At 38.7% G+C, this 103277-nt stretch overlaps 2 protein-coding genes across 2 annotated transcripts; both read right to left on the bottom strand.

Moving 5' to 3' along the window:
- Nucleotides 1-5164: 5164 nt before the first annotated feature.
- On the bottom strand, nt 5165-36949 carry LOC110288317 (desmoglein-1-alpha). Its single transcript, XM_085833723.1, has 15 exons — nt 36902-36949; nt 27862-27897; nt 26856-26987; nt 25555-25710; nt 23818-23962; nt 21204-21370; nt 18907-19041; nt 18431-18616; nt 16002-16261; nt 15557-15696; nt 12975-13304; nt 10702-10838; nt 9873-9945; nt 7681-7889; nt 5165-6184 (listed from the first exon to the last, which is right to left on the bottom strand). The coding sequence occupies exons 1-15, from the start codon at nt 36947-36949 to the stop codon at nt 5165-5167; spliced, it is 3174 nt and encodes a 1057-aa protein (XP_085689849.1).
- Nucleotides 36950-57435: 20486 nt separating this feature from the next.
- Nucleotides 57436-90514, bottom strand: LOC110285125 (desmoglein-1-gamma). The gene is made up of 15 exons (XM_085833722.1): nt 90467-90514; nt 77752-77787; nt 77129-77260; nt 75846-76001; nt 74081-74225; nt 71468-71634; nt 69918-70052; nt 69441-69626; nt 66630-66898; nt 66193-66332; nt 64497-64673; nt 62262-62398; nt 61875-61947; nt 59539-59747; nt 57436-58491 (listed from the first exon to the last, which is right to left on the bottom strand). The coding sequence occupies exons 1-15, from the start codon at nt 90512-90514 to the stop codon at nt 57436-57438; spliced, it is 3066 nt and encodes a 1021-aa protein (XP_085689848.1).
- Nucleotides 90515-103277: the final 12763 nt, after the last annotated feature.

The raw sequence follows: 103277 nt of genomic DNA, 5'->3' as shown, positions 1-103277 counted from the left end.
TCATTCACACAGGCTCATACACACACACACACACATATACAAAGTTACACATACACAGACACTCTTACATACACATACTCATGCACACATACACACTCAAACACACTTACATACTCACACTCATTCACACACATTCACATAGACACTCACAAACACACTCATACTCAAACACAGTAGCAAACACAGGAACACTTTTACACACATACTCACACATATTCACATTTTCACACACACTCTCTGACATACTTAACTCACTCTCATACAACATGAAAGTAGGAAGAAAGCTAGAGGAGAAGAGGAAGGAGAGGAGTGATGCGGGATTGGAGCAAGATAGGGTAATGGGAGAATATGATTGAAAAACATATGTGTGCATGTGTGTGTCTATCCATATATATGAACATATCATGATGAATCCCACTATAATGTTAATTAGTATATGTTAGTAAAAGGCAAAAAACTAAACCTAAACAGATAAGGAAAGGCTTGACAACTCTTAAAATTGCATTGCATCCTTCCTTATAAGGTGGTTCCCAGCCCACCAGGTCAAGGGCAGGATATTGTGGTTTGAATATACAATGTCTTCCATATATTTGCCAATGGCACAGGTCCAAAATGAATAGGGAAGTTGGAGACATTGTTTCTTGCTCATATCCACAGATTCTTTTTCTTCGTATGAAGCTCATCTTGGGTAAAGCCTGATCATTGGTTTTTGTCACAGAAAACAACTTGAACATGAATCAGGGTGAAGCAGAGCTGAAGTTTATTAAAAGACATTTTTAAAATAGATTTAAGAATATCAGCTCCCAGACAGGGATACTGAGGGAAAGAATAAGATACTCCAGAAAGGATGGGTGTGGGCTTCTCAAAGAGATATGTACTCCATGATTTTTACAACAACAATAGCCAGGATTTGGGTAGATTATGAAGTTATTATCCTAAATGGTTGCTAAGGAATTTCAGTTGAATGATGGGGTAGTTCCTGAGGACCACCTCATAGGCTTACAGTTGCTGAGGTGAAAGTGTAGATGACAGGGATGCAGGATCTAGGGACCTTCACTGTCCACAAAGCTAATATTCTCATTTATGTGGTTCTCGGAAAGTGCCAAACATTGAGGGGAGGGTGTACAATACACTTAGGCCTGATGCCTGATTTATTGCTATTTTAGCATTCTTGGTACAGAATTATATCTGTAAATAGGAACCACTGTCTCTGAAAAAGTTTAAAATGGAAGCTTTATCACTGTTTTCATCTGTATGGCTGCTCTGTAATGTCACTAGGCAACAAGAGAAGAGGAATCCAGACAGTAACATAGAATAAGTGGAAGCTAAGAAAGAAGAATGAAAACATATATAAATATTGTGACAGCAAAATTATCATCTCCCTGAATATGGAATTAAAATAATAACTGGATTCAATAACTCTCAATTATTTCTCCTGTTCTAAAATATCCCCAAGGTTATAATTCTAGTAAGACAGTCAAAGCATATCAATCATTTTACTGTTAGGACCACAGATATTCAGAAATTACAAACTGTCTTAAAATAATCAACATATGACAAAGCAAGGAGCTAGCAGCCAAACCATTCCCCAAATGTTTATATAGAAAGGAAGCATCTTTGCTTTAAACACTGCAAATTGTGAGAATTTAAAGTGCTTGGGAGAATGCAAGAAAATAAGTTAAGTACATGTTAGTCATAGAGTGTTTATGCAAATACAACTGAAAGGGAGAGGAAAAAAAGAGAAATTAAACAATAAATTATTCAGTGTTTCAAAGTATTGGCTGATATACTCAAGCTTCATCCTATTACAAATTGAAAAATGTTGAGGCAGAAGGCAGATTGACTTTCATGGGTGGGTGTTTGAGCTACATTATGACAATCCCAGGGCTGTGTGCAGTGGGGCCTACAAATATCAGAGCTATCTCAAGGATTGGGGCTCATCAAAAACATGGATAACTGTGCTAAGCACTTGAGAGTTTACTTGGATTTTCAATGTCTTTCTACAAGAGACTATAATGTTTTAGAGGTTCTACTAAAGTCACATAAGGGATATCGGTTGTCAACCAAATCTTGGTATGAATTCAGAAATAAATGTGACTGGAAACATCCAGTCTATATAGAAGGGTAATTTTTGAAGATGTATGATTAAAAATCAGTAGGCACATTACATTGAGTGAAATAGGACACTGCACATGAAGGCAAAGAGCACACAACAGACATTTTGGCAGTAAGATGTCAAAGTCAGCTGTGTGTCATTTGTTTCATACTCAACAATCAAGCATTTGTGACAAATTTGATTCTGTCCCTCAGGATTTCCTCTTCAGAAAGCTGGATGTTGTATTTTGCTTTATTTTCAAAAACACATATGAATAACATTATGGTACTATTTACTTCTTCCTTTGATTAGAAGCATGTTGATTTAAGATTAGCCTGGTTTATGAATCCCAAATTTAGCTATTTATTTGGGAAAGGATTATATCTCTCTCCTATATCTGTGGAATAACACTAGTAGTTCAGATTACAGAATGGAAAGAGAGGAGCAAAATCCTGCATAAAGGCCATTCTTGAACAACTGCGTTTCAGTAATGCGATGTGAGCAGCTACCTTTCAGAGATGCAATAATGTGTTTTTAAAAAACATTGTAACATGCAGGACTAAACAGGGCCCATTGTACAGTCCCAAAAGAAATAGTTTGATCTGAAGTTAACTGTCCCAGGAAGAAGGAAGACACATTCTTCATTTAAAGTTTTATTTTCCCAGGTCTTATATAACTGATGAATGTCACATTTATTAAAGATTGCCATATTGCCACTTGTTAGGGAATGAAAATATTATTTGGGATTCATCAGGCATCGAAGCAAAGATATAGCCAGAGTATAGCACCTTAGGGCAACAAGTACACTTGCCTTTGGATGAATGAATGAACAAAGGAAGGAAAGAAAACTATTTATTTCTATCTGTTCAAAACTTTCAAACCTAGGCATCTTCAAGAATATTTCAACAAATACCTTTTGAGTTTATCTCTAAAAATAAAAAACCCAGAAAAACAAAAACTAAAACCCAAACCATATCCTCAATGCATTACCCTACATTTTAGAACACAATAAAAGAAAGACTCCCATAAGTGACTTTATTTACGCCTCTGCATTTTGACTTGTTACATGTTAGCAAAACTGTACATTTTCTATACTGTTAAAATCAGACATAGTGTGGCCTTTAAAACATTTGCCATATCCAATATTATATAGAACAAAGTAGTAGCTCTTGCTGGAGCAATCAATCTCTCTTTGATAAATTCTGTGATTCTGTGATACCATGAGAAAGGAATAGTCAGGGGAGGAACACATCTTTAAAAACTAAATATACTTCACAACTCAGGTCCAGTATTTTCCATGTTCATATATATATATATATATATATATATATATATATATATATATATATATGTGTGTGTGTGTGTGTGTGTGTGTGGTGTGTAATATATATATGTATATATATATATATATATATATATATATATATATATATATATATGGCCAAATAAACATGTATATATCATTTTACATTAGTGAGCTTATTTTAACATTGATTTAAAAGCAAGAAAATATTCCTCTACCCTGCAATAGTAAATGCACCTGTGTCCTCAAAAGCTTTGATTCTTCTGAGGGGCTTTAAACCAGGGAACACCAGTTGACAAAAATACAGAAACAATACATCATAAATAGCACATTAGTAAATTTTAAAGCTAGAAAAATATATCATACTATAACTTGTAAACTGTCTTTAAGTTAGAATGCTTAGAAGCCAAGACATTATTAACAAATCAAAGAGAAACCTCAAAGTTGTGTGCATAACACATTTTAGATCAGGAATGGCCTTGTCTAGTAACTACATCATTCTTTCTAAAGTAACATCAATTCTAGTAAAGGGTTGTTTAATCACTTCCAAATGGCAGCGGAGGGTCATTCAAATGATGACACTAATCTCAACTAGATCTCATCATATGGTTTTCCTTTACTGACAATTATTTTCTAACATTTCCCACTTAAGACAGTTTTCATGTTCTAAAAATAGTTCCCCTCCCTCAGAACCCCCTGGAAAATTACCCCAATGCTTAGCCATACTGTGAGCTTCTTCCCAACAGCTCAGCTTAGGTACATTATCTTAACTATGCATGTATGCCCTAAAGAGCTGCACAGAAACGAGTATGACCTACTGCTTAGACTGAAGAGATAATACTGTCCTGTCTGTACTTGGGAGGAGATTTAACACTTGTGAGGGCAGCCATGTCATGTGTCATTTGCAACTCTCCCTTCAACTACCGTGGTAAAGGCAAAAATGAGCACGGTGCCCTTCATCCACCCAGTAAGCAATATTCTTCAGAGTCACACCCAGGAAACACAGTGGGAGCCAGGAAAGTTCCCAACTCCACAGGAGACCTAACTAAAACCACATCTTGAGATTCAGTCTCAGTTTGTGCCAAACGAGTCTCACAATATTGTTACTGTCTATGAATTCTTCTACCAGGACATATTTCTTAATTTGAAAATGATTCAATCCAATGTAGATTAGAAGTTTTCACAGTAATAATAACTGGTATCTTATGTACATAGCTATGTAGTTAGAATTTTATTAACCTTAGTCTGAATCTGTGGAATGATTTTTTAATTTGTATTCCCTGTGAAACAGACAAGGCATATGGGAAGGAAATGTCAGATTTTCCTCACTTCTGTGAGCTCAAGCTACATAGTCAAACCTATTTTGTTAGTTTCTGAACAGCAATAAGAATTCTTCTGATTGCCATTTAAAGCCAGTGTATGTAGCCATGTTTTATTTATTCAACATGCTGCTGATACCCTACAGGGCAACATTAAAAACCAAAAACCAAAAACAACCCTGTGGACCACATAGCCACAGATAAGATTGTACCACAAGTTCACCTTCATTATTTCATTAGTGTTAATATAAGAAAACAGTTTACCAATGCAAGGGAGCTCTCTTCCCCATGGTGATGTTTCCATGGTTACTATCCCTGTGGCTCTTCCTTACTCCACAGGTCTCCCATAGCCTGCTCTGCATCATAAATTGCACTGTTAGATTGAGGATGGGGAGGAGTTGGATGTAAGTCACTGAGATGGTGGTGAACAATACTCTGGGACCATGACTACTTGCTATACTGTACCGTATTGTACTTTGTGATTCGACTTCGAGCCATGCTGGGGGAGGCAGACCCAACTGTCTGACTAAAGTGATGGTCAGAGGAACTCCTCATGTGGCCAATAGTGGCTGTTCCTCCCATGTTCAGCCCAGTGCCAGCAGCACCCATGGTGGTGCTAATAAGGCCACTGCTGCCTATGCCTCCAACCCCACCTAACCCAGCAGTGCCTGCAATTTCACTCATACCAGCACCGGAAACCACTCTCTCTGTCACAATCACGTTGTGGGCACTTGATAACTCAGGGGGCATGCTCAGATTGCCTATCATGCCAGAGGTTGGTTGTATCACTCTTTCTGTCACAACTACATTCGAGGTCTCTCGAGGGTTAGGAATGGTTAGAGAAGTGGGTAGACTTGAGCCTGGAGCTATTACCCTTTCTGTCACTATAACATTTGCTCCACCTCTTAAGTCAGGTATCTCTAACATGCCGTGCAAATCAGCACCTGAGATGGGGCCCACCACCCTCTCTGTCACCACCACATTTGAAGCCTGCTGGTTATCATGAAAGTGGACAGAGGGTTTCAGAGTGCCAGAGGTGGTATAGGACTCCCTCACAGTGACATTACCATAGCCCAGAGGATCAGAAATTGGTACAGGATGCTGTACTCCAGGGCCCGAGGGGTAGGCATTCTCAGAAATTACTGTGGTCGTGCCAAAATGTGGGGAGATAGGTGGATATCCACTACCCAGGGGCTCTGTACTTTGGGGACACATCGGTTCAGTGCTCTGAGGAGGCCAAGAAGGATCAGGATCTGGGTATGAGTCTATTTCTTTTCCCAGGCTGATATCTGCCAACTTCTTAAACTTGGGCCCCAAAGTATCCAGGAAGCTCTCATCTAGATCTTCTCCAATGAAACTGCAACAGCCCACGGAGCCTGCAGGGGAGCCCACACCTTCGATGTCATAGATGAGCAAACAGTCATTGGATGGACGTCCTTCATCTTCATCCGCATAAGCATAGGCTTTCTAATTAGTACAGAATAAAGAGTATTCAACAAAGCGAAACAATAACTTTTTTTTTTTTTTTTTTTTGGTTTTTCGAGACAGGGTTTCTCTGTGTAGCCCTGGCTGTCCTGGCACTCACTTTGTAGACCAGGCTGGCCTCGAACTCAGAAATCCGCCTGCCTCTGCCTCCCGAGTGCTGGGATTAAAGGCGTGCGCCACCACGCCCGGCTAACAATAACTTTTTTATGATTAGATGAATGTATCTAAGTTCTGATGTTTACTCGAATTGCTTTTAAAATGATTTTATAGATGCTTGAAAGATTTCAATTCAAAGTTATTTCAGCTATAGTAATTTTTTTTTTCTCGAAACAGGGTTTCTCTGTATAGCTGGCTGTCCTGAAACTCACTTTGTAGACATGGCTGGCTTAGAACTCAGAAATCTGCCTGCCTCTGCCTCCCAAGTTCTGGGATTAAAGGCATGTGCCACCCCTGCCCAGCTCAGCTATAGTTCTGATACAGCTTGATCTTTAAAATTTTCTTCAGGTAAACTTGCTTAAAACAGTGCACTTTGAGCAGAAAATCATATGCAAAAATCCACACATGAGTGTGGTTTAGGAGGGAAGTAAAAGTAATGTGCACAAAAGTTTTGGTGGAAGGACTGTTTTTTGCTCCAAAAGGGATATTTAGAGTTGATGGATGATGGGTTTTTTTGGTAAGGTGGAACAATTTGATTGTGGATTCGGGTCTTACTTGTCAAATCATGTAAAGAATTTATGGGTCAGAAATAAAAATTCTAGACATAAAAAATAACAAATTCCTCATAATTTTAAATTTTATAAGTTGTGTTTTAAAAACATCCCAACAAAGAATGGAATAAACTTCTATTCTGAATGAGAGAACTAACTGCTAAAGCTTCAGAGAGGTGGGGTATTTGAATTGACTCTTGAAGGGTGGCTAGAAATGTGTATGAGAGAGGAAGGATGGGGAACAACATCCAAAGAACAACCAAACTGCACAACAAAACACTGTCCAGTGGACCAGAATAGCTAGAGGCCAGAGGTAAGTAGTCTTTTGTGGATAAAGTAAGTATGCAAAAATCCACACATGAGTGTGGTTTAGGAGGGAAGTAAAAGTAATGTGCACAAAAGTTTTGGTGGAAGGACTGTTTTTTGCTCCAAAAGGGATATTTAGAGTTGATGGATGATGGTTTTTTTTGGTAAGGTGGAACAATTTGATTGTGGATTCGGGTCTTACTTGTCAATATCATGCTGAGGGGGAGATGGAGCTGTTAAGGTGGCTCCTGAATCATGAATTTGGACTTCAAATTACAAATAAAATAGTTCCTCAGGCAGTGTTTAACTGGGAGAGAAAAAATCCTTGAATTAGAGCTTCAGAAACATCGACCAACAAACAAGGACAGTTGATCATGAAGAATAGATTGGCAGGGCCCTTGTGGGAACCGGTCAGAGCTCGGAATGACGTGGATGGAGAAGAATGCATGTGGCTAAAAGCCTTACCTGGCAGAAGTAACTTTCCATGAAATTCATGTTGAGACCCCCATCTCTACATTCTCTCATTGAATTTCTTCTTAATGTTCCTGAATATTCTTGGCATATCTCAGGTGCAGCTGATGTTTTAACTCCATCCATTAGTTCAAATCCTGTGGTTCTTTCTCCTCCTCCCAGATCTTGCATTTCTCTGCCACAATATTCATTTGTATAAACTCCTACAAACATTGAACCCATCAAATTTAATTTCTCTAGTGTAGTATAAGCTAAAAACTCTCATGTTTAGTTTCTTCATTCAAGCATGGTTAGCAGAGAAGAGATGGCTATGATGCACAAAGGTTGGATAATTGTAATATTAAATTCAAAGCAATATTAAGAAAGACAAAATAATATTAACCAGCTTGCTAATTTTAACCATCTGCTGAAAGACCTTTCTATGTGATGTGCCAAAGGAAGGGAGGAGAGATAATAAAAAATCTGTGGGTGGAATAGTTGGATCTCAAACTGATTTAAGTTGAGTTAAGTAGTTCCAATTTTAAAAGTTAAACAATAGTATCAGCATCCTTTTGATGTATTTCTGGATGCGCAAGGGCTCCTGTAGAATGCATAAGAGACACTGAATTTTGGACAAAGATCATAGCTACAAAGAGAAAAAAAGTTTGCTGGATTCATCTTGGTAAACACTTGGTCATGAGAGGGGAAGGAGCATGCTAAAAGCTGAGGTAGTGAAATAAAATGGAAATGAAATGAATGGTTTTGAGCAGAAGCAGAATGAACAGCAGGTCAGATGACCCGGGCTCCGCATTCACCTTTGAGTCTGGGAAAACATGCATTTCATATTTCGATTATCCTGATGCCTTTCATACTACTTTAGGATTTGTGTGAAACTTCATAGACTTAAGGAGAGAATCAATGCATAGATAAATATTGGTGGTTTTGATGAACTGACATTTCTCAGGAACCAATTGCACACTAATGGGGGCTGGCATGTGACTCAGTGGCTTTCTGTTTTCTGCATGGGGAAATATTGGCACCACTAAGAAAAATGGGCACACCAGGAAGAGAAATGGGAACAGTGATATGTTGTGCAGTTGAAGTACAGACTATTGAATCCAATTCTACAAAATAGAAACTTTTCTATGTCTGGTGTGTTTCGGAGTGTCCTGGAGAGATGGCTCAGTGGTTAAAAGCAGCACTTGCTGCTGCTGCAGAGAACAAGGGTTTGCTACCTGGCACCCACATAGCAGCGCACAACTGTCTGTAAGTCCAGCTCCAGAGCATCTGATGCACTCTTCTGGCCTCCAAGGGCATCACACACACACACCTTGCACAGATACACAAGCAGATAAAGATTTGTACACAGAAAATAAAAAAATAACACATTTAAAAAAGAAATAATTGCTAAAAAAACTAAGAGAAAACAAGGAACATTTACTTTCCAAAGTGTAAAAGAATAGGACTATTTGTACTGGCAGAAGAAGTTATATTTTATTTATTTATTTATTTATTTATTTATTTATTTATTTACAGCAGTAGCTTCCTGGCTTCTGCTAGGGAGTTAGTCTAGATATTTGGTTCAAGATAACTGTAGATACCCAGTGTTAAGACTAAGCAAAGTGAAATTCACCAGTATATATACAACCTTGGCTGAACACTTTAGGAGCTTTTGAAAGTGTTTTGTCTATTTGTTTTCAATTTAAGAATTTAAACAAATGTTTTATATGTCAATGGTTACACTTATGCTCAGAACGGACATATTTTTCTCTGTAAAAAGTGTTAGTAATGTAAGAAAAAACTGAATAAACTGTGGAATAAATTTCTATATACACATACTTGCATGTACACACATGCACACACACACACACACACACACACACACACACACACACAAACACAGTATTTTATCTGTTAGATAATTCATGATTGTATTTTGGTACTTCTATTCATAGAAAGTCTGATTGCCCCTTCCAAAAATAAAATATACAGCATGTCATGTCAGTTACAGTAGGCTGTCCTTTATCATTCGTTTCATTTATACATATGTTATGGGAGAAGGAAGTATAAAAACACATTTAAAGATACCCCCCCCCCAACAAAACTACTCAACCCCCAAAGCAAAAACCCTATATAAAAAGATGCTCAACCAGAGAGGACAGAGCCCATTTTACTTATTTGTGTTGCTGGAAAGTTGTATTTCTTACCTGAGTTGTCAATATATTCTATAACATTGGCATTACCAGGTGGCATTTGTGGCACACAGATGGTGGCTATCCCCTAAAAGACAGAAGACAACATTTTCCCATTTGTAATGAGCCTTTTCTTCCTGTACTTGTATAGTTTTATTCTAAAATTACCACAGAATTCCTAAAAGAAGACTATTAGGATCATTTTGCATTCAACTTAAAAGTTGAATCTAATTTTCAAGCCCTGCCTTGTGACCTCTGTTGAGTTTTGAGGTACATTCAACCCTCTTCCTTTCCTCACTAGCTACCTAAGAACTGCAGATAGTGTAATTTTTATCACTGTAGGGCTCATCAAGAGACAGCATTTTGGTGAGTCCCCAAATCTCATTTTTTTTTCATTTTGATATTTAATTTTATTGTACAAACCCTGAAAAACAACATTGCTTAATATACCTGTAGGGTATTTTTTTTTTTCCTGGGGAACTAGAACATGCTTTAAGATTTAAAGGCCCCAGGCTTTTACTCTCACCATTGCTTTTTTTTTTTTTTTTTTTCTGTTTTATTTTGTTTGCTTGTTTTGGGCTTTGGGGTTCCCAACACTGGGATTGCTGTGTTATTTGGGGTCCTTTGTGATTCCACATGAACTGGTTTGTTTTTTTGTTTGTTTGTTTGTTTGTTTGTTGTTTTTTAATTCTCTTCAAGAAGCTCATTGGTGTTTTGATGAGGAGTACATTGAATAAGATTCTTTCTTTTGTGTGCAGATTCCTTTTGTTAGATATTTTCTTCATTTATATTTCAAATGCTATCCTGAAAGTCCCCTAATCTCCTTCTTAGACTTAGCGCTTACATCATGGGGTTCAGGCTGTGGCCCTTCTACTGCCCACGTGTGAATTGCTCCATCAGAACATTCTGGAACAGGTTCAAATCCAGCTCCACCACCAGGGGCCCCTCCACAATCACAGCAGATCAGCAGGAATGGAACCACTGAAGGAGAGAGGGGTGAGGGGTTAGCAGTGCACAATATTGAAAGAAAACACTCCAATTTTCACTGGCTAAATGAGAATTCCTGAGCTGTCTGAGTTTAAAATCACTATTTAATATGCCAAGACAACCAATTAATATTGGTTAGACCCGCAAATAATCATGAACTTGGAAACACTAGATTGCCATGAATTTTAATTTGCTTTTTAGTGTTGAAACTGTAAATCAAATCATAAATTAAAATAGGTGATTCTTTTCCCTACCATCACACAGAAAACAGCAGAGAGTAAGAAAGCTGAAGGCAGGCATCAGTTCTGATCCTTCATACCTGCATTTACTTTTCAGTTTGCACACATTCTCTTTCTCTATTTTAAGGGAAACTCTCCCTCAGTTATCAGTTATTCTTAGGAAGGTTATTATTTTCCTGCTACCGAGATTTTTTGTCTAGACAACTCTCATATAAAGAATATCACACATTAGCAATGTCTTTTCTCTCTAATCTGTTTCAGATTTTAATTTATTTACTATTGTCATATAATCTGGCTAGATAATTCTGAATGAAAAGATAAAAAATAAGAATGTGTAAACAATTGAAGGAAAAATTAAAGCAGAGAAGAGGGGAGGGCAGAGTTAAGAGAAGGAGAGCAATAACAACATCAACAACACCAACAACAAAAACCTAAAATCCCCAAGTAGCTTTGCTTTTTTGGGGAAATCTGTAAGATAGAGCAAAGCAATTAAATGTAAAGTTATTGAACCAAAGGGTCGTATACAACATTGAAAGCCTTCATTAGCCACACTGTCTGATAGTGGACATTGATATTAGGGAAACTGAAAATGAAATCTAGCTGTTCTTTCTAGCAATCGTCATCACTCTTTGGTGTTTAGTTTGCTTTAATAAAGCAAAGACCTGAGTACAAAGTGTAGAGGAGCATCTCTGCCCCACGTAGCCCACACTGGGTTCCTCAAGTTTGCTAGTACTCTTGCATCGACCTTGATTGGGTTTATTTTGATGAGAAAAATCTATTTCAAACTCATGATTTTTCTCATAGGACGTTTCCTGGTTCTTATTTCTATTTGTTATGAGCTAATATGGAGAGTTCCTGTTATTTAACACAGAACATCCATTTTTTGAAATGTATTTCTCATTCTTGAGAAAGTGCTCCACTTTAGACTGTGTTCTCAGTGTGTTCATATTTCTTTGTGGTTTATATGGATGAATGCTGAGGAAATGTTCCAAAAGGTGGGTTAATTAAAGTCAGAGAAAACCTAGTGAAGAAGTAGCTAGTCACTTGTTAAGACCAACGAGGAGGGGCTGGTGGGTGGTGAAGTGCTGTCACAGGGTTAAGATTCTGTTCCCAGCATCTGCACTGTGACTCACAAAGATACACAACTTCAGTTCAAGGAGTTCGTGGACCAGGCCCATGAGCTTATATTTAAATTCATGTAGGCAAAACCAAACCAAACCAAACCAAACCAAACCAAACCAAACCAAACCAAACCAAACCAAACCAAACCAAACCAAAACAAAACAAAACAAAACAAAAAAACCAACCAAAACTTTGAAACATAAAATAAAAATAAATATATTTAAACAGAGAAATTAATGTAGAAAATATTTTAAAGTTTTGTATGTGAGTTCTTTCAATGTACATTTTGTGGTTAATTGATTAAATATGTGAAGCTTGTTTTACTCCCAATATTTTATGAGTCTACATTTGAAAAGGAAACCGCTCAACTGCTGAGATGGTAGGTGTGTGCCACCATGCTTAGCTGCAAATGTCAACGTTCATATTAACTTAGTGACAGTGTATAGGCATCAATGTATTCTCTGCTTTCACTCCAGTTTCTGTGCTAAGTTAAGGCAAATTACACCAGGAAGACCCCTTGGACCCTATGACTATTTCTGTCCATGACTAAGGCTTCTGTAGTGGCCCCAGATGTACCATAGCCTTCACTTGTGGGACCTCTCCTCACCTAGAGGTGCTGCGAGGTAAATAAGAGCAATAGCAAAACTTGGAACAACTGGGTAGGCAATGCTTGCAGACACATACTGTTAAGCTGAACACATAGGCTGTTTGATTTCCTTTGCCATATTGTTTGAGAGACACATGTCAAAAGTAGGATTGAAACACTTACATCCTAAGACTAGGAACCCCATGATGAGCAGCCCGATGCCTGCAGGACCGAAGTGAACGTTGTCTCCATAGAGAGGGGTCTCAAGGGCTTCATCAGGATCCCCTTGGAAAGGGTTAGTGTTAGGGCGAGTGCCATCGAATCCACCGCCTCCCCATGATCCTGTGACGCGTTGTGGGTTCTCAGTGGAAGAAGTGCCTTGATAACCATTAGTCACTCGGTCACGATCATCGCCAGTGCCACTGGAACTGCCATCACCATCTGAACCTGGTACCCAGCCAGTGCCACTAAGTTCAATGACGATTGTCCCCGTGCAGGTCCTCTGAAGGGAATCTGTAACAAGGTTGACAGTGGAAGAAACTACTGCCCACACACAGTCTCACAATTAACAGATTACAAGTGTCCCCCATGCCCAGCCGCTTGTGGGGGTTCTGGAAACTCTCATCCTTGGAAAGCAATTGTTTCACCAATTCATCTATCTTCTTAGACCTTCTACTCAGTTTTAAAGCCAATCAGTGATTGTATTATTATAACTAACCTTAAAATTATTACTGGCAGATCTGTTTACTGGGTAGTTTATAGTGTTGCCAGTTAGATATTTTATCTAGGTTCAAAAATTCAAAATACAGAAAGATGTGAAACAAAACCCGAAGCTATCCCATAGTAACAATACCTAAGGGAAAACCTTCTAGATTCCTTCAGTATCAGTTGTCCTTAGTGATACTGCCTATGTTGCCTGTTTTTATGATACACTGGTATGATCTTATGGTTCATCCTACCTCAAATGGGTTTTGAGATTTTACTTTAAATTGTATGCACTTTTCCATGCCTCTGCACACATTTTTTTTATTACATCTTTTCCTCAATTATATTTCCAATGCTATCCCAAAAGTCCCTCATACCCTCCCCCCTACTTCCCTACCCACCCATTCCCATTTTTTTTGGCCCTGGCGTTCCCCTGTACTGGGGCATACAAAGTTTGCATGTCCAATGGGCCTCTCTTTCCAGTGATGGCCGACTAGGTCATCTTTTGATACATATGCAGCTAGAGGCAAGAGCTCCGGGGTACTGGTTAGTTCATAATGTTGTTCCACCCATAGGGTTGCAGATCCCTTCAGCTCCTTCGGTACTTTCTCCAGCTCCTCCATTGGGGGCCCTGTGATCCATTCACTAGCTGACTGTGAGTATCCACTTCTGTGTTTGCCAGGCCCCGGCATAGTCTCACAAGAGACAGCTATATCTGGGTCCTTTCAGCAAAATCTTGCTAGTGAATGCAATGGTGTCAGCGTTTGGATGCTGATTATGGGATGGATCCCTGGATATGGCAATCACTAGATGGTCCATCCTTTCGTCACAGCTCCAAACTTTGTCTCTGTAACTCCTTCCATGGGTGTTCTGTTCCCAATTCTAAGGAGGGGCATAGTGTCCACACTTCAGACTTCATTCTTCTTGAGTTTCATGTGTTTAGCAAACTGTATCTTATATCTTGGGTATTCTAAGTTTTGGGCTAATATCCACTTATCAGTGAGTATATATTGTGTGAGTTCCTTTGTGATTGTGTTACCTCACTCAGGATGATGCCCTCCAGGTCCATCCACTTGGCTATGAATTTCATAAATTCATTCTTTTTAAAAGCTGAGTAGTACTCCATTGTGTAAATGTACCACATTTTCTGTATCCATTCCTCTGTTGAGGGGCATCTGGGTTCTTTCCAGTTTCTGGCTATTATAAATAGGGCTGCTATGAACATAGTGGAGCATGTGTCCTTCTTATACCTTTAATTCACGTAGTTTATGGTGGGTACATGATTTTACATCACATGGACTATAGTTTCCTTCCTTAGTTACCTGCTGATACTGCTTTCAATAGTAACTGGTAATAACACAGGTGTTAGCATCTCTGTTCAGCCTTTTATATTTAGTGCTTTCCCAAAGATTATCATTAGTGGGATTATCAGATAGGAATAAGGAAACGAACTGAGTTTGCTTCGTGTTTTTCTATAGATATGAGTGTTCCTTTCACTGACAGAGCCTTAGAGTCTGGCACAATGGCTAGCATTTATCTAGTTAAGACTCAGTTCATACTTGGTGAATAGAGGAAATGAAACCTCTGGAGATGTGCAACAGACATAATTCAAAGTCTGGTTACCTGTCCTTACAGGGCATTCAATGACGTTCATGCTGCTTTGCATGTCTTACTATTGTCTTTTCTTTGTTTTTAAACCATTATCAGCATATATTGTATTTTCCCATTTTGCAGAAGACTGGGTTGTAGATGGGTGTGTTGGCTCCTCTAGGATCCAGTAGCAGTAAATGATGGGACAGGACAGTTTGAGTATACAGTGCTCAGTTCAGCAGGACAAGTTCTATTGAAAAGGAGCTTTTCAAATTTACTTGTATTCCAATCACAGCCCCCACCTCCTCTATTCCCTGCCTCCTCTATACCCTTTCTAATCCTTTCCCATATTGCCCCTTATCCTTCTATCCACAGGGAGCCTGAAAAGAGGATAATTAAAATAATAACAGTTTAAATTATTTTAGAATATTTATTCCTGGCTTCCTCTAGAAATGAAATTGATTTCTTACCATCTATTGATAGCACTGTTCCTTTATATTCCCCATTAAGCCTTTGGTATTGTTCCATAGTAACTCTGTTTCTTAACGTTATTATGCCTGTTCTTGAGTCAACAACCAGCAGGTTCTCTGGGTTATTTCCCATTTCATATCTGTATTTAAAAGAAATAATAGAAATTAAAGCTGTCTTTCAAATCAAGAAGTTCTAATATTATGTTTGTAAGGTTAGTATACAAAATTATGGGTGTCTTTTGTCTTTTCATAAAGTGTCTGAAAACACACTTTGTCAAATCCACTTTGTGCTTGCTCATTCTCCTTCCCTCCCACCCACCTCATGCTTCCCATCCTCCTGACTGGCTCCCTTCCTTCCCCCTAACAGTTCTTGCTTTCATTCTTTCCCTCTCCCTTCTCATCATCCCCTAAGGTTAACATTTTAGTTGGAAAATGCCATTCTTACCTAACATTTGTGGAAGCTCGACCTGTGTCCAGGTCTGTAGCTACAAAGTCTCCCACTCTGTGATTTGCTTCCATTCTACTGTCTACTACAAATGTCTTTGAACCTGGACGGAACACAGAGCCCTCGATGACATTTAACACAGTCACAGTGACCATAGTTGCTGTGAGTCTGTATTGAGAAAGAATTGACTGGTGGAATTCAGCTACATTTCGAACACCAATACTAAGCTGTAGATTCTTCATGGCTTCATAATCTAGGGGCTAGAACACACAGAGATAATTAGTCATACTGTAAGAAAACAGTTTTGAGGACACAGAAATCTTTTGAGAATACTCAAAGTCATTTAGTATGTTCTTGTTTCAGTATGTGGTTGAATACAAATCCACGTGATTACCCAGTCCAGTCTTACTTGCTGGGAACTAAGTTCAAGCTCACATGTAAGCAGAGTAAGGGGGAAAATCTAGTAGTCCTGGATCTTTTGTTGAAGATTGTTGAAGGTTGAAAGCTTTTTGGGACATGAGTTCTAATTGCTCACCAAATCAGTTAATTGTTTGAATTCAAAATATGATTAATTAATATATTTTCAGTGCAAAGACAATTTATATTAGCTGATAACATTTCATGTTTCTGACACAGTAGCTCTTTTAAAACAAACTATGTATCAGATACATTAAAGATTTAATTAGTTTTATTCCTGAAGAATTCTAAATTATTCACCTCAGTGTGACATTTTGAGTGTCAATTTTATATATACATGCATATATATATATATATACACATGTCAGTATATACCTACATATATATATATAATTTTTATTTCCTTCAATATGTTCTAAAATTATTTCACATTATAATCAAGTAGTAATTGTTCTTATAGAAGTTGATATACAAATCCACAATTCGTAAAATTTTCCAGGTAGCTGATCTGTTCTCTATGTAGCAGATATATCTTTTCTGAATTTTTATGAATATTTTAAATAAAATATTCATACACTGAGATCTCTTGGTCACCTAAAATTCTTGGATTATAGAATTATTTTATTTGAAACTTTAAACACCAATTATAGCATATATGTTTGTATGTAGTTTGTATACATATATATGTATATATACATGTGTATATATACATATATATGTTATATGTATATATACATGTGTATATATACATATATATGTACACACACACATATATATATATATATATGCATACATATATATACATACACACACACACACACACACACACACAGAGTGAATAAATTTTAAGAGATATGGGAGGCATAAGACCACACTTGCTTAAGGGACTGATTCTATTGGAAGTCTGCTTTATATCATTATTCTGAGAGGCAGACTGCAGAGGTCTAAAGAGACTACAGTGATAAAACTAGGGGAACCCTGGGTCTATACTAAGGGGCAGAGTCCCCAGGGAATTGATGGGCCCTGCAGGAGGGATGAAAGTAAGAGGTAGATGAAGAAGGATTGAATTGCGTCCTGAATTATTCATATTGTATGCATCACATACAATCATCAACAATTGTTGAATACTTAAGCAGGTGGAAAACCTCACTCTCACCTTGTCCTGAGTGGAAATGTAAGATTTTCACCTTACATTGCAGAGGACATCTTATTGAATGTACATGTGGTGAATGGTTGATACAAAGGAGAACCAAAATGAGCCTTGGCCAGCAGCCACAATGAAATGGTAATAGGAAGGTCCTATAATTCTATGATTGTCACAGTTTAATCACATAAAAGCACAATGGCATAATTACAATGATTTAATTTTATCATCCTGGAGGGAAAAAATCAACGTTCAATTTATATGATAAATATTTCTAAAGCATCATATTAGCATGTCAATGTTGGCATGGGCATATTAAAAATCTGGTTTTAAAAATATTATTTAATTATTGACTTTGAGGTTGGAGGATGGTTTAGTGGTTTAGAGCACATAATCCTCTTGAAGAAGATGAGAGTTCAGTTCACAGGACAGCACTGCGCAGCTCACAACTGCACATAAATTCAGCTTGAGGGGATCTGATACCTATGGTATATGAGGGTACTAGACTCAAGTGCACGTGCAATTAAAAGTGATGAAGCAAATCTTTAAATGTAAACAAAATGTTGACTTTAAAGGTTAATCATACTTTCTTGTTTGAAACCCTCTTATATAAAAATGCTTTCCCCAAACCTGATGTTTGGAAAGAATTGCATTGATAATAAGAGTTTCAAATTTTGAATGCTTGTTATCCTGAGATTATATAAACGTGTGCATTCATATTAAAGTCTTTTTACTTTTTATAATTTTAAAGAACAGTAAATTTTGTTATTTCATAAACTCATTTATAAAATGCTAATATGATTTTAACTTGATGTTGTGAAATAGAAAAGACCAGCAATACAAATGATTTAGGGTAATTATACCATACCTTGACAACCTTCAGAGTTCCTACATTTGTTCTTTCATTCATTTCTATTTCAAACCAATTTCCCTCATTTCCAGAGATAAAGAAAATGATTGCCTTCCAGTTGTCTGAGAATTCTTCATCCAAATCAATGACTCTGATCTGCACTAGCTGGGAGTGAAGTGCGTTTTCTTCAATTTCGATGTCATACTAGAATAAGAGGCAAAGTATCAGCAAAGCAAATGAGAGATCCTGTACCAGGCTGTCTGTATCATGTTCATAGTTAACTATTCAGAAACAACATCCCGCTTACAATTGCATACTTTGTTCAAATCTGCTTTTCCCACTGTGAAAGCAATGGAAGACAAAGTGTGTGCCTACTCTGGTGTTATAGATAGCAAATACAGCAGGTGCATCTGAACACTGAATGAGTTCCTATAAGAACTGGTATGTAAGGAATGCAGGGTCATGAAATCTAATCCTTAAGAAGGACTGCTTACAGATGACTGCTCCAAGTATGGGATGTTGTCATTGACATCCAGGATGGTGATGCTGCACTCGCTCTCTGCAGACATGCCGTCTGCTCCACCGTCCCGGTCTGAGCCTCTCACCACAAGGGTATACTGGCTATATTGCTGAAAAAGACACATTACAGGCAATCATACACTAGGCACAGTCAGATTGTCTTATGCAGACGTCTTTTCAAACACTGGCTCAATGCCTACATAAACCCCCCATAGAAGACAAGGTAACTGAAGGTGAAAATCCACAGATCTCACATCACTCAGTATGGAATTTGTGTCGTCCATTTCCAGTGATGCTTACCCAGCATGCTCTCAAAGATGTAAGAGTTTTGTTAATGACTTCTTTTCTTTTTTCTTTGATTGTGTGCCCAAAGAGAGGAGAAGGGTATAAAGGGTGAGACAGGCCAAAACATTTAAGAGGAGACAGATATGGTTCATTATAATACATGGTATTTGCCATAAGCCACTGAGTATTTACGACAATACAGAGGTGTCTAGTGGACTAATATCCACTCATCAGTGAGTGCATATCAAGTGACTGCTTTTGTGATTGGGTTACCTCACTCAGGATGATATCACCCAGATCCATCCATTTGCCCAAGAATTTCATAAATTCATTGTTTTTAATAGCTGAGTAGTACTCCATTGTGTAAATGTACCACATTTTCTGTATCCATTCCTCTGTTGAGGGACATCTGGGTTCTTTCTAGCTTCTGGCTATTATAAATAAGGCTGCTATGAACATAGTGGAGCATGTGTCCTTATTACCAGTTGGAATATATTCTGGATATATGCCCAGGAGAGGTATTGCGGGATCCTCTGGTAGTACTATGTCCAGCTTTCTGAAGAACCGCCAGGCTGATTTCCAGAGTGGTTGTACCAGCTTGCAGTCCCACCAGAAATGGAGGAGTGTTCCTTTTTCTCCACATCCTCGCCAGCATCTGCTGTCACCTGAATTTTTGATCCTAGCCATTCTGACTGTTGCAAGGTGCAATCTCAGGTTTGTTTTGATTTGCATTTCCCTGATGATTAAGGATGTTGAACATTTTTTTCAAGTGCGTCTCAGCCCTTCGTTATTCCTCAGTTGAGAATTCTTTGTTTAGCTCTGTACCCATTTTTTAATTTGTTTATTTTAGTTTCTGGAGTTCAGCTTCTTGAGCTTTTATCTAGTGGAAGGTGGAGAGCGGGGATGGAGTCACTGATGATGTTTCTACTTTGATTCTATTCGGTGGTGACTCCACTTTTAGAAGTTGGTAAAAGCTATGGAAGCATCCTTAGACTTGTGCATAAACATAATAATTCCCATTTATAAATATAACTTCTGTACTTCTCTTCATGGTCCTCAGAATCCTCAGTGATTTTTGAAAAGCCTTTACTTCTAACTCCCTTTCTAAGAGAACTTTACTGCTAAAGTTATTTTGATGTTAATATATTTTTGTTGGATTATATAAAATACTCTTAGAGAAAAGGTAAAGGCTAGATAAGCATACTTTGTTTTTTCAAAAGGTGTTTTTCAAATAAGTCAATAAAATACTTTAAGTAACTTAAAATCATCCACAGACCTGTATAGGTTCAAAGGAGACAAAATCCTAGCCCTGTGGAGAAGTGGATTCATAATCCCACCCCCAGTTGAGAAGCTATTTGTAAGTGATTCCTGCTGGAAAAAAGAAAACAGTGGGATGCCATATATCAGTCACAGTCCAGGAGTGCTTACACTAACCAGACTCCTATTTGTGTGTGTGTGTGTGTGTGTGTGTGTGTGTGTGTGTGTATGTGTGTGTGTGTATGAGAAAGAGAGAGGGAGAGAGGGAAAGAGAATTTTATTTTAATATTTTTTATCTCATTAAAATTTGATCTTTGACTTCTTTTGAGTGAAAATGGGGGGAGGAGAGAGAATGAAGTTGGGTGGAAGGAAGATGAGGATCTGGGAGGAGTTGGAAGAGGGGAAAGAATATGATCAAAACATTTTTTGTAAAAATGTTTTAAATTAATTTTTTAGTATAAATAGGGCAGGTGAGATGACTGAGCAGTTAAATGCACTTACCATAAACCTGACAACTTGAAAGATATCCCCCTTTATGCAAGGAGACATACAATTCTTAGAATTGTCCTCTGACTTTCTGAATTCTTAGTTGTCCTCTGACTTTCACAAGAATGCAAAGGACTACATATACAGTGTTTGAACACAGTCTTTTAGTTTCCCTTTCTCTTAAGTACCATTACTTTAGAGCCAGTTCCTTTGAATAAAAATCCATGAGAAGATGAAGGATTACCTCTCTGTCTAGAAAGTTATTCATTGTTCTGATTTCTCCAGTTTTCCTGTTGATGATGAACATTGGTGAGTCAGAAGGCTCCTGTCTTATGATCTTGAAGGCTATCATTGAGTTCAAGTTATTTGGCTCATCAGCATCGGTAGCATTGAGTTTCATTACCAGTGTGTCTAGAAATCAAGGGCAGTTGGCAGAATTGGACAATGAACATTATTGCAGTCCTATATGCGCTCTGTGTCCACACAGTGTGCATTTAACTTTCTTCTCTTTGTACAACACCAATACACCAATATAATAGCTCCTTTCTCTACTATTGGCCTAATAAAAAGACCACAGTTAAAGAGGCACCTAGACATTCCAGAATGGTAAAAGGAAGTCTGCTATTCTGAATATTTATTTTTCTAACATAACTTGTTTTAAACAAGATGCTTATGGTTAAGTTAAATAGCATTTAAACATGAATAATGTTTTTCTCAACTGTTCTATTCAACCTTATTTTTAGCCATAAGATCTTGTCCTTACTTTCTACGGTTATAAATGAGAATGGGAATAACACCATATTTATAAAGTTCACATGAGAATTTAATATCAAATTAGAATGTTTACTGATGTTTATACTTAATAATGAACTTTACATAAATATTATTGTTCATCTTGAGCTTTTAATAACTATCATTGTTATTTAGATTGGAATTCACTTGTAGTAGGTGCTGTCTAACTAAGAGAATGTAGGCAATGTTTGTTTGACCACACACACTGTCTTGTCCTTATCTTCTTTCATAATCTAGTATATTTAATGAATGACATTCATGGGCATGCAAAGCTGTTGACTTTAATTTATCACCTGGAATGGTGTTCTACTCTGTAAATTGTTTCCAACATAATTTTCTAGTCATACAGGACATCCCATCCCTTCTATTTTTGCTTCTTTACCCTGTATTATCTTCTTTCCCTCTTCTCTTCTTTCACCTCTCCTTCTTAGCTTCACATCTTTTAAACAATATTCAATGGTATGCACTGTCTCACTTAGGCTAGTGAATATTTGGTAATTAAATTTTTAGGCACGGAAAGCCACAGGGCAGCAACTCTACTCTGAGATTATTAGAGTCATTTAAAAAAATGCTACAGTGGAATATAATTTTAGTGTCACCAGTTAGAAACATTTGAGAGAAATGCTTCCAGTATTTATGGTGAGCTATATGGACTTACATTTATAACACATTTACGATGTATAAACCAGCAACCTGAGCAATGAGAACCATTTAAATTCCCTCTCTGTGGCTGCAGGTTTAATGCCCACAATTCAGCCGATAATGGATGGGAAAATTCAAAGGACTTACATTACATCTGACTGAGTACTTAAAGACTTTTTCATGTCAGGAGCTACGGGATAATAAATATTTATATGACATTTTCATTGTATTGGGCATTATTGCCATCTAGAAATAATTAAAAATCTGTGAAGAGATGTATGTGAGTTTATGCAAACAAGACATCATTTGTAAAAAGATATGAAGTTCATAGATCTCTTTATCTTCAGAGGTCCTAGAACCAAAGCAGATAAAGAGGAATGACTATATTCATTATAGCTTGAATGAAAAGAGGAAGCAAAGATTTGTTGGCATTCGTTTGTGGTTAAGAAAAGCTCTAAGCCCTTGGGCCTGAGTGGGTTCAATGCCCCATTGTAGGGCAATGCCAGGGTGAGAAGATGAGAGTGGGTGGATGGGTGTGGGGAACACCCTCCTAGAGGCAGGGGGAAGAGGGATCAGATTGGGGGGTTCCTGAAGGGGAGACCTGGAAAGGGGAAAACATGTGAAATGTAAATAAAGAAAATATCAAATTAAAAAAAAAAAGAAAAGCTCTAAGCATCAAAACATATTATAGGGATTGGATATCTTTGAGTGACTTAAAATAGTCAACTTTGTTCTCTTTCTAGTACTTATTTTCTCCCCAGTTCCTACTGCGTACTGTTCACCCCATCCCTCTGCAAGTGTTGCCTTGGAAAGGAGTGAGAACAGATGATATTTGATTTTCTTTGTCTGGCTTGGTTTTTGTAGCCTCAAAGTTACTATGCATGAGCTCTTTTAATTTCTTCTACAGCAGAATAGAGATATATTTTGAAATGATGTAGAAGGAAAGTATGGAATTCTTCAGGGCTTACTGGTTAATGACAGGGGAATGCTCTTGATTCTTGTTTGGTTATTGTGTATTGTATTGGATAATGTACTCCCATAAAGAGGTACATTTCATATGTCTGTATAAAAAATAAATTTAAAGTAATAATTTTGATAACATATATGAGTGGGGTTGCCTTTCAAACACATTCGGGTAGGGAGTAAATTCCCATATCTATGAGCCTGTATGCACTTGGAGATCCTGTTGGGATGTAGTGTAATTATCTACAAGGAGCTAGGGCACGAGGCATGAGTCTCAATCCCACTGTTGCTTTGGAAGTGCTACTGGGATGACACTGCAACTCTTCCCTGAGTTGTTGGTTTTGGATGCTTTGTACAGTTTCTCCCAGCTGCTGTTTACCTTACCACAGCTCAGCCCGGTTGCATATCAATAGCAATTTAGTCATCAACTCATTGGTTCTTGAATAGTGCACATGACTCACTTGCATTAGAATTTTCTTCTATTTGTCCTAGAAATGTAGTCATTGAAAACACAGGAGGGTTGTCGTTTATGTCCATCACTCTGACTCTAAGCTCCAGTGGATTCTCCAAGTCTTGACCTTGTGCATTCAGTGCTCGGCAGTAGATCTAGACAGGAAAGAAAAGATCTGTGGCAAGGCATGTGTTTGTAACTTTTTATAGAATGGAGGCCTTCCCTTGGTACCTCAGGCTTAAGGGGAAACATAGTTTTATTATTTCCCACTAAATTATTGACACAAGCAACATACACTATCAAGAAGAAAAGGTAAACAAGAGCATAAAATGTAAGTTTCAAAGCAGGTTGGTATGCTAGATAAAAGGAATATTGCATAGTCTATGATTGAAATCAAGGAAAAGAGTGTCAGTGAGACTCAGAGGAGCACTTTGAAAAAAATAAGTGGAATTCTTAAGTGATGGTGTATCTATGTGGCTATTTATTTTATCATTACAGCTCCCATTGTGAAGACACATAATGTGTATTATTTCACAGAGGTCTGTTCAACAACACCAAATTCTGTTCCAAATTTGACTAATTTGCTGACTTGTGAATTTGTTGCAAGACACTGCAGAGGAAAGAATTCAAGAATACAGATTTGGATTTGGAGCCTAAGTAGTTAAAGTAAGTCTAGGAAGACAGATGTGCAGTGTGAATGAAGGCAGCAAAAAGTAAGGAATATCTGAAGGTAGCTTTTAATATGATCCTTTTTCAGGGCTGGGAATAAAATGCATGTCCTTTCACACAGTCAACAAATGCTTAATCCCTGAGTTTCATCCTTGGACCTTTGATTTTAATAGAAGAGACTACAAGATCAATGCAATGTTTGTTTTAATTTTATTTTATACTTTAATGGAAAAGGTCAACCATGTGATCAATGGAAATGGAGGCAGACAATCGATAAGGAGAACAAAATGAAATAGATAAGTCAGAGAATAAGGCTCATCCATTGATAAGTAACAGCTGGGTGGCCAACATGTCATGGATAGCTCTAGGAAAGCAGAAAGTTGATCCTGCTTTTAGACCAGTAATGAACGTTTCTCAGCCAGAAGACAGTGTATGTATGGGAGTTATCAGGATAGATGGCTTGGTTTGGGGTTAGTTTCTTAAAGAGAGCTGAGGTCGCATGTTAGAAGAGAGGCTACTGAAGTTGTGAGACAGTTTCTAGAAGGGATATCAGAGAGAGACAAGGCCAGGTAAGGATGAGTGAGTTTCTGAAGTCCATTTAGATCCCAGAAGAGCCTGAATATAATGAATTATGTTCTTGTGGAACAATTGGACTGCAGGAGCTCCAGGTTCATCCCTTGGCAGTGGACATAAAAGGAGAAAGGTAGGGGAACATAGTGGAAGATGGGACATTGAGGGAAAACTCTGATTCTGATGCAAAGTAAATACGTTAATTAATGGAAAAAAGGAAGTATCAATTTCCACTGATTTTTCTCTTTTGAAGATCAAGTAAAAGCTAAAGATTTATCCTCCCAAACAAATATTAGAATTTGTTATGGAGCTGATATAAACTAGGATTTTTGTTGACACATAAGTGAAACATTTCTCTACTAATATTTCCTCATCTATTGGGGTAATGAATTAAGAAAGATCTCAGAAGGCCAATGTTAAGACTCTTGAAATCAAATCTGGTATGGACTATGATTTTTCCAAGAATAATATCTATCTGCATATAGGCATTGACACAAAGTCCACTTACAATGAAAAAGGGGGTGACTTCACGATCAACAATGGATGTTATATTGATTTCACCAGTTTTTTGATTAATAATGAAGATTCCATAAGGTGGCTGGTCAATTCCCACTCCTGAGATGCGGTATGTCACTGGTTGGTTTGCAGCACAATCTGAATGAATCTGTATAAAGACACAGGCGAAGATGTTACAAGAGTCATTATGTGAACTTCTACATGCCAGATGACAACTGTCTTCCTCAAGAACTGTTGAATGTGCTGTCTATGACATCACCTAGGAGTTTTTAAAAACAGGGAAACATATTTGGGACAGTAGATACATGGTCAGTGTTGAATTTTTAATGATAAATAGCAAAGTAAAAAGATAATTCCATTTCTATGTCTACCAAATAATAATGAAACAGATGTCACCCTAAGAAGTCTTTATATACATTGTTCATAGATGTCATAATCATTAAACATTGACAGTTTTATTTTACTATTAATTTTGGACTCTATACTAGTTCTTTGTCTAGAGCTATCCTTCTTAAACATTCCTTCACAATGCAGTTATCACATAATGTTCGTCTTTAAATTAAAAATAACTTTAAATTACATAGTTTCAGGAAAATATTGAAATGGATTTTGTAGAAACAGGCTATTTGAAACTTGTAATTTAGAAAGTGGGAAGGAGAAAGATAGTACTCACCAAGTAAAGGGTTAAATAAGAGTTAAAGTCTGTCTTTTTGTTCAAAATACATGCTTTAAGAATATAAGCAAATTTTACAAGAAAGTTGCCAAGTGTATCTCTACAAATGTTTGTTTTTGCGTCTGTGTGTGTCTATATGTCTGTGGGTGTGAATCTGTGTGAATGTAGGGAGTAGGGTCCTGAGTTTGTGCTTTTGTGTATGAAAAATGAAGATAGGGAAAATGAGAGGAAGTTGAGCTTACAAATGAGGCAATCTCTGGATGTTTATAAATACGGGCAAATAGGAATCAATTTCTTGTAGGTTATGCAGCTAAAAGAGCACATACTTTGGGCAAGTTGAATCCTGTAAATCATGGCCTTTTTGGAGGCTCGTCTAACAAATGTTCATGTGCATTACTTTTGCTTATGAGATGAATCAACGTGAAGAGCTCTATCCAAGCACCCAACTTTCTTAGTTTATCCCTTTAGGAATTTTGGTTTTTATAATTTGAATGAAGAGGTGCCTTTAGGCTGTAACTTTTCAGTACTATGTGTTCTCAAAGCACAGAAAAACTGGACTCTTCCAGAACTGTGTTCTCTCCATTGTGCCGTTCAGACTCATGCTCTGGGTTCACACTTACTTTGGCAATTGGGTTTCTCTTTGAGTTGTCTTCACCTTCACGACAGGCTGCAGCAAACTTGATCCATTCTCGTTTCTGCCTTCTGATGGAATGCCACTTGATGGTACCATTTTTGGCATTATGATCCCTTACCTTAAATAGGTAAAATATTATGTCTGTTAACTATTACTTATTATTGTCATTTCACTGGAGATTTTGGAGGAGGAGCAATTATGTCAGGAAGAGAAGATAGGTGGTTAAGTGGAAAATTAGCAATTCTGATAATTTTAGTATTTGCAACTGTCACATTGCAGTGATTTTGTATTTAGAAGAATTGGGGTTTTCTTGAGGACCTGCTCTCATGGCCAAGTCAACTCTCCTTTGATTTGTTTCTCTCCCTCTCCCTCTCCCCCCTTTTTCTCCCTCTCCCCCCTTTTTCTCCCTCTCCCCCCTTTTTCTCCCTCTCCCTCTCCCTCTCCCTCTCCCTCTCCCTCTCCCTCTCCCTCTCCCTCTCCCTCTCCCTCTCTCCCTCTCCCTCTCTCCCTCTCCCTCTCCCTCTCCCTCTCCCTCTCCCTCTCCCTCTCCCTCTCCCTCTCCCTCTCCCTCTCCCTCTCCCTCTCCCTCTCCCTCTCCCTCTCCCTCTCCCTCTCCCTCTCCCTCTCCCTCTCCCTCTCCCTCTCCCTCTCCCTCTCCCTCTCCCTCTCCCTCTCCCTCTCCCTCTCCCTCTCCCTCTCCCTCTCCCTCTCCCTCTCCCTCTCCCTCTCCCTCTCCCTCTCCCTCTCCCTCTCCCTCTCCCTCTCCCTCTCCCTCTCCCTCTCCCTCTCCCTCTCCCTCTTCCCCCTTTTTCTCCTCATTTTTTCTTTTCTTTTTTTTTTTTTTGGTTTATTATGTGATTTGAGACACGGTTGCTTTATGTAGACTAGACTGTCCTCTTATCCATAATCCTCACACTTCAGCCTTGGGAGTGCTGGGATTACAAGCATGCTTTTGTTAATCAGTTTGGAAAAAAATAGGTTTCAAATCTTACCTGGATTTGAAATTCACTGTTAACTTCAAGCACCACCTGTAAAAAGTAGTCACAATAGGTAACTTTGTTTTAAAATCTATATTACTCAATAAATAAAAACATGTAATAAAATATAACCAAACAATACAGGTGTGGGGTAAATTAATGGCATAAATATTGCTTAGCTATTTTTCTCTACATTAAAACACGTGTTATTTAGCAGAGTTCTGCTTAAGTTAATTTCCAGATTTGAATGTTGCATATAACTTGTAGTGAAGTACCAGGATATATTAAGTTGTTTTTAATATAAAAATTGCAGTTATTTAAAAAAAAAACACTGATATCCACATGTCAATGCAATGTGTCTGTATATTTGTTTATGACATGGTAAAAGGTATATTTAAAAATTAAACATTTTTTGCATTCATTACTTTGTATTGCACTGAGGGTCAGTTAATGTGAGACTGCACACTTAGGTTTTGCAAACATATTTTCAAATAAGAGGTGTTCAACTTCTAATTGAATTTTTCATGAGAGGAAATGCTGAAATTTATGTTCATAACCAGACTTTAGCACTGATCACAAAATTTATTGTGTACAATTAGAAATATGAATATTAATTATTTTGAAATGTAGTCATTAGCTTTTTACAGCTGGTTTTAGTTTCATCCTTAAGGAAAATATCTATTTCAGTTTCCAAGAAAATGTTTTGAAAAATTGTCAAAATGGAAAAGTAAAACAACCAAACATGTATTTATGCTCTACATGAGTAGCACTAAGACAATTATTATCTATAATATTATGTCAGTCATTGTAATTATTACTCCTAACATTAACTGGATGAAAATTAAGTACAAGACAATGTGGCTAGTGAAATCTGTACATTTATTGTCATTACAAACACAGATGACCCTTATACTATTATCTCCCTTATACAGGTAAAGAAACTGGGCTCCCAACTTATTGCAAAATACAATCTCATACAGTTTAGTCTAAATATGTGTTATTTTATAGTCGCATATAAGACAGCCTATTTTCTCAAATGAATTATTAAGTATAACATTACCAAGAATTAATTTTATATCTTTGAGAACTAAAAATTATTTACTCTCATATTACTCATATTGAGGTTTTTGTTCTCTCTCTCTCTCTCTCTCTCTCTCTCTCTCTCTCTCTCTCTCTCTCTCTCTCTCTCTCTCCTCTGTCTCTCTCTGGGTGTGTTTCATGTATGAATACATGTGTGTTCAGCTGAATGCCTGTGCATATGTGTACAGAATAGAAATTGACAATGAGTGTCTTAACTGTAAAACTCTCAGCTGTGTTCCCTTAAGACAGGGTCTCACAATGAACCTGGAGTTAGGATGGTGGCCAATCTGCTCCAGCAATCCTCCTGTCCCTGTCTCCATGGCAGTAGGATCGCTGCTCTTGTGGCCATGTTCAGCTTTTTATGTGGATGTTGTGGATTCAATCTCAGTTCCTCATGAATGAGTACCAGAGCTATTACTTCCCACCTGCCTGTCTCTTCAGCCTCTGTGGGAATGTGTATGTAGATAGAACAGCAGCTACAGTGGTGATACTAGGTCACAATGGAAGACATTTGGCTTGTTAGTAAGGTTCTACAACTGCACTGTTGTTTATAGAGTTGAGCTTAACTGTAGAACTCATTTATTCCAGTGAGTTCTTGCTGCCTGTGTTATTTTGAACACTCTTGCTTGTGCTTCTGGGTTTGATGGGGTTGCAGAGCTACTTTATCTGTCTGTTTGGAAGTCATTTCTTCATAGCTACAGCCCTGTTTATTCATTGGTTATCTGTTATTGCACTTATCTTCCCAGAGCAAAGTGCCTGTTCCTGCACATTTGGGTAAGTGGCCAGATGACTAAGAACTCTGCCTAGCTTTATGAAGCTAGGTCATCTTCTTTCCCATGAGAGGCAATTTTGGCAGAAGACCAAGGTTTCACCACAGTATGAGATTCAAAATTGGATAGGTAATTAAAAAACTGCCTAGTCTGCTTTTTAAAACATGGTGTGAGCTTCTTCTTCTTCTTCTTCCTCTTCTTCTTCTTCTTCTTCTTCTTCTTCTTCTTCTTCTTCTTCTTCTTCTTCTTCTTCTTCCTCTTCTTCTTCTTCTTCTTCTTCTTCTCCTTCTTCTTCCTCATTTTATCAGAATGTAGAATACGCTCATACGAAAAGAATTGGGTTTTAACAGACAAAACAATGACACAAAAAGTTCATTAGGTAGTCTAGAAGCTACATACACAGGCATACACACACACACACACACAAGACTCTCTCACACACACACATATGAATTCTATATAAAAATAGCCTAAAACACAGTTTAATTTCTACATTATTCTCAGAGCTTTATCTCATTTGAGATGTGGGTAGTCAGACCTCACACAAATGTCTTTCCAGTCCTAAGATCATTCCTTGTGTGCTTGCTACAAGGATACTGAAGTATTATGGTTATGGCAAAGGCATGCTAAAATTATAGGTTTGAAAGTTTACTTTGACAATAGTTGGTAGGAGCAATGGGAAGACTTAGAAATTACAGGCTAAATGCTGTTCTGTCTTAAGCACCAATCAAAGCAGAGGTGAGGAAGAGCTAAGTAGATGCAGAGGCAGTGGAGTCAATGGGAAAGATCAAGGGAAAGATTCTGGACTGACAGGATCCACAAGGTTATAGAACAGATGGGATGGGAGATAGAGAGTAAGCAGGATCTCTGGAACTAACAGTGCTAAAACATGAGCAAGGACTGGTGGCAGGAGAATGTTGGTGGGGCTGGAGGGATGCCAGATAAAGACGTGTAGCCACTGAGCGAAACCTAGTTTGGGTTTCTAATGCTGAGCTGCATCCACTCAGGTAGAGCTGTTGAAATCATGGGAGAATTGGATACTTGTAAAATGGAAATTTCAGCATAAAACAGCCTATGGCAGAGGATGGCACAGGGAACTTTTACTGGGAGTAACTGGAAAGTGGGGTGTGGAGAGCTAAGCTTGGATTGTGTCAGTGGTTGTGAAGGGGCAGAGAGGAGGAAGAGAGAGGGAGAAAGAGAAGGAAGAAAGAAGGGAGCAAGGGTGTAGGGCAGAAAGGCAGGAGTGAAAGGTTGCCATACAGATAAGAGGAAGTAAAAAGGCTCACAGACTTCAAAGACCAGGAGTTAGAAGACCACATGAAAGGTCAGATGATGCTAAAAAACTGACTGTGTGAAATTAGAGAAAATCCTGGAGTTCCAGGGTCCTTCCAGAGAATGGTTTCAGCATATCAAGACAAAAAGAGAACAAGGGATGAAGAGAAATTGGAAGACATATTTCTTTTCCAAGAATTTTAATACAGAAAAGGGAAACACATAATTGTAGAATTAGGTGTGGGAATCAGGAAAAATTTTGTGGAGGAGGAAGATACTATGTTTGAAAGTTGAGAAGGGATTTTTATTAGAAAGAAGCTTACTTTTAAAAGAGGCATTACAGAGAGAGCAGGAGGGGATAGGCTGGAAAAAGAAAAGAGAGAAAGGGAGGATGGGGATTATGATAAATTTATTGGGAAAGAAAGGTCAGAGAACACTTGCTCTAAATGACCTAAGTGATCATATTCTGAGAATGATGGAGTAACTTGGACTTAGAAATAATTCTGTAATTTCTGCAATGCAGACTGCAAGTGAAAATTCCCCCAGAGACATGGGCTATCAAGTGTTCAGCAAGGCTCTACTCTTTCTCCCACTGTACCCTTATCTGTCTGTGCTTCTGTCTCATCTCACCAACACTGAAAACTAATTTCTCTTGGAGTCCAAAAGTTGCATAACATTAGTAAATAACTCATTTCAAAAAACTCTTCCCTTCACACCTGCATCCACAGTCAATCAAAGTTCATTTATTTAAAAGCCACAGGATGCAAATTCATGGCATTTGTAGGATTATCTGCTTAAAGTGAATTTTAATAAGTTTGTATTCATTTGGAAACAATGAAAATTTGGCTTGAGGGTAATTTTTAATGATGAAAATGTCCTATATTAATAATAGTGAGGAAGTGGCAATTTGTTGAATAAATGTCTGTGTTAACTATTAGGTGCTTTACAAGTGTAAGCTAGACAAGAATGGCTAAAATAGAATGTTCCTTTATAAAACAAACTACCCCCCCAAAATAAACAGCAAAACAAAACACACCTGTTGTATATTTCTTCTAGATTTGTCTGTCAAAGGCTATGATGTTTGGTTGGTCATACTTTGGTTAATTTCTCTAATTTATCCATGCTTTGTTCATTTCTTTGACAAACATGTACTACAAGGGTCTAAGACATCATAGTGGCTTTAAAGCACTGCTTCTCAACCTTCTCAGTCAAAGGTCATGACCCTTCTGGGTCACAGGGGTCACATATCAGATACCCTGCATTATAAAATTATGATTTGTAACAGTAGAAAATTATAGATATGAAGTAATATGAAATGATCTTATGTTTGTGGATCAGCAGAACATAAAGGAACTGTATAAAAGAGTTACAGCCTTAGGAAGCTTGAGACCCTGACCATTTTGCTAAGCTTTGGTTGAAATTTCAGGTGGTGCAACACTCTACCACAAAATGCTGGGATAAGGCAACATGATTCTTTCCACACTGACTTCCTTGGTAGCATATATATTTGGAGTATGTGTGGGAAAAGACACTTGAGCTATCCTGAATTTCCCTTTAGGTTTTACTTTTCTGAGCCAAGAGACACTGTGCAGCAGTCTTGTATTCAATGACAGGGCTGTGAATGGTACAAAGGTTAGTCAGACATGGGGCTTGCCCTCAAATAGCTTAGAGTTAAAGAGTTTCAAAAGCTGCAACCAGCTGTTAATTTGTAGGAATATGATTCTAATTAGAGAAGTATAAAGGACTGTACTCATACTCACAGAGCAATTAAGAGCATGGATCACCAGCCACTGGCATGAGAAAAGTTGGACCTATCTAAGACCATTACAAGAGTTTGCATACCAAGCATAACTGGTACAAGTGGCATGACCCAGCACCATGGAGGGTGTTAGTTCAGCTGAAGGAGCAGAAGAAATTTACCCACAATGCCCAGCAGATCAAGCTTCTTCCCTGTACACTAGGCAATGTCTATTAAGGTGCCAGGATTTTCAGCAACTGAGTCCTTGTTAAATGCAGAATAGAGCGGTATCAGAAAGCACGTGACGTGCATAGGGACAGTGTGTCAGGTTCATCTTGATTCATCCCTACCATATTCATGCTTTAGTTTTTCTTGCCATTGAAATGCTTTTTTCCCCCAATGATAGCATTTGAAATGTATATAAAGAAAATATCAAGGAAAAAATGCATATTTTTCAGACTGGGACAGCCCCACTTGCCTGGTGATGGATTTGTTCTCTCTATTTGTGTAAAGTGGAAGGAAGACACTACTCCTAAATTGTCAGTAAATTAAAAAAGGTTTGCAAACACCACATTTGTGGAGATGATCCTGTGTAACTAAAGTTTGTGTTTCACTAACCAGAGGGGACTAGAAACACCAACTCCTGCAATGCTACCCTCTGCAATCAAATATATGTGCAGACAAGCATCGCGTTCCCCGCTGAATTTTCTTCTGTTTGGACTATAGCATCTCTTCAGTACTTTTCTTACTTTTGGTGTCAATTTACCATGAATAAGGGACTTTAACATCTGGATCAAATAATTTAATAAACTATATTATAAATGAGTACTATTTTAACTTCTGCTTGTATTCTTAAAAAGTTCAATCATGTTCACATTGTGGGGTTAGTTTGTTGGGCATTTAGAAATTTTGTTTTTAATTGAATGAAATAGTTATCTCATAAAAATCTCATAAAAAGGGAAGACTGGAGCCTACTCTAGTGGTGCATGCTTATAACTGAAGTGTTGATGAGGCTGAAACAGGAGAACATGTTTAAGACCAGCATGAGCTACCTACTGAGTGCAGGCTAGGCTGAGCTGTAAAGGAAGTCCCTGAATCAAAAATCTCAAATCAAACAAAGCCAGAAAACTATGACTAGCATTATTTTTGTTAACAGATAAGAGAATGAGTCCCCTACACTGAATATTCTTTGAGCTTAACCTGTAGAAGTTTCCTGTATAGAAAAAGTTGTCTTCAAAGTTGTCCTAATGTTTAGCAGATTAATCTGACCTGGCAACTTTAAAAGTGAATTTTTCAGCAATCACTAGAATTGTCAGATCCTACTGTTTTCTTACTCATAGAGGCTGTGGCATTCCCTTCATAGTTGTCACAGCCATCAGCAGAGGTGTTCTTTTTTGTTGTACAGGTAGCACTGTTCTCTGGCAGGAAAAATCATAATATTGATTCCATACATTATGATAGATACATAGATAGAAAGTTAGAGGGTTAAAAAGATGATAGACAGATGATAGAAGATAGATGATAGGCAGATGAGAGATGAGAGATAGAGCATGGAAGGTGGATAGACAGGTTTATAAATGAGAGACAGAAGATCGATAAGAGAATGATGGATGCAGAGGAAGAAGAGGAAGAAGGGGATGAAGAAGAGGAGGAGCAAGAGTCAGTTCATGCCTTCAGTTTCTAGTGCTGTAACAGATATGAGCTACCATCTATTCAGGCAGATGTTTGAATCAGTAAAATCTCATGCAGCAACCTTGATCCCTTAGGAGTAATTTCTCCACTGTAGTCTCTCTGACCTAACTTACTTATTTAGGGAAAGCTTAAAGCATGCACTTCCACATGTGCTGAGCAGGTCATGAAATATCCCACCAACATAGTTGTCCAGCTCTCTAAACAGGTTTATATAAAAATATTATCAGCTTTCTCGTGTAAAATATACTGGCATTTATCAAATATATTCCTAGCATGGATTTTTATTTATTGACTTTTAACAGTGAAGAATATAGAATTCAAATTATTTTCCCCTCTTCCAGTTTTCTAAAGACAAATACACTCAGTGAAGCTAGGGGTGGAAGACTGGGATTGCAAAATTATCTGCTAAAATCAGCAGTGGAAATTGGATCCTCAATACCTTCAAAAGTGAAACATTTTACTAAAAAGTTGAATTAACCTGGAAACACACTATTTTAAGTTGTTACACAAATGTTACACTAAAGATGGGCTGGTGAGAAGGCTTGGTGGTGAAGAACATGCATTGCTCTTGCAGAGACTGAATTCAGTTCCCAGCATCCATAATCCTTGATTCATCAGCACCTGTAACTCCTGCTCCAGGGCACTCACACACCTGTGGCATACACTCAGACTCCCCCAGACACACAAACAGAAGTAAAAACAGAAATACAGATAAGCCATCTGAGAAACACGTCCCAGATTCCACAGTAAATATGGTCACAGACTCTTCTCCTACTCCAAACCCCCATTTCTCTCTCTCTCTCTCTCTCTCTCTCTCTCTCTCTCTCTCTCTCTCTCTCTCTCTCTCTCTCTCTCTCACATCACAGCCTAGAGAATAAACTATACATTTCCAAACACCTCTCCCCCTAGGCAGACATTTCCATGAAAACTTTGATAAGATGATATATTTTATTGACAAATCATTAACCACGAAATACCTGTTTGGAGGAATTTTTTAAAAAGCAGTTAATTAGAAATAATTGTATAAACCAAGAAACAAAGACGTATTAAAAAAATCCAGCGAAAGTTCCCAGGTAGGTGCTAAAACAGCTCAAATGAGTAGAAATGCTACACTAAGCCTCAAGGATCCAAATTTATATGAAATTAAGAATTTGAAGTACTTGATTATTTAGCAATACACAGGCATTCCTTTCGTTAAATAACATACTTTATAATAATCATTGATTTTTTTTCCATAGCCCAGGTTTTGACATCAACTGGGCCTGGAAAATCAATTAGAAAGCATATGGAGTAGCAGTCACCTATGAAGAGTGGTTAGAACTGAAGCTACCAAGAGTCACTTGTTACTAAATGTTACTACTCACCACCCCTGCCTTTTATCATTCACTTATGAGAACTGAACTCAGGGCCTGGTGCATGCTGGGAAAGTGTGCCATCATTGAGCAACATCCCAGCCCCGTGGCCCCTTGTAATGAACGAACCGAATTCAAACTAACCAGCATATAGTACATCAAAACCCTAACTTGTGGTAGGAATCCAACATTCCAGTTCTAAAATCAAGCAGGAAAAAACAAAGAAGAGCCACATTCTGGCAAAAGCAGGGGAGGGATTTAACTGGTCCTTGCCCTTCGAGATGACATTCATCCTACTTGGAGAGAGACTATGACTTTAAAACTTTTTGCTGAACATGAGATTAATATCCTGGTGTGGCACATTTATGAACTGTAAGAGAAAATGGGTGGCTTGTAAGGGGGCAACAATAAATCATTGCACTGCATGGTTTGACTAGCAGGTGTACAACTTCTGTGCCACATCCTTACTGAGGACAAGGACAGCAGCAATTATTTACCTTATAATTATGCTCATCCCATCACCTGCTATATTATTTATATAAAATTCCTGTTTTTGCAGTTTTTGAAATTAGCAATGGAATTTTCCTTCAAGCTCTAAACAGCAAAGGGGTTTGGTATTAGTAAAATGGATTCTGACAACATCTGGTTTTGGGGGGAGAAGAGATTGCTCAGACTGTGAGGTTCATCACAGACATTTGTAATCCTCACGTCTACAAATCCTTTCTTGGCTTTAAAACACAATGTCAGTCTGTCAATCAAAATACCCAGAGAAGGGGAAATGTTTCAATTGACAATCCAGACACACAAGGAATATCTAGTTGAAAAGATCCAGCCCTGCCAATGAGAATTTGAACAAGCAAACACAGCAACTTTAGGCCTTTCTTAAATTCAATAATTTTCCAGAGTGACCAATCATTGACTAGGATGTCAGACATGGTTTTGTGAGTGGACATTGGCACAGTAATATGATCTGTAATCTTCAATTAAAGAAACACCTCTTAAAATCGCAGTTCATAAAAACCACCTTGTCATTAGCATAAACTTTTAATGGTTTAGCATAGAAGTCCCTGGAGATCACATTCTCTGAAAAGTCCCAGCTTGGCTATGCTGAGGCTGGGGGGTAAAGGATGCTTCCAGCAGAATCCACTTACCAGGGAAGTGAGCAGCAGGGCAGCTATCCTGAAGGAGTGCCAGTCCATCGCCGCAGCTGGCTTCTGTTACATCCACGATGAAGGCAGTTTCTTTGCTCTTCTCTGCTCGCTTTCTTTCTCCCACTCTGCTGGTGTCTGATTAAAATAATTTCTCAGTAGATGTTCTTACATGCAGGCTTTGAGGTGTTTCTGCCTTCCACTGGGAGAAGGAGGGAAGGTACGTATAACCAGTCTGTATCCCCACCCTAAAAACTTGGGCTGGTCTCTGTGAAATGCTTGACAAGATCATCATTGCTCCCAGCTAAAAGCTAAGGGACACACCCTTCTGCCAGCTGAAAAGCTGCTGTGTCGGGGTGGGACTTGCCTCTTCTCTACTGAAGACTTTTGGTGACAGTCAAAATGGCCAAAGCACAAGTGTCTCCTGCTTGTGCTGAAAGGCTTCTCAGCTGTTTGGAAGTTCTCAGCTCCTCACCAGGATAATAAGACGAGTGTATTTGGAGTGTTTTGTCATTCATAGACTTGTATAGCTTATGTTCAGAGCCAAACCCTCAGGTCACAGTTGAAAATTAGAAGCTTTTCATTTTAATAGATGTTAGGAAAGATGCAGCTAGTTCCAAAGTTATTAACATGAAAAATTACTAATGATGAGAGGAGTTTTAAAAAGCATTTCGAACAAACAAGACATAACCTTTATGATCATTTGTTTCTTTGTGTAATTCCTGTTTTCTTTCACATCACCTGTCTAAGTCCAGGAAGTTCCCCATTTTCTCTCTATGGGTATTTTGTTCTCCCCCTCTAATTTTCTCCTCTTTAAGGGTCTGTCCTTTAAAATGCATTAAAACAAACTTGCGATTTTTACCAAGGCAGATTCGGAGGGAACAGCCACAGCCTCTAGTAAAATCCTGTTGAAGCCCAGTGTTGAAATACTAATGAGAATTCAGTAGATGCACTTCAGGTGAGGTGGTTAAACATTAGTGTTGATTCCCGAGCACAGGGCCAAGACTTCACAAGGAGCCAATTAGGACAGAGAAAGGCTGCCCACACATGCAGCGCTTGAAGACCTTGTAGTGAGCAAGAATGTTGAGCCATACACAGCCACAGTCAAAGACTCTCTTGGGATATCTTCCCTTATATAGCTGCTCAGAATCCCGACTGGAGCTGGACATCCTCAGCGTTTGTTATGGCACTCTGAAATAAGGCCAGTGTGATAACATGTAGATTATTGTCAGAGAATGCTCAGCTTGTCCCAGATAAGGAAAGCTCTCTCTGGGGACCAGTCTGTGGCAACACTTGACAGTGGTTTGAAATGTCACATGACTTACTGGCAAACTCATTGGTTGTAAAAGGGCCTCTTGTGCTTGCTGTGGGTAAAAATTGTTTGTAGGAATTGGTTGCCATGACTAAACAAAATAATGAGAGGAACAGGCCGAATTCCTCATTAGTAAATGAGAAAGAGAGGGTCCACCTATGACTCAGTTTGAACAATGTATTAATAAATAGATCATGTGACCAGGAATGACTCACTAGACACCAAAGTGAAGAGGACCAACTCTTGTAGGCTGGCATGACAAGGGAATACTCTATCCACCTTGAATTCTGGGCTTGCTGCCAGGGAGTGTATGGCCTTTCTTCACCCACTGATTTTTCCTTCCCTGAGACAATCCCTGGCTCCATCCTAACTTAAGGCTGGGCTTCAACAATCCCAACCAAATAGATTGTGTGTGGGACAACCAACTTATCTGGGTAGGAGTTATGGCTGAGCTCCAATCTTGCAGAGCAGTGACAGCCTCAACTGGAATATTAGCCACAAAGTGGGGAGGATGCGTACAAGTATCCATTGCTCTTTCTTTGCCCCATTTCCCTGTCTTTTCATGTTTCAGAGGCATCTAAGTTTCTGCAATACAACTGAGGAATGCTTTTATTTAGGTAGAATGTGGTGCATATATGTATTTGTATGCATTATGTACTTTTGTTCCAGTTTTTGACTGCCACTTGTTCTTTTTTATTGAAATTTTTTAATTAGATATTTTCTTCATTTACATTTCAAATGTTGATATTTTTAAGATGAAGTTTCTTTACACAGCTCAATCTGGCCTTCAACTTAGTGCCTTCAGAGCCTGCCTAGAGTTGGGGTTGTATCTGTGTGCCACTGTGTCTACTTACCCTTTATTTCTTTTTTTAGAAATGAATTCCCTTAGTCATGGTCCCAGACCCTTTTCGTGACTCTGTACCACTGCCTGGTCCTGATGCTAAGGAGTGAAGCTCTCATGATAGAAACCGTGTAAGTCTTCTCACTCTCCTTCCAAGTTCTCGAGACTTTACAAGGTCTTTGCTCTGCAGCCCCTTCCTTACCTTGGTGTAACTGCGACTCAGTCTGTACCTGTCCATCTCCACACACATCAAACCTCCCCTCAGTCCTGGTCACTGTGTATATCAATTCTCATTTCATAGGAATTTTCATGAAATTTGGCAGGGGAGAGGGTAATTTTGAGTTGGAGTTTCCCGAGTGAACTGACCAAATTGGTCAATGGAACTTCCCCTTTTCTTGACAATACATGGTAAACCTTGGATGTCACCCCAAAGGGATGGCATTTCTGCCTTGACTCAGCACTCAAGATAGCATAACATTTTCTTGGAACACTAGCAAATCCTTAAGGGTAATAGATTTTGCTAAGCTAGAATTTTGTTGGCATAATCTATGGAATTTACTGCTTATCTGACCTCTTTTTCAGAGTGCCCAGAGCCGTCCCTCACATTTCAGAAAAACCTTTGAGAATATACTACTTTGATATATGTGAACCTCTAGCTTCAATATGTGTCAAAATTACCTTACCCAGCCCTACATGTTATCCTATAGAGGACAGATGAGGGAATTTCAACCACAGCACTGCATAAACGCCATCAGTGATGCAGGCCTGCAATCCTGAGCTAGGAGATAGACAAAGGAGGACAGACATCCTATGTCATTCTCAGCTACAGAAGGAACTTGAGGTCAATTTATAAAATTTGTTTTACATCTAAACAAATTATTATATCTGTAATAATTTTCCAGTGACATAGTGGTTCATATTGCTCAAAATGATCAGTGATACCTTAATGAATTACTGTCATACAAGAAAATGCCCGAGAGACTGGTGTCTGCATTAGATGAAAAAGATTTTGCTCGTATATAAACAGATGAAGTGCAGTTTCATGTTTAATAAATTGCTGGCTCAAAAAAGCAGCTTTGCAAGTAGATTTGAGGATGTTTAGGGAAGTTTAAACAGGATTACTATAGAGTTAGTAGCATAAGGTTTCCCAGGGCAGGTCCCATTATATATTTATAGATGCATATATAGAGAGATATTCCATATGCTTAATTATTATAGGAACTTTTAAAAATATTTTTTATTATGTATTCTCCTCAATTTCATTTCCAATGCTATCCCAAAAGTCCCCCATACCCTCCCCCCCACTTCCCTACCCACCCGTTCCCATTTTTTTGGCCCTGGCGTTTCCCTGTACTGGGGCATATAAAGTTTGCATGTCCAATAATTTCTTCTGTTGGCTCAGCAATAAAATAAGTGAAATACATACAGTAAAATGTTAGCAACTATTTTTTCTTTTTTCTTTTTTTTTTACCTTTTTTTTTTCTTTTTGGTTTAAGACAGGGTTTCCCTGTATATCTCTGGCTGTCCTGGAACTCACACTGTAGACTAGGCTGGCCTCAAACTCAGAAATCTGCCTGCCTCTGCCTCCGAAGTGCTGGCTGGGATCAAGGAATGTGCCTCCACTGCCCCCATGTTAGCAAATATTAGTGCTCAATGATAGTATAAGATATTGCCTATTTTTTTTGTTTTGTTTTAGTTTATTTAAAGATTTCATAATAAAATAAAATAGACTAGAGTAGTAGTTTAGAATGATAAATATAGATTAAATCTGGCTATTGGTCTGTTTTTGTCTATAATTGGAATACCACCAGCCTCACAGATTCTTATGTAGGGTTTATTGGTAATTTCACTCTGCACAGGCAACACTGAGTTTTTGTAGAGAGTAGGTAGTCACAAAAGCTTAAGAGATAGCAGCATAAGTCACCTTTGTAGACAGCAGTGACTGAGGTTTGCTCACAGTAGTTCTCATTAACGGCTTTGAGAACAGTCCAGCTACTGTGTTTTCTGGATTTTCAGAAAGCATTGCCTTTGCTGTATCTTTAAAGTTCAGTTCCACCAACATTTCTTAGGACTATTACAGACTGCTGGGTTGTATAGACACACACACACACACATACCCGCGTACATCTGTATGTATGTACATATTCATAAAAGCTTCCATTTATTTACTTTTGATTTGAGTGTGAACTGGTGCAGCCCATGTTGAAATCAGAATAAGGGTTTCTCAAAAATCTGGAAAAAGACTGGCCATATAACCCACCTATATTTTTCCTGTGCATATTTCCAAAGGACTCTGTATCCTACCTCAGAGATACTTCCTTATTCATGTTTATTGCTGCTATATTCACAACAACCAGGAAATGGAAACCATCTAGGTGTGCATTATCTGATGAATGAATAACAAAAATGTGGTAATATGCTCAATGAGATAGTACTCAACTGCAAAGGCTAATTAAATTGTAAAATTTTAAAGTAAATAAATGGAGCTACAAATAACTATTAGGAGTAAAGTAACCCAGACCTTGAAAGACTAAAACCTCATGTTCTCTCTCAAAATGGATGCTAGCTTTGAATCTTTAGATATGTGGGGTTACATTGGAGTACGTAAAGATGTCAGGAAATGGGTGAGGCCCATGGGATTAAATTTTATGGGTGTGGGGACAGAACATAGGTCATATAAAGAAGAAAAGGGAATAAGAGAACAGGAAGGGATAAATGAGATGGGGGATGGGAGGGCAGGTTAAAGCAAGGAAAAATTAAACTTAAAAACTTGGAAAAATCCATATGTATATCTGCTGTTTGGGAAAATTTCTAATATATATACATATAGTGCAGAGACAATACCAGCCACAGACGCCCTGGGCTATCAACGAAAAGCTCATGGTTTGAGACTCTCATAGACACCCCAAACTTTGCAGCCTCTTGTCATTGCTCCTGGGTGCTCTCCAGAGCGTGATTGTAAGACCATGAAGCTAGCATTAATGCGGAAGCTTCATTCCCTCATACCTAGATTTCAGAGTGCTGGATGTTCTATGCATATCAGCAGGACAGAAAAGTCATCAAGAGTCCTACCAAACAGCTTGGGTAGTGAGAGGTACAACAACTGGCTTGGCAAAATATGCTCTGGTTCAATACTGGCTCAAATGTTACCATAGTGACTGTGATAGTTTGAATGAGAATGACTTCATAAGTTTATGTGTGTGTGTGTGTTTTATTACTGTTTTTTTCTTTTCTTTCTTTATTGGATATTTTCTTTATTTACATTTCAAATGTTATCCCCTTTCCTGGTCTCCCCCGAAGACCCCTATCCCATCCTCCCTCCCCTTGCTTCCATGAGGGTGTTCCACACACCCACCCACTCCCACCTCCCTGCCCTCAGTTCCCCTACATTGGGGCATCTATTGAGCCTTCATAGGTCCAAGGACCTCTCCTTCCATTGCTCCATGACAAGACCATCCTCTACTACATATGCAACTGGAACAATATGTACTCCTTTGTTGATGGCTTAGTCTCTGGGAGCTATTGGGGGACTGGTTGGTTAATATTTTGTTCTTCCTGTGGGATTGCAAACCCCTTCAAATCCTTCAGCTCTTTCTCTAACTTCTCTATTGGGGATTCTGTGCTCAGTCCAATGGTTGGCTGCAAACATCTGTCTCTGTATCTGTAAGGCTCTGGCAGGGCCTCTCAGAAGACAGCTATATCAGGCTCCTTTCAGCATGTACTTCTTGGCATCCACAATAGTGTCTGGATTTGGTAACTGTATATGGGATAAATCTTCAGGAGAGACAGTCTCTGGGTGGCCTTTCTTTCAGTCTTTGCTCTACACTTTATATCCATATTCCTGTGAGTATTTTGCTCTCCTTCTAAGAAGGACCGAAGCACCCACACTTTGGTCTTCCTTCTTCTTGAGCTTCATGTGGTCTACAAATTGTATCTTGGTTATTTGGAGTTTTGGGCTAATATCCACTTATCAGTGAGTGCATACCATGTGTGTTATTTTGCTATTGGGTTACCTCACTCAGGATGATATTTTCTAGTTCTATCCATTTCCCTAAGAATTTCATGAATTCATTATTTTTAATAGCAGAGTAGTATTCAGTTGTGTAAATGTACCATATTTTCTGCATCCATTCCTCTGTTGAAGGACATCAGGGCTCTTTCCAGCTCCTGGCTATTATAAATAAGGCTGTGATGAACATAGTGGAGCATGTGTCCTTATTTTGTAATAAGGTGCACCTTCTGGGTATATGCCCAGGAGTAGTATAGCTGGGTCCTCAGATATTATTATGTCCAATTTTCTGAGGAACCACCAAATGATTTCCAGAGCGTTTGTACCAGCTTGCAATCCCACCAGCAATGGAATAGTGTTCCTCTTCCTCCACATCCTCACCAGCATCTGCTGTTACCTGAGTTTTTGACCTTAGCCACTCTGACTGGTGTGAGGTGGAATCTCAGGGTTGTTTTGATTTGCATTTCCCAGATGACTAAGGATGTTGAACACTTGTTTAGGTGCTTCTCAGCCATTAGATATTCCTCAGTTGAAAATTCTTTATTTAGCTCTGTGTCCCATTTTTTTTTTAAATAGGGTTATTTGATTTTCTGGAGTCTAACTTCTTTAGTTCTTTGTATATATTGGATATTAGCCCTCTATGGGATGTGGAATTGATAAAGCTCTTTTCCCAATCTGTAGATTGCCTTTTTGTCCTATTGGCAGTGTCCTTTGCCTTATAGAGCATTGCAATTTTATTAGGACCCATTTGTATAATGTTGATCTTAGAGCGTAAGACTTATGCATTTTGGATATTTAGTTAGTGGAGCTCTTTAGGAAGGATTAGCAGGTGTGGCTTTGTTGGAGTAGGTATATCCTTGGAGGAACTGTGTAACTGAGATCCACTGGAGGATTTAAAAGCCCCCGCCAGGGCCAGTGTCTCTCTCCTTGTTTCTGTCTTTGTGTTTCTCTCTTTCTCTGCCTGCCTGCCTGCCTATGGACCAGGATATAAGCTCTCAGCCCCATACCTGCTTCCATGCTGCCATGCTTCTTGCCATGTTACTAATGATTAATCTCCTGAAACAGCAAACAAGTCCCCAGTTAAATATTTTCTTTTATAAGAGTTGTGCTGGTTATGATGTCTCTTCACAACAATAGAACAGTAACAAAGACAGTGACAAACCACTTTATTACTGGATTTAAAACCTGTTACATATGATGGAACTCATGTGGGTACCAGTAACAGAGCCAAAAATCTGTGGGCAACAAAGTCCATAAGTCATAAAACCTAATGCTATTATTATTCTGCTATTGGCTACAGTAATAAACTGCTACCACATCTCTCAGCCCTCATCACAGTAGCTTCCTGTTGCCATAGATGGTGATTATCACAAAGACTCTGGTCATGTGTTGAGAATAAGGTCCTTGTGCCCACAAATCTCCAGAGAAACCAGGAATGCTAAGCACAAAAGATTTTCTTTCTATTGGGAAAGATGAAAAAACCCATTTTTACACCCTGAAAGCTAAGAATTGGAGAATTAATCATAACAGCCTGGTGACCTGCATTATTTTTGAGCCAACCATATCAAACTCCTACAACCAGTAGAGGTGGCTAATAATCTAAGTGGCCTTTACCGACCAGAGCTCCCCAAATCCCCCACAAACAGGACTGGAAAAATCTAATGGTCTAAATGACCCTCATAAGCAAAGGCTCCTGCAAGCCATGAATGGAGATGCCTAATAATCTAAATGACCCCTAGAGACAGAGGCTCTCCCATGCTTCTACAACCAGGACCAGAAGTGGTTAATAACCCAAATGGCTTCTAGCTTATCGGTAGGTCTCAAACCAGGCCAGACTCTTAGTCCTTAAACTAATGCGGGTAGCCTATTTTTAGAACCCATCTTCCTGGAAGAAATGACATGTATTCTGAGTTGAGTTTAGATGTAATTACAGTTCCTTGTGCACTATAGTTTGCATTGCACCGGGAAACTTTCTCCCCGAAATCAGTCTGGACTTAGATATGTTGGGAATAAACCTGATATCAGGCTCATTAGAAGTCTTGATCCAGGTTGATGAAGTGAATCTGACCAGTGTTTCCATTCTCATCTCTTTGAGATTTGCTTCTCTGCCTGACACCTGCAGAGACCTCCTCACCAATTTAGAGGAATAAAAAAGAGTGGAAATATTATAAGATCCAGAGGTAGTAAATGTCATCAGTGAAGCAATATCTGCCAGATAGTACATGGCTATTGCATACATCAGCTCACAGTGTCTATGACTGCAAGCATACGATCTATATATGATCAAGACAGACAAAATCCCTGCATGTATAGGGGAGAAAGCTCATTTCTCTTCCCCTAGCTGAGAAACTATTAGCTATTGATGCCTCTTAGGAGGGGAAGAATTAGTTTTTCTTCAGGGATACAGCCTCTGGGAGGCTACCTATCCTCACATAGAGGGTCTTTATGCTCATGCACATACAGTCAGCACCAGTGGACTCAGTGGAGTAAAAAACAAAACAAAATGATAAAAAGCCTTGTAGAGGATTAAGCAGTGGGAGTAATAGAGGAGGAAATGGAGGGAATGGATGTGGATTTGGTGACAACATGTAAACAGGTGTGACATCCTCAAAAAGTAATGACAAATTTCAAAATGTTCTCACCACAAAGATAGTGATAATATGGACAAGATCTTAAAAGGTTCAGGGGCATAGTTTCAGTGTTGAGGAAGCTAGCTGAAGAAACTTACAAGAGAGATGTGGAAACTTTGTGATGATCATACTCACAAAGTACGGAAAACAAAGGCAGGAAGAAAATGTTATTTCTTAGGCCATACATTGTAAGAGGTAGCTGTTCTGATGACATGTCTGATGGGTCACCAACTGCACTGAAGATAAGCATCTTGTGACCTCATTAAAGCTAATTTATATATGGCAACCAAGGCCAGCCACCAGGGTGTTTAGTTAGTGTTAGAAATCATGGAGGGTAAATGTTAGTTTCCTGAAGAGTCGTTAACATAATAAGGATGGTCCTAGGTTGCACCCTAAAATCACGTAAGCCCCCTAATTGAGGTGCACTGCTGATTTCTTTGTGTAGGGTATATTCCAAACACATGGACAGAAGAGCTTGGCTTCTGGTTCTGTGTTGATTGAAGTCTGCCACTTACATAGTCACTACACAGTTGTTTGCAAATGCCTCTGAGTTCCTGATACTGACTTTGACATTTGTGCTATAATCACTTAGATGCCAGTCTGGCTTGCTCAAGGCTGCTGCTTGTGCCCTTCCTTTGGCAAAGCTTTACTGGATATATTGTTTAACTTTGATTCATTATCTCTGTAGCTGGACAGCTCAAATATAGGATTTCAACAACTCAGTTTTGGGAAGAAATCCAGGAATAAGAAAAAAGTAGGTATGGCATTTTAGTTGTATTTTTTGAGTAATATGGAAAACTTGTAAATTTCTCAGTTCCTGGTCTACTGAGTTAGAATCTGGGATGAGACAAAGAATTACTTTGTCCCATGTTTTCCAGAAAATTCTGGGTTTGCTGGCTGGAGTTAAGACCTATTGACTCATGGGTCAGTGACACAGCTTCATGGGTAAATGTGCCTGCCACCAAGCTTGACAAATTGTGTTTCATCTTGTGGTGCATTGAACGAGAATGTCCCCTCCACCCCCATAGGATCAGGCATCTGAACATTTGCCCTCAGATGATGACACTGGTTGGGGAGGTGATACAGCTTTGCTGGAGGAATGATGTCACTAGGGTGGCCTTTGAGAGTTCACAGCCTTAGTCTACTTCCAGTTTGCTCTGTGTGCTTCACCTTTGGACTTAAGGATGCGATTTTTCTGATCCTTGGTCTGGTTGTCTACCGACATGCCTGTCTCCAGAGGGAGGTGTCCCTCTGTAACTGTAAGCCTAAGTAAAATCGCTCTTCCCCATGTTTCTCTTGGTCATGGCATTTGTCAGAGCAACTAAAGCACATCTTCAGGATCTTCATGGTACAAGATGAGAATTCATTCTTCAAGTTGCCTTCTGCCATCCTCCAATATGCCATGCATATGTGTTCCTCCCCCTGTACGCCTACACACAAAGTAAATAACATATGATATACCCATTCTAAAACAACCATTGATTCAGAGTCATTATCTTATTTTATGGATGACCCAGATATAGAGGATGTTATGTAAATAAGAACCACATTTTTCATTTTAAATATTGTATGTTTGTTTCTTTATTTACTGTATGTGTGTGCTAGCATTTTTGTGTGCTACAGTGTACATGTGGGACACAGGATAACTTGTGGGAGTTGATTCAGTTTTTCTCTCTCCATTGTGTGGTCCCTGCTATGTTGAACTTAGGTTCCCAGGCTTAGTTAATTAGTATCTTTATCCACTGAGCCATTTTGCCAATGTGAGGACAGTTTTTTCTTTTTTTTTTTTCATTAGAAATTTTCTTTATTTTAATTTCAAATGTTACACCCTTTTCTAGTTTCCCCTCCCCCTACTCACCAACCCACCCACACCTGTGTCCTAGCCCTGGCATAACCCTATACTGGGGCATAGAACCTTCACAGGGTCAAGGGCCTCTCCTCCCATTGATGTATGTAGCTCCTTCATTGGGGATCCTGTACTCTGCAGGACATTTTTCTAATGTAATCTAATGTCTTTTCATGGAGTATTAGCCATTAACATTTATCTTTATATGAAAAGGTTGCTTTCTTTCCCCATTTATTCTATCTTGTTGATGATATCATTACCGCTAATTTATAAACATGCACAACTTAGAAAAAAAGAACAAATGGCATTTCTAAAGAGCTTGAATTTCTCTCTTCCCTCCCATGCTAATCAATGATGTGGAACCAGGTTTCAATTATCAGGTAGTTTCATAATTGCTTCATATGTTACAGAGGATTATGTCACTTTTGGAGAACTCTATCTTCTTGTCTCAGTTCATTCACATTGCTAAAAACAAAATATCAAAGGCTGGTGTCTTAGTCAGGGTTTCTATTCCTGCACAAACATCATGACCAAGAAGCAAGATGGGAAGGAAAGGGTTTATTCAGCTTACAATTCCATACTGCTGTTTATCACCAAGGAAGTTAGGACTGGAACTCAAGCAGGTCAGGAAGCAGGAGCTGATGCAGAGGCCATGGAGGGATGTTCTTTATTGGCTTGCTTCCCCTGGCTTGCTCAGCCTGCTCTCTTATAGAACCAACACTACCAGCCCAGAGATGGCACCACCCACAAGGGGCCTTTCCCCCTTGATCACTAATTGAGAAAATGCTTTACATTTGGATCTCATGGAGACATTTCCTCAACTGAAGCTCCTTCTTCTGTGCTAACTCCAGCTGTGTCAAACTGACACAAAACTGGCCAGTACAGTTGGTTAGCTTATGGATAGCAGGGATTTGCTGCTTATATCTCTGACAGCTTAGAGATCCAAGACCAAAACACTGGCAGATTCTGTGTGTTGAAGCTTGTTTCCTATCCCATAGGTGACACCTTCTTGCTGTTTGGTTTCATTGTGGAAAAGGCAATGAGCTTCTTTGAGCTTGTCTTTATTAAAGTAATAATTCCATTCATGGAGGCTCTGTACTATGTCTTAGTCATTTCTTGAAGGTCCTACTCCTGACATTGTCACCTTGAGTTTAGGAGTATGTGAGTTATTTTCTTATTGCTGTGACAAAATGTGTGGTCAGAAGCAGCTGAGGAGATGAAAGGTTTAATTCAGGTTACAGTTGAGGGGATACTGTCTATCACAGGGAGGAAGTCATGGCAGCAGGTACTTGATGTGGCTCATGACATCTCGTCCACAATCCAGAAGCAGAGAGATGAATACTTGTTTTCAGCTGTCTTTCTCCTTTATATTCAGTCCTGGACTCCAGCCTGTGGAATGGAGAACCCCATAGATATGGTGGCTCTTGCAATCTCAATTAATTTGCCATAGGTAATCTTTTCTTATGTACATGCCTAGAGACTTGTCTCCTGGGTGGTTTTAAAACCTGCCAAGTTGACAATCAGCATGAAGCCTCATGAAGGTTTTAGTGTACTGGTTTGGAGGCATATCAGATGGCATCAATTCTGAAATACAACTGCAAACTGAATATCTCTACCAGATGTATTCATTGGTTGCATATGGCTGAGTTTAGTAGATCTACCATATGGCTGAGAATGGCTACAAATGTGGCCCAACTTACAAAACATACTTAAAACATTATGAGGTTTCTGTGCATATCTATTTTTTTTTTTTAAATTAGAGTTCACGGTCATTGAATTTGAACTTTTTTTTTGTTGTTTTGATGAGGTCTTACCATGTAGCTTTGAATGGCATAAGACTTGATAAATACCCCAGGCTGGCCTTGAACATGTAGGAACTGCCTTCTTTTTATGTCCCTAGTGCTGAGATTGTAGGTGTGAGTCACCACACCTGGCTTCAAGGACTTTTAGATGACATTATCAGAAGACTGGAATAGGCTCGAAAGGTGCCTGAGCAGGAGGACTGGAGTTTGGATGTATGCATCTACATAGCATACCTGGAGATCCACATATTCCTGTAACTGTACTAACATCCTCTACTGGCCTCTGTAAGCAATGATGTATGGATCTAGTGTGCATACACACCCATGAAGATTCACAAACATATAAATAAAAATGTAAAAGGCAAGAATTTGACTTAAAAAAAAAGGAGTTGGGCAAACTCTTTTCCTAGTTTGAATATAGGCTTAATTAGATTTATGAGACAGTCTTTTTATTGTATGTGTATTTGGTAAAAAGAATTCTTTACCATTTTTGAATTCTGTGAGAAGTAGGATTTTTTCCATTCTTACTCTGCATGCTATTTTTATTTGGTGTCCTGGAACATGGTAAAATAAAGTGCACTGACGCTGCCATCTTGTACTGAAAATCCCCAGTGCTTTCACTGATTATCAGGTCTTGCTGTCTAGCAGTCAAGGTGTATTCACATTTTCAAAGCGTATCACAAATTTGCATTTCAGTTTGTTAACAGCTGTCAGATTTCATCCTTGTCTGAAGTTAAGTATGCTATGCCAGTGTGACAGCAGGGTTAAGTGACATTTAAATCTGGTTCTACCAGTACCACTCATTTGCTCTGTTTTTTTTTTTCTAGTGAGCTCATTGGTTGTTCTTAATTAAAAATTTCTTCTTTTATTTCCTGGGAGGTTAAATTAGATATATTTATGGAACAAAGCTAGGAGATATTAGATTCTCCTCTGAGCAGTAATTCTTTTCAACTTTCTAGTATGTCTAACCTTAAAATATTTTATATTTGTTAAGATCTGTGGCACTGGGCATAGATATGTTGATTTTCTACACATTGATATATTTTGAATGATAGTAAGTAAGTGTAGGTTTTATTTCTTATATTTTATTCTCATTCATAGCATCTCCCTCCTGATAGTTTTCACCTGAGATTTTATTCGGTTTTAACCTGTTCTTGACTGTACTGACAGATAAAGCACATCATGTGTCTTCTGAGAATCTTGTCCCTTGTTCTTTGTCCTTGTTTCAGAGAGAGAAGCTTGAAGGCTTCACAGGACAGTCTTCCCAGGGAATCAGACTCCAGACCTCCCTTGAACTGAATTCTCCCAGGCTCACCTTTGTCCTTTTATTTGTATTGGAAGCTGCTCGTTTTGAGGATAATAAAGTCTCAGCTCCAGCTTAGAGAAGACGTTGCACACAGGAGTTAATGTGTTAATTGGCAGTGTGGAATAACGCTATGTGTGGATGAGAACCATAAAATTCATTTCTACTTTGCAAAGGATGACCTCTGCTTGCTCCAAGAATAAGGGGCAGTTCAAAAATTACAGATCCATCCTGAGTAGAACAAAGATGCAGTAATATTTTGATATGCATCATTGCAGAGGAAAAACTTCTTTCTTTTTTCTTGCAGTGAACAACATTTAGAGAGCTTTAGACTTTTTTTAAAATAAAATTTACCTCATTATTTTGGCAGTTTGTAATATATTGTTTATTATGTTTGTATTCTAAATATCATCCAAAACTGTGTAGGTTGAAGGGTCACTTCCTAGATAGTGACCTGACAGGCGAGTGATACAACCTGTAGGAAGTGGGTCCAGTTCGAGTGGCCTGAGAGGCTATACTAAGCACCTGCACACCTGCATACCTGGGTGCCTTTCTGTCTCTGTCTCTTAGTTTTCAGACCACAGTGTGGTGAGCAGGCTCTACCACTGTGTTTGCCTGCCATAGGCCAGCCCCTGTCGGCCTCCCTCAATTTGCCAAAAAAATTTCGGGGTTCCGGTTACAGGTGGGCATGGAGTTGGCGAATGACAAATAAGAACATAAGGGAGTGTGGTATCTGAATGTAATTTGTCAAATCGTCTTATAATACTGACGAAAAACAAGAAGTCTAGGTGAATACATTTGCCAAAGTACACTGGTTCTTAACACCAAACAAAGAAAATACATAAATAAAAAGATGGTGGGAGCCAGTCCTTGTTTACAACTGAGAATAGGAACAACCCTTAATTAAGATCAGCTAAACACAGGAGCCAGGTGAAAGCTCCGATGCAAAGCTAGTCTATTGTTAAACCCACCACCAGGGGTCCTTTAGTAAACACCTGATTATGCTATTTCTCTGGGCCTAGTGCAAAACCTACACAAGGGGAATTCTGTTCTACTAACCCTTTCATAAATAATACTACAACTCACCTATTTCCTAGGCCATTGTGTATCCCTGTATTTGGGTGTGACTCGGCTATTGTCCTAAGTAATTACTATGTAGACTAGCCCTCAGCTTTTCTAGCTCTATTCAAGTAAATTGTAATGCCTGATTAGTTACACTGTCTCTACTAGAAGTGAATTTGAATGTTATTGAATAGGTAACATTCCAAGCTCAGGGTAGGCTCAAGGACTTTCTAGGAAACATTGGAACACTGGTGGAGGCTTAGCTATATGTCAAAATCTATCCTTAAAGGCACAATACTGAAAGAGAGCACACGGAACCATACACCAGACTAATAATGTAGGGACAGGGTTTGCGTATATGGGCTATGGGAATGCCAAGGTTACAGAAGGCTAAGATTCCATGAAACTCTTTGCTTCCTGACAGCTTCTAGGCTTTTAGGCCTACCAAGCAGACTTCACTGGAGTGGATGTGGCATTTGCCATGATGGTCTGCCTTGCTACAGGACAAGCAACAGTATGAAGTAACCATGACCTGAAACCTCTCTGAGACTATTAGCTAAGAGGGACCTTTCTTCTTTTTCCATATATATATATATATATATATATATATATATATATATTTGTTGTATATGAGTACACAGTAGCTGTCTTCAGACACACTTGAAGAGGGCATCGAATCCAATTAAAGATGGTTGTGAGCCACAATGTGCTTGCTGGGAATTGAACTCCAGAGCTCTAGAAGAGCAGTCATTACTTTTAACCTCTAAGCCATCTCTCCAGCCATTTTACTTTTTTAAGTTTAATTTTTTATTTATTCTTCTTGTATTTCACATGATACATCCCAATCCCACTCATCCCCTGTCCCTTTGTATCCACCCTCTCTGCCTTTGCAATCTCCCCTGCAAAAATAAAAAATCTTTTTGTGGAAGCTGCAGTGTTTTACAGTATTTCCTACAGCATACACTTTTGTCCACAATTCTTTGCTTGCAAGTGCTCATTACAATGTGCCATTGGTGTGGTTTGAGGCTTCTGCTATACTATTAATACAGGATCCTCTCCAGGACTTCTCTCGTATATTCTGTTGTTGCCCTGTGACATGGAGAACCTACATCTTTGGATTTGTAGGACCAGCCTCTTCTTGTACTCCAGCAATTCAATGATGTGGTAGATGTCAGGGTGGGCCAACTCAAACCCTGCATTGGGCCTGGGTGGTGTTTAAACTGGTTAGCTGCCAGCTCTACTGTACCCACACCACCAGAGCCAGGTCTCCAGCATTGCTGTGGCTAGCTCATACAATGTCACAGCCAGCAAGGGGCAGGGCCAACTCTCCTACTCTCATGAACACAGGGCCAGCTCTCCTGTTTGCCTCAGGTGATTGTGGGGGAGTCCGGAAGGGCATCTCGTCCTCCCTGGCCCTCACCTTCACTCAGCAGATGAGTGGCAGGGCCAGCTCTTCCATGCTTTATTTGAATTCTGACATCAAGTCATGGCCAGAAAGTAGCACCTTTAAACGTATGCATCAACCCCCTTGGCACTTCCATTATGTTTTGATCAATGTAATATTCTCATTGTTCTTAACTATTTCTTAAGGCAATTTCCAATTTAAGTTTTCCTGGCTGATCTGGACTGTGTTCTCATCCTCTTCTTAGACATTTTTCTGGGAATCTTATAAGACTATTCCTTTGTTTATAATACAGGCGGTACTCTTTCAGTCCTTGAGTCTAGTGTTTGAACATACCAGGAATTACAACATCTAATGCAGGTCAGGAAATACTCTACAATTTTCCAAAACCATTTTTTCATTTCCTCCCCAAACCAAGTCTTCCCAGCAAATCTCTGACATGCAACCTCTGAAGCCACCAATACCAGTGTCTTTAGAGATAACAAACCCCATCCCTTTCCTGAGAAGTCCCCATATACTCTTGAACCCTGACTGTCCTTTGAGAAACCTCCCTGATATCTCTTGTTCCTTTTCTGAGCCTGTCTCCTTCTGTTAGCCCCCATTTTGAAACCTGTTAAAAAGTTTTCTACTGAACTCCAGCTCTGCTCCATTCTGGCATCCCAAACTTCTTTGCTGAGGCAAAACCAAGACCTGTGCTTTTTCTGGGTGGAGATCTCAGAAAAACACTACTAGGCACTGCAGGAGCTAGCTTGGGGGAGTGTTTCTGCTTCTGCCAGTGCTGATGTCATTGTGGATTTGCCCAACCATCTATATGGGGCATTTCCAGCATCTATATGAGGCATCATATAGCATCTATATGAAGCATTGTCCACCATCTATATGAGGCATTGTTCATCATCTATATGAGGTATTGTCCAGCATCTATATGAAGCAATGTTGGTGAGTTTCCTCAATGGCTATTCAGCTGCACTGCTCTTTCCTTGCATGTCTTTATTTCTCTGCCCACAGAGTCCTGTAGTTTTTAATTTGTGCCACTGACACCAGAGAGAGAAATCCCCTTAGTGCTATCTGTAACCTACTTCTGAGCCAAATGAAACAGTACACAGATTGTAATGAAAGGCATCCTTATAAGAACTCTTAGATAGTCCAAAATACTCCTTCACCTCTACTTGAGGCCCCTTTGAAGTAAACTGAGTTGGGGTGATACCCAGAACACCCAATTTTATTAAATATCACATTCTGATTCCCAAACACATTTTTTCTCTCAAAAGAATTCCTTTACCTTCTGGCAGAAGCATGGAGCAGTAGCATCATGCCCATGCTCCACTGACAAGAGGAAAGCTGCCTTCACAGAATGGAAATGCTTCTACACAGATGCTAACTGCTACAGGAAGCAGAGCTGAAGGGCAGGGACTACTCATACCCTTTGGAGTCCCAGTGATGTCATTGTGAGCCTCAGACACTGGACATTCAAGTAGATACTGGATCTATAGGTACAAGATTTGGTATTTTCTATTCTGTGTTTCACTCCTGCTTTGGTCCAGTCTCTTCTTGCTGTGTCTTTCCTCCTCCCTTTGAAACGAGAATATTTACTTCATGCTATTGCGTATTGGCAGCATGTAGCTTGTGTTGTGGTTTTACAGTGGCACACACTCAAGAGGCTGTCTTGAGTCACAGTGCAGCTGGTAGATTGCTTGCCTAGCATTCGTGAAGCCCTGGGTTCAATCCCCACCCCACAGAAACACCATGATTGACACACCTGTAAACCCAGCATGCTGGATGTGGGAGAAAGAAGATCAGGAGCTCAACATCATCCTTGGCTGCACAGAAAATAGGAGAACCCTGCAGTAGATGGGAGAGAAGAAAGAGACTGTCCTAGACTTCTGAGCAGTGCCAGGACCGTCACAGACTGTGTGGACTTTTGTGGCACAGTAAATCCAATGAAAATCCTGTTGCCAGGAAGTCACAGGACCTAGTGCAAAATCTGTTATTGTTGTATGAAATAGACAAAATCTGCTGTGTATCTATGTTCCCATCTGAAGATTAGTGCTGTGTTCCTTTTTGGTCAGAGAAGTAGTGTTCAGTGGTGACTGCAGAGATTCATAACTGGTCCAAGGACGGGGAATAGAACTGGTGGATTCTTAGCCATAAGCAGAGTACCTTCTGCAAGGTTCAGGGAACATCACACCATGAAAGAGTCACAGCAGCTGTAATTACATCAACAAGATCTGGACAAGACTGAGCCTGTCAACAGTTTGTCATGGAAGGAGAAGTCGTGAGTGAGGTCCCCTCTCTCCCCTATACCAGAGGATTTATATATGCTCAATATTTTATGGGAGAGGGGAACATATTTTCTTCAGTGGCTCAGTCGTTAGTAAAGTGCTCATGCTCCTGTAAACAAACCTCCCTTAAGCTCATAGAGCCAATCCTAGTGAAACACACTCACACACACACTCTCATACACACACACACAGAGGCAAACACATTCATACACAAACTCATACATTCACACACACATACACACTCAAATTCACATGCACATACTCACACACTCATTCACAGTCACACACACACATAGTCACACATACACACACAGGCAGTCACACACTCTCTCACCTATACTCACATGCACATACACACAGTCACACACATTCACACACATACACTCATACATTCACATATGTATACACACATACACACTCAAACACAATTACACACACCCATCCACACACATTCACATTGACTGTCATACACAGGCTCACACTCATAAACAGTCACAAACACAGCAACACTCTCTCAAACCCACACTCACACATATTTGTGTTCTCTCACACACTGTCATACATACTCAACACACTCTCACACTAACAACATGTGAGTAGACAGGAAGGTAGAGGAGAAGAGGAAGGAGACTAGTGAGGTTGAGAGGGTAATGGGAGGAGGGTTAAACATGATTGAAAAACATATATATATGTACATATATATATATACATATATATATATATTTCCCCATAACATAATGAACCCCACTATTACTTTAATTAGTATATGCTAGATAAAGACAAAAAATTAAAACTAAACACACAGATAAGGAAAGGCTATGGAAACTCTTGAAATTGAAATGAAAGCATCCTTCATTATGAGGTGGCCCCCAGCCGACTTCGTCAAGGGCAGGATATTGTGGTTTGACTATATAATGTCTTCCATAGATTTACCAATGGCACAGGTCAGGGATGAAAAGGGAATTTGGAGACAGTGTTCCATGCTCATAACCACAGCATCTTGAGATTTTTTTTTCTTCTTATGGAGCTCATCTTGGGTAAAGCCTGATCATTGGCTTTTGTCACAGAAAACAACTCGGACATGAACCAGTGTGAAGCAGAGCTGAAGTTTATTAAAAGATATTTTAAAATAGATTTAAGAATATCAGTTCCCAGACAGGGATATTGAGGGAAAGAATAAGGTACTCCAGAAAGGATGGGTGTGGGCTTCTCAAAGAGAGATGTACTCCATGCTTTTTACAATAACAGTTGGCAGGATTGGGTAGATTATGAAGTTATTTTCCTAAATGGTTGCTAAGGAATTTCAATTGAATCATGGGATAGTTCCTGAGGACCACCTCATAGGCTTACAGTTGCTGAGGTGAGAGTGTAGATGACAGGGATGCAGGATCTAGGAACCTTCATTGTCCACAAAGCTAATATTCTCATTTATGTGGTTCTCAGAAAGTGCCAGGCATTGAGTGGAGGGTGTGCAATACATTTAGGCCTGATGCCTGATTTATTGCTATTTTAGTATTCTTGGTACGGAATTATATCTGTAAATAGGAACCACTGTCTCTGAAAAAGTTTAAAATGGAAGCTTTATCACTGTTTTCATCTGTATGTCTGCTCTGTAATGTCACTAGGTGACAAGAGAAGAGGAGTCCAGCCAGTAACATAGAATAAGTGGAAGCTAAGAAAGAAGAATGAAAACATATGTAAATATTGTGATAGCAAAATTACCATCTCCCTGAATATGGAATTAAAATAATAACTGGATTCAATAAGTCTTAATCATTTCTTCTAATCTAAAATCTCCCCAAGCTTAAAATTCTACCTCAAGTTCACCTTCATTCTTTCATCAGTGTTAATATAAGAAAAAAGTTTACCAATGCTAGGGAGCACTCTTCCCCATGGTGATGTTTCCATGGTTACTATCCCTGTGGCTCTTCCTTACTCCACAGGTCTCCCATAGCCTGCTCTGCATCATAAATTGCACTGTTAGATTTGGGGGCAGGAGTTGGATGTAAGTCACTGAGATGGTGGTGAACAATACTCTGGGGCCATGACTACTTGCTATATTGTACCGTACTGTACTTTGTGATTCGACTTCGAGCCATGCTGGGGGAGGCAGACCCAACTGTCTGACTAAAGTGATGGTCAGAGGAACTCCTCATGTGGCCAATAGTGGCTGTCCCTCCCATGCTCAGCCCAGTGCCACCATCACCTACTCCAGCTCCACTCAGACCCATGCCACCAGCACCCATGGTGGTGCTAACAATGCCACTGCTGCCTACACCTCCAACCCCACCTAACCCAGCAGTGCCAGCAATTCCACTCATACCAGCACCGGAAACCACTCTCTCTGTCACAGTCACGTTGTGGGCACTTGATAACTCAGGGGGCATGCTCAGGTTGCCTATCATGCCCGAGGTTGGTCGGATCACTCTTTCTGTCACAACTACATTCGAGGTCTCTCGAGGGTTAGGAATGGTTAGAGAAGTGGGTAGACTTGAGCCTGGTGCTATTACCCTTTCTGTCACTATAACATTTGCTCCACCTCTTAAGTCAGGTATCTCTAACATGCCATGCAAATCAGCATCAGGGACAGGGCCCACCACCCTCTCTATCACCATCACATTTGAAGCCTGCTGGTTATCATGAAAGTGGACAGAGGGTTTCAGAGTGCCAGAGGTGGTATAGGACTCCCTCACAGTGACATTACCATAGCCCAGAGGATCAGGAATTAGCATAGGATGCTGTACTCCAGGGCCAGAGGGGTAGGCATTCTCAGAAATTACTGTGGTCGTGCCAAAATGTGGGGATATGCTTGGGTGTCCACTAGCAAGTTGCTCCATATGCTGTGGGCAAATTTGTTCAGTGTTCTGTGGAGGCCAAGAAGGATCAGGATCTGGGTATGATTCTATTTCTTTTCCCAGGCTGATATCTGCCAACTTCTTAAACTTGGGCCCCAAGGTATCCAGGAAGCTCTCATCTAGATCTTCTCCAATGAAGTTGCAACAGCTCATGGAGCCTGCAGGGGAACCCACACCTTCGATGTCATAGATGAGCAAATAGTCCTTGGATGGATGTCCTTCATCTTCATCCGCATAAGCATAGGCTTTCTAATTAGTACAGAATAAAGAGTATTCAACAAAGAGAAACAATATCTTTTTTGTGATTAGATGAATGTACCTAAATTCTGATATTTACTAGAATCGATTTAAAAATGATATCATAGATATTTGAAAGAGTTCAGTTCAAAGTTATTTTAGCTATAGTTCTAATACAGTTTGATCTTTAAATTTTGCTTTAGGTAAACTTGCTTAAAATAGGGCATTTTGAACACAAAATTACATACACAAATCCACACACTATTTATCTTATCAGTAATTTAGCAGGGAAATAAAATTTTGTGCACAAAAGAGCTGGTGAGAGGAATGTTTTTTGCTTCCAAAGGGATATTTAGATTTGGGGGATGGGTTCACTCACATTGCATTTTCTTTTACTGAGGCAAGATGGATGGGGTTTTGAAGTTTTTTTCTTAAGATAGAACAATTTGAATCTGGATTCAGGTTTTCAATATCATGTAAAGAATATATGGATTAGAAATAAAAATGCTGGACATAAAAACATACCACATTTCTCTTAATTTTAAATTTTATAAATAGTGTTTGAAAAAACAACCCATCAAAGTAAGAAATAAACTTGTGTTCTATCCTGAATGAGAGAAGTAACTGGTAAAGCTTCAGAGAGGTGGGGTATTTTAATTGAACCTTGAAGGGTGGCTAGAATATGTATGAGAGAGGAAGGATGGGGAACAACATCCAAACAAGTACAACACCCTCAACACAACATTACACAGTGGACCAGAATGGCCAGAGTCTCAAGGTAAGCAGTCTCCTCTGGATAAAGAAATTAGATTGGTGCTGCGGGGGAGTGGAGCTGTTAAGGTGGCACCTGAATCATGAATTTGAAATGTAAATTACAAACAAAATAGAGCTGAGGCAGTGTTTAACTGGGAGAGAAAAATGCTTGAAGTAGAGCTTCAGAAACATCTACCAACAAACAAGGACAGTTGATCATGAATAGATTGGCAGGGCCATTGTGGGAACTGGTGAGAGCTTAGAAAGATGTGGATGGAGAGGAATGCATGTGGCTAAAAGCCTTACCTGGCAGAAGTAACTTTCCATGAAATTCATGTTGAGACCCCCATTTCTACATTCTCTCATTGAATTTCTTCTTAATGTTCCTGAATATTCTTGGCATATCTCAGGTGCAGCTGATGTTTTAACACTATCCATTAGTTCAAATCCTGTGGTTCTTTCTCCTCCTCCCAGATCTTGCATTTCTCTGCCACAATATTCATTTGTATAAACTCCTAGAAACATTGAACCCATCAAATTTAATTTCTCTAGTGTGGTATAAGCTAAAAACTGTCATGTATAGGTTTTTCATTCAAGTATGCATGGTTAGCAGAGAAGAGATCGATATGATGTACAAAGGATGGATAATCATAATATTAATTTCAAAGCAATATTAAGAAAGACAAAATACTATTAACCAGCTTGCTAATTTTAATCATCTACTGAAAGCCCTTTCTATGTGATGTGCCAAAAGAAGGGCAGAGAGATAATAGTTAGATCTCAAACTGACTCAAGTTGAGTTAAGTAGCTCCAATTCTGAAAGTTAAACAATAGTATCAGCATCATATTTCTGGATGTGAATGGACTCCTGTAGAGTCATAAGCCCACTGAATTTCAGACAAAGTTCATAGCTACAATGAGAAAAAAAGGTTGCTGGATTCATCTTGGGTAAACACTTGGTCATGAGACGGGAAGGAGCATGCTAAATGCTGAGGTAGTGAAATAAAAGGAAATGAAATTGATGGTGGTGAGCAGAGGCAGGGTGAAGAACAGGGAGGAAGCCTAGGGCACAGAACTCTTATTTGAGTCTGGAAAAACCTGTGTTTCATATTCTGATTTTCCTGATGCCTTTCATGCTACTTTAGGATTTGTGTGAAACTTCATAGACTTAAGGAGAGAATCAATGCATAGATAACTATTGGTGGTTTTGATGAACTGACATTTCTCAGGAACCAACTGCAGACTAATGGGGGCTGGCATGTGACTCAGTGGCTTTCTGTTTTCTGCATGGGGAAATATTGGCACCACTAAGAAAAATGGGCACACCAAGAAGAGAAATGGGAACAGTGATATGTTGTGCAGTTGAAATACAGACTATTGAATCCAATTCTACAAAAATAGAAACTTTTCTATGTCTGGTGTGTTTCGGAGTGTTCAAAGTAGAAAAGTAATTCCGTAGGGGCTGGAGAGATGGCTCAGTGGTTAAAAGCAGCATTTGCTGCTGCTGTAGAGAACAAGGGTTTGATACCTGGCACCCACCTAGCAGCGCACAACTGTCTGTAAGTCCAGCTCCAGAGCATCTGATGCTCTCTTCTGCCCTCCAAGGGCATCACACACACACACACACACACACACACACACACACACACACACACACATACAAACACAAGCTGTGCACAGATATACAAGCAGAAAAACACTCGTACGCAAAATAACTAATATAACTAGTTATAATTAGTTATATAAAAATAACTAATTTAAAAAATAATTGCTAAACAACTAAGAGAAAACTGAGAAAACAGTGACATTTACTTTTTAAAATAAAATAAGACTATTACTACTGGTAGAAGAAGTTATTTTCATTTTTTTTTAAATTACAGCAGTATCTTCCCGCCTTCTGCTAGGGAGTTAGTCTAGATATTTGGTTCAAGATAACTGTAGACACCCAGTGTTAAAACTAAGCAAAGAGAAACTCCCCAGTATGTGTACAACCTTAGCTGAACACTTTAGGAGCTTTTGAAAGTGTTTTGTCTATTTGTTTTCAATTTAAGAATTTAAACAAATGTTTTACATGTCAATGGTTACACTTATGCTCAGAACGGACATACTTTTCTCTGTAAAAAGAATCACTAATGTAAAAAAAAAAAAAAACCCTGAACAAACTGTGGGATAAGTTTCTATATACACATACTCGAACCCACACCTACGTACATACACACATTCACACAATGCACATACACACATATAGTATTTTATCTGTTAGATAATTCATGATTGTATTTTGGTACTTCTATTCATAGAGAGCCTGACAGTAGCATCTTTCTGATGATCAACAAAGATTTTAAAATATACAGATGTGGGCTGGAGAATTCACTTAGCCGTTAAAGGATACATAGCTTCACAAACAAAAATAAAATATACAGCCTGTCAGATCAGTTGCAGTAGGCTGTCCTTTATCATTTATCTCATTTATACATATGTTATTGAAGAAGGAATTATAAAAACGCATTTAAAAATAACCCCCTCCCAAATCCCCACTACCCACCCATCCCCAAACAAAAACCCTAAACAATAAGATACCCAACCAGAGAGGACAGAGCCCATTTTAGTCTTTGGTTGTTGGAAAGTTGTCTTTTTCTTACCTGAGTTGTCAATATATTCTATAACATTGGCATTACCAGGTGGCATTTGTGGCACACAGATGGTGGTTATCCCCTAAAAGACAAAAGACAACATTTTCCCATTTGTAATGAGCCTTTTCTTCCTCTACTTGTATAGTTTTATTCTAAAATTACAACAGAATTCCTAAAAGAAGACTATTAGGATCATTTTGCATTCAACTTAAAAGTTGAATCTCATTTTTGTCTTGCCTGGTGACCTCTACTGAGTTTTGAGGTACATTTGACCCTCTTCCTTTCCTTCCTAACTACCCAAGAACTACAGATAGTGTAATTTTTATCATTGTAGGGCACCTCTGGAGACAGAATTTTGGTGAGTCCCCAAATCTAATTCTTGGACTTAGCACTTACATTGTGGGGTTCAGGCTGTGGCCCTTCTACGGTCCACGTGTGAATTGCTCCATCAGAACATTCTGGAACAGGTTCAAATCCAGCTCCACCACCAGGGGCCCCTCCACAATCACAGCAGATCAGCAGGAATGGAACCACTGAAGGAGAGAGGGGTAAGGGGTTAGCAGTGCACAATGTTGAAAGAAAACACTCCGATTTTCACTTGTTAAATGAGAATTCCTGAGCTGTGTGTGTTTAAAACTGCTATTTAATATACCAGGACAACCAATTGTTTGTTGGACCCGCAAATAATCATGAACTTGGAAACACTAGACTGCCTTGAATTTTAATTTGCTTTTTAGTATTGAAATTATGAATAAAATCAGAAATTAAGATAAGCGACTCTTTTCCCTATCATCAAGCAGGAAACAACAGAGACTAAAGAAAGCTGAAGGCAGGCATCAGTTTTGACCCTTCCTGCCTGCATTTACTTTTCTGTTTGCACACATTTCTCTTTCTCTATTTTAAGGGAAAATCTCATTAAATTATCAATTACTCTTAGGAAGGTTATTATTTTCCCCTACAGAGACATCTTTCTTTAGACAATTTTAACATAAAGATTATCACACATTAGCAATGTCTTTTCATCTGTTTGAGGTTTTAATTTATTTACATTTGTCATAGAATTTTGCTAGATAATTCTGAATGAAAAGATAGAAAAGAAGGGTTTGTAAATAATTGAAGGAAAAATTAAAGCAGAGAAGAGCTGGCACACAAGAAAAGAGAAGGCAAAAAAAAAAAAACCCCAACAAAACAAAACAAAACAAACAAACAAACAAAAATCCCCAAAACCTTACTATATTTGCCCTTTTCAGGAAATCTATAACGTAGAGAGAAGAGATTAAATGTAAAGTTATTGAACCAAAGGATCATATACAACATTGAAACCTTCATTAGCCACACTGTTTGATAGTGGACATTGATATTAGGGAAACTGAAAATGAAATCTAGCTGTTCTTTCTAGCAATGGTCATCACTCTTAGGTGTTTAGTTTGCTTTAATAAAGCGAAGACCTGAGTACAAAGTGTAGAGAAGCATCTCTGCCCCACGTAGCTCACGCTGGGCTCCTCAAGTTTGCTAGCACTCTTGCATCGTCCTTGATTGGGTTTATTTTGATGAGGAAAATCCATTTCAAACTCATGATTTTTCTCATAGGACATTTCCTGGTTCTTATTTCTATTTGTTATGAGCAAATATGGGGAGTTCCTGTTATTTAACACAGAACATCCATTTTTTGGAATGTATTTCTCATTCTTGAGAAAGTGCTCCACTTTAGACTGTGTTCTCAGTGTGTTCATATTTCTTTGTGGTTTATATGGATGAATGCTGAGGAAATGTTCCAAAAGGTGGGTTACTGAAAGTCAGAGAAAATCTAGTGAAGAAGTAGCTAGTCACTTGTTAAGACCAACGAGGAGGGGCTGGTGGGTGGTGAAGTGCTGTCACAGGGTTAAGATTCTGTTCTCAGCATCTGCACTGTGACTCACAAAGATCCACAACTTCAGTTGCAACGAGTTCTTGGACCAGGCCCACGAGCTTATATTTACATTCATGTAGGAATAAAACAAACAAACAAAAAAAAACAAAACAACAACAACAAAAAAACCCCAAAAAAACACTTTGAAACATAAAATAAAAATAAATATATTTAAACAGAGAAATTAATGTAGAAAGTATTTTAAAATTTTGTATGTGAATTCTTTCAAAGTACATTTTGTGGTTCATTGATTAAATATGTGAAGCTTGTTTTACTCCCAATATTTTATGAGTCTACATTTGAAAAAAGAAACCTCTCAACTGCTTAGATGGTAGGTGTGTGCCACCATGCTTAGCTGCAAATGTCAACGTTCATATTAACTTAGTGACAGTGTATAGGCATCAATGTATTCTCTGCTTTCACTCCAGTTTCTGTGATAAGTTAAGGCAAATTCCACCAGGAAGACCCCTTGGACCCTATGACTATTTCTGTCCATGACTAAGGCTTCTGCTGTGGCCCCAGATGTGCCATAGCCTTCACTTGTGGGACCTCTCCTCACCTAGCGGTGCTGTGAGGTAAACAAGAACAATTAGCAAAACTTGGAACAACTGGTTAGGCAATGCTTGCAGACACATACTGTTAAGCTGAACACATAGGCTGTTTGATTTCCTTTGCCATATTGTTTGAGAGACACATGTCAAAAGTAGGATTGAAACACTTACATCCTAAGACTAGGAACCCCATGATGAGCAGCCCGATGCCTGCAGGACCGAAGTGAACATTGTTTACTTTTGGAGTAATGGATGGAGTCTCAGTGGATGTTGTAGGATGTTCAGTAGTTGTCCAGAAGCCACAAAGTACCATGATGATTGTCCCTGTGCAGGTCCTCTGAAGGGAATCTGTAACAAGGTTGACAGTGGAAGAAACTACTGCCCACACACAGTCTCACAATTAACAGATTACAAGTGTCACCCATGCCCAGCCGCTTGTGGGGGTTCTGGAAACTCTCATCCTTGGAAAGCAATTGTTTCACCAATTCATCTATCTTCTTAGACCTTCTACTCAGTTTTAAAGCCAATCAGTGATTGTATTATTATAACTAACCTTAAAATTATTACTGGCAGATCTGTTTACTGGATAGTTTATAGTGTTGCCAGTTAGATATTTTATCTAGGTTCAAAAATTCAAAACACTGAAAGATGTGAAACAAAACCCGAAGCTATCCCATAGTAACAATACCTAAGGGACAACCTTCTAGATTCCTTCACTATCAGTTGTCCTTAGTGATACGGCCCATGTTGCCTGTTTTTATGAGACATTGGTATGATCTTATGGTTCATCCTACCTCAAATGGGTTTTGAGATTTTACTTTAAATTGTATGCACTTTTTCATGCCTTGGCACACCTTTAATTCACGTAGTTTATGGTGGGTACATGATTTTACATCACATGGACTATAGTTTCCTTCCTTAGTTACCTGCTGATACTGCTTTCAATAGTAACTGGTAATAACACAGGTGTTAGCATCTCTGTTCAGCCTTTTATATTTAGTGCTTTCCCAAAGATTATCATTAGTGGGATTATCAGATAGGAATAAGGAAACGAACTGAGTTTGCTTTGTGCTTTTCTATAGATATGAGTGTTCCTTTCACTGACAGAGTCCTAGAGTCTGGCACAATGGCTAGCATTTATCTAGTTAAGACTCAGTTCATACTTGGTGAATAGAGGAAATGAAACCTCTGGAGATGTGAACAGACATAATTCAAAGTCTGGTTACCTGTCCTTACAGGGCATTCAATGATGTTCATGCTGCTTTGCATGTCTTACTATTGTCTTTTCTTTGTTTTTTAACCATTACCAGCATATATTGTTTTTTGTTTGTTTGTTTGTTTGGTTGGTTGGTTGGTTTTATTTTATTTATTTATTTATTTATTTATTTATTTTGGTTTTTTCAAGACAGGGTTTCTCTGTATAGCCCGGGCTGTCCTGGAACTCACTTTGTAGACCATGCTGGCCTTGAACTCATAAATCTGCCTGCCTTTGCCTCCCGAGTTTTGGGATTAAAGGAGTGTGCCACCATGCCTGGCACCAGCATATATTTGTAGATGGGCGCCGTGGCTCCTCTAGGATCCAGTAGCAGTAAATGATGGGACAGGACAGTTTGAGTATTCAGTGCTCAGTTCAGCAGGACAACTTCTATTGAAAAGGAGCTTTTCAAATTTACTTGTATTCCAATCACAGCCCCCACCTCCTCTATTCCCCACCTCCTCTATACCCTTTCTAATCCTTTCCCATATTGCCCCTTCTCCTTCTATCTACAAGGAGCCTGAAAAGAGGATTTTGTTTTTACAATAAAATTTTAAATTGTCTTAGAATATTTATACTTGGCTTTTTCTGAAAATGATATTGATTTCTTACCATGTATTGATAGCACTGTTCCTTCATATCTCTTATTAAGCCTTTGGTATTGTTCCATAGTAACTCTATTTCTTAAAGTTATTATGCCTGAGTCAATAGCCAGCAGGTTCTCTGGGTTATTTCCCATTACATATCTGTATCTAAGAGAAATAATAGAAATTAAAGCTGTCTTTCGAGCGAGACTTTGTAAAATTATGTTTGTAAGGTTAGTATACAAAATAATGGGTTTCTTGTGTCTTTTCATATGTGTCTGAAAACACACTTTGTCAAATCCACTTTGTGCTCATTCATTCTCTTTCCCCCCCACCCACCTCATGCTGCCAGTCCTCCGGACTGGCTCCCTTCCTTCCCCCTAACAATTCTTGCTTTCATTCTTTCCCTCTCCCTTCTCATCATCCCATAAGGTTAACATTTTAGTTGGAAAATGCCATTCTTACCTAACATTTTTGAACTTGTTTGTAGCTAGACCTGTTTCACAGTCCGTAGCTAAAAACTCTCCCACTGTGTGATTTGCTTCCATTCTACTGTCTACTACAAATGTCTTTGAACCTGGCTGGAACACACAGCCCTTGACAACATTTAACACAGTCACAGTGACCATAGTTGCTGTGAGTCTGTATTGAGAAATAATTGACTGGTGGAATTCAGCTACATTTCGAACACCAATACTAAGCTGTAGATTCTTCATGGCTTCATAATCTAGGGGCTAGAACACACAGAGATAATTAGTCATACTGTAAGAAAACAGTTTTGAGGACACAGAAATCTTTTGAGAATACTCAAAGTCATTTAATATGTTCTTGTTTCAGTTATGAGGTTGAACACAAATCCATGTGATTACAAAGTCCAGTCTTACTTGCTGGGTACAAAGTTCAAGGTTACATGTAAGTAGTGTAAGGGGGAAAATCAAGTAGTCCCGGATCTTTTGTTAAAAAGGTTAAAGGCTTTTTGTGATATGAGTTCTAATTGCTCACCAAATCACTTAATTGCTTAAATTCAACATATGCGTCAATTAATATATTTTTAGTGCAAAGACAATTTATGTTAGCTAACAACATTTCATGTTTCTGAAAAAATAGCTCTTTTATTACAAAGTATTCGTAAGATATATTAGAGATTTAAGTAGCATTTTACCCGAATTACTATTTAAGTACTCACTTCAGTGTGATGTTTTGAATGGCAATGTTATACATCCATATATATATGGATGTGTGTGTGTGTATATATATATATATATATACACACACCCATATACATATATATATATATATATATATGTGTGTATATATGTATATATATACACCCATATACATATATATGTGTATATATGTATATATATGCATGTATATACATAAAATCCTTATTTTCTTCAATATGTTCTAAAATTATTTTATAGTTTAATCAAGTAGTAAATTTTCTTATAGAAGCTGATATCCAAATCCACTCTTTGTAGAATATACCAGAATGCTGATGTGTTACACATGTGCCAAATTTACCTATTCTGAATTTTTATGAATATTTTAAATACAAATATTCATACACTGAGCTCTCCTTGCCATAGAAAGTTCTGAGATTATATGATTAGTTTTCATTGAAACTTTAAACATCAATTTTAGCACATATGTGTGTTTGTGTGTGTAGATGATATAGATATATGTGTGTATGCATAATCAGTTTTTATATAAAAATCATATTACATAATCACAATAGAGGTATTGATGTATACTATCATATCATGGAGAAGTATCCTAGTTTTTTGGTAGAGATATTAAGAACAGATAAGTTGACTAATTTTTAGAGTAACATAAAATTGAAGGTAAATCGATTCAGAATCAATTCCCCTAGCATCCAATTTTAGATAGTAACAGAAAAAAATAAATTTAATAGATAAGGAAATCTAAGTTTAAATGAGTGTGTCATTTACTACTAATAAAAATTTAAGACAGGTTTCATGCTTTCTGAGGCTCCATCTCTTTGTCTGCAATATAGTTCTGATAGAACTTAATTTGCAAGGGGTGCTAGAAGAGCTGACGGGAAGCATGTAGAAATTGCTCCAAGCAAATGGAAACAGCACTTTCAGTGAATAAAATTTTAAGAGACATGGGAGGCAGAAGACCATACTTCCCTAAGGGCCTGAGTCTATTGGAAATATGCTTCATAAGGTTATTCTGAAAGGCAGACTGCAGCAGGATTAAGGCTAAGTCTAGAGAGACCAGAGTGATGAATCTAGGGGAACCCTGGGTCTACACTAAGAGTCAGAGTCTCCAAGGAATGAACAGGCTCCGCAGGAGGGATGAAAGAAAGTGGTAGATGAAGAGGGATTGTATTGTATTCTGAACGATTCATATTGTGTGCATCACATACAATCGTCAAGAATTGTTAAAGACTTAACCAGGAGGAAAACCTCACTCTCAGCTTCTCATGAGTCAGATTTTCACCTTGCATTGCATAGGACATCTTATTGAATGTAAATGTGGTGAATGATTGATACAGAGGAGAAGCAAAAGAAGCCTTGGCCAGCAGCCACAATGAAATAGGAATAAGGAGGTTATAATTCTATGATTGTCACAGATGAATTCCATAAAAGCACACTGGCAGAATTATAATGATTTAATTTTATCATCCTGGAGGGAAAAATCAACTTTTAATTTATATGATAAATATTTCTAAAGCATCATATTAGCATCTCAATGTTGGCATGGTACATTTAAAAATCTGGTTTTAAAAATATTATTTAATTATTGACTTTGAGGCTGGAGGGATGGTTTAATGGTTTAGAGCACATAATCCTCTTGAAGAAGATGAGAGTTCAGTTCATAGGACAGCACTGCGCAGCTCACAAATGCACATAAATTCAGCTTGAGGGGATCTGATACCTATGGTATATAAGGGTACTAGACTCAAGTGCACATGCAATTGAAAGTGATGAAGCAAATCTTTAAATGTAAACAAAATGTTGACTTTAAAGGTTAATCATACTTTCTTGTTTGAAACCCTCTTATATAAAAATGCTTTCCCCAAACCTGATGTTTGGAAAGAATTGCATTGATAATAAGAGTTTCAAATTTTGAATGCTTGTTATAAACTTGTGCATTCATATTAAAGTCTTTTTACTTTTTATAATTTTAAAGAACAGTAAATTTTGTTATTTCATAAACTCATTTATAAAATGCTAATATGATTTTAACTTGATGTTGTGAAATAGAAAAGACCAGCAAAACAAATGATTTAGGGTAATTATACCATACCTTGACAACCTTCAGAGTTCCTACATTTGTTCTTTCATTCATTTCTATTTCAAACCAATTTCCCTCATTTCCAGAGATAAAGAAAATGATTGCCTTCCAGTTGTCTGAGAATTCTTCATCCAAATCAATGACTCTGATCTGCACTAGCTGGGAGTGAAGTGTGTTTTCTTCAATTGAGATGTCATACTGGAATAAGAGTCAAAGTATCAGCAAAGCATAGGAGAGAGCATGTACCAGATTGTCTCTATCATGTTCATGGTTAACCATTCAGAAACAACATCCCTGCTAATAATTGCATACTTTGTTCAAATCCACTTTTCCCACTGTGAAAGCAATTGAAGACAAAGTGTGTGTCTACTCTGGTGTTGTCGATAGCAAATACAGCAGGTGCATCTGAACACTGAATGAGTTCCTATAAGAACTGGTATGTAAGGAATGTAGAGTCATGGAATCTAATCCTTAAGAAGGACTGCTTACAGATGACTGCTCCAAGTATGGGATGTTGTCATTGACATCCAGGATGCTGATGCTGCACTCGCTCTCTGCATACAAGCCATCTTCTCCACCATCACGGTCTGAGCCTCTCACCACAAGGGAATACTGGCTATATTGCTGAAAAAGACACATTACAGGCAATCATACACTAGATGTAGACACTGGCTCTACAGGTACATAAATCCACCATAGAAGACAAACTAACTGAAGGTGAAAATCCACAGATCTCACATCACTCAGTATGGATTTTGTGGCATCCATTTCCAATGATGCTTATCCAGCATGCTCTCAAAGACGCAACAGTTTTGTTCAAGACTTCATTTCTTATTCATTGTGTGCCCAGAGAGAGGAGAAGGGTATAAAGGGTGAGACAGGCCACAACATTTAAGAGGAGAAAGATATGGTTCATTAAAGATACATGCTATGAGCCATAAGCCACTGAGTATTTACGACAATACAGAGGTGTCTAGTGGAAGGTGGAGAGTGGGGATGGAGTCACTGATGATGTTTCTACTTTGATTCTATTCGGTGGTGACTCCACTTTTAGAAGTTAGTAAAAGCTATGGAAGCATCCTTAGACTTGTGCATAAACATAACAATTCCCATTTATGAATATAACTTCTGTACTTCTCTTCATGGTCCTCAGAATCCTCAGTGATTGTGAAGGGCCTTCACTTCTAACTCCCTTTCTTAGAGAACTTTACTGCTAAAATTATTTTGATGGTAATACATATTTTGGACTATGTAAAATGATCTGAGAGAAAAGGAAAAGGCTAGAGAACCATACCCTTTTTCTAAAGGTATATTTCAAACAAATCAATAAGGAAATTTAAGTAACCTAAAATCATCCACAGACCTGTATAGGTTTAAATGAGACAAAATCCTGCCCTGTGGAGAAGTGGACACGAAGTCCTATCCCTAATCAAGAAGCTATTTGCAAGCAATTCCTGCTGGAAAAGAGAAAACCGCTTTCTCCAGTGTGGTGCCACATATCAGTCACAGTCCAGGGAATGGCACATGTCCAGGAGTACTTACACTAACCAGTCTCCTCTCTCTCTCTGTGTGTGAATGTTTTATTTTAGTAATATTTATTTTACTATTTCTTATTAGTTTGTTTTGATCTTTGATCTCTTTTGAGATAGAGGTAGGAGAGAGGGAGCAGGAGAATGATGTTGGGTTGGAAGGGATTTGAGGAAGATCTGAGAGGAGTTGGAAGAGGTGAAAGAATATGATCAAAATATATTGTTTGTAAAATGTTTTAAATTAATTTTTTAGTATAAATAGGGCTGGTGAGATGGCTTAGCAGTTAAATGCACTTACCATAAATCCGACTTATTGAGACACACCCCCTTGATATAAGGAGACATACAACTCTTAGAACTTGTCCTTTGACTTTCACAAGAATATTCTAGCATGCACAGGACCACACATACAATGTGTGACCACAGTCTTTTAGTTTCTCTTTCTCTTAAGTACCATTACTTTAGAGCCAGTTCCTTTGAATAAAAATCCATGAGAAGATGAAGGATTACCTCTCTGTCTAGAAAGTTATTCATTGTTCTGATTTCTCCAGTTTTCCTGTTGATGATGAACATTGGTGAGTCAGAAGGCTCCTGTCTTATGATCTTGAAGGCTATCATTGAGTTCAAGTTATTTGGCTCATCAGCATCGGTAGCATTGAGTTTCATTACCAGTGTGTCTAGAAATCAAGGGCAGTTGGCAGAATTGGACAATGAACATCATTGCAGTCCTATATGTGCTCTGTGTCCACACAGTGTGCATTTAACTTTCTTCTTTTTGTACAACACCAATATACCAATATAATAGCTCCTTTCTCTACTATTGGTCTAATAAAAAGACCACAGTTAAAGAGGCACCTAGACATTCCAGAAGGGTAAAAGGAAGTCTGTTGTTCTGAATATTTATTTTTCTAACATAACTTGTTTTAAACAAGATGCTTATGATTAAGTAAAATAGCATTTAAACATGAATAATGTTTTTCTCAACTGTTCTATACAACGTTATTTTTAGCCATAAGATCTTGCCCTTACTTTCCACAGTTATAAATGGGAATGGGAATAACACCATATTTATAAAGTTCATTTGAGAATTTAATAGCAAATGAGAATGTCTACTGATGTTTATACTTAATAATGCACTTTACATAAATATTGTTGTTCATCTTGAGCATTTAATAAGTACCATTGTTATTTGGATTGGAATTGACTCTTGGGTAGATGCTGTGTAACTAGGGGCATGTAGGAAATGTTCATTTGACCACACACACTGCCCTGATCTTCTTTTGTAATCTAGTATAGAGTTTTTATGAATGACATTCATGGGCATGCAAAGTTGTTGACATCAATTCATCATCTGGAATGCTGTTCTACTCTTTAAAATTTTTTTTATGACATAATTTTCCAGTCTTACAGGACATCCCACCTCTTTCTCTTTTTGCTTCTTTCCCCTGTGTCATCTTCTTTCCCTCTTCTCTTCCCTTTTAGCTTCACATCTTTTGATCAATTTTCAATAGTATGCACTGTTACCAAGTATTTGGTAATTAAAATTTTAGGTACAGGAAGTCACAGGGCAGCAACTCTATACTGAGACTGTCAGAGGTCTTTCAAAAAAATGCTACAGTGGAATATACTTTTAGTGCCACCAGTTAAAAACATTTGCGAGATATGCATCCTGTATTTATGATGAGCCATATGGAATTACATTTATAACACATTTCCAATGTATAAACCAGTAACTTGAGCAAAGAGAACCATTCCAATTGGCCCTCTGGGGCTATGGGTTCCATGCCCATAATTCACCCCATAATGAGTGTGGGTAAAAATTCAGAGAACTTACATTACATCTGACTGAGTACATAAAGACTTTTTCATGTCAGGAGCTACAGAATAATAAATATTTATAGGACACTTTCAATGTATTGGGCATTGTCATGGAGGAATAATTAGAAATCTGTGAAGAGATGTATGTGATTTTATGCAAATAAGACATCGTTTGTAAAAAGATATGAACTTCATAGATCTCTTTATCTTTAGAGATCCTAGAACCAAACCAGATAAAGAGGGATGAGTACAATTTCTATAGCTAGAATGAAAAGGGGAAGCAAGGATTTCTCAACATTCCTTTGTGGTTAATCAAAATTCTAAGCCCTTGGGCCAGAGTGGGTTCGATGCCCCAGTATAAGGGAATTCCAGGGCAGGAAGATGGGAGTGGGTAGGTGGGTGGGTGAGCACCCTCAGAGATACAGGGGTATTGGGGATGGTATTGGGATTTTTCCTGAAGGTGAGATCTGGAAAGAGGAAAACATTTGAAATATAAATAAAGAAAATATCCAATAAAAACAGATAAAAGCTCTAAGCATCAGAACAGATTATTTGAATTGGATATCATTGAGTGACTTAAAATAGTCAACTTTGTTCTATTTCCAGTTCTTAATGTCTCCCAAGTTTCTACTGGGCATTCTTCACCACATCCACTGTAAGTGTGCTTTGGAAATGAGTGAGAACAGATGATATTTGTTTTTCTGTGTCTTGCTTTGTTTGTGTAGTGGTGATCAAAGTTAAAATGCATTAGCCCTTTTGAGTTCTTCTTCAGCAGAATGGAGTATCAATCTATGATATATTTTGAAATGATGCAAAAGGAGAATATGGAATTCTTCAGGGTTTACTGGTTAATGACCGGGGAATGCTCTTGATTCTTGTTTGGTTCGATACTATGTGTTGTACTGAATAATGCACTCCCATAAAGAGGTCCATTTCTTATGTCTGTATTAAAAATAAATTTAAAGTAATAATTTTGATAACGTATATGAATGGGATTGCCTTTCAAACACATTTGGGTAGGGAGTAAATTCTCATTTCTATGAGCCTGTATGCACTTGGAGATCCTGTTGGGATGTAGTATAAGAATCTACAAGGAGCTAGGGCACGAGGCATGAGTCTCAATCCCACTGTTGCTTTGTAGGTGCTACTGGGATGACACTGCAACTCTTCCCTGAGTTGTTGGTTCTGGATGCTTTCTGCAGTTTCTCCCAGCTGCTGTTTACCTTGCTATAGCTCAGCCCTGTTGGCTAGCAACAGCTATTTAGTCATCAACTCATTGGTTCTTGAATAGTACACATGACTCACTTGCATTAGAATTTTCTTCTATTTGTCCTAGAAATGTAGTCATTGAAAACACAGGAGGGTTGTCGTTTATGTCCATCACTCTGACTCTAAGCTCCAGTGGATTCTCCAAGTCTTGACCTTGTGCATTCAGTGCTCGGCAGTAGATCTAGACAGGAAAGAAAAGATCTGTGACAAGGCATGTGTTTGTAACTTTCTCTAGAATGGAGGCCTTCCCTTGGTACCTCAGGCTTAAGGGAAAACATAGTATCATGATTATTTCCCACTAAAATATTGACACAAGCAACACATACCATCAAGAAGAAAAGGCAAACAAGAGCATAAAATGCAAGTTTTCAAAACAGGTTGGTATGTTAGATAAAAGGAATATTGCATAGTCTATGATTGAAATCAAGATAAAGAGTGTCAGTGAGACTCAGAGGAGCACTTTGAAAAAATAAATGGCATTCTTAAGTGGTGGGGGTAGCTATGTAGCTATTTATTTTACCACTACAGCTTCCATTGTGAAGACACATAATGTGTATTATTTCACAGAGGTCTGAGTGACCACACCAAGTTGTGTCCCAAATTCGACTAATTTGCTGACTTGGTGAACTTGTTGGGAGGCACCCAACAAGTGGGAAGAGGTTAAGAATACAGATTTGGACTAGGAGGCTAATGGTTAAAGTAATTCTAGGGATATAGGCAAGCAGTGCAAATGAAGGCAGCAAAAAGTAAGGGGTATTTAAAGGTAACTTGGAATATGATCCTTTTTCAGGACTGGGAATCAAACCAATGTCTTTTCATGTAGTCAGCAAATGCTTAATCACTGAGTTTCATCCTCGGATTTTTGATGGGATTTTAATAGAAGTGACTACAAGATCTATGGAAAGTTTGTTTTTATTTTATTTTACATTTTTAATGAAAAATGTCAACTATGTGATTAATGGTAATGGAGGCAGTCAATAGATAAGGGGAACATAAGGAAAAAGGTAGGTCAGAGAATAAGGCTCATCCAGAGGTAAGTAACAACCGGGTGGTCGACATGCCAGGGGAGAGCTCTAGGAAAGTAGAAAGCCTATCCTGCTTTTAGACTCAGTGATGAACGTTTCTCAGCCAGAAGAGAGAGTGCTATGTGTATGTATGGGAGTCATCAGGATAGGTGGCTCTGTTTGGGATTAGTTTCTTAAAGAGAGCTGAGGTGGCATGTTAGAAGAGAGGCTACTGAAGTTGTGTGACAGTTTCTAGAAGGGATATCAGAGAGAGACAAGGCCAGGTAAGGATGAGTGAGTTTCTGAAGTCCATTTAGATCCCAGATGAGCCTGAATATAATGAATTATGTTCTCATGGAACAATTGGACTGCAGGAGCTCCAGGTTCATCCCTTGGCAGTGGACTTAAAAGGAGAAAGGTAGGGGAACATATGGGGAAGGGGGGACTGTGACAGAAAGTTCTAATCCAGATACAAATTAAATAAGTTAATTAATGGAAAAAAAGAAAGTATTGATCTCCACTGATTTCTCTCTTTTGAAGATCAAGTAAAAGCTAAAGATTTCTTCCTTCAAACAAATACTCGAATTTGTTATGGAGGTGATATAAACAAAGATTTTTGCTAACGCATAAGGGGAACATTTCTCTATTAATATTTCCTCGTCTATTGGGGTAATGAATTAAGAAAGATCTCAGAAGGCCCAATATTGAGACTCTTGAAATCAAATCTTGTATGGTCTATGATTTTTCCAAGAATAATTTCTATCTGCATATAGATTTTTGACACAAAGTCCACTTACAATGAAAAAGGGGGTGACTTCACGATCAACAATGGATGTTATATTGATTTCACCAGTTTTTTGGTTAATAATGAAGATTCCATAAGGTGGCTGGTCAATTCCCACTCCTGAGATGCGGTATGTCACTGGTTGGTTTGCAGCACAATCTGAATGAATCTGTATAAAGACACAGGTGAAGATGTTACAAGGGTCATTATGTGAACTTCTACATACCAGATGACAACTGTCTTCCCCAAGAACTGTTGAATGTGCTGTCTATGACATCACCTAGGAGTTATTAAAAACAGAGAAACATATTTGGGACAGTAGATACATGGTCAGTGTTGAATTTTTAATGATAAGTAGCAATGTAATAAAATAATTTCATTTCTATGTCTACCAAATAATAATGAAACAGGTGTCACCCTAAGAAGTCTTTATGTACATTATTCATAGATGTCATAATCATTAAACATTGATAGTTTTATTTTACTATTAATTTTGGACTCTATGCTAGCTCTTTGTCTAGAGCTATCCTTTTTAAACAGTTTCATAATGTAGTTATTACATAATGTTGGCCTTTAAATTAAAAGTAACTTTAAAAGAACAAAGTTTCAGAAAAATATTGAAATGGATTTTATAATAACAGGCTATTTGAGCTTCTAATTTTGAAAGTGGGAAGGAGAAGGAAAGCACCCACCTCAGTAGAAGGTGGCGTTCCTTCAAAATAAATAGTTAATGAATGTAAATAAATCTTACAAAGAAGGTGGTGCCATGTGTGTCTGCATGAATGGTTGCTTTTGCATTTCTGTGTGTATCTGTATCTGTGGGTGTGAATGTGTGTGAATGTAGGGAGTAGGTTCCTGAGTTTGTGCTTTTGTGTATGAAAAAGGAAGATGGGGAAAATGAGAGGAACTTGAAGTTATGAATAAGGCAAGCTCTGGATGTTTATAAATACAGGCAAATAGGAATCAATTTCTTGTAGTTTATACAGCATAAAGAGGACATACTCTGGGCACGTTGAATCCTGTAAATCATGGTCTTTTTGGAGGCTTGACTAACAAATGTTCATGTGCATCACTTTTGCTTATGAGATGAATCAACAAGAAGAGCTCTATCCAAGTACCCAACTTTCTTAGTTTATCCTTATAGGAATTTTGGTTTTTGTAATTTGAATGAAGAGGTGCCTTTAGGCCGTAACTTTTCAGTACTATGTGTTCACAAAGCACAGAAAAACAGGACTCTTCCAGAACTGTGTTCTCTCCATTGTGCCGTTCAGACTCATGCTCTGGGTTCTCACTTACTTTGGCAATTGGGTTTCTCTTTGAGTTGTCTTCACCTTCTCGACAGGCTGCAGCAAACTTGATCCATTCTCGTTTCTGCCTTCTGATGGAATGCCACTTGATGGTACCATTTTTGGCGTTATGATCTCTTACCTTAAATAGGTAAAATATTGTGTCTGTTAACTATTACTTATTATTGTCATTTCACTGGAGATTTTGGAGGAGGAGTAATTATGTCAGAAAGAGAAGATAGATGGTTAAGTGGAAAATTAGGAAATCGATAATTTTAGTATTTGCAACTGTCACATTGCAGTGATTTTGTATTTAGAAGAATTGGGGTTTTCTTGAGGACCTGCTCTCATGGCCAAGTCAACTCTCCTTTCGTCGTTCTCTCTCTCTCTCTCTCACTCTCTCTCTCTCACTCTCTCTCTCCCTTCCTCCCCCCATTATCTCTTTCTCCTTTTTCATTTTCTCTTGTTTGTTTATTATGTGATCTGAAACAGGCTTTCTTTATGTAGCCCAGGCTGGCCTCTTATCTACAGTCCTCACACTTCAGCCTTGGGAGTGCTAGGATTACAAGCATGCACTACTGTGTCTAGAACTTTTGTTTATTAGTCTGGAAAAAAATAGGTTTCAAATCTTACCTGGATTTGAAATTCACTGTTAACTTCAAGCACCACCTGTAAAAAGCAGTCACAGTAGGTAACTTTAAGTGTTTTTTGTTTGTTTATTTTTGGTTGTGTTTTGTTCTTTTCTTTTTTTCCCCAGTGGTTGGTTGGTTGGTTATTTATTTATTTATTTATTTATTTATTTATTTATTTTCTTTATATACATTTCAAATGCTATCCTGAAAGTTCCCTATACTGTCCTCCGACCCTGCTCCCCTACCCACCCTCTCCCACTTCTTGGCCCTGGCGTTCCCCTGTACTGGGACATATAAAGTTTGCAATACCAAGGGGCCTCTCTTCCCAGTGATGGCCGACTAGGCCATCTTCTGCTACATATGCAGCTAGAGACACAAGCCCTGGGGGTACTGGTTAGTTCATATTGTTGTTCTACCTATAGGGTTACAGACCCCTTTAGCTCCTTGGGTGCTCTCTCTAGCTTCTCCATTGGGTGCCCTGTGTTCCATCTTATAGATGACTATGAGCATCTACTTCTTTATTTGCCAGGCACTGGCATAGCCTCATACAAGATAGCTATGCCAGGGTCCCTTCATCAAAATCTTGCTGGCATATGCAATAGTGTCTATGTTTGGTGGCTGATTATGGGATGGATCCCCGGGTGGGGTAGTGTCCGGATAGTCCATCCTTTCATCTTATCTCCAAGACAGGGTTCCTCTGTGTAGCCCTGGCTGTCCTGGAACTAGTTCTTTAGACCTGGCTGGCCTCGAACTCCGCAATCCATCTGCCTCTGCCTCCCAAGTGCTGGGATTAACCGCATGAGCCACCACTGCCCGTTAACTTTAAGTGTTTTAAGTCTATATTTCTTAATAAATAAAATCACATAATAAAAATAAACCCAAACAATACTGGTGTGGGGTAGATTAATGGCACTAAATGTTCTTAGGTATTTCTTTTTACATTAAAACATGTGTTATTGAGCAGAATTCTCTGTAAGTTCCAGATTTGAGTGTTGCACATAACTTGTGGTGAAATACCAGGATATATTTAGTTGTTTTAAATCTAAAAATTGCAGTTATTTTTGAAAACACTGATATCCACATGTCGAAGTAATGTGTCTGTATATTTATTTAAGACATGGTAAAATGTATAATTTTTATATAATTATTTTATATTGCACTGAGGGTCAGTTAATTTGAGTGGGCCCTCCCTAGGTTGGCAAATATACTTTCAAATAAGAGGTGTTCAACTTCTATTTGAATTTTTCATAAGAGCAAATCCTGAAATCCATGCTCATAATCAGACTTTAGCATTGATACAAAAAGCTATAGTATACAATTAAAATATGAATATTAATTATTTTAAACATAGTGATTAGCTTTTTAAATCTGGTTTTAGTTTCATCCTTAGGGAAAATATGTACTACAGTTTCCAAGGAAATGTCTTGAAAAACTGTCAAAATGGAAAAGTTAAACAAGCAAAAATGTATTCATGGTCTATGACACTTGTAAAGATTATCAACTTAAAGTGAATTTTGACAATATTTTTATTCATCTGGATCCAATAAAAAATTTGGCTTGAGGGTAGTTTTTATGATGAAAGTGTTCTATATATATAAAATTGTGAGGAAGTGACAATTTGTTGAATATAATATCTTTGTTAACTATTAGGTGCTTTACAAGGATAAAGTAGAACTAACTGGTAAAAGAGAATGTTTCTTCCCCTTCCCCCTTTTTATTGGATATTTATTTTCATTTCAAATGTTATCCCCAATCCTGGTTTCCCTTCTGAAAACCCATTCCCCCATCCCCTCCTCCCACCCCCCCATGCCAACTTACACACACCCTCTTCCTGGCCCTGGAATTCTCCTACACTAGGGCATAGAGCCTTCACAGGACCAAGGGCATCTCCTCTCACTGATGTCCAACTAGGCCATCCTCTGCTACCTATGCAGCTAGAGCCTTGAATACTACCACATATACCCTTTGGTTGGTGGTTTAGTCCCTAGGAACTCTGGGGCTACTAGTTAGTTCATATTGTTATTCATCCTATGGGGCTACAAACCCCTTCAGCTCCTTAGGTCCTTTCTCTGGCTCCTTCATTGGGGACCCTATGCTCAGTCCAATGGATGGCTGTGAGCATCCACTTCTGTATTTGTCAGGCACTGGCAGAGCCTCTAAGGAGAGAGGTATATCGTGTTCCTGTCAGCAAGCAATTGTTGGCATCCACAACAATGTCTGGGTTTGATGATTGTATATGGGATGGATCTCTAGGTGGGGCAGTCTCTGGATGGTCATTCCTTCAGTCTCTGCTCCACATTTTGTCTCTGTAACTCCTTCCATGGGTTCTTTGTTCCCCCTTCTAAGAAGGATAAAAGTATCCACACTTTGGTATTCCTTCTTCTTGAGTTTTATGTGGTTTGTGAATTGTATCTCAGGCATTCCAAGCTTCTGGGCTAATATGCACTTAATAGAGAGAAACTAATATCCATTCAATGGAGAGAAACTTGAAGCAATCCCACTAAAATCAGAGACTAGGCAAGGCTGCCCACTCTCTCCCTACCTATTCAATATAGTACTTGAAGTTCTAGCCGAGCAATTAGACAACAAAAGTAGATCAAAGGGATACAAATTGGAAAGGAAGAAGTCAAAATATCACTATTTGCAGATGATACGATAGTGTACATAAATGATCCTAAAAATTCCACCACAGAACTCCTAAACCTGATAAACAACTTCAGTGAATAGCTGGATATAAAATTAACTCAAACAAATCAGTGGCTTTTCTCTACACAAAGGATAAACATGCTGAGAAAGAAATTAGGGAAACAACACCCTTCACAATAGTCACAAATAATATAAAATACCTTGGTGTGACTCTAACCAAGTGAAAGACCTGTATGATAAGAACTTCAAGTCTCTGAAGAAAGTAATGGAAGAAGATCTCAGAAGATCGAAAGATCTCCAATGCTCATGTATTGGCAAGATTAATATAAAATGGTCATCTTGCCGAAAGCAATCTACAGATTCAATGCAATCCCCATCAAAATTCCAACTCAATTCTTCACTGAGTTAGAAAGTGCAATTTGCAAATTCATCTGGAATAACAAAAAACCTAGGATAGCAAAAACTATTCTCAATAATAAAAGAAACTCTGGTGCAATCACCATCCCTGACCTCAAAATGTACTATAGAGCAATAGTGATAAAAACCTGCATGGTACTGGTACAATAACAGACCGTTAGATCAATGGAATAAAACTGAAGATCCAGAGATGAACCCAAACAGCTATGGTCACTTGATCTTTGACAAAGGAGCTAAACCCATCCAGTGGAAAAAATAAAGCATTTCAACAAATGGTGCTGACTCAGAGGAGGTTATCATGTAGAAGAATGCAAATTGATCCATTCTTTTTTTTTCAAATTTATATTAGATATTTTCTTTATTTACACTTCAAGTGCTATCCCAAAAGTCCCCTATACCCTCCTGCCACCTTGCTTCCCTACCCACCCACTCCCACTTCTGGGCCGTAGTGTTCCCCTGTACTGGGGCATATAAAGTTTGCAAGACCAAGGGGCCTCTCTTTCCATTGATGGCCGACTAGGCCGTCTTCTGCTACATATATAGCTAGAGACACAAGCTCTGGGGGTACTGGTTAGTTCATATTGTTGTTCCACCTATAGGGTTGCAGACCCCTTCAGCTACTTGGGTACTTTCTCTAACTCCTCCATTTGGGGCCCTGTGTTCCATCCAATAGATGACTATGAGCATCCACTGATTTGTTTGCATTAATTTTATATCCAGTTACTTCACTGAAGCTGTTTATCAGGTTAGGAGTTCTCTGTTGGAATTTTTAGGATCACTTATATATACTATCATATCATCTGCAAATAGTGATATCTTGACTTCTTCCTTTCCAATTTGTATCCCCTTGACCTCCCTTTGTTGTCTAATTGCTCTGGCTATGACTTTAAGTACTATATTGAATAGATAGGGAGAAAGTGTACAGCCTTGTTTAGTCCCTGATTTTAGTGGAATTGCTTCAAGATTCTCTCCATTTAGTTTGATATTGGCTACTGGATTGCTGTATATTGCTTTTATTATGTTTAGATATGGGCCTTGAATTCCTGATCTTTCCAAGACTTTTATCATGAATGGGTGTTGGATTTTGTGAAGTGCTTTCTCAGCATCTAATGAGATGATCATGTAGTTTTTGTCGTTGAGTTTGTTTATATAATGGATACGTTGATGGATTTCTGTATATTCATCTATCCCTGCATCCCTGGAATGAAGCCTACTTGATCATGATGGATGATTGTTTTGATGTGTTCTTGGATTCAGTTAGTGAGAATTTTATTGAGTATTTTTGCATTGATATTCACAAGGGAAATTTGTCTGAAGGTCTCTGTCTTTGTTGGGACTTTATGTGATTTAAGTATCAGAATAATTGTGGCTTCATAGAATGAATTGGGTAGAGAACCTTCTGTTTCTATTTTGTGGAATAGTTTGAGGAGAATTGGAATTATGTCTTCTTTGAAGATCTGATAGAACCCTGCACTTATCCCATTTGGTCCTGGGCTTTTTTTGGGGGGCATGGGGGAGACTATTAATGAGTGCTTCTTTTTTTAGGGGATATTGGACTGTTTAGGTCATTAACCTGATCCTGACTTAATTTTGGTAACTGGTATCTGTCTAGAAATTTGTTCATTTCATCCTGGCTTTCCAGTTTTGTTGAGTATAGCTTTTTGTAGTAGGATCTGATGGTGTTTTGGATTTCCTCAGGTTCTGTTGTTATGTCTCCCTTTTTATTTCTGATTTTGTTAATTAGGATGCTATCCCTTTCCCCTCTAGTGAGTCTGGCTAAGGGCTTATCTTCTTGTTGATTTTCTCAAGGAACCAGGTCCTGGTTTGGTTGTTTCTTTGTTTAGTTCTTTTCACTTCCACTTGATTGATTTCAGCTATGTGTTTGATTATTTCCTGCCTACTACTCCTTCTGGGTGAATTTGCTTATTTTTGTTCTAGTGCTTTCAGATTTGCTGTCAAGCTGCTAGTTTCTTTTTGGAGGCACTCAGAGCTATGGGTTTTCCTCTTAGGACTGCTTTCATTGTATCCCATAAGTTGGGGTATATTTATGTTGTTATTGAAGATCAGCCTTAGTCCGTTGTGATCTGATAGGATGCATGGGACAATTTCAATATTTTAGTATTTGTTGAGGCCTGTTTTGTGACCAATTATATTGTCAATTTTGGATAAGGTACCATGACGTGCTGAGAACAAGGTATATCATTTTTGTTTTAGGATAAAATGTACTGTAGATATCTGTTAAATCCATTTGTTTCATAACTTCTGTTAGTTTCACTGTGTCTCTGTTTAGTTTTTGTTTCCAGGATTTGTCCACAGATGAAAGTAGGACGTTGAAGTCTCCCACTATTATTGTGTGAGGTGCAATGTGTGCTTTGAGCTTTACTAAAGTTCCTTTAATGAATGTGGCTGCCCTGGCTGCCCTTGCATTTGGAGCATAGATATTCAGGATTGAGAGTTCATCTTGGAAGATTTTACCTTTAATGAGTATGAACTGCCCCTCCTTGTCTTTTTTGATAACTTTGGGTTGGAAGTTGATTTTAGTCATTATTAGAATGGCTACTCCAGCTTGTTTCTTTGGACCGTTTGCTTGGAAAATTGTTTTCCAGCCTTTCACTCTGAGGTAGTGTCTGTCTTTTTCCCTGAGATGGGTTTCCTGTAAGCAGAAAAATGTTGGGTCCTTTTTGTGTAGCAAGTGTGTTAGTCTGTCTTTTCATTGGGGAATTAATTCCATTGATATTAAGAGATATTAAGGAAAAGTAATTGTTCCTCACTGTTATTTTTGTTGTTAGAGTTGGGATTCTGTTCTTGTGGCCGTCTTCTTTTAGGTTTGTTGAAGGACTACTTTCTTGCTTTTTCTAGGGCATAATTTCTGTCCTTGTATTGGTCTTTTCCTGTTATTTCCTTTGAATGGCTGGATTTGTGGAAAGATATTATGTATATTTGGTTTTGTCATGGAATACTTTGATTTCGCCATCTATGGTAATTGAGAGTTTAGCTGGGTATAGTAGCCTGGGCTGGCATTTGTGTTCTTTTAGGGTCTGTATAACATCTGTCAGAATCGTCTACCTTTCATAGTCTCTGGTGAGAAATCTGGTGTAATTCTAATAGGCCTGCCTTTACATGTTACTTGACCTTTTTTCCTTACTGTTTTTAACAACATTCTGTCTTTATTTAGTGCATTTGTTGTTCTGATTATTATATGTCAGGAGGAATTTCTTTTCTGACCCAGTCTATTTGGAGTTCTGAAGGCTTCTTGTATTTCATGGTCATCTCTTTCTTTAGGTTGGGGGAGTTTTCTTCTTTAACTTTTTGAAGATATTTTTTGACCCTTTATGTTGAAAATCTTCATTCTCATCTATACATATTAATCTTAGATTTGGTCTTCTTATTGTGTCCTGAATTTCCTGGATGTTTTGAGTTAGGATTGTTTTGCATTTTGCATTTTTTTTTTGATTGTTGTGTCCATGTTTTCTATTCAGTCTTCTGCACCTAAGATTCTCTCTTCCATTTCTTGTATTCTGTTGCTGATGCTCACATCTATGGTTCCTTATTTCTTTCCTTGGTTTTCTACCTCAGAGTTGTGTCCCTTTGTGATTTCTTTATTGTTTCTACTTCTATTTTTAGATCCTGGATGGTTTTGTTCAATTCCATCACCTGTTGGAAGTGTTTTCCTGTAAGTCTCGAAGGAATATTTTTGCTTCCTCGTAAAGGGCTTCTGTGGGGAACCATTCTGGACTTCCTGGCCAGCCAGATGGAAATCTACTCCAGGCAGTAAACAAGCCCATGTTTGGTGGATGGCCCACCCTTAATCCCTGATTGGCTGAGCAAGCCTGCCTGGTGAGGTGATGTGACCTGTGGTGATTGGTGGGGGTGTGTTTGTGGCTGGAGTGGAGAAAAACACTTGTAACCAGAGAGGATGGGGGATTTTAAGAAAGAAGCTGCCTGAGTAAAACTGTTTTAAGAAGAACTGGTGGTTGCGTCTTTCTTGCTGGTCGAGTTGGACACGACAGGCTTCTAGCTGTTTATCTATGTTTTCTTGTATTTCCTTCTTAAAGTCCGCCATCATCATCATGAGAAGTGACTTTAGATTCATGTCTTGCTTTTCTGGTGTGATGGTGTATCCAGGATTTGCTATGGTGGTCGAGTTTGGTTCTGATGATGCCAAGTAACCTTGGTTTCTGTTGCGTCTGTTCTCAAGCTTGCCTCCTGCCATCTTATTATGTCAAATGTTTGCTGCCCTCAATATATCATATTGGAGCCTGTCCTTCCTATTATCCCAGCTTATTCAGGACTCCTCAGAGTCTACCTTGCTTTGTGATCCTTTGATTGTGGGCTCCTGTGAATTTGAGATTCTGTGTGTATCAGAGTTCTTGGCAGTCAAGGTTTCTCTGAGACCCTGAAATCCTGGTGTGATCAAGCTCCTGTTATCCTGGGATCCTGTTATCCTAAGATCCCGGGGATGTTACAGTGCCTGGAAGTGGTGTCTTTTTTGAGGATCATGGAGCTGTCTGGTCTGTTTGAAACCAAGGTAAACAAGTACCAATCAGAAGAAACCCGAGCCTCTGGTCAGACAGGCCTCCAGTGTCCTTGTTCCTGCTGTCACGGGACCATCACAATTGGTTTGGAACAGATGTTGTGTTGCACTGATCCTAAGATCACGTGGAGAGTCCACTGGGGACTGTGGGGGTGTCTATTGATTCTGTGCCAAAGGTGACCCAGTACTGGCACTGACCAGAAGGAACTTGCGCCCCTCAAATTGATCCATTTTTATCTCCTTGTACAAATCTCAAGTCCAACTGGATCAAGGACCTCCACATAAAACCAGAGACACTGAAACTTATAGAGGAGACAGTGGGGAAAAGCCTTGAACATATGGGCACGGGGAAAATTTTCTGAACAGAACACCAGTGGCTTGTGCTGTAAAATCAAGAATCGACAAATGGAACCTCAATTTTGCAAAGATTCTTTAAGGCAAAGGTCACTCTCAATAAGACAAAATGGCAACCAACAAGTTGGGAAAAGATCTTTACCAATTCTAAATCTGATAGAGGGCTAATATCCAATACATACAAAGAACTCAAGAAGTTAGACTTCAGTGAAACAACTAACTACATTTAAAAAATGGGGTACAGTGCCAAACAAAGAATTCGCAACTGAGGAATACCCAAAGGCTGAGAAGCACCTAAGAGAATGTTTCTTTATAAAACTAATAACACCACCCCACACCAAAGAAACAGCAAAACAAAACACCCTTGTTTTATATTTCTTTTAGATTCATCTTACAAAGGCTATAATGTTAGAGTTGGCCATACTTCGGTGTGTTCATTTCTCCAATTATTAGCAGTTTGTTCATTTCTTGGACAAACATGTACTACATGGGTCTAAGACATCATGGTAGCTTTAAAGCACAGCTTCTCAACCTTCTCAGTCAAAGGTCATGACCCTTCTGGGGGTCAAACAACCCTTTCACAGGGGTCACATATCAGATACCATGCATATAAAATTATGATTTGTAACAGTAGAAAATTATAGATATGAAGTAACATGAAATGATCTTATGCTTGTTGGTCTGCACAACATAAAGGAACTGTATTAAAAAGTTACAGCATTAGGAAGCTTGAGACCCTGAACATTCTGCTAAGCTTTGGTTGAAATTTCAGGTGATGCAACACTCTATCACAAAATGTTGGGATAAGGCAACATGACTATTTCCACACTGACTTCCTTGGTAGCATATATTTTTGGAGTATGCATGGGAAAAGAAACTTGAGCTATCCTGAATTTCCCTTTTGGTTTTACTGTTCTGAGCCATGAGACACTGTGAAGCAGTCTTGTATTGGATGAGAAAGCTGTGAGTTACAATGGTTAATCCGACATGGGGCTTGCCTTCAAATAGCTTAGAGTTAAAGTGTTTCTAAAGCAGCAACCAGCTGTTAATTTGTAGGAATATGATTCTAATTAGAGAAGTATAAAGGACTGTACTCATACTCACAGAGCAATTAAGAGCATGGATCACCAGCCACTGGCATGAGAAAAGTTGGACCTAAGACCATTACAAGAGTTTGCACACCAAGCATAACTACTACAAGTGGCATGACCTAGCACCCTGGAGGGTGTTAACTCGGCTGAAGAAGCAGAAGAAATTTACCCACAATGCCCAGCAGACCAAGCTTCCTCCCTGTACACTAGGCAATATCTTTTAAGGAGCCAGGATTTTCAGCAACAGAGTCCTTGTTGAATTCAGAATAGAGAGGTATCAGAAAGTGCTGTGGACTGTCCTCAGTTGGTTCCTCAAATCATGGAAGAATCAGGGTCCCAATACTCAGGTGGGCAAGGAGTCAGAAAAAAATGACAAACAGACACAAACATCAGAGGTAGTGCTGTATCTGAATGTAATTTGTCAAAGTGAGTTTCAGACTTATATTACAGAAGAAAACAAAGAAGTTAGGTGACACATCAGGCAAGGTTCATTGAAGTTATCTGACACAAAACAGAGAAATGCATACATAAAGACTAACAGGAACCAGGCAGTGGTTACAACTGAGATAAAAGGCGGCCCTTTCTAAAGTCAGCCATTCTAGGAGCCAGGTGAGAATTTCACACCCTAGTCACAATTAATGCTATTCCTCTGAGCCTGTGAAAGCTTGCACTAGGGGTTCTTCTCTTGCTAACCTTTTCATGAATAATGCAACACTCTAGTTCCTCCTTATACCCAACCCTCCTTCTTCCTAGACCATTGTAAATCCTGCATATGGGAGTAACTTGGCTGCTCTATTAAGTATCTGTAGGGAATCTCCATTTGTCAGAAGAACTCACCAACTTTCTTCTAATGTGTAATGTAGTCTGCCATACCTGACTCTAGTGAGGATTCTAAGTATACTTTGTTGAACTAGCCCTGAGATTTCTAGTTCTTATCCAGCAAACTGCAATACCTGATTTCTTACTATCAATACTGGAGGCATTTCATCTGAATGAGTAAAATTCTTATGAAATTTCAAGCCCAGGGTCAGCTCAAGGTCTGCCTAGGATACTGGTGAAGGCCAGGGAGCAGTGTTTAATCTAACTTAGCTATTTGTCAAATCATTCTTTGGTGACACCTAAAATAAAACAATACTGAAGGAAAGCACTTTAAACCCTTCACTATCACAGGATTTATCTGGAGCATCCATGTTACAGGATGCCAAGGCTCCCAGAGACCTGTTTCCATGAAACTTTTTGCCTCAGGACTGTGGCCAAGCTTTTGGACTTGCCACACAGACTTCACTGGAGTAGGTGTGGCAAGAAAGCAAGTGATGTGCATAGGGACAGGGTGTCAGGTTAATCTTGATTCATGTCTACCACATTCATACTTTAGCTTTTCTTGCCATTGAAATTCCTTTTTTTTCACATTGGGACAGGACTACTTTATATAAAATTATTGCCAGGTTTCAATATAAAATATACTGGCATTTTTCAAATATATTCCTAGCATGGATTTTTATTTATTGACTTTTAACAGTGAAGAATATAGAATTCAAATTATTTTCCCTCTTCCAGTTTTCTAAAGACAAATACACTCAGTGAAGCTAGGGATGGAAGACTGGGATTGCAAAATTATCTGCTAAAATCAACAGTGAAAATTGGATCCTCAAGGCCTTCAAAAGTGAAACATTTTACTAAAAAGTTGAATTAACCTGGAAACACACTATTTTAAGTTGTTACACAAATGTTTCTAAAGATGGGCTGGGGAGAAGGCTTGGTGGTGCATTGCTCTTGCAGAGACTGAGTTCAGTTCCTAGCATCCATAATCCTTGATTTGTCAGCACCTGTAACTCCTGCTCCAGGGCACCCACACACCTGAGGCATACACTAACAGACTCACCGATACATACACACAAGTAAAAACAGAAATACAAATAAGGCATCTGAGAAACATGTCTCAGATTCCACAGTAAATATGGTCACAGACATCCCCTTCTTCAACCCCCTGTCTGTCTGTCTGTTTCTCTCACTCTCTTGAGTGCTCCCTCTCTTTTCTTCAAGCCTAGGGAATAAAGTATAAATTTCCAAACACCTCTCCCCTTAGGCAGACAGTTCCATGAGGACTTAGATAAGATGATATATTTTATTGACAAACCATGAAACAAAAAATAGCTGTTTGGAGGAATTTTGTAAAATGTAGTTAATGAGAAATAATTGTATAAACCAAGAAACAAAAAGCTATTCATAAATTCAGTGAAAGTCACACGTAGGTGCTAAAACAGCACAAATGAGTAGAAATGCTACAAGAAGCCTCAAGGAGTCAAATTTATATGAGATTAAAATTGTAAGGTATTTGATTATTTAGCAATACACAGGCTTTCCTGAGGTTAAATAACATGCTGTATAAAAATCATTGTTTTTTTTCATTCCATAGCCCAGGTTGTGACATCAACTGGGCCTGGAAAATCAATTAAAATGCATATGGAGTAGCAGTTATCCATGAAGGGTGGCTAGAACTGAAGCCACCAAGAATCACTTGTTACTAAATGTTACTACTCACCACACCTGCCTTTTATCATTCACTTATGAGAACTGAACCCAGGGCCTGGTGCATGCTGGGAAAGTGTGCCATCATTGAGCAACATCCCAGCCCCTGTTCCCTTGTAATGAACGAACCGAATTCAAACTAACCAGCATACAGTCCATTAAAACCCTAACTTGTGGTAGGAATCCAACATTCCAGTTCTAAAATCAAGCAGGAAAAAACAAAGAAGAGCCACATTCTGGCAAAAGCTGGGGAGGGATTTAACTGGCCCTTGCCCTTCGAGATGACATTCATCCTACTTGGAGAGAGACTATGACTTTAAAACTTTTTGCTGAACATGAGATTAATATCCTGGTGTGGCACATTTATGAACTGTAAGAGAAAATGGGTGGCTTGTAAGGGGGTAACAATAAATCATTGCACTGCATGGTTTGACTAGCAGGTGTACAACTTCTGTGCCACATCCTTACTGAGGACAAGGACAGCAGCAATTATTTACCCTATAATTATGTTCATCCCATCACCTGCTATATTATTTATATAAAATTCTTGTATTTGCAGTTTTTGAAACTATCAATGGAATTTCCTTCAAGCTCTAAACAGCAAAGGGGTTTTGTGTTAGTAAAATGGATTCTGACAACATGCGGTGGTAGGGGAAATTGCTTGGACTGTGAGGTTCATCACAGACAGTTGTAATCCTCATGTCTACCAATCCTTTCCTGGCTTTAAAACACAATGTCAGTCTGTCAATCAAAATACCCAGAGAAGGGGAAATGTTTCAATTGACAATCCAGACACACCAGGAATATCTAGTTGAAAAGATCCAGCCCTGCCAATGAGAATTTGAACAAGCAAACACAGCAACTTTAGGCCTTTCTTAAATTCAATAATTTTCCAGAGTGACCAATCATTGACTAGGATGTCAGACATGGTTTTGTGAGTGGACACTGGCACAGTAATATGATCTGTAGTCTTCAATTAAAGAAACACCTCTTAAAATCGCAGTTCATAAAAACCACCTTGTCATTAGCATAAACTTTTAATGGTTTAGCATAGAAGTCCCTGGAGATCACATTCTCTGAAAAGTCCCAGCTTGGCTATGCTGAGGCCGGGGGGGTAAAGGATGCTTCCAGCAGAATCCACTTACCAGGGAAGTGAGCAGCAGGGCAGCTATCCTGAAGGAGTGCCAGTCCATCGCCGCAGCTGGCTTCTGTTACATCCACGATCAAGGCAGTTTCTTTGCTCTTCTCTGCTCGATTGCTTTCTTCTACTTTGCAGGTGTTTGATTCAATTAATTTCCCAGAAGATGTCCTTGTAGGTTTTGTTTTGTTTTTCCGAGATAGGGTTTATCTGTGTAGCCCTGGCTGTCCTGGAACTCAGTCTGTAGACCAAGCTGGCATTGAACTCAGAAATCTGCCTGGCTCTGCCTCCCAAGTGCTGGAATTAAAGGCGTGCCCCACCACTCCCTGGCTCATTTAGATGTTCTTACATGTAGGCTTTGAGGTGTTTCTGCTTTCCACTGGGAGGAGGAAGGTATGTATAAACAGTCTGGATCCCCACCCTAAAAAGTTGAGCTGATATCAGAGAAATGCTTGACAAGTTCATCATTGCTTCCAATTAAAGCTAAGGGACAAACACTCTGCCCGCTGAAAAGAGGGGGGAGGCACTTGCCTCTCCTCTACTGAAGACTTTTGGGGACAGACAGTCAAAATGGCCAAAGCATAGGGGCTCCTGCTTGTGCTGAAAGTCTTCTCAACTGTTCAGAAGTTCTCAGCTCCCCTCCAGATTAATAAGAGAAGTATATTTGGAGTGTCGGTGTCATTCATAGACTCATGTAGCTTATGTTCGGAGCCAAACCCTCAGGTCACAGTAGAAGATTATAAACTTTTCATTTTAGTAGATGTTAGGAAAGATGCAGCTAGTTCCAAAGTTGCTAAGATGAAAAATTACTAATGATAAGTGAGGACTTTTAAAAAGCATTTCGAACAAACAAGACATAACCTTTGTGATCATTTGCTTCTTTGTGTTATTCCTAGCCTAAGTCTTCTTTTACCTGACCTAAGGCCAGGAAGGTCCCTATTTTCTCTCTATGGGTATTTTCTTCTCCCTCTTCAATTTTTCTCCTCTTTAATGGCATGTCCTTTAAAATACATATATACAATGGAGTACTATGCAGCTATTAAAAACAATGAATTCATGAAATCTTTAGACAAATGGATAGATCTGGTGGATATCATCCTAAGTGAGGTACTCCAATCACAAAAGAACACACATGATATGCACTTACTGATAAGTGGATATTAGTCCAGAAGCTCAGAATACGCAAGATACAATTTGCAAAGCACATGAAACTCAAGAAGAAGGAAGACCAAAATGTGGATACCTCGATCCTTCTTAGAAAGAGTTACAGAGACAAAGTTCAGAGCAGAGACTGAAGGAATGACCATCCAGAGATGGTCCCACATGGGGGTCTATCCCATAAACAATCACCAAACCCAGACACTATTGCGAATGCCAACAAGAGCTTGCTGACAGGAGCCTGATAAAGCTGTCTCTCGAAAGGCTTTGCCAACGCCTGACAAATACAAAGTGGAAGCTCACAGCCATCCATTGGATGGAACACAGGGTTCTTAATGAAGGATCTAGATAAAGTACCCAAGGAGCTGAAGGGGTTTGCAGCCCCATAGGCAGAATATGAACTAATTAGTTCAACAGTATGAACTAATCAGTAACCCCAGAGCTCCCTGGGACTAAGTCACTAATCAAAGAAAACACATGGTGGGACTCATGGCTCTAGCTGCATATGTAGCAAAGGATGGCCTAGTCAGTCATCAATGGGAGGAGAGGTCCTTGGTCCTGTGAAGGTTCTATGCTCCAGCATAGGGGAATGCCAGGACCAGGAAGTGGGAGTGGGTGGGTTGGGGACCAGGGGGAAGGGGTAGGGGATAGGAAAAAATAGGGGATTTTTGGACAGGAAAACAGGAAAGGGAATAACATTTGAAATGTAAATAAAGAAAATACCTAATAATTTTTAAAAATAAAAAAGAAACAACATTGGAGAGAAAACGAACAAACAAAAGAGTAGTAGAATAGAGTAGGAGTTTAAAGTGATAAACAAAGATTAAATCTGGCTATTGGCCTATTTTTGTTTATAATTGGAATGCCACCAGCCTCATAAATTCTTATGTAGGGTTTATATGCTCAGGAAAGATATAAGTGGGTTAAATGGAAGCTTTTATGAATATATACATATATATGGGTGTACTTGTGTGTGTGTATATATCTTTACAACCCAGCAATCCATAATAATTTATTATTCATTTCTAATTTCATTTTGCACAGGCAACACTGAGTTTTCATATAGAGATCAGGTGGTCAAAAAAGCTTAAGAGATAGCAGCGTATGTCAACTTTGTAGACAACAGTGACTGAGGTTTGCTCACAGTAGTTCTCACTAACGGCTTTGAGAACAGTCCAGCTACTGTGTTTCCTGGATTTTCAGAAATCATTGCTTTTGCTGTATCTTTAAAATTCAGTTCCATCAACATTTCTTAGGACTATTATGGTTGACTAGGTTGTAGGGACACACACACACACACACACATACACACATACACACACACACACACACACGCGTACATCTGTATATATGTACATATTCATAAAAGCTTCCATTTATTTACTTTTGATTTGAGTGTGAATTGGTGCAGCCCATGTTGAAATCAGAATAAGGGTTTCTCAAAAATCCAGATATAGACTGGCCATATAACCCACCTATATTTTTCCTGTGCATATTTCCAAAGGACTCTGTATCCTACCTCAGAGATACTTGCTTATTCATGTTTACTGCAATGAGATAGTACTCAACTGAAAAGAAATATGAAATTGTAAAATTTGTAAGTAAATAAATGGAGCTACAAATAACTAGTCGGAGTGAAGTAATCCAGATATTGAAAGACTAAAACCTCATGTTCTCTCTCAAACATGGATGCTAGCTTTGAATCTTTAGATATGTGGGGTTACATTGGAGTACGTAAAGACGTCAGGAAATCAGTGAGGCCCATGAGATTAAATTTCATGGGAGTAGGGACAGCACATAGGTGGTATGAAGAAGAAAAGGGAATAAGAGAACAGGAAGGGATAAAGGGATGGGGGGTGGGAGGGCAGGTTAGAGCAAGGGAAAATTAAACTTAAAAACTTGGAAAAATCCATATGTATATCTGCTGTTTGGGAAAATTTCTAATATATATACATATGGTGCAGAGACAATACCAGCCACAGACGCCCTGGGCTATTAACAAAAAGCTCATGGCTTGAGACTCTCGTAGACACCCCAAACTTTGCAGCCTCTTGTCATTGCTCCTGGGTGCTCTCCAGAGCGTGATTGTAAGACCATGAAGCTAGCATTAATGCGGAAGCTTCATTCCCTCATACCTAGATTTCATAGTGCTGGATGTTCTATGCATATCAGCAGGACAGAAAAGTCATCAAGAGTCCTACCAAACAGCTTGGGTAGTGAGAGGTACAACAACTGGCTTGGCAAAATATGCTCTGGTTCAATACTGGCACAAATGTTACTATAGTTACCATAGTGTGATAGTTTGAATGAGAATGTCTCCCATAGGTCTATGCTTTTTAATGCTTTGTTCCCAATTAGTTAGTGGAGCTCTTTGGGAAGGATTAGCAGGTGTGGCTTTGTTGGAGTAGGTATATCCTTGGAGGAACTGCATTACTGAGGTCCATTTGAGGTTTTAAAAGCCCACGCCAGGGCCAGTCTCTCTCTCCTTGTTTCTCTGTCTTTGTGTTTCTCTCTTTCTCTGCCTGCCTGCCTGCCTATGGACCAGGATATAAGCTCTCAGCCCCATACCTGCTTCCATGCTGCCATGCTTCTTGCCATGTTGCTAATGATTAATCCTCTGAAACAGTAAACAAGTCCCCAGTTAAATATTTTCTTTTATAAGAGTTGCACTGGTTATGATGTATCTTCACAACAATAGAACAGTAACAAAGACAGTAACAAACCACTTTATTACTGGATTTAAAACCTGTTACATATGATAGAATTCATGTGGGTACCATTAACAGAGTCAAAAATCTGTGGGCAACAAAGTCCATAAGTCATAAAACCTAATGCTATTATTATTCTGCTATTGGCTACAGTAATAAACTGCCACCACAAGTTACTGCATCTCTCAACCCTCATCACAGTAGCTTCCTTTTGCCATAATTGGTGATTAGCACAGAGACACTGGTCATGTGTTGAGAATAAAAGACAGTAGAGTGCTCATCTCTAAGTGGGGACATCCATATCACATTTTTCTTCACAAGCTGTTGGTAGTACAGCATGAAGGACTCTGTCCACAGATCTCCAGAGAAACCAGGAATGCTAAGAGCACAGGATTTCCTTTCCAATGGGAAAGATGAAAAACCTTTTCTTCCACCAGAAAGCTGGTGATCTGCATTATTTGTTGAGCTAACCATATGAAGTTCCTACAACCAGGAGTAGAGGTGGCTCATAATCTTAGTGGCCTTTACTGGAGCTCCCAAATGTCTACAAACAGGACTGAAGATATCCAATGGTCTCAATGACCCTCATAAGAAGAGGCTCCTGCAAGCCATGAATGGAGATGCCTAATAATCTAAATCACTCCTAGAGCCAGAGGCTCCCCCACGCTTCTATAACTAGGACCAGAAGTGGTTAATATCCCAAATTGCTTCTAGGTTATCTGTAGGGCCCAAACCAGGCCAGACCCTTAGTCCTTAAACTAATGCAGGTAGCATATTTCTAGTACCCATCTTCTTGAAAGAAATGACATGTACTCTGAGTTGAGTTTAGATGTAATTACAGTTCCTTTCCCACTATAGATTGCATTGCACCAGGAAACTTTCCCCCCAAATCAGCCTGAATTAGATAGATATGTTGGGCATAAACCTGATATATCAGGCTCATTAGAAGTCTTGATCCAGGTTGATGAAGTGAATCTGACCAGAGTTTCCATTCTCATCTCTTTGTGATTTGCTTCTCTGCCTGACACCTGCAGAGATTTCCTCACCAAGTCAGAAAAATTGTAGTGGAAAAAGGCGTGGAAACATTATAAGATCCAGAGGTAGTAAATGTCATCAGTGAAACAATATCTGCCAGATATTACAGGGCTATTGCATACATCAGCTCACAGTGTCTATGAATGCAAGCGTAAGATCTATAAATGATCAAGACAGACAAAATCCCTGCATGGGTATGAGAGAAGGCTCATTTCTCTTCCCCTAGCTGAGAAACTATTAGCTATTGATGTCTCCTAGGAGGGGAAGAATTAGTTTTTCTTCAGGGAGACAGCCCCTGGGAGGCTACCCATCCTCACGTAGAGGGTCTTATGCTCATGCACATACAGTTGGCACCAGTGGACTCAGTGGAGTAAAAAACAAAACAAAATGATAAAAAGCCTTTTAGAGTTAAGAGGATTAAGCAGTGGGAGTAATGGAGGAGGAAACGGAAGGAATGAATGTGGATTTGGTGACAACATGAATGCGGGTGTGACATCCTCAAAACTAAAAAATTTCAAAATGTTCTCACCACTAAGACAGTGATACTGTGGACAAGATCTTAAAAGGTTCAGGGGCATAGTTTCAGTGTTGAGGAAGCTAGGTGAAGAAACTTACAAGAGAGATGTGGAAACTTTGTGATGATCATACTCACAAAGAACGGAGAACAAAGGCAGGAAGAAAACGTTATTTCTCAGGCCATACATTGTAAGATGTAGCAGCGTTGGGGGTGGGCAGGGCAGGGGCAGTCTTTGGAGGGGTTTGAAGCCCCTGCTGAAGGACTCATGTGATATTCTGCGGTATAGAGTGTCACTTTAATGCATCATGTCAGCAGGATGTGTTATGAGTTCCTCCTGTGAGCTTTGTGAGAAACAGTTAGAAAAGAGACACAAGGAAGCCACCTTGGACGCAATCATAATAGTTAAGGCAATGAACCTGAGTCTGGAAAGGATGACAGAAACATGATTAGGTTGAGATAGACCATTCAAGAGGAGATTCTGGAGGAGAGCATTGGGGAATGAGGGCCTGGGGGCAGGGAAAGCTCTCCTTTCAGATCCTAAATGTAATCAATTTGAAGTATACTAATGTCACCAGCACTTTGTCATAGTGGTCTTTCTGTCTGCTTCTTCACTTCTATATTTCTTGTTTTCATGTTATTAAAAGATTGAATATAACTTGAGGGTAGCATGCTACTTTAATTCCAAGTGCTGTGGTTTGTATCTTTTAATAACAGACTTTTGCTGTATAATAATAGCTTAAGTGTCTTTGATGCCAGAAGTATCAAAAGAATAATGGTGCTAATCACCCCTGGTACAATGACTGAAAAAGAATTCACAAGATCTGTGTACTCGTAGGGCTCCTTAGATGAGAGTGCTGAAGAAAACTGAGGTGTTGCTCAGAGCTTATTGACAGCTAAGAAAGATAAGGAAAACAGACTTAGAAGACTTTGACATTGCTTTTCATTTTAAAATGAGAAACGGAAATGCAACCAAGTAGTATAGTCACCAGATTATAACTTTCACATCATAAAAAGAAGGAAATATCATTCAAGTGAATAAAAAGTAATTCAGCTATCAGATACAAAGTATAACAAAAGAAATACAAGCCACTCAGTATATCAATTGTAAATTTGAAGTACTTTGTAATGAAACTATGACAAGTGATGCACTCATGTAATAAAACTTGACAGTATCCAGAAAGACATAAAGGTAACAGGGATAAAAAGAAGTCTTGGTTTTGTGTGGAAAAACTCAGTATTGTAAGCAAGCCTCTCTCTCTCTCTCTCTCTCTCTCTCTCTCTCTCTCTCTCTCTCTCTCTCTCTCTCTCTCTCTCTCTCTGTGTGTGTGTGTGTGTGTTAAGAAATGATCGCCTGTCTAAAACAAGGATGACTTGTTAATGCTGAGACACGTTACTAGGTTTTTGGATTGAAACTGGCCTACCCTTTATACTAGAGAAATCTCTAATAAAGATTTACTATAATAAAAGTCCACACTATAATTCTGGAGAAGCTCAGGTCAGATCAAGTCCTAGTATGGAGAGTGGATGTGGACATGAAATCTGATCCGTAGTTAAGGAGCTATTGTCAGTTGATAGCTGCTGCAGACAGTCAACTTTCTTTTCTTGGGTAGGCCCTGATCAGTTGATCACACTCCATATGGCCAGCACAAATTTGAACTTGTTGGGCAGAAAGATAAACATACAGAAAAAAAAAAGAGGATATGAAGTTGGAAGATTAGGGAAATGGTGGTGAATCTGGGAAGAATTGGGGCCTAAGGGGTGGATATGTTCAAAACACATTATACAAAGATTTTAAAAGAATTAATAAAAGTTCTTTTGTTTCGTTTTGCTTTAAGAAATAAGAAAGAAGCTGACTATAGAAGCAAACAACTGAGTGTAAATGTAAGAACTTTGAAGTGAGGACTACTGGTGCAAACCCAGAACCCATAAAGTAAAAGGCTAATGACATTTGCCAACAAGAGTTTGAAAGTCTATCTGGAAAGTAAGCATCAGCAGAGAAGAGCGCTGGCAACACAGGACAAGATCATTTACATGTGTGAAATGCAAAGGTCCAGTTTCCCCAGTGCTCAGTGAGTACTTGCAAATCAGTAAGAAAGTTGATGATTCAAACCCAGCAAGTGGTTGTAACTGGAGCTGCCATTCAATAGGATGTGTAATGACTAACAGGCAGAAGAAAAGATGTTTGACCTCAGTCAGAAATATAAAAATAACACTGAAAACAAACACAGTGTTTCACCAATTAGATGAGCAAACATTAAACATTTGATAGCACAACATTGGACAATACCTTTAATGGACCAGGATAGGAGAACAGGAAAGTGCCTCTCTGAAAGGGAGAGTTGTGTTGGTTTAATGTTGGCTGGCAACTTGACACACTCTAACAAAAAGTACAAAGCATAAACATTCTTGTTGCAACAAGCTTTAAAGTTATATATTTCATGATTGTTTAATGGCATGCACCTGTCCCTGTGTGGGAATGTGCACAGAGACCACAGTGTCAGTCAAATTCACTGAAACTCAAGTGACAGTCATTGTAAACTGCTTGATGTAGGTAGGGAGGACCAAGCTCAAGCCCTCTGCAAACGCAGTATGTATGCTTAACCACTGAGTCATTTCTCCAGCCCCTGATGTGGCAATTTTTATCCTTTGAATTTAGCCACAGGTATAGCAACTCAACAGATTATAAATCACATGAGAGGATATTTGCTGTATTGCTGGTAGAATAGTGAAAAAAAGTGCAAGAACTTAGGCCAATCACAACAGAGTTGGCAAAGTAAACTGTTGTACATATGCATATTGAAACAAAACTAGGAACATGACATATCTAGGTGTTGGTAGAGGAAGATGTCAAAGTCATAGTGTAGAAACAGACAATTTGGAAAGAAAATATATGTTATAGATACATATTTATATATGCCCCAAACTTTTCTGGAATTATTCACTTAAATCTTCATATAGGACAAGGAAATATTTAAGTTTGTACCCTTTCAAGCCATTTCAATAATTGAAAACACTCTTTATAATAAATGATAGAAATATTTTATGCTTCGTGGTTGTCCTTCTGGTGTGGTGTAAGCAGACAGTCATGTTGAGTGCTCATCTGAGACTGAGAGGTATTAGAACATTGTCAGTTGAAACATGCTAATGAGATTGAGTAGTGCAAGAAACCATCTAAGGAGGGCCTGAGAGAAAGGCAGAAGACCTTACCTGTGGGGAGACTCCTGTTTCATTTGCTTAGAAAAGAGTCAGCAAAGAAGACAGAAAAACTTTGACAAAGAAGTACTCAAACTGTACATGGTACAGTTCTGTCTAGTGCCATTCAAATTATAGTCAAAGCTTCAACACAAAAGGTTTCTAAAGAGTCCAGAAGATCAGGGAAACATGAGAACAGAGCCATTTTCCTGTGTGTATGTCTTAATAAAATAAAATCAAAGTGAGTAAGGCAACTTTTATTCAGAAATATAAGAAAGTGAAATTAAGTACTTAGAAACAGCAAACGAATTTCCGTGAATTTTAGAACCATCTTGAATACTAATTTTAGAGTGACCCCACTGCTGGACTGAGGGCTGTTCTGCAAGGTAAAGAAAGTGAAATTGTAGATGGTCTTGTGGTTAAGAAGCACAAGGTACAAGGGTATGTGTTCTTAATAGGTCAAAGAGACCCCAGAAGTAAATGTGACTTCATGATAGCATATTGCAACCCCCAAATGTTCATTTAGAAGTTACATGCCTGAACATCAGATCTCAAAAACATAGGTCCTGGTAACTAGTGTTTATGGAGGCATGAATTATGGTCTGGAGCTGTGTGTATACTCCCTGAACTGACCTGGTCCTTCAGCAGAGAAACTCCCTTCTTCTCTCAGCTTGTCTTGCATGTCAACTCGGTAGGTGTAGAAAATATATCAGTTAAGTTGAGCTTCAATTTTCATCTAGTATCTGCCTCATAGTAACCGCCATACAAACTCAACTCATTGCAGTTTCTTGAAGGAATAATATGATAATTATTAATATCTACCCTCTGCCTTTGCAGCCTTCACCTCCAAAATAAATTAAAACAAAACCAATAAAACAAAACAAAACAAAAACCAAATCATCTCATTATGAAAGCTGTAGTGTGTCACAGTGTGTCCCACAGTATACCCCTTTGTCCACACAACCTTACTTGTAAATACTCATGGCAAGGAGTCATTGTTGACCATTTATTGATTCATGGAGAAGCTAAACTCTTAATAAATAATTAGTATTTATTAAATCAACTGCTTTCTCATCACTTGCTCTCAAACAAGATGGGTATATATAATGTGTATGCATATGTTAATATTATATATAACTTTTCTAGTATTGTTTTCAAGAATTTGGTTGTAGTTGAAGCCAGTGATCAGAGAATAGTGTTTGGCAGTTATGACAGTATTTACAAGAAACCAGACAGAGATCAGATTTTTAAAACAGGTTTCTGGCTTGGGAGAAGGTTTTTTTTTCCTCAAGCAACTGCAAATATCATCAAAATTCCATGATATAATCAGTGTCATGCTTTGAAATGCTGATGACTAACCTTTGGAAGCCCACATCCAAGCTGTCAAACTCATCTATTCTGAGTCACAGAGCGGGGGCTTTAAACAGTGAGAAGACTTTCAGCCGGACCTGTGTGTGATCAGAGACACCAAGAAGATGCGCTGCAGTAACATGTGAGTCTATCAGGAATCGTGGATCTGTGTTTGTTCCAAGAGCTCTAACTCAAACCAGTCTGAGGAGAAGTTGGCCTAATCAAATTCAAACTAATAGAGAAAGAAGTGAAGACTCTATCAAGAAGAATCTTATCATCAAACGTGTACTTCTTACTGAAGATATTTAATAACTGACTTGAATAAAAAGCATATAGAAACTATTTCTGAAAAATATAGATATCTTTTGCTAGATTTTACATCTTTCAATCCATCTTTTGAGAGAACACAAGCAGGAAACTACTTAACTAAAGTTTCCATAATGAAGTAGATGTCTTCTCAAATGTGAAGATCTTTGATGTGGGAACATGATTGTTAGTAAGATGTTACCACAATGCCCTAGTAGGTGTATTGGAAATATCCTGTAATTGACCAGAGACTGGTCACCCAGGGAACATCTGTATGTTAACTGCTTCTGTTGGTTTATGGGATTTTTCAGCAGTCTGGATGCCACTGCTGATTTGAGGAGATTATCAGGTATAGAGGAAAAGCCAAAGTTTTGACTCACATAGAGCTGAGGTCCAGCCCAGGGCCTTCTAGTGTGAGGCTTTTGTCTACTCAGTAAATATGTCTTAGTTTTCTTATTTGCAAAGTGGAATTAGTATCATATTTAGTAGGCAAATGAGGGTTTAGATGAAGGAGTGAGAAACTATGATGAATTTGTGCAGCTTTCTGTAGTCTGTTGAGCTGAACTGAAGCATGAAAGGAAATAAGAAGAGAAGAAACTCAAAGATGTGGTTATGAATGGCTTTAGAGCCAGAGGAAGTCCTTGAACTTGATGATAGGTTCCACAACCTATAGGACTTTCATGGTATTCTTCTTATTAGAGATATCCAGAGTTGTGCTTTGTCCTTGAACAAACTTAGCCCCATTAAATCATAGCCTCACTGTCGAAGAATCTAGAAAAGAAGGTGGCAGTTGGGGAGGAGGGGTAGATGGAGGAGAAGAACCATTGCTTTAGGAACAAAGATGGGGAAAGATTCAGTACAGTAAACATTGCCAGTGACAACCTGAGTTCCATCAGTGGAGGCTATCTGGCATCAGAGAAAGTTCTGTATATTGGTACTTCATGGAGCAGCTGCATGATCTACTATTTATTGATTACACTATGCTAGTAGTAGATAGATCCTAGAGCTAGATCTTAGTAGGGAGGTGAGGCCAGTGGACTCATTAACACAATCTGTTAGGGAAATATATCGAGGTCAAGTTGAATTAAAATGTCATGTGGCAAATTTAGGGATTTGTTGTTGTTGTTGTTTTTTTTTTTTTTGAAACAGGGTCTCACTCATGATTTATCTCTGGATGTTCTGGAACTCACTCTGTAGACCAGGATAGCCTTAAAATAACAGAAATCAGCCTGCCTCTGTCTCTCAAGCACTGAGATTGAAGGTGTGCACAACTACAGTTGGTTAATGTAGTTAATTTTGTACTAGAACTTTGCATAAAACTCTATAGGAGAAGGCAAGGGAAAACCACTAAGGACTGAGAAGGGCCTTCCCAGAGGACTGAATGTTTGAGGAGTGTCTCAAGAGGAAGGAAGAGGAAGGGAAGGGAAGAAGAGGGTGGGAGGGGAAGGGAGGAGAGGAGGAGGTCTGTTGATGGAGATGGATGGGAGTGGGGAACTGTGTCATTCTAGAGGACATAGTTGTGCCAAGCCTCGTAAGTTGGAAGAGATGCAGTCTTGATGCCTGTTGTTTGGATTAACTCTTCGGTAAATGGCTCTGCCTTCTTTATTTCACTAGCACTCATCAGTGAACTTCCTTTTCCTGCCGGAGAGTGGGATGCTAATGCCTCCCAGGGTTGGCATGCCATATGGACTGTCATTTTCTTCTCTACCAGTTTCCTTACCAAGCTACCCCCTCACAGGTGGCTTTGCAATCATTGCTAGGCTGCTCACAGCAGCCCACATTAGAGTGACTGGTCTGAAGGCCAAACCCTCCTTTCCTGATGTTTGCCCAGCAGTTGCTGTGTTCTTTTCTTTGGAATTTTGGGATACTCTGTAACACGCATTTCCTCTTTAGCTCAGACTGGGAAGGACAGTTCTAATTGTGACATTTCATATCCATTTTATTTATACAACTAGAATCCAAAAATACACCAGGAATTAAAACCAGGAATTCCTTTCAAAATGTTTGCTTAAAGTATATTATTGTCAATTTCTGTTGTGAATGTTCTGCTGGGGGTGGGTGGGGTCTTCTTAACCTCTCTCTCTCTCTCTCTGTTAGTGAATATATGTCTCTTGATTTATTATTTAAAGCTCAGTGTGTTAAATACTCATTCTCCTTTCATGGCTATTTTTTATTTATTCTTAAGACTTTGGGACAGAACGAGGTGTGGGGTTGCACGCCTTTAATCTCAGCATTCAAGAGTCAGAGGCAGGTAGATCTCTGGGAGTTTGAGAATGGCATAAGTTCCAGGACAGTCAGAGTTAAATAATAGAAAGACTCTGTCTAAAGCAGAAAAACAAAACAAAATAACAACAGAAAAACAGATTTTGGACTAAAAAGGTTTCTTATGGAGCTACATACGATGAGAGATGTCCACATTTTTGGTTCTAATTCTAGAGATAAAGATCCTTTGGTCATGGATTTGGCATTGCCAAAATTGCTCTGCTCAGATCGGGTTCAGTTTAGATTGAGATTCTTGGTAAGAGTCAGTTTGACCTTGGGGGATGTGTTCC

This window comes from Mus caroli, unplaced genomic scaffold (assembly GCF_978045245.1).
Source record: "Mus caroli unplaced genomic scaffold, Mus_caroli_1 scaffold_19, whole genome shotgun sequence".
Classification (NCBI taxonomy): domain Eukaryota; kingdom Metazoa; phylum Chordata; class Mammalia; order Rodentia; family Muridae; genus Mus; species Mus caroli.
This window is presented reverse-complemented; position numbering and strand designations above follow the sequence as displayed.

Bases quoted from the DNA above. Each gene is read 5' to 3' on its own strand.
- LOC110288317 (XM_085833723.1), bottom strand. From the start codon at position 36,949: ATGGACTGGCACTCCTTCAGGATAGCTGCCCTGCTGCTCACTTCCCTG. The intron at 16,262-18,430 runs GTATGGTATAAT...TGTGTGTTCTAG, and splicing joins GAACTCTGAAGGTTGTCAAG to CCCCTAGATTATGAAGCCAT. The intron at 6,185-7,680 runs GTAAGGCTTTTA...TGTACTAATTAG, and splicing joins TGGAAAGTTACTTCTGCCAG to AAAGCCTATGCTTATGCGGA.
- LOC110285125 (XM_085833722.1), bottom strand. From the start codon at position 90,514: ATGGACTGGCACTCCTTCAGGATAGCTGCCCTGCTGCTCACTTCCCTG. The intron at 69,627-69,917 runs GTAAGCAGTCCT...CTCTTATTCCAG, and splicing joins CATACTTGGAGCAGTCATCT to TATGACATCTCAATTGAAGA. The intron at 58,492-59,538 runs GTAAGGCTTTTA...TGTACTAATTAG, and splicing joins TGGAAAGTTACTTCTGCCAG to AAAGCCTATGCTTATGCGGA.